The 144179-nt window shown below is 40.9% G+C and overlaps 6 protein-coding genes and 1 long non-coding RNA gene across 7 annotated transcripts; 3 read left to right on the forward strand and 4 right to left on the reverse strand.

The window, feature by feature from the left end:
- Positions 1–230: 230 nt before the first annotated feature.
- Positions 231–23834, reverse strand: dnah12 (dynein, axonemal, heavy chain 12). Its single transcript, XM_023278631.3, is given in 73 exon segments — positions 231–424; positions 628–695; positions 1096–1187; positions 1292–1429; positions 1534–1738; positions 1831–1934; positions 2652–2840; positions 2922–3155; positions 3236–3373; positions 3489–3629; positions 3752–4005; positions 4094–4389; positions 4515–4673; positions 4877–5017; positions 5319–5491; positions 5592–5784; positions 5891–6083; positions 6181–6395; positions 6544–6689; positions 6791–6938; positions 7032–7273; positions 7380–7520; positions 7599–7688; positions 7834–7965; positions 8053–8229; positions 8355–8435; positions 8547–8709; positions 8787–8920; positions 9130–9324; positions 9426–9587; positions 9744–9936; positions 10102–10280; positions 10501–10797; positions 10953–11208; positions 11315–11481; positions 11884–12022; positions 12227–12378; positions 12455–12643; positions 12811–12930; positions 13053–13241; positions 13472–13555; positions 13639–13779; positions 13919–14102; positions 14237–14346; positions 14467–14586; positions 14716–14961; positions 15187–15426; positions 15527–15679; positions 15818–15990; positions 16106–16262; positions 16559–16678; positions 16848–17214; positions 17302–17423; positions 17526–17720; positions 17829–18029; positions 18114–18299; positions 18410–18650; positions 18740–18933; positions 19662–19796; positions 19886–20011; positions 20114–20249; positions 20353–20531; positions 20636–20727; positions 20813–20966; positions 21049–21237; positions 21601–21796; positions 21891–22049; positions 22150–22207; positions 22662–22851; positions 22946–22972; positions 23084–23171; positions 23314–23538; positions 23727–23834. Coding segments are annotated over 72 exon segments (11991 nt in total). The 5' UTR covers positions 23523–23538; positions 23727–23834.
- A 572-nt stretch (positions 23835–24406) lies between these two features.
- On the forward strand, positions 24407–27268 carry LOC111574193 (glucose-induced degradation protein 8-B homolog). The gene is made up of 5 exons (XM_023278632.3): positions 24407–24501; positions 24829–24958; positions 25106–25302; positions 25433–25630; positions 26171–27268. Exons 2-5 carry the CDS (start codon positions 24841–24843, stop codon positions 26342–26344), a joined length of 687 nt encoding a protein of 228 aa, XP_023134400.1. The 5' UTR covers positions 24407–24501; positions 24829–24840; the 3' UTR covers positions 26345–27268.
- Positions 27269–29203: 1935 nt separating this feature from the next.
- slc17a9b (solute carrier family 17 member 9b) lies at positions 29204–44314 on the forward strand. Its single transcript, XM_023278655.3, has 13 exons — positions 29204–29966; positions 31116–31313; positions 31759–31898; positions 34443–34542; positions 34856–34986; positions 35118–35214; positions 35996–36092; positions 39705–39792; positions 39895–39929; positions 40095–40210; positions 41155–41210; positions 41325–41354; positions 41703–44314. The coding sequence occupies exons 1-13, from the start codon at positions 29833–29835 to the stop codon at positions 41879–41881; spliced, it is 1401 nt and encodes a 466-aa protein (XP_023134423.1). The 5' UTR covers positions 29204–29832; the 3' UTR covers positions 41882–44314.
- Positions 44315–47943: 3629 nt separating this feature from the next.
- LOC129349568 (uncharacterized) lies at positions 47944–120406 on the reverse strand. The gene is made up of 8 exons (XR_008602623.1): positions 120230–120406; positions 119337–119447; positions 109355–118671; positions 104201–104299; positions 81816–81916; positions 53520–53602; positions 53091–53192; positions 47944–48295 (listed from the first exon to the last, which is right to left on the reverse strand). It is a non-coding gene; the product is annotated as an uncharacterized LOC129349568 (long non-coding RNA).
- Positions 70889–72764, reverse strand: bhlhe23 (basic helix-loop-helix family, member e23). The gene has a single exon (XM_023278665.3). It carries the CDS (start codon positions 72321–72323, stop codon positions 71640–71642), a length of 684 nt encoding a protein of 227 aa, XP_023134433.1. The 5' UTR covers positions 72324–72764; the 3' UTR covers positions 70889–71639.
- An 8092-nt stretch (positions 120407–128498) lies between the features above and the next one.
- Positions 128499–136362, reverse strand: LOC111574204 (YTH domain-containing family protein 1-like). The gene is made up of 6 exons (XM_023278656.3): positions 135924–136362; positions 135088–135112; positions 133499–133578; positions 131581–133230; positions 131354–131398; positions 128499–131106 (listed from the first exon to the last, which is right to left on the reverse strand). The coding sequence occupies exons 1-6, from the start codon at positions 135948–135950 to the stop codon at positions 131080–131082; spliced, it is 1854 nt and encodes a 617-aa protein (XP_023134424.2). The 5' UTR covers positions 135951–136362; the 3' UTR covers positions 128499–131079.
- A 1279-nt stretch (positions 136363–137641) lies between these two features.
- On the forward strand, positions 137642–143149 carry birc7 (baculoviral IAP repeat containing 7). Its single transcript, XM_023278667.3, has 7 exons — positions 137642–138332; positions 138885–138984; positions 140075–140156; positions 140307–140352; positions 141164–141373; positions 142574–142639; positions 142792–143149. Exons 1-7 carry the CDS (start codon positions 137840–137842, stop codon positions 142989–142991), a joined length of 1197 nt encoding a protein of 398 aa, XP_023134435.1. The 5' UTR covers positions 137642–137839; the 3' UTR covers positions 142992–143149.
- Positions 143150–144179: the final 1030 nt, after the last annotated feature.

Consider the following 144179-nt stretch of genomic DNA (forward strand, 5'->3'; position numbering starts at 1 on the left):
CAGTTTCTTATCTTTTGGAGAAATCATTGTAACTGTGTATTTTGAAGTAGCTGGAAGGCAAACTGAAAATGGTATCATGCTATGAACCTTTCATGCATCGACAGTTTAAAAACACATACTCCACAATTGGTCAAGACATCATGTTTCATTTTGCATTGTAAAACAACACAACATTGTGCCAAAATGTGCCACAGTAAAGCGCTTAAGTCTTCAGACTTCAGTATCTGATTTCAGTCATCAAGCTGGCAGAGCAGGGCTACACCGCGCTTAATCCAGTGTTGCGGACGCTTGTCGATGGGCAACATCATGGAAATGACAAAATTGGTGGAGTGGCCGGTGGTAGACAGTGTGCCCTTCCTCTCACTGGTCTTGTAGAGAGGACAAACATACAGTTTCTTAGGCTGATCGCTGCTTTTCTTTTCAGCTACGTAGGAAAAAAGGAAGCAAAGAAACAAACAGAATGTCAAGTAGTAGTCAAGAATATACAGAGGAAAAAAAAAATTAGACATAAAGCAATAATGTAGTAGAAAAGACAGAAAAATATATGTGGAATAAATGACAAGTATTTCATTCATAATATATTTGAAATACTAGCACTGGCAGTGTACAAACTGAGGTATTACTTACTAGGTTTTATCCAGATGATGGGCATCAAGTCAAATAGGACTTTGGGGAGCTGCTCAGCCAGAGCACCACTGGTGATAGAGACAAACAAAAGCTCATTATGTATTGCTGCAATTTTATAGTGATGGGAGAAGTACACTACATACCACACTATAAAAATGATGACCTCCATTATAAATATTCACACACACACACACACATATATATATATATATATATATATATATATATATATATATATATATATATATATATATATATATATATTGTGCTGTAGTAATAATAAGAGCCACCAATATTATAAACATTTCCTTCTATTATGGAGTAGAGTATATAGTAGCATTAACTATAAATACTAAGGAAAGTACCTTAAATGTACATGAGTACAGCACATTAAATGAGTTACTGGCACTGATTATCGTACAGTAATAACCATAGCCATTACTCTAAACCCCAGCCATGAACATCTACCTTATTTTGTCCCATCGAGCTCCATCCAGAAACAATCCATTAATGTAAACGCCATCCTCAGGTGCTGTGTTTGACTCATCAATTGGAAGAACCTGTAGGTTAAAATTGCAAAACAAAATCACAGGTCAGACCTTAGGGCTACAAAAAGAACTTTGGATATGGAGCCAGAGGGATAATAAGAAGTGCTTCTTCAGACCTCAAAATCAAAGCCTAGCAGGTCAATGGGGATCTGGTATTTCCTGGCATAGTTCTGCATAGCCCCAGTAAGGAAGGCTTGAGTGAAGAAGAAGCCAGACAGCCAGAACACACTGGGCTTACTGGTGTCATACCAAACCTATGGGCACACAAAGTGAAAGTAAAACAAAACAGGAGTGAAAACTTAACAAAGCATCCCTTAACATCCCTCTCATCCAAGGGATCGTTGTCAAATAGTCTTACTTGCAAAAACTTGAGCCTTGAGAGAAAGTCGGTAATGTAACTGCCCAGGGGCTTCAGGCTTGGGTAAGAGCGCTTGGCCCATTTTTCTGGAACCTTCCCCACCATCAAACTGCCTGCAACCGCCTCAAGCTCTGCATCCATCACCACCAAGCCCTTAATAGCCTTCAACAGGTTCTGGAGACTCACACGAATCGTACTACACAACCTTAGTGAGTAAAAAACAGCAGTTAGTTCATATAAAATGGCTGGTAATGCGCTGCTTTGTTTAAAGTCCTGCACTGAGCTGTTTGTTCGTACACATTGTATCGCTCCATCTCTTGGACGAGGACCGTGTTCATACTTTCTTCGTACAGCACTGGAAACTTCAACAGAGCTGCTTCTGTGTCAAAATTGACTGGTAGCTAGGGGAAAAAGCAAACAAGCAAGTTTTAAAGTTAGAGTGCAATGCTTACAGATTATGATCAAGAAATAAGAAACAGAAATCCGCACGCTAGTTGAGAGCTGCCACTGTGCTGAGATCATTTTTATTTCCTTCCAAATAAGTAATAACACGCTTAAATTTGATCTGATATTAAAGCATTTCTGAATCTTTGGAGGTCTCACCAAAATGCAAATCCCAGTATGCTAACATGCACACAATGACAGTGCTAAAATTCTCATATTAAGCAGGTATACTGTTTACTGTGTTAATTATTTACAAAATTGGTAATAAAACAAAGTACCTTATTTACATGAATATGTATACCAAACACCATGGTAATCCATTAAATAGTTACTAAGACACTTCATTATGTACAGCACAAGAGAAAAAGTCGAGTAACTTCCACAGCCAGCAGGATTGTAAACACTGTCTGGGTAGTATGAATTTCTGTATGTTTTGTGCCAATTCATGACATAGATGCTGAGATACTGTATTTCACAGGATAAATGAAACTTACCCTGATGTTGCAAAAAGAAAAAAAAGTTACTAGGATTCCTCCATCAAGAACCATTAATGTCTGTACAAAATTTTCCTAAGTCATCTATTAGACCAACAAGGTGGACTGACTGTCTGACATCACCATCCCTAGAAAATGTAATTTGCAAGGCTAAAAACTGCTAAATAAAAAGGTTTTTACCTTGGTAAGGATGTCATTCGCAATATCGTACAGGGTGTTATCGCTCCCAGAGGTAGCCCCTCCTTTTGCCCCTCCACCCTGGGTAAGCAGCAGCGAATCAAACAGCACTTTGGTCTGCTGCAAGTCTTTAGAAATGTCAACATTTTCATGCATCCCAAACACCTCTGGATGCTGACTGAATGGAAGTTCCTAGAACACAACAAAAGTATTGCTACTCAGCTGTAAGTCATTATGTAGAAAAAAGACAATAGACTCCTAAGGTGTTTGTACCTTGATAAAGAGAACATAGTCGTCATAGGCTGATTTAGGTGGGGAAAAATATTCTCCACTAGGTGAAAAAGGGTAACGAAACGTTACAATGATGTCCTTGTTGTAAAAGTCAGCCAAGATTGTCATCAAGAGCCGCCTATCCCAGTCATCTGTCACGCGTCCACCATAGTTACACTCCCCAGTCAGATACGTTATGGCTTCCAACGGCACCTCATCATATTCATTCACAAATAGCTAAAACAGAAAATAAATTATAAGCATTTTTAGATTATTGTGATGGTAGGAACTCCAGAACTGAGCCTCTGAATAAATACCTGTAACTGTCTGATACTTATACGGAGGTCAGAATCGTTGAAACCATAAGGAATATTCCAGCCTAGTGGACCAAACTTTTTCCTCTCCTGAACAAGAGCATGGAAGAAGCACAATCCATAGAGGAGCTTCTCCCAAATCTAGTGGGAAAAAAATGCAACATTCAGAGAGCATCCTTTGTGTGACAGACCTATTAAATTAATAAATGTGAACACCTGTGATGTACAGTTGAACACAAACTTCTCTTTAGCTTACCATCTCCTTATTGGGACAGTTATTGAAGAAGTCTGGATCAGAAACAGGATCCGACAAGTAAGATTGTAGCAGGTTGAGCCGGAGTCCTGTAGGAGGCTCATTTGTCATTTTCACTCCATTCTGCAGGATGGTCACTGGAAACTGATTTCAAAAATATGTTTTTTCTTATACTAAATATACTTTAACAATTTAGAGTCTGTATTTTACTACTTAAACCGGTTTGTTTATGCACATGTACTGGATGAAATGCACTGTGCTTGTACCTTGGATGAAGGGTAGCTTGTGAGCCAGAGGCGGAAGTCCTGGTGGCATGTTGCAAGACTGAAGTCCTCACAAATTTTCTCTAGAGTGGACATCCAGGAAACGGCGAGGTGACAGTTCTGCAAACACACCCATGTTCCATCCTGCATGGCTGTGGATATCATCTTAGCAGCAATGGGCCCCTGGCCCTGACCCAGAGAGATTGACTGGAACTTGGCACCACCCATGTTCTTGTCACTGGCAAACTTCAGTAAGCCTGTGGAAGGATAATGTTATTTGTAATGATTTTTAGGCTGAGCATTAAATGGCCCCTTAAATATTGCCATTTGTACTGTAGGACTTACTAGCCATTGGATCAGCTCCTGGAGACAGCACAAACACAAGTGGGGTGGTGCAGTTGGAGTCCAGATAGCTCTTGCTGAGGTCAAAGGGAGGAGGCTGGACAAATCTCTTCCCCAGACTCCCGGTCACATATTTAGTCACAGCTGGGACTATCTTGTCAGGCCGCAGACAGCGAACAATGATCATCTTCTGCAGGTCATTGAGTTTTTCACACCATGGTGCAGGCAGAGCAACATTGCATGGCTCTTTACTGTCATAAATGGGCTTGAAGTCTCCTAGGCTCTTGATGAAAGCCTCTCTGTGGCATAAATAACAATTCAATCTATTACTCAAAAATAAATCATAATGACCACCAGAAGGGAAGGAGTAAATAGATCCAAAGCAATAAAAAAATATTTGGATTGAATTATTCATGGTTTTTACTTTATTCCTTGTAAGCCAGGTAGTTCATTGGCTCTGCAGATTTCATCCCAGCTCTTGTCCTGTAACCAGCTGGGGTCAGGGTTAGCAATGGTGTTCTGCAGGCCCACTCCCCCAGTCAGCAAGAACATGAAATCAGAGTATTCTATCTCCTCTTTTGCTCTTAGAAGAAATATCAATAGAAGATAGCATTATATATAAAGTATATATATATATATATATATATATATATATATATATATATATATATATATATATATATATATATATATATATATATATATATATATATATATAAAAAAATCAAATATTTGCATATGAACACATGAATAAAAGAAAATTATTCTTGTAGCTTTGACACTTACAGTAGTAGCTTGCAGCAAAGAAGGAATGAGAAGAGAAGTTTGTCCTTCTCAAACAGAGAACGACAGACGTTGCAGTACAGGTTATAGGTGAAATGATCAATTAGGTGCTGAAGCCTCCTCTCCAGAATCTTGGACTTGTTACTGATGAATAAAAGTAAAATACAGAGTGCTTCAGATGAACACAGAACAACTAAACGTTCCACAAACCTATAGTAAATGTTACTATCAGACCAAACCATAGCTGAATCTTTCAAGATTTTATGATTGAGCCTCCACAAACAACTAGTTAGTGCCACTTACAGTATAATAAAATACGTTTATAATATCTACAAGCACAAGCACTATTTTAATATAATTTTATTTCTCTGAACTGCTGTTGCTATCACAAAGTATATTGCTTCTTTTGGGACACTACAGAATATAATTCAACTGCATTACTCACCTGTTTTGTATAGAATTAATGTAGAGGTTGACAAACCAGCTGAGCGAATACTGGTACATGGGGTCTATGCTGGTCAGATCAGCAATACTGAAGAACAGGATGGATGAGTGTTTGGCAATAGCTCTGTAACCCTCTCTGGACTCTGCTATCTTGATCTCTGTCTTCTCTGCAATCTTGGAAATATGAAAACAGTAGGCGGTTAGACTATAAAATGTTAGACTCATCAAATTCACAGTCAAGGTCCCATTTTTAATATATAGCTCTAATGTAAACCTGCTGTTTCTTTGTAATCTCATTGGACATGAGCTTTGCTGAGTCTAAAATCTGAATGGCACATTCATCCTCCAGAATATTCCCCTCAGAGGACTGCAGGGTCTCCAGGATCTCGTCTTCAATCTCCTTTAGTCGCCTCTTATTGGCCGCTGACTGCAGGATTAATGCATTTCTCTCCTCTTCCAGTTCTGGCCTATAAAAAACATGAGGTAAAAACAAGTGGATGATGGTGCGAGTAAGAAGACGTGTTTTTCAAGTGTTTCAGTGTCATTCCAAAGAAGTCATTTCATGAATGCTACCTCTCCTTGGCCACTACAATCCCCAGCAGCTGGTCCTCCAAGCCCTCTGGAGTTATCATGAAATTGAGCAGAGACACTTTGGTAGCCAGTTCTGGCAGGTAGTGGGGGTTCCTGAGTTTTGTGGTGATGTAGAAACGGAAATTACTGGAGTACTCAATCACACTTTCCCCAAGCCTGATGCAATCCACACCACCTAGGGGAAACAAAAAAGAAATGAGAACTCAGAATTTTCAGTTTTTAAATTCACATCCTACATGATCATTTTAGCAGTTGTGTCACATTCACAGCACCTTGTTTGAAGGTTTGTTTGAGCAGCAGTGGTTCCAGAGAAGGGTCCAGCTCTTCCCCTACATTTTCCAGCAACAAGGGTGTTCCAAACTGAATACAGTTTTCCAGAGTTCTCATGTAGTCCCCATCTGTTAACTTGATTACACTCAGGTTGTTATCTTTCTCAGAATTCTTTACCCATTTGTTGGCTTGACCCTGGGGATCAATCATCAAAGGCCTACAAAAACGAAAACATTAAGGATTAAAATACTTTTGTGATTTCATCTTACCCTTGTTTACATTTAACTAGATACTATATCTTCTTGACAAATGGTTCAATAAAAGATTTAAATTTTTATCAAAACATTTCAGAAATACTGACTCACCATCTACGTGAACTGCTGACAATGACACCATTGTCGATAGAGAAAGAGTCACTGGGAAGGCCTGCAATGTTCCAAGCTCTGATCTTAATAGGATCTCCCAGGGTTTTACTGAGAGAGAAGTCATCTGACGATGGAATGTTCTTAGACTAGACAGATTAAGGTGGGTAAGAAGACAGATAATAGGCAATTACATATTTCTAAGTTCAATGAAATTGAGTACAAAAAGGAAGGAGAGGAAGACTGTTACTTGGCAGAGTTTGGTCCATAGCTTGGTGCAGTCCTGTCTGAAGCCGGCAGTGAAAGCCCCCAAGTATGCAATAACACCAGCAGAGATAAGAACATCTCCAGTCAAGTTGTCATATGTGTTTTGCAGGTCATCTGCTGCTTCAGACCATCTGCGGGCAGATATACATTAATTCAGTTATATAATAGTGTTGATTCAGTTGCAAAAAATAAAAATAAAGAATAATTAAAAGCATCATCATAACCTGGTCTTCTCCCCACCAAGACCGCCAATTAGTTTTTCTGCCCTCTCCAGCTTCCTGGCACACAAATCCACCTGGAACTCTAACTGGGCCTTCTCCTCTGTTTTCTCCTCAAAAGTTTTCTGGAGGGCAGCCAAGCGGTCCTCAACCTCCTTTAATTCAGCCCTTTTCTGGTCCAACAGGGCCATGGTAGCAGCTAGGGACTCCTGTGCCTCTGCAAGGTTGGCCTTCTTAGGGGCTACGACCTAAAAACAAAGAATGGTTGAGAGTGAAGTCGAAGCAAACATGCAGGTACTATTATCAAGACAAGTCATAAGAAAAAGTCCAAATAAAAATCCAGAAATGTTGCACCTTTGCCACCCTGTCATACACCTCCATTGCTTTGATCCATTTGCACAGACCCTCTGCTGCAGAGGAGGCTTTTACCACGACACTGGGGTCAAAGTCAGGATTAGTCATGTACTCACTACGAATTTTTTGCATCACGGGGACCTGCAAACCAGAGATACATAAGTTCGTCAGCACAAAGTAGTTTTTATATAATAATAAAGTAATTTTCCTGACACTCACAGGAATATTGTCTTTGTCATATTCTTTAAGATCTCGTAAAAAGTTCATATCACCCAGTAGCTTCTTGCTTGGACCCCAGAAGTCAAAAATCTAAAAACAGAAAACGTTTTACTCATTGTAATACTGCTTGTTACACAATGGAAATGAGATTGTTATGATGAGGTTATGCAATGTTTTTAAGAGTTAAAATAAGCACCAGACAATTGCCATAAGATATTTTTTTGCTCAGTCTAACCTTTTTGCCAGTCCCAGCTGGGTCAGGTATCTTATCTGGCTTTAGATCCTTCATCACGCATACAGCTGCCATCACCAGCTTTACCCCTGATGGGGGATTTTTCATCGCTTTCACAATTGTAACATCAGAGGGCTAAAATAAAACAGACAACTCAACTTACTTAACTGTCTGAACAGCATAATTTGTTACAAAAATGCAGTGTAGTTGAAGGTTTTATACCTTTAAAGTGTTTAAAGCAGAGAGAGCAGCCTCCAGGGCAGGAATAGCTTCAGCCAAGTCACTCTCACACTCATTCTTTAGTGCCCGAGCCTCATTTGCTTCTACAGTTGCCGCCTCCTCATCAACACGCACAATTTTACTCTTGGCTTCCACCTCCACAGACTCCACTTCAATTACCTAAAAAAAAAAAAAAAATCACAAAATACACATTTAAATCAAATATAATTATTTATTTATACTGATTTATATGTATGCTCTAGGGTCGCTGTTGAGGCAGAATGAAGATTTGAAATGTAATTCACCTTCATCATTTTGGTGTTGTCAATCTTTGCCTGTTCCAGTTTGGGTTGTAGGTCTACTAGTTCCTTTTTCATCTCATTCACCTACAGAAAGACAGTTGTTGAATAGATTAATGCAAAGCTATGCTTTACATTTTCAATCAAAGAACTAAAGAAAAAGCAAGGCAACTCAGGAAAAAATGGTTATGCATATACCTGAGATTCAGCGAAGGCTAGTTTATCCAGACCATCGGTATACCTCTGTTTTGCCTTCATAACAGTTTGTCTTTTCTGAGTGAGTAGTAGACGGAATGCTGCAATCAGCTCCAGGTAGGATGTGGGAGTCACATAATTATGTCGACCTAGCTCAGAGAGGAATCTGCAGCGAAAACAACAGTAGAGGTATGGTATATACATGTACTTTACCCTTGAATATAGAAGATATAGATGCCATACCTCTGTGAGAGCTGTTTGACAAATGTATGAAATGTTTTACAGATGGGTATGACCTCCCGCCTCTCGTTTTCACTCATCTCCAGTGACTCCAGGAAGGAGTTAGCTACTCGCTCAAGAGCTTCCTCTGGCCATGGCTGTTAGGGCACAGAGAAGAAACAGATACTAAGACATGCAAGGACAGACTGCTTACTTAAATATTTCTTTCTGCCTTAAAATGGCTCAGATGCAACTATGCATCATTGCTTCCTCTAGAATGTGCAGACCTTTGAAGCTCCCACCTTTTACTGTTGCATTTAAATGCAGATATAATACAAATAAATGTCTTCTAATGACTATACTGTACCTGGTACCAGTCAATGGTACAGCAGTTAATAAGAGATGGAAATTGGCGGAGGCGATTTCGAAAGGCATCTCCAATGGGACTGAAGGCCACAACAATATGCAGGTTCTCTCTACAGCGTGCCACGAAGAAGGCAAACAGGGTCAAAGGGCTCAACTCCAAACTCTTATTACCAGCCTGGGCTATGGGACGTAATGACTGGAGAAAAAGTAATGAAATAAGAATTATATTAAAAACAAACTAAGGGGTCATTTATATAATTGTTTTAAATTGTCCCGTAAGGGCTTTCAATAACCTACCTCCATGATCTCTTGTTTTTCGTCGATGGCAAACAAATTGGGCACCTCTCCGGTATTCAAGACGCTGTCCACATCTTCTAGAAAGGCCTCATCTTTAATCTGAGCATCAGTTACCAAAAACACGGTTTTCTGTCCTTTCACCCCAGCATTTTTCAGCAGCATCTGAAATGCACAGAGGCAGAATATTGTGACAATGTATGCTAAAAATGTTTCAAAATGCCACAGGATGTAAGCAGAGACCAAAACAGTATAAAAGAACCACATGTAAGGCATCGGATTAGCAGGACACGGAATGTTTCCTAAGCTAGAAAGGCTAACCTTGAGGTCATCTCTCCACTCAGTCATGCCATAGCTCTTAGAGATCTCAGGCTGGAACATGGTCATGTGGGCCATAGACGTGGCCAGGCGGGTGATGGACTGGCGTCCACTGCCTCCCACTCCCACTAGCAGGGCGTTGCCTCCTGGCTGCTTTAATACACGACTGATACGGGACAGGTGCTCCAAGACATAGCTACATAAAGTAATTTAGTTTTCGCCGTTAATCAAGTTTACATGCAAAGACAGAGTTATAAAAACATAATTTCATTAACTTACTGCAAACAGATCAAGTCAGCTGGTTGTACATTCACTCTTATTACAAGTCTATTAATTTAGTGAAATAACTAAAACAGTTTACCGGAAGATGACGAGGTGCATTCGATTTTTGTGCATCTGGTTGTATTCGTCAAGACATGACTCTACCACCTGAGCAAAGGTATCCATTGAGGGCACCTCAGTGTACAAGCGCTCATCATCTTCCAGCTCAGGGTTCATATAATCACCAAACAGAAGATTTCGCATGTCTTCCTCAACAAGCTGAAAATGGAGGAATATTGATGGCACAAATTCATAGGGATCAATTTTTGTGGCATTTTCCGAAACATGTTTAACATGCTTGTAAAAAACAGATTTGAAATGTTATTAAGATCTCAGACTGCCAGAAGATGTTTCATGCCAGCTCTCACTTGCTGCATTTCCTCTTTAACAATTATAAAGCACATGAAACCACAATAGGGATAACTCAATCTCAGCTTACTTTACTGCCTTGTTTCAGGTGGTCAAAGACCTGGTCAAAGGACTCTTTAAAGTGATCTTTGAGGATGCTATTCATCAGCTTGTAGAGCCATGCTCGATCTTTATCATCCACCAGGCGGTCATAATAGACACGGAAGACCTCATGGACAAACAGCCGTATCACAGTGCGTTTGTTCTCCAGAGATTCCTTCTTCAGCAGCAGACAACCTTGAATAACACGTGAGAAGTCCCGTAGGTTGAAGGTGTAGTGAGACTTGGCTGGAGTTGGAAGCAGGTTCTCCATTGCTCTCTTATACACCTTTGGAAAATAAAAAAATAAGCAAAGAATTACAGTATTGGAGAAGACAATTATATTGATATTTCAGACTTATATGAGCATTACACAAGTGTAAAATATATTTATGAAATATTTGAAAATTTCTTGTGATATCACTGTGCATTCAGGGAACTTACTTCCATTGTGGCTGTCACTATTTGGCTGCCAACAGTGAAATATTCAGGCGGAAATTCATTATTTTTGAGATAGAAGGCAACAATGTTGGAGAAAATGCAAACCATGGTGTCATCACTGAAGGCATTAATGCTAAAAATGTTAAAATGCCGCAAGAAGCGAGATGTTACGGCATTTCTTCCACCACCAGGGGGACCCATAGCTGAGATGAGCTGGAGGTCAACAAGAGTGATCCCGGAGGTATCCTTCAGGTCATACCTGCCAGAGCATAACAAAAGAAGTCTATTTAATGAATTCAGTCTGTTTTATTTATTATGACCCTCTTGTCTGAATATGAACCTGGCTAACAGCAAATAGTTCATACCAGTTTCCATGGTCTATGTACTGTCGAAGAAGCTCCACAGGAGGCTGTGCTCCAAACTGTTCCAGTGCTGGCATGTTCATGTCATCTACAAAGATGACACACTTTTTTCCTATGGGGGGCCCAAATACCCCCTTCCTTCTCTTATCTAACCTGGACATGATGATATTCTGGAAGAAAATAAATATAAAATAAATGATAGTGAAAATAAATAATGGGGGGGGTATGTCCTTCTAATATCCACATTTTCTACTCATGGAAGAATCTGTGCAATATCATTGTGTTTCTACATATAGAATAATGTTATATGATATTGGTATTTTCCACATTCAGAGGAATCTGTACAATATCTGAATTTCTATATATGAAAGAATCTCAACAATATCAGCATTACTGCTGATCACCATTACTTTCCCCCACTGTGGTGTGAATAAAGGCTGTTCTTATCATATTTCTTAAGTCACATTACAATATTTGTAATTAAACAAGTAGTCTATCAATCTACATAACTTCTTAGTAATCCAAACATTTATATAAGGATAAACTTGAACCATGTTTTACTAACTGCTGACCTGGGTTTGGTTTGCACTAGTGCGTGCTGAAAAATTGATAAAGAAGGGCAGATAGCAATCTTTGTCCAGATTGTTCATCAGTTTCTCCTTTACATATAGTGACTTCCCAGTGCCAGTAGGACCAACGAACAGGGAAGGGCTGGGCAGCAAAATAAAACACATAAAAAATAATGATAATAATCTAAAATAATAGATATGTATGTATACGTATATATATAAAACATTTAAATATATGCACGTTAAATACTGAGACCATATAAACAGTATATATGACACACATACAGAATGATTACTCATGGCAATAATGCATTTCATTTCTAAAATTTGAGTTAATCATACTAACGTTCCATAGCTGATGCAGAGGTCCATCAAGTAGGTGTAGCGAACTGTGTCAATGGTAGGTACAATGATCTCTTGCACTTTGGTGTTTTTGTCTCCCAGGTTGACACTTTTAATGGCATCATTCCAGTGAACCCAGTTGCCTTTTCCTTTAAACTGTAGAAGAGATAATAATGTAATTTACTGCTTTAACACAAGTGAAATTCTTCTAAGTAATGTATTTACACAATACCTCATAAAAATAGTCATAGACCAGGCCTTTCTCATCTATTGGACACTCCCATTTTCCCACTGTTTCAGGGATCTGATGTTCTTTTGTTTTTCCTGAAACCATCACCCTGAAGAACTCACTGAACTTCTCTCTGCTGTCTGCGTCACAGCTGCCACCCACAGACCACACCAGGGAGAATGCAAAGGCTGCCTGTAAACAGAAAGAGAAGTGTCATACAGCTTCACTGAAACAGAATGTGCAAATATAAAAACACTTGCATAGAGGTGCAATGCTTGTAAAGTGCACATCCAAACAGAAATTTTTAATAAATACGGTTCAAATATTGTTTAAAGTTATAAAAGATTTAGTCCTTCTACCATGATCCAAGTGCGAATATTTTTATCCCCAGGTTCTGTTTTCACAGGTTCAGTGAGCAGCATCTCAAAGAGTCGGCACAAGGACAGCACAGTGTTACTGTCACTAGTGGAAACAACTTCCTGTAAACAAAAAAATAATCTAGCATGACATAACATCTGTATTTTAGACATGAAGAAATGCACATTTTTAATTGTTCTACAGATGTTTCTGTCTAGATTGTTCTGGGGATGGGGCCACTTACTCTGCAGTGTTTACGCAGCATCGTAAGGGCAGGTGGCACGAGCCAGTGGAAGAGCTCCAGCAGCAGGGAGCGACAGTCAGCAGTTTGCAGAGCATCAGGAAGAGTGTTCATCCAGGAGATCACCAAGGGATTCCAGCCCAGCTGAGATGGCTCCATGTAGATCATACCACATCGACTGACTGTAGCAGGCTGCAGCAAAAGAAAATAACTAACAGTATCCAGCTAACCTGATGAAGACAGTTTAATACCATCCAGTTACATTCTAGCAATCAAGCTACAGTAGATTAATTCGCTGAATGAATGCTATGAAGTATCATGTTTAACTGATGCACTATTCAGCAAATTAACTAGTAAGAGTTACATTTTCAAATAAGTTAATTAAACAAAACAATTTAATCAACTGCAAACAACTAACTTACAGAAGCCTGTGAGAGATCCATTGCTTCAAAAATGAGACTCATCTGACTGGACATCTGAATGATCTCACCACTCATCAGGCACAACTGTGGAGGGAAGTAAAGCAAAAATGACCTTACTCAAGCATATGATAAATAAGGAAAAATGTCATATACTGTGTATTGTGTACCTTTTTGTTGTCGTCCAGCACAGTGTTCATGCTTTCAATCCACAGTGTATCTATAGGACCATCAAACACCACCCATTTGCGGTATGGCGTGTCAGCTGACGCAAACTCACGAAATGTGTTGGCAACAATTCCGTCTGTCCACTAATAGGAAGAGAAAACCAACATATAAAAATACTAATAATAAATGTGGGCCACATTTTGTCCCAGATGTGCATTAATACTGTAAACATGTAAATCTCATATTTATATGTAACACAGAAATTCCAAGAAATAGGTCTACCTCATGGGAAACCGGGTCAAACTGTCCAAAGAGCTGCCCCATGGTAATGGACTTTGGGTTCAATGTCCTGAAGATGACCTTCTCCTCCAGACCATCCCCACTCTCATTCATGAGAGTCAGAGCATCAGCTAGAACGTGTAGCACTTTAGTCTTTCCAGCAAAGGGCTCTCCCACCAGCATGAACCTAAACGAGAACATCTTGATGCAATATTTTGTTTTACCCTATCACTTCAAGCCATGTACCAATCATGTGAAAGTGGAAAACATGGCAAAGAGGATATCAAAACATGGCAACATGGAAAATAAAATATAACATACCCATGTCTAACTATCATCATCTCATATGTCTGGATCATCTTTTGTAAGAAGACCTCTGTTGGCTGTACGTTGTGATTTTTACAGCACTCTTCGGCAGCCTCTAGAAACAGCTGATAAAGACAAGAAAACACTGGTAAATAGGTACATAATGGTTAATAGATACAGCATATAAAAGTAAGGGTATTGTTAGATTTAGAGCAAATGTATGAGTAATGGCATCAACATCTGACCTTATAGTCAGCCTTTGGAAGGGAGATGCCTGGGAACAAATCGCTGGTGATTCCATTGAACAGCGGAATATCATGAGAGAGAAACTTGGGCTCATTAACGTCCTTTATGGATCTCAGGAGCTGAATGTTACAACATGAGGAAAAAGGTGAAAGGGTCAAAAATGGCACATTGATTGAAAATTCAGTTCACAATGAGAAAATAGTGTTTAAAAAAATGTTTAGCAAGTTCATTCATTTCAGCACATATACCAGAATGTCCTCATTCTCATCCGGATACTTGAGCTTGAGGTTTCCTGCAGCTACAAGCACTGCTTTGACAGCCCTCATGCCATAATCATAATGGAACTGAGAGGAGAGTTGTTCTGAACAAAGCCTGTAGGTCATCACTATCTTCACTGAGAGTGGTTTGGCATTGAGGAAGCCGTATGAATACAAAGAGATCTCTGCAATCAGTGCATAGTTGGGGACCATCATGGCCACTGTTCGGAACAACACCTGCACAAAAGAAAAATGAACAAAATTTTGTATTTCCAATGTTAGACACCGACATATTTCTTTGTATTATGTTACATTATTTTAAAGGTGTTTGCAAAGTGTTGCAGTGTGTCAGTCAATGCTGAAAAGTAAACTGGAATGTTTTGAGAAATTTCATAATAGCATAGATAATGATAAATATTCATAACTGACAATGTCTGATTAAATATTTTACTAATGGCAGACCTTGAGATTGTCTGGGAGTTCTGAGCGTCCTGCATAACCAGGGTTCATTGTTATGGACACAAAGCAGTTGGGATTGAGTTTAAGCATGGTTCCTTCAAAGTCAAAGTACTCCAGCTTCAGCTCAATGGCTCTCTGGATGCAGAGAACTTGCTGAGCCACTACAGACAGCACCTCCAGCTCAATACGGTTGAATTCATCAAAGCATGCCCACGCACCAGATGAAGCTAGACCTTTAAAAAACTATGAGAGATTGAACCACAGTATGTGTTAACATTGTATAACATATAAATAAATACACCATGAGAATTAATAGAAATTCAGAATTTGTCGTAGATGTTACTTTTCCCATAGCGAGATAATCCAGTCCGTCTGAACAGTTAAAGACCACACACTGTACAGCAAGAGCTTTTGCTAGATCCTTGGTGGTTTCTGTCTTCCCTGTTCCAGCTGGACCCTCAGGTGCACCACCCAAGTTCAAGTAGAAAGCTCCGATCTAAAACAGAAAGAGGGCTTTGGAAGTTAATGTTAAAAAAATGGCAATTAGTATTATTCCAGTAAAGGAAAGAAACAAGTATTCATATTGAAGAAGACTTAAACATATATAAATAGACTATTTGTGAGATTGTTTTACCAGCGTTCGGTAGCATCGGTCAGTCAGAGGGGTGATGACCAGACGTGGAGAGTTCCCCAGGTACTCATAGGCGTACTTAACATCACAATTGATTATGCGAACACGAACATTGTCATTGCTCCAGTAGTAACGTAGCTGGGCGAGCCATTGGAAGTCAGTTTCATGTGACACACCTATTCAAAATGGACAACATAGCAAACATTTTACTGGGTGCTGTTTTTGGATGATGCTCTGATTGCTGTACAGCTCTTTGGTACAGTGATGAAATGATTTTGTGCTTTGAGGTACCTTTCTCAATAAGCTCCATGACTACATCCCTGGCATGGACATCGATTGTGACCAGTGCTCCCAAAGTAATCCGTGTTTGCTTGGGAAGCTTTCCCCTCACCAGCTCTACAATGTCATTCAGCTGACTCTGGAGTTGCTTATAGTAGTTCTTTAAACCCTTGAGAGAACAAAACTCAAACAATTACTATTTAAGTTTATTCCTAAGGTGAAATTGGTATAGTGTCATGTTCATTGAAAGAATATTTCAGGTCATCTGGTCAATAATTCGAACATTACGACTGTACAACTACAATATTAAAATTCGTAAATGTACGTTTTATTTGACAATCAAAAAATAAATAAATAAATAAGTTAATTATACAATATTTAATGACCAATGTCAATTTTGGATGAATATTGCTGTAGGTATTTGAAAAACAAAACAAATTTAGAGAAGAATGTGTAAAGACCCACATCAGCCCCTGCACTGATGGCCTCATGAACCTCCAAAGTCCAGAAAATCTGTGAAGTGCAGAGCACCACCTGCCCAGGCCACTCCTTGACCCACTGGTTCCTTGCAGTCTGAGCGTAGGCCTGTTCACACAACCACATAAAATCACACGTCTTTCCCCAAATTGCTTTTATATTCATGTATAAGAGGAACCTCATATTGTACAAATGCATAATATGATCCATACACAACATAGTGGCATCGGAGCATGGTGCTGTGAACTATCTACGGTATGAGAAACAGTGATCTCACCACTCTGGACCGGGCTATTACATCTCTGACACTACGAAGCATCACATCCTCCACCTGAACCAGCCACTTCTCCACAGCTCCTTTGGCTTCAGAAGTAGAGATGTGCTGGATTAGTGGAACACGCTCCCCCTCACTGCTATACATGGCCTAGGCAAGAACAATGTGCAGTTTAATACCACATAATCAACACACAGTGTCATTTAACAATAGCAATATGTGTCACTGCCTTGCCTGGATGTCCAAATTGGGTAGGAAGTCCAATTTAGAAATACCCTCAAAGCACTTCTTCAGATGTGGTTGAACTCGCAGTGGGTCCTTGGTCTCAGATAGAATCTCCAACATTTCATCATTAGACAAGAAGAAGAACCTGAAAGCAGCATTAATAGCAAATATCAAAATCTGTGATATTCACAAAGAACTGGACAAAAAAAATATGAAAAATATTTTTGTTTACCGAGGAAAAAAGAGACGTTTCTTCTCCAGATAGGAATTTAAACCCTTCATAATGTTATCAAGGAGGGCACTGGAATCTTGCAGTTTCTCTAGCAAACCAGGTAGCGAGGTTGCTGGCAGAATCTATGATTACAAATCACAAGATCACTCAGTTATCTTGTATATAACTGTCAGTATATGTTTCAGATTTTCTTCTTCACAAACTTTTTTTTTTTTTTTTTTTACCTTAGGGTCCTTAACACAGTGTCTCATGACCTCTCTCCAGTTTCTGTCAACAGTTTGGAAAAGTCGTCCCTCTTCTGGAATCTGCTGCATGATGTCCTGAGATGAGAAGATGGGCTCCAGATAAAGCCACTGGGACTGCACTTTCAGCCACTCATCTATGGTATCCTGGATACGAAGCAGACGCTCCTCCCACGACTAAGATCCCAGAACAAACAGTGAAAACTTTATAAAACTGAGAAATAGGCATATAACAGCAAAAGTGAGCTTTTCATCATTGTTCAAATTCTGAAAGTTGAAGCTCACCTTGATTGCATTTTCAAAGGGTTTAATGAATGGCGAGCCTCTCATAGTCTGAGTCTTCACAATTTGGTCATTTAACACTGTCTGAATATCATCCAAGGCTGTCAAGACGGACACCCCAGTCTCCCTGTAAGGTTGATGGTGGAAGGAAGTTTCATCCCAAACATGTACCATGGCTTGCATAGCCTTTTCCAGCGCAAACTCCTGTAGAGAAATATAGTGTGAGCACAGAGCAATTAGCACACATAGCTACAACATGTACAAACACAAAATTTCAGGAGTTCTTACTTTACTAGCAGCAGCACTGATGGATTCAAATTCGTTCAGGTAAGGAGCAAAGTTTTGTTTGAGAACTTTCTGTAGGGTTGTGCCAGACTCAGGATTAAGGTTATACCCAACTATCGCTGACATCTGGTCCCAGTGGCGGGTTCTGATACCTGGGTTACACAAGATGGACACTAGAGGGATATGCTCCTGTTGGCACAATCACATTCAACATAATGGTTTAGCATCAACAAACAACACTTCACTTACCACAAGACTTCATTCATGAACCTAATTCAAATGATAGTTGCACACAGTACCTTGAACTCTTTGATCTGTTCCATTATGGTGGAACACAGAGTTATTGTGGGGCTCTCCTGCTTCTTTGGGTCATCCTCACTAGGTTTTCTCTTAGTCCCCGAAATCTTCTCCATCTCTTGTGCAGCCTTATTCTGTTTCTGTTGGAAAAACTTAAGCATCTTGAAACCCTCCCGAAAGAATTCATCCACTTTTACCTCCATGGTCTCGCCATTCAAGTCCTGGAATGAACCATTCATCCATCTATTCAGGAAGAGAATGAAAGGTTATTAGTGATGTTTTTTTTTTTTTAATGTACTGGATATACAATATGCATTAAATTGAAATCTGACCCATTTTCTGTGTGCTGCCACTTCAGGACAAATCCAAACAGCTTCTGGTACGGCTCAGTACTCTCCTTGATGACGAGAACTTCTGGGTAACTTGTTGGTTCCATTTTGTGGAAGGCCTCCTCTTTGTTAATGAGGACAATATTGTCTTCCACCTCCTGGAGAAGTTTCTGTACTAATCTGACATCTGCAACATACTGTCCAAAAAGCGGTACCAGTTACATCTATGGTGTAATCTAGATATTAGATCTGCATTCGTAGACTTGTTTGGCCAGTAATCAGTGGCTATTTGAAAAATCTAGACATTCCAATAACTATTGAGGTGTATTGATTACATGTTTTGCGGCCACTACTTACTCTGTATTGACATTGACAAAATTTAAGGCATACTTGAATAGAATTTAAAAGTCCTCCTAGTTTATGAATTTGTTCAAATTTGTTTAGATGAACAGGCTGACATTTTGCCAAATGTGCTATTCAGGTTTCTTGCAGAAAGTTTCAAGACAAGATCAACAGCTCTTTTGTGGTTGTCCATTTAAAATGAAGCTGGAAAGAGTAAAATATTTCAGCCCAGCATAAAGCTTGGAGAAAGGGTGGCAGCTAGCCTCCACAGATGACAAATCCAAATTCCAGCATCTCTAAAGCTAACTAATTAACATTTCACATCTCATTATCATACAAAAACAGAACTATTCTGAAGGCAGAAACACAGACTTCCTGAAGCTTTTGAGATGCTTCGTTACTTTAGGACAGAGCCATCTACCTGCATCCCTGGTTTCTGGCTTCAGCAGCATATTTACCATATATTTATCAGATGTAAGAAAGGGATCAACTGTCTCATCTACTCCTAAGCAAGAATAGAAATACACTGTATTCAGCAAAAATATGTAACTACTCCTTAAAGAAAGTCTGAAAATGCTAATACCTGCTGCATCATATCCAGCTCAGAGCAATATGGGAACTCTTCTATCCTGTGTCCCAATTTTTCCAGCTGCACAATTAATTGTTCTCTCTTAGCATTTAGTTCTTGCTCCCCTTCCTTCTTGGCCTTCTGCATCACCTGAAAAATAGCGCAACTGTCCAAAATCAGATCATTTATGAAAAACAACAACCGGGACAAAATACTTTAAGCAGATGCAGGAGTCTTACCTCATCACTGAGTTCAAATACATCAAGGATGTTTTTTGGCCAGAGAAAAACTGTTGAATTAAGCTCCAGATCTTCAGGATCAATGATGTGGGCATTCAGGAGATAGTCAAGTCTGCAGTGGGCTTCCTGTTAGAACGCAATACAGGTTTCAGTTATGTCTATATCGATGCAAGACAATTGAAATCAAGACAAGAGACAACAGTTCAAGCCAATCATCAGAATATTCACCTTTATTTTTTCAGTAAGTTCTGCAGAACCCTTTGTCTTAGTGAAATTTATATATTCATCCATCTCAGCCATTTGCTCTGTATTCTCTGGGACCTTAAGAGCTTTCTCTCTGATGGTTTCAAACTCATTGCAAATCCTTTGGACAGGCACAGAAAAGATTAAACATAAATTAAACATATGAGCATTTTAAACACAGAGGGAGAGCTTTTTGCAAAAAAATGTAATAAGAAGTGACTTACTGTAGATTTAGCTCACGGTGGCTGGTGACCAGTTTATTCAGAAGCATTTCAGCATAGGTTTTGGCTTTGTTGGCCAGCCCTTGTTTCAGCTCTTCACAGTCCAGATGGACCATTGTGAAGCGGGCTTTTGAAGGGAGACTGACAATCTCCTTTGTCAGAGCACGAAACTCCTTCACTTGCTTTAAAAAGCAGTGAGATTGCACATTGCCATGTAAAAAAGTAAAATGAGTCAAGAATATGCATATAACATATGCAGTATGAATTTAACTTTAGGTTTGGTTACCTTAGTGTACTCATCAAAAGAGTGTTCCTCTTCCATAAACTTCTTTACTTGAGCCTGTGCAGTTCCATTGGCAAGCCAGTCATAGCTCTCAACTGCAAAATAGTCAACTGAAGTTAGTAATCAACTGATTTAATGAACGAAGTAACGATAGGAAGTGACTGGAATACGGAATATCACCATAGCTCTGGAAATGTTTGTCAGGTTCTTCTAGATTTTTGCGCACAGCGTCTTTCACAGTAACCCGAGCTTGAGCAAGGATGTGATCAGCCACCGTAGCATCCACAAATGAAGATGTGGTTTGTGCCAACCAAGACTGGACAGTCTGTACCTTCTGTGGATCAATACCAAAGATACTAGTAGCAGCTCAAAATACACTTTTACATTAGAAATGTGCCATAAAGTAGTAACCTCACCTGTAGTGTATGTGTGATGGCATTAAGAATTTCAAAAACTGCCAATTCCAGATCTTGTAAGGTGGGGTAAATTTCCATCTTTTCATCATCAAATGTCAAAGCCATACGAAAGATTGGCAAGCAGTGGTGATTGCTTGGATGAAACACACTAGCAAACTCTTCCACACTTGTGTGAAGCAGGGATTTCAACTAAGAATTTACAGGAGGAAAAATATCTCTTAGTCTAAATGTGCATTCAAGTAATATACACACAAAGAACTTTGAATCATACATGCATGTAAATAAAAAATGAAAACATAATAAATTTAAAAACGAGTCAATTAATCGGCTAAAAGCCAACTGCTTGAATAAAGAAATTAACTATGGAGATCAAACGTCAACACAGGCTGCAGATGCACTTCATGAGATTACAGCTTACAATTTTTCTTGACTAATTCACTTTCCTACTGCAACAATATTACATAATCAGTACACTGAAACACTTCTTTTGATGCCAATAATGACTATAATTCATGTAAATAACTTTAAATTGTAAATTATAGCACATGTCACCTGATTGGATATTAGAGTGGATGCACAATTGTAGAAGGAATCCAGTTTCTGCTCTTTAACTCCATTCAGTGTTTCTTTGTTTGTTAATAAGTGGATGATTTTGGGAAACCAGGTATTCATGATGCGATCTTCTGTCCTCTTACACTCGACAGCCATTTTATTCTGAAGGCTCTTACAGTCCACAGGCCCTGATGCTCTGTATCAGCAGAAGCCCAAATTCAGTCAAAAATAAACTTCATATGAGACAGCTTAAGTACATGCCTATTTGCCTACATGTTGTCTTTCTTTACCTGAATCCTGAAAAATCAACTAGGACCAGTGGAGAAAATGTTGTGTAGCCAATATCCAACATAGTTTGCATTACAGGATGAAGAATATGTAAATGTGCCTTTATGATCCTGCGGTTTCTGATGAAGCTACCATGCCATGGCGTGGAGAAATCAAGAATTCTGCAAAAGATCATAAACACGTTTTACGAATAAGCATTAAATCAGATGAACTACAATTTGGGTATTGTGCAAAAATCATTTGTGCACACTGGATACTTACTCTGATTGTTTTTCCGAGCTCTGTCCTTCCATCTGTGGATTACATAATACTGTGCCTACTGAAGAGAGCAAATATGGCATAATGAGACATGCTTTACATGTAGTGCTTATATAGTACTGTGCAAAAGTGTTAGACAATTCAGATGTTTAGATTCTTATTAGTCACACAATATCATCAGGGAGGGTCAGATCATCCTAAATTTATTCTGAGGCAGACCCAAAACATACAAAGTCATAAAGAATTATGTGCTATAAACATAACATAATCAAGTCAGTTTGGGATTATATGAAGAGAACAAAAGAACTGAGGAGAAGTTCAATAAGATGTCTGAAAAACTATGCAACAAACAGGAGAATGGCCACACTAAACATGAATTTATTTTCATGCAACTTTCTATTTAGTCAGTTGTAAATAAAATCCATTCATGGAAATTTTTCAAAAAGCATCATCACTTTTTAATGGCTAAAACTGCACAGCACTGACATTCTTACAATACAAAAAACTGCCAATACCTGTGTGTTTGACCATCATACTGCGGAACTCATCACTGACTTCCATGCAGAGCTCCTGTAGTAATTTATTTGTCTCTGGGCTCTTTCTAAGTTTAGAGGGAACTCGGGCAACAATGGAGTCCAACCAATGCTGCTGGATTGGAGCTAATGGCCGGGTCTCTACGCACTGCCTTATGAACATGTAGTTCATCTGCAAATAGTACAAAATAAAATAAGAGAGGCGTAACAAAAAGAAAAACAGGATCTCTTCATGTGTCAAATTTAATACTGGAACGTAAACATACCCTTCTTTTCTGCTCCTCACTAAGCATCTGTAAAGTAGATATTGAAATAAATTTCATCACACTGTGCAACAGTTCTATATTATTATTTGTTATTATTATTTGGAATTGTGTGCATATAGTGATAGATAGATGTCATACAGAGGGTGGAAACTGTGGCTCTGGTGACAGGTTGCGCACAACTCTCCTGTCCTTGCTGTGTCTGGAATCCTTCATTACTCTAGAGACCCTGTAATAATTCAGTCAACAAACTGTCACATTGCCGGAAATCCAGTGGCCTAAATAATCATTAACTGCCAGAGTAGACACCGTTGTTGGACAAATGTTCTATTATTAAGGTGCTGAAAGAAAATCATGAAGGGAAAACCTACATTAAATGAAGTTGCTCTTGTTGCACTTTGCTCTTCCTGTGCCTCAGCAGCTTCTTCTGAGCCTCCATCTTCTTCACTATCTCCTCCTTTACTGCGATGGCATGCTCAATATCACCCAGGTGCTGCGTCCCTCCAATTGGGGGCAGGACGGGAAACTTTGGGAGGCCCTGCACTGGTGTGGCTTTGAAAACATCCGGTGGGGTAGCCATGCCTGGCAAAAAGCCACTAAATAATAATTTTTAAAAATTTAGTCAAAAAATAGTCAATAAACGACTAAGAAACAGCGGTTGCAAGCTAGCTAACACTAGGCTAAAATCTAGTGAATGTATGCTAACCTTAGTTGTCTTGCTTCATTTGAACAAGCTAACGTTATGCTGCAGTCGTTATCGAAAGGTAAAAGGACATTGGTTTACCTGTTTTGTCATTCAGTATCTTCACGTTTTGGTGAGTTGATTTATAGCTGCCGTAAAATTGTTCAAGTTAGCCGAAGTAAACTCCTGAGACTAAAGTTAACAGCGTAGTTACCAAGGCAACAGTAAACATGATCGCAACGGAAGGAGGCAGGGCCCTTGAAGTGAACTTTACTGTAGGAAATATAAAAAAATGAAAAGGCAATAACTACGCAAGAAATTCTCATAATAAAATATATAAATCCAGTAGTAATATTATATCACAAGTAAAAATAGTTTCCTGTAAAGTGTATTTATAAAAATGTTTTTTTCGGTGTTATGTGTGATAGGCCTCTGTAAAATATAAATTCCATTTTTTTCCGTTCGCTTCAAGTTGTCGCTTTTAGGAAATATTCATTTAATAACAAAATTGTGTGGGATTACATTTTTCACCTCTGTCCTCAGGCACCTATAACCATAGAATGAAAATGTCAATAATTTGTAAGGTTCTCAGATTAAAAAAAAAAAAACAAGCAAACAAACAAGCAAAAACAAAACAGAATATTAGTTCCACAACGTTGATCCACATATATATTATTTAACAAATAAGCATAAACCTGTGCCGTCAGTTCTGAGGTATGCTATTCTTTAAAATGACTGTAGGGGGCAGCAGTTTGTATGCAGCTTGGAGTTTACGGAACCAGAAACAGGCCAAAAAAAAAGAGAGAGAAGAAGAAGAAGAGGCTCGCCCTCCGTTAGCTAGCTAGCTACTGCTGGGAAGTAGCGATAAAATCTTCAGGTATGGTGAATAAAGCAGCCACTGTATTGTCATAGGGTAGTATATGCCTAGAAATAGTTGAAAAGAAAACTGAATAGGATTCGTTCCAGATATATGTATGCGAAATAAATAAATCTTCAAGCAGAAGTAGTCGGCTTCAATGTTGTGGTTTTCATCGAAGGCCCGAACTATTGTTACTTAGAATTTCCGGTGCCGTGTTGTTGACAAACTGAAGAGCTATCAGTTAACTACCCAAACCGTCAGCGTTATAATGTCATTCAGTATTCTCCGTGTCTGAAATGTCATCCGCTAAACTCACCACATAGCCATTCTTCTGTACCATTCCAGGATATTCTCATAATGAGTTATGCAGAGAAGCCGGAGGACATAACAAGGGAAGAGTGGATGGATAAACTCAACAATGTCCACATTCAGAGAGCTGATATGAACAGGCTCATTATGAATTATCTGGTGACAGGTAAAGTACCTATTTTTTGTGTATGTTTTTTGTCACTGCGTTTGTTTGTAGATGTCTACAAAGATCAAATGTGCGGTGAAGTGTGGTGTTCGAATGTGGAATGTGCAGGATTTCACTACTTTTTTTGTTGTTGTTGTTGTTAAACAGAGGGTTTCAAGGAGGCAGCAGAGAAATTCAGGATGGAGTCTGGAATAGAGCCGAGCGTGGACTTGGATTCCCTAGATGAAAGAATTAAGATCAGAGAGATGATCTTGAAGGGACAGATCCAGGATGCTATTGCGCTTATCAACAGTCTGCACCCAGAACTGCTGGATACAAATCGTTACCTCTACTTTCACCTGCAGGTAAACTAAAACAGCGCATACATACCAGTGTTGTATTTTCTGAAATGCTGCTTTGTAATGTCATGTCATGCTATGACTGTTGTTTTCACTTCCGGTTGCAACAATGGCTGTTTGTTCTTGATCTTTGCAGCAGCAGCATCTTATTGAGTTGATTCGTTTGAGGGAGACTGAAGCCGCCCTTGAATTTGCCCAGTCCCAGTTAGCAGAGCAGGGGGAGGAGAGTCGTGAATGTCTGACTGAGATGGAGAGGACGCTGGCACTGCTGGCATTTGACAACCCAGAAGACTCACCTTTTGGAGATTTGCTCAATATGATGCAGAGGCAAAAGGTATAGAGTCAAAGCATATTAGTAAAAATTCACATTTGTTTTTCTTGCCCTTAGCACTTTTTGGTCATATCACACATAAAATATATTAATTTTAAATGATGCTTTTTATGTGAATTTTGTGTTACTATATTTTGCTTTATGCCTTATCTCTGTTCCATTTTTTCTGCTATTGTGTCTTGCCTGCAAAAGAGGTCTTGATGCTTATGAGAAAACCAGATTCACTAAAGGCAATGATAAGTGACAAGATGAGCTACATGCCACCTGTACTTCAGGATCCATTACTAAAAAAAAAAAAAGTTTCTGCAGGTTTAGGGATCAGTTTTAACTCAGATTTTAATTTAGAACTGATTTGTAGTCATGGCAAAGTGACCCTTGTGGTACCCTGCCAATTTGACACATTGGGATCAGTTAATTTATAACAAGCAGTTGTAAAAAGTCCTCTTTAGTTCTGATATGAGCTTTCCATAGCCTCAGGGGTGGAAAAAAAGCCTCAAATGTGTTTAACAAAAAGCATTAACCTGTTTGTGGTTTGTTTTTCAGGTGTGGAGTGAAGTGAATCAGTGTGTGCTAGACTATGAAAACAGAGAGTCAACACCCAAGCTGGCCAAGCTCCTGAAACTACTGCTGTGGGCTCAAAATGAACTTGACCAAAAGAAAGTGAAGTATCCCAAAATGACTGACCTCAGCAAGGGAACCATTGAAGACCCTAAATAAGGACCCAGAGTGAAAAAAGTATCACAGCATTACAAAATGGACATGTTTCGTTTATACCCTATTTATACCCCCAACAAACTGACTCATATAGAGTACAACCTTTTCTTTTTTTTTGTAAGGGTTGCTTTTTGATACTTTATTAACTCGGTATGTGCAGAACACTCAGTTGATTGCATTTTAAAATGACCTCTCAAAGTAAATTAACAAGCCAGATCATTATTTCAGTCGGTATTTTAATTGACATATTTGTTTGTGTAAAATGAGTATGTTTCAGTTACACTAGTTTTTCTGTCTGCTGGCAGGGAAAGTTGTTGGCATAGGAGGGTGTGAATAAAGCCTAAATTAGGCTGTTTTCTGTGTGTGACCACTTTGAGGGAGCAAAGTTTGATGTTCAGGGAAAATGGTTGGCTCATAGTGCACTGCTTCAAATAAACATGTTTCTTCCTCACAAAAACATACACATTTCAGCTAGTACTCTTATGTGGCGGCAATAGCCAAAACAAGATATTTGGGGTATTTCAAGCTACTGTGACTTTGAAAGTTAATTTCAACTTTAGATTCATACTGCATTGTTGCTTGGGATGTTACCAAAACCTGCTGACAAAGACTAGAGCAAAGGAAAGAATGTATGTTATTGTAGCAATTTGGTTGGAAAGGTGCGATTACTGGAATGCTATAAACTTTGCAGCGTACTGTGACTGTGCAAGCTCAAAGATAGCCTCGGTTTCATAGTATTTTACAATGTTGCAGATGATGTGTAAAGATGTGAATGGATAACTCTTATGTCCGCAGAAATGGTGACTCTTTTACAGATGGGTTATTTACATTTATGAAACAAGTAGCCCTTTTGCAAAATTAGATGTGCTTTTTTTTTTTTTTTTTTGCTGGTATGTTATTTTGCAATAAAAGTGAATTTTAAAACTGGGAAGTTATAATCGACGTGTTTTGATTATGGAAATGTGAAACTGTTTTGACAGTTGAGATAAAGAAAAAAAAGGCAGAAAGACATTACAGCTGTATGCTTTCAGGTGACTTGCATGCTTTCATGATGATCTTTTTTTTTAACTTCTTTGAACTCCACAACAGCTATCTGACAGCTGTTAGGTTGCAGATTAATATTGTAGACATCACATTTTTTAGTCAGATTACACAATAAACTGTCTAATTACCTAAGCTACTAATAAATAGTTTCACCTAAACTAAAACAACACTGAAAGATACACCATGCTGAATGACCGGCAGTGGAGGAGGTTTTCAGTTTATTTAAGATTCAGTGTATTTACTGAAGAAAAAGTACCTACATTCAATCTAAAACACTCCCGAGTGAAAAAAGTCTCATGACTGTTTTGCCACTATGTCTTTAATTACTGTAGATTACTGATACATTAACACCCAAGTTTCATTTTACTGTTGTAATTAGTTGAAGTAGAGTTAATCTTAACTATTATATATGAAGCTTTACTGTGTTTTATAAAACGTTCAGATGTCTAGAAAATGTTAATCTGTGGATACAACTGGATATTTCTTTGAACTATAGTAGAGTTGGAGTACTTAGTAACAGAGGTGTTGCTAAGATTATGAAACATTGGCAGCTTAGCCCAGCCCACACATCTTGAGAATTTTTGCTGATGATGGCACCATTTTCAAGTTATATGTTAGTCATAAGTTAGGTGTCAGACACTGTCCTCAAAGGCAAAGTATAATGATCCCAATTTCTTTCTATGCTTAGTCCATGTTCCATATTAATATCACTATGATTGCAGGCCAAACTGTAGGCCTTGAAATATTTTATTATTATTATTTTATTATTTATTATATAATAATATATAATAAATAAATATATAATAATAATAATAATATTATTATATTTAATGGTAATTTGAATAACCGGCCCTTTAAATAGTCCAGAAAACGATATCTTGGTTTTGGTGAGGAGAAAAAGTTTACATATAAAGTCCAATAACACAATAATCCAAATCACTAATAACAATCACAGCAAATCTGCTAACTAGACATCAAATTAACAAAAACATCATTTAGATCCAGGGCTTTTCATTAAACATTCAGGAATATTATGGGATTATTATTTATATATTATTATGGGATTTGTGTAATTTTTTTAGAATTATAAAAAACATTACTGTCAAAAAAATCTGCAATTTCTGTACCATACAGTTATGAGATCTAACTCTTATCTAAGTAGAAAAACGACTTAAAATCATTCCTCCATTCATTCAACATTTGGAATATAGGAGAATTATTATCTATACATTATTATTGCTTTTATCTTTTACGTGGATTTAGAGGAGCGTATTATAAAAACATTTCTCTGCTTTTTAAATTTCTGCAACATCTGGAATTTGCAGGTATGGTGGTTGTCTAAGAAAAAACAGAAAATAGAAAAAGAAAATAACAAAAAACAATATTTACATTCAAGGCTATTCATAAAACATTAGCTTACTGGGGGAATTATTGTTTGTTTATTATTATGGCTTAGATTTGTAGTTATGTATCTGGTAAAAGTACCACAAAAGCATTTCTCTACTGCTTTTATGATTTTTGTATGTGTGCAGGGATGAGGTATGACCGTTGTCTAAGGCCGATTAGAGAAAAGAACAACAATAACAAAAACATTATTTAGATCCAGAGCTATTTGTTGAACATTAGGGAATACAGAGGAATTTATAAGTATATATTATTACGACTTTTATTTGTACTTTACATGAGCGGTAAATGTAACTCTGATTACATTTACCGCTCATGTAGGAGTATTTATTTATTTATTTATTTTTAAAGTGCGATGGTACTTTAATTTGGCGGAGTGGCTATTATATAACGATTTCTTGCTATTTCGAACATCCAAGGGCAGACGGAGCTCCGGCAGCAGCCTCCGAGCCGCTGCGCACATCTCCGCCCCACATCGGCTCCTCTCCTCGTGCGCCGTCGTCAACTGAACATCCCGGTTACTGGGAGCGACGACGCCGGTTCACCTTGTGTTCAAATCTGCACCGTCATGACCGGGAAGGCCCCGGAGCCAGATGCTGTGGTGGGACGAGAGGGATGAGTGCAGCTGAACGTGGTTAAAATCACTTCCTGATTAACCCTCTACCGACCGGCAGGAGGAACTGCGCGGCGGGCTGGAGGAAGAGGAGGAGGAGGAGGAGGAGGTGGAGGCTGGGGAGAAAAACTGACACGTGGATTACTCCTCCTCGGGCATCAGGACAAATAGACTGCCTCCTCTCGCTTCAGGTCCGTACGCGGCGATCATCGCTTGTCCTCCTGTCAAGTCCTCATTTCCAGGTTTATGGGACCGAAACGTCGAAAACCTACGATGTGATTGCGCGAATACTTTACGAGAAGATTTGTTAGTTTTTTTCTCCCTCTCTCTCTCTCTGTCTCTCTTCTCTCGTTCACTTCTGTTCGACCGTTATAAGAAAGTAAGTAAAATAGCGGTTGAAGAGAGGCTGCCGTCCGTCACCTCGCGTTGAATGGCAGTTATTCAAAAATATGGCAAGAACTATAGTCCAGATTTGGTCTGTCACAAGGAAAACCATCCGTTGGACAAGATCGGAGTCGCTGGATGTCACAAGAAGTGGCCTGAACACAACAGCAACTGGCCGAGGTAACATTTTCACGTCTCGTATTCAACAGGGCTTTCCGTGTTTAACACATTCACCCAACACAGGAAGCCTTTTAGATCAATATTGTTTCCAGCAACTCTGGCTGACACTTTATCAGAGCCATCTTTGTTGTTGCCTGTCTGAGAAATGACACGTATCGTCTGTGGCCTCTCCTCCTGCCTCACTACTTTTAAGATGTAGTTGCAGTGCCACAGGAGCCAAGTGCTCTCTAAAAAAGGGAAGTAATTCATTCTGACATTTAAAAAAAAAAACTGATGTTGCACTCATTTCCTTTTAGATTTAATGATAACTTGTGCGAACCTTTTCCCATTAAGACCCATTTTAACCCCTGTTGAACGCACCACAGCTGCCTTATATAAGATTCAAGAGTTTCTATATGTCACAATGCTCACACAGCCAGGTCATGTATGCAAATGAGAACTGGTTCTGCAACATTTTTACCTGGTCAAATAAAGTAATTAAACCACATGTACAGTGAAATGCAAAATTTCTCAAGAAACAGTCATTATTCAGGCATTATTTTATCGGTTTTCATGATAGGCAAAGAAACTGATACTGACCGATACTACATTTTTATGCCAATATCGGGCCGATAATATCAGTGGGTCAATATTATCACACATCCCTAGTTACAATGTCATAAATACTGAGACAGAGATGTTAAAGTGCAGTGTAGGATGTGCAAGAGTACAGTATGCGTGTGCATGTCATTTAGAACATAGACATCACATTAAAACTGTTCATCACTCAATTTCTCAGTTCACAACATTTTCTCACTAAGAGGCAGTTAAAGGATGTTCAATATGGCTTCTATATATCCACACAAATATACTATGAGCTGAGCTTATCTTTGACCTGTTAATCTCTATTATTCCTTTTACTATATGTCCACCATATAAACCCTGATGACAGAAACATCGTCCCAGATCTATAAGAGAAGTATTACTATATGTTAAAAACAATTGGCAATACTAGATCATAAATCTGCAATATGACAGTCCAGTGTGCTGTTATACAGATGAGGTGCTGTATTTTAGATTTTGATGATTTTTTTTTTTTGCTGTTGATAATTCCAAAGTTTGTCCTTAACCGTTGAGGATGCTCACGTGAATTCCCTTCATTCCGTGCAGGCCGGTGGCGAGGGTATGGATGGTGGTGCTGTTGCTCGGGACATGCCTCCTCTACTGTGCCAGGGTGGCGATGCCCATCTGTGCCGTCAGCATGGCCGAGCAGTTCAGCTGGAGCAAGAGGGAGTCCGGCATGGTGCTGGGCAGCTTCTTCTGGGGCTACTGCTTCACCCAAGTCTTCGGAGGCTACGTCAGTGACCGGTGAGAAGCAGTCAAACTGTAACAAAATGCGGTTAGAGGCAGAATTATCTCATGCGGACGCCTGTTTTGATGTGAGCGACGACAGGGGTTTTCAGTTCGCACCTGTTTCAGCTTCCTGCCTGTCGTTTGTATCAGATGTCGTTTGCATGGCCATTCCTGGCACGGACGCAAACAGCACAGTTGTGTTTGCTCAGCCTGGAGAGATAATGTTGTGAATGAAGCTCCATGTTTTCTCTGTATTATTATGTTAACTGTAGACTCCCAGTGTCATCAGTAGGTAAGCTGTGTTTGGATAAATTTATTTACTCCTGTTATTAGGCCAAAGTTATGCATAGTGTTACAAGTTATCCAGGAAATCAGAGTTGAGCCACCTCTCACTTTTAGACATATATGCAGTTTCCTGTGCAGTTAAAGCTAATCCGAACTGACTGTTGTGTGTCCACAGGGTGGGAGGTGAGAAGGTCCTCCTGCTGTCAGCTGCAGCCTGGGGGTCAATGACAGCCTTCACACCCCTCCTGGCCCACTTCTGCTCCCAGCCCATCCTCTCCATGACACTCGCCCGCTTCCTCATGGGCCTGTTGCAAGGTGAGATGTGTTTAGATGAGGAATCCATACCAAAAAAAGTCTCATCTACATGTTTTTTTCCAGGTCTTGAAGGTGATAATTATATGAGCTGTTCAAAACTCAGTGTTTTGGTAACCCCATGGGTCTTTGTTTCTGGTTAGAAGTACCCACCAGAACTGCAGCTGTTGATTATTTTAGTAATCAAGTATTGTATTGATCATTCTGGCGATTAATAGAGTAATTGGATTTGGCTTGCATGTTACAGCATCAATAGGGGAAGTGAGTACACTGTGCAACAGAAATAACCGTCATGGCGGAACATGGGTGGACATCTGCGGTGTATTGTACATATATAGTACGGTACACCGGTATTCAACTAAAACTCAAAGCCATGGGAGCCCGACATGTATTTAGTTGGTGATGCAGAAATCACAAAAATATGTTTGGTCCGTTTAAACTGCTGCTACTGCAGCTGATAGAACACAAATAAGAAAACTGAGTAGTTTATTAGTATTTATTACAGAGAATATTGAATCAGTCGGTAAAAACAGAAACAGTGAAGCGTAAAAAAAGCCCTTATAATTTATTGTCTATAGGTCCGGGTCCGTATAGGATGAAGTCTGGGTTCGGACTCGCACTGCGATCCACCAGTTAGCGAGGAATTTTAGTAATCGAATTACTCGAATCGCTCTCAGAATCAGTTCAGCCCTACCTACTAGATTTAATTAGCAAAAATTCTACCTGTCAGTAAATGATACCTGAACATATCTCATATCTGCTTGTTCCTTTCAACACTGCTGAGGCCTACACTCAAAAGATACAGATGACGGGCGCCTGGATAGCTCAACTGATAGAGCGGGCAACCCATGAACAGGGGCTGTAGTTCCCAACGCAGTGGCCTGGGTTCAAGTCCCACTCACGGCCCTTTACTGCATGTCTTCCCCCCACTTTCCTGTCTATGTCTTCACTGACCTATCAAATGAAGGCCAAAAAATAATTTAAAAAGATACAGGTGACACCTCCGTATCCCATGCATCAGCTTAGTGCATCCCCTCGACTTAATTTTGTACATTCTTGATTCCTTCCCTTGCCTCCTTTCCTCGCGTCTTTTTCCCTCCCATCTGAGGCGATAAGGAGGAGACACAAGCAGAGAGGAGTTAAGGCAACAGGCATTTAACAAAATGACACATCCTTGGCAACATCAGTTAAATATGACGGATGACACAATTGCATCATCGGTGGTTTTGTTGCAGCCTGTATTTTATGATCACTGTGTTTGTAATATTGTACAGTATATTTTCACTTTTAGTTTACTTTGTAAGGTGATGAAGAATGTACAGATTCAATATGGTTTCATTTTTTAACTTAATACCCACGCGTGCTATGAAGTATGTAAGAGGTGCGACACATAAAAGAGTGCTATAGTATAATATAGAATGAATCATGTGATTTTTCAGTCTGGCTCAATCCATGGTTAATATACTACGGTTGTATGTCATGCCCCGTTATACTGTCGCAGTTGCTCAAAAGTCTACTGCAAGCGTCGTCTCTCCTCAAGATGCATTTTAAGATTTGAAACATCCTTCAGGAGTTCGATTTCCAGGTCACAAGAGGATGGAGTAGAGAGGAGATGATGAAGCTCATAGATAGAGAAAACGTGTATGTGGGAATATACCATTCTAACAGCAGACAATTTGACTTGTCGCAGTAGAGAAAGCATTGGTGGAATTAATGTTGTTATAGTTCCATTAAGTGTCCCAGTAAGCCATGACAGTCAGCCAAGCATGCCCATGAGCAAGAACTCCCTTAAGTGGATTGCAGCAATCGGTAACAAAATGTGGTTTTCCCACGTCATAAGGTCTGCCACAAAAAGCACCTGAAGTCATAGTGACACATTTTAAATTCCTAGTCGGTTAGTGTTGTGCATCGTTATTCTTTTTTTAATAATTAAATGAGTACCATTTGTCACTTTGAGCTGAGCTCTTTCATAAAACCAGTTCCACGAAAAGCCTCTAAAGACAACATGTGATCTGACTTAAGGTCAGAGGTAAAGCTAAAGACATTGTTGTTTTAACTAATTTTCTGATGCTTAAAATTTGATCACAGCAGGAAATTCCACATCTTTATAACTTTAACCTATTGGCCATAGTTTTGTCTGTTTTAGTGCAAGTATAGTTTCAGCAAAAAAAAAATGTTGATGGTAATTAAACATATTGAATAATGTCATGACATTTATAGACCTGTGTGAATCACAGCATGCTTTGATTTCGGCACAGCCATCCTCACATTGTCATTTGTTAATTTGTTTTGAGTACAAGACTGGATTTACTACATAGGTGGCATGTTTTAGGAATGTTTTTGAATTCATTTGGCAGCAATCTACCAGTTTTGGATTTCAAATACCTTAGAACCTGCCATAATAATGAATATGTTACTTAGATTACCTTAAATGCAAATCTGTAGTTTCCTCCCATATTGTATGATTTGTGTGATCTAATCCTATTGCCCCTTAAATTCTTCTTGACATTTCATTGTACAAACTGTGTTTTGTGTCTCGATTTTTAGGAGTTCATTACCCTTCCCTGGCCAGCCTGTGCTCTCAAAAGGTGGTGGAAAGTGAACGGGGCTTCCTCATGAGCACTGTGGGTAGTGGCTCCTACCTGGGGTGAGTCAAGTGTTTCACAATAAACAGGGAACGGTGAGAAAAGGATTCTTGCCAGACAATTGCTACACTAAGAGGAGGCTTTTATGTCAGAGCTCTCTATTGTGATCCCTTAATTATTTGTAAAGCCTACCAGTGTTTAAAAATAGTGATTTTATTGTCTACATTTAGATATATAGGCAGTGTTATGTAACATCCTGACATTTGTTTTCAGAGTTTAACTCAAGTTATGTTTGCGCCTAATTTATCTTAACTATGTTGAAACACAAGGGTGTGTTTATGTGACTTGTGTCTTGTCGTGATCTATTTTTTTCAGCACTCTGGTGATTGGAGGAGCTGGCTCCCTCATGCTGGACGTGTACGGCTGGGAGAGTGTTTTCTACGTTTCCGGTCTCCTCTCAGTCCTGTGGGCCTACTGCATGTGGAAATATCTACTCAAAGGAGAAGGCAAGGGCTGCTTTAGCTGTGTCAACAGTATCTGTGTCATTTTGTGCTGCTACCTTGTACCTGCTTATTTGTATACTTGGAGTCAGTGCCCTCTTGTGTGCCAATGAGTCCATGTTCATCTGTGTGCGCAGGGCCTATAATCACCCTGGAGTCACTGGGCAGCGGTGGGGCCCAGTCCAAACTGTCCAAAAGACATTGGTTACGGCTCCTCAAACAACCTGCAGTCTGGTGAGATAACGATAATGCAATGTGTGTGTGTGTGTGTGTGTGTGTGTGTGTGTGTGTGTGTGTGTGTGTGTGTGTGTGTGTGTGTGTGTGTGTGTGTGTGTGTGTGACTGTGAGCAAATGTGCAACCCTTTGGATATGTCTGCACTTTGAGCTCTCTGTAGCTCCCCTCTACATATACATAGCAGATGAATGAGCAGCTTTAATTCGGAGTGCCTTGCAAAACCTGCATCAGGGAAGTTCTGCCATATTTCTGCTGCTGATTTACAACCTCTAATTGCACATGTTTTGCAACCATGCAAATTTGGCTTATTATGGAAAAATAAAACATTTAGAATAGTAATTCAGAAGGACAAATGTAGAAATGTATCCCAGTGCTGGAATTTAGAAAATTAGATCTCAACTGCTGCAATGGTTCTTCCAGTTTCTCCCTCTTGCCTGGATATTTATATACAGTACTGTAATGCAACTGAAATGCTCCATGTTCACTGGCACCAAGCGCCTCTGTTGTTTAATCTGATTGTCTGGTCTGCCTTGAGAGTCTATGATTCGATGATAGTCTGCTGGTTTTAAGCTTAAAATATTAATATACTGTTGGATGATTTCTACCTAGTAGTGACAAGATTTAGGAGGGAAAACAATGGGTGTCAAAGTAGCACAAGTTTGGTTCAGTGTTCCGAAAACTGGGGCATTTTTTTTGTTAATACAACGGAGCAGTCACTGGTTTGTGTAAATGTAGTTGCAAGGCATTTACTGTAACAGTCTGTCTTTATTCCCTGACCAGTGCTGTGATAGTGACGCACCTTTGCACAGCGAGCACCTTCTTCACTCTTCTGTCGTGGCTGCCAACATTCTTTAAAGACACCTACCCTGATGCTAAGGTAATCATGCAACCTTTTCATGCTCCTTTTAATCATACTTTTTAACTCACATGCATAGGAAAATCAACTAAAGCAAAGCTGGCATTTTGGCAAGTTGTTTTTTTTTTCACCTTGCCACACACAGTGTTTTTATATGCTGGAATGAGCGAAATCAGCAGCCAGTTGCATGACTGAGAATTTGCACCTTGAAACTGCAGCATAAAGGCCATCCCTAAAACACAGATCCTGACAGCCAGACTTTTTACATAAGACACATACGGAACCAATCCCATCAACTTGCTGGGTGGGGCAAGTATCATTATTCTTCAGAATCGGATTATGATTCAAACATGTTTGGCTAATTTAGTCCAATAATGCAACTCACCGTTGTGTAGCGTAGTTTTACAGCATGTGAGTAGAGTCACAAGTGAGCCGGTTGTGCGCTAGGTGCGTGTTAGGGAATTCTGCGATGTCGAGAGATGAACGAGGAGGCAGATTCAGAGACACTATGGTGACTCAGATGGCTTAGGTTGAGAATAAGATTTACTGATATCAGGAGAAGTGATACAACGAGCAACACACTGATGTGAGCACTGGCAGCATCAATTCTGAGGATTCTCTTTAACCTTGGGTATATATTGAGTTGGGAGGAATTCCATATTTAGATTACGGCACAATATGGAGACAGCTTGTCTACTACGTAATGTAGACTAAACAGTATCTAATCTTAACCAAGTCATGTATTTGTTACAGTATTTGCCTCTCTCTCATGTATCTTCTTTTGCAGCATCTGCCTTTCTCAGTGTCAGATTAGGGACAGAGAGGACCTGAATGAGCTCCCAGCCTCAGTTTGGGAGAAGCAAATAGGAACAGAGGTCAAAGGTGATAACGTGTAGGATAATTTGAGGTGATCAATAGGATCTACAACTTGATTTAAGGTGTCTGTAGTTGACAGATGCAACCTGCATGATATTTTGGGATGTCTTCAGCTAACAGCTGCGAGGAAATACCTCAATAAGGGGAAAGAGAGTAATTTTTCTTTCACAGTGTAGGAAGCAGGGAGGGCTGAGTGGAAATCAATGGTGTTGAGCTACATCTAAGCGATTGTAAAGGATTATTTTCATGGAAAAAACATCTGAATATGCAACTTTGATACACAGATATGAGAACTTTAAGAATCTACAGCCATGTCAGTGACAATGTGAGGCTGTACTTAGGCATAGTGGTGTTTGCAGGTTAATGCTAACACCAGAATGATCATGTTAAGCAGTTATCGCATTTACCACATCCCCTGTATTATATCAGCTTGTTGCTATGCTAACATTCATTAATTAGTAGTTTACATAAAGTATAGCTGAATGTTAATAGTTTTGGAATAGGAATATGGTCACAAACTAATGTGTTCAACGAATTAAAATGTTGACCCAAATGATTAAACTAGAGGAAAAGTCATGTAAAACCAATATCATCTGAATATCATGAATGTCAAAAGCAAAATGTGTCCCAATCCACATGGTAGATGCAGAGCAGTCACCAACCTTTTTGAACCTGAGAGCAACTTCAAGGGTACTGAGTAGTACGAAGGGCACCTTGTTTGATACAAACTTCCTCAATAGCAAACTTGTGCCATCATCTTTAAATAATAATAATATGAAAATAATATGTCAAAAGACTTTCTGATCACATTTATGTTAATTATTCCTTACAATAATTATTAACAACGATTTCCACAACAATGACGGTAGGAAACACACACACATATACGGAAATCTGTTCCAATATTTAAAAGTCAGAGGTATCCCATCTCTGAAACTTTTGTAAATATATTTCTTGGTAGTTTTGTATGAATCAGCATATTTGCAGCATTTTGTTCAAAATCACACCAGACACATTTCTGTGCAAATTGTCACTTATAACATTTTTAGGAAATCATTAACTGTCATCAAATCATGCTTCATTTGTGCAAACCACTACCTTTGTAACATTTTTGAACAATTCAAGAACTCTGTCCCATGTTTGTACAAATTATCAGTTATGTAAGAAAAAAATCAACTCTTTCACATTTTGAAATGAATCCTATCACATTAGTACTAATCACCAGCATTTTTCACCAGCATTGCAACATTTTTAAAAAATCATAACAAAAAATCATTACATGATTTCAACAAATTATTTTTCACTTATTGTGTCATGGCACGGTGTTTTGAATGACAACATGTTACCTCTTTCTTTGTCTGTAAATGTGTGTTAGTGGGAAGCCTGGCATTGCAGAGCTTATCATGTCTTACCTTTACCTTGCAGCTCACAGTTCAGATGGTTCAGTTTCCCAGTGATGTCCGTTAAAAATGCAACGGCAAGAATCCACTCAGTGTCCTGAAGCAGCAAGGTGTCTTCCCCTTTGGACTGCATCAACTCTTTGATTTCGGCCAACAGTGACAAAAAACGCTGTAAAACTGTTCCCCTGCTGATCCATGGGGTTTCTGTGTGTAGTAACAGGTCACCATGTTCAGCTAACAGCTCCTCCAGCAGCACCTTCAATGTCCTGGTTGTTTGGCTTTGGAGCCATTTATGATCTTCATGACACGAGTCACCACATGATCAAATCCGGCCACTTTTGTACATACATATGTCCTGCTGGTGAATGATGCAGTGGTAATGTAGGAATGTTGGGAAGTCTGGATCACCTCTGCATCGTACAGTGAAGCCTGCATGGCGACCCGTCATGGAGGAGCCCCGTCCGTCGTGACTAAAACAAACTTTTCTAATGGTACATTTTTCTCCACGAAGAAGCTTTTCGCCGCGTAGTCGATGTCAAAGCTGCCTTTAAGTCCCGGGTTTTCCTGTCCGTAGTGCATACAGTCTATGCGCTACCAGGTGGCTAGTTAGCATGGAAGCTTTGTAGCGGCTAAATTAGCGTCTCTCCACATTGTGCCGCTTTGCCGTCGCAATAGTCACCCCGCAAATACGACACATACATTTATCTTTCACTGTCGTGAAAAAGAACTCTTCCTCCCAGTCATCGTGAAAATAGTGTTTTCTCTTTCACTTCTCTGTCATGTTTTGGGGGTAAAAAACCACATCTATATCTTCCCAAAGTGTCTGCGTCTGGACGCTTCAGCAGAGTGACGTAGTGGTTGGACATGCGCAGTGAACTTTGACTCCGACAACGTCAAAGTTCATGTACACCAAAGACGTTGTTTTTTTAAAAAAAATATAATAAATATTGTAATTTAAAATCTGCATTAATATAAGTATTTTCGATTTAAAAAGAACAGCAGCTATAATGTTTTATGAGGAATTTCATGGTGACTAGTGTTATTTTTAGAACATGTGTTGGGGGCAACTCACATGGTCTCTGAGGGCAACCAGGCGCCCGCGGGCACCGTGTTGGCTACCCCTGATGTAGAGTATTTCATTGTGCAGATGAGCTTTGACCTGCTGGTGGCACGAGATGAAGAGTTGTGATTAAAGGTTCATTCTTTGGTCGTCATGAATATTGACATTCATAGAGCCACACCGAGACAGATCATTATTAAACAACAAGTACCTAATAGGAAAAGAAACTAACAGTTAACATTCCCCACTGTTTCTAGTCAAGTTCATTCATACTCTGAAAATATGTTGTCTTTCCAGGGCTGGGTGTTCAATGTCATTCCTTGGTTGGTGGCCATACCCTCGTCCCTGTTCAGCGGCTGCCTGTCAGACCACCTCATCACTCAAGGTAGGGGCCCTGAAGGACACTCAATGAAAATGATTTTTAAATATATAACATGATTGATAAAGCGGCTGTATAAATCCTAATTTTTCCTCTTGATCCTCTCAGGCTTCGATACAGCCTCAGTGAGGAAGTTGATGCAGGTACAATATTTGTCGTTTGACATATTATTCTGTGTTTATGTTGTATGTTTAGTCTCATTGTGAATTTTCCTCCTCCCAATCCAAAGTGTATGAATGTCCTCTTTGCACTAATGAACTACATAGAATTTTGATTTCTGTTTTTGTGTGCATTCATCCCCCTGTTAGTTTTTCTCCATGGGTGTGTCCAGTGTGTTTACCCTTCTTCTGTGTGGCAACACCACCTTCCCCTGGACTGTAGCATTTGTGTCTGCCACTATGGGTCTCACCACCTTCAGTCACAGGTACCGGCACCCACTATTCCTTCACACTGTATTTCTGACCCTGATAGACTTAAATGTGGTGCTCCTGTTTGTCGGTTTCGTGTTTTGTACACTCCATCTTAGTGATGCCATTTAATATTATAACCTTTATTTTCATTATGAGGACAGCATCATGTAGCAGCCTCTTAGACGTTAAAGTGCGAAATATCTCACAACCATTTCCAGTCAACGAGTCTGTTTTTTGACAAAAAGTCCCGAAATATAACAGGGAAGACATGTCAGGTCCCAGCTTTTATTAGGCATGCAGTTTGTTGCTTGTGAGTCATTACATTTTTGCATTTTACCCACATTGGGATAATTGCATAAAATAGGGTGTTATTAAGCTCTGTTTGTCATTGTTATTCCAAAAAGACTAGATAATTTCCAGGGTAGTTTTTAGCAAATATCACCCAGTGTGTTGTGCAATATTTTCAAGTGCAGGTTAATGCACATACTTTGGGTTGCTAAAGAGTATGCACCCTGTCTTATGGTAATTAAGGAACATATCAGCCAGTGTAACACTGTGATTAACTTAAGTGTAAGAGCAAAAGAATGAACAATTAAAAAGGAAAGAAAAGAAAAGAAATAGATTTTTTTTCATGTACCTACGAGAGAAATTTGTTTTTTTAATTTTATTTTATTTCATTGTTTTTTAAATGAGCTTGCTTCCTAAAGAAAGAAAATGTATTAATTTAGGTGTCAGACTTTAATATATATGGAGGCAAGTGACAAATAATGATGCAGTCAAAGATAGCAGACTGTAAAGAGAAAACAAGCATTTCCATGATACAGACATGGATTTTTAAATTTTTTTTTTAATGGTAGAGACTGTCAGGCTAAGTATTGGCTTTACTCTGAGAGTTTACAAAGAGTCATTATAGCATCTTATGAGATTAAATGACTAATAATATGTATTTCTATTACAGTGGTGTCTCTGTAAATGTTCAAGATCTTGCTCCTTCTTGTGCCGGAGCTTTATTCGGTGAGTTTTTAAAAAAAAAAAAATGTTCCACAGAAGATTTTTTTAAAACAAAAACTGAAATTTTAATTCTTTGATAAATGTTACATCTTTCGTGTGCTTTCATTTATTTTGCAGGTGTTATGAACACATGTGGCGCTTTCTCAGGTGAGTTTCTGTTGATTAAGAAATATCGGCGATGAATCTTTCACTATAACACTATTAAATGAAACAACTGATTCACTCGTCTGAAAACAAACTTTGAGCCGATGCGTCAGTCACACTGGCTCTTATGCATGCATATTTCATCAAAGGAGCACAATGAAGTTTGTGTCAGATGAATAATGCAGGGAACAGGGGATGACAGTTGGTGGTCCTATGAGGGACGCAGAGAGAACTGTGACTCAATTCATCTGGAAAAAAAATTAACTGTACCCCCACATAAAAGATACTTCATGTGTTGTTTGTATCTTTGTGATATTATGCTATTAATGATTACTGTGTGTTCCTGTGCAGGGGTCCTTATGGTGTATTTCTCGGGGTATCTCATCGAGGCAACAGGCTCATGGGCGTCTGTGTTTGCCCTTATCACCACAGTCAACCTGCTGGGCCTCTGCACCTTCCTGGGCTTCGCTGAGGCCCGCCGGGTCGACATTGACTCTAGTAAAGTCCGCCACCACAACATCCACATCTAAATCATCAGTCATCAGATGGACCAGAATGCTTTTCCCCAAGGGAGACATGACCTTGGGCAACCAGCAGCTAGGACATATCCACAGTGGAGTGCTATCCAGTGCATAACAAGCGGTACCAGGATAAAACCTGCAGACAACATCTGGGAAAAGTATGATTCTCTCTGTGTCCGATTGAGGAAGTACTGCAACAGCTATTGAAAAGCACACAGCGGAGCCAGCACAGTGAAAGGTCTTGTGGAGCTGCGGCCTTAAATCCTAGAAGAACACAGATGTGCTAGACAATGCTCTGTTAGTTCAGGAAGAATGTGGAAGGATAGCTGGAGAGAAAAAAAGTCCACACTACCTCCTGGTCCCAGCTTGTGAAACATGTGAGCATATACTCATCAGCTGTTACAGACTGTGTTACTTAGGACTAGAAAAGTCACAGAGATTGTTAGAAAGCCATAGCTCACTGTTTCAGTGCGTGTGTGTGTGTGTGTGTGTGTTGAAGGAGACGTGAGAGTGATGGATGTGTTCGTCTCAGGAGCTCTCTGACAGCTGTGACAGACCAAGGTGGTGTGTTCTTACCCTGCGGGGATGGGGGAGGCGGTGTGGGTGATGCAGTGAGAGTCCAGCCTCTCATACCTGGAGTCTTTTATTAGTACGCCCCACTCACCCATCACTGAGAGAACTGTCTGAGTGACACCTCATTACCCAGGCACTAATTACTTGGCAGGCACTCTAATGTCCTGTACAATTTACCTTCTGTGGTCCCTGTCTCCATGGTTACAAGCTCATCTTATCATTTCGGAAGCGGGGGGGGGGTCACAAAGCTTTATGGCAGCGAGGCTTCAACGAAGTGCGCTCTCACTCATTGTTGTCTCAAAGAATATGTTTTTGAGTTGGAAGACCAAAGGTTATTAAGTAAATTAACTGTATTTTCTTTCTATGTGATTGCATGTCATAGAAATACCTCACATGATTGTTTTTGATTGCCTTTATATTTATATGGCTTAATGAGTTTCAAAAGCTTCTTTTTTTTGTTAGAGAAAAGAAATATATTCGGTAGGGTGACAGAAAATCAGATCAGTGTGATGCAGTATGGGAAATGCTAATAATTATGTTGGAGAGAAACTTGACATCATCTCAGTGAAAACTTTGCAGGCAACTTTTTGTGTAGAGGGATCCGTCCTTATTATCGTACCTTTGTTGCCTCGGCACTAAAAAGAAAGTGATGTCAGTATTTGGAGATCACCATGCTCTTGTCACGGTGGTAATGGAGGTTGTGTCTCCCCCCTGGCTCATTAAGGCTGCCTCCATGTTACACACTGACATGATGAATGTTGCCGGACGGGCGAGAGGATTAAAAATAATGTCTTGTATTCAGTACTGTTAAAGAACTAGAGGTGGTGTGATGATACTAATGCAAAAGTTTCCAGCTGCGTAGTTCTGGCTGAATGTCGAAGTGATTGTAGCATTTAGCTTTGGGTGTTCAGAGCACAGTTTTATAAATTTTGTTTCACATTTGGAAGATGTAATATTCAGTCTAGATGCTTACTTGACATGTGTACCTTTTTTAAATCTATGCATTTATTATTTTGTGCCTGATTTGAGCAATGAAAGAGCTGCGAGATATGCTCATTGTGGTAGCACGGTGTTAATTATTGATCATATTTGCCTTCTTTCTAAGATTTTCATTGCTTCTGTGTCACTTGTTAATATTTACACACAATGGCACATAGGCTTATGGCTTCCTGGATGATTTTTGTAGAAACGGGGAAGTGTACACTTTTGTGGGACAGATTTGATTTCTGAAATGCCCATTTCATCTCGGACATTATCAGTTATTACCAAAATGTTGTAATAGGAAAGTAATTAGATTTATTTAAATGTTTGCTTGCTGTCTGTCAGAGTAAAGATATAATTATTCTGTGTAACATTATCAGATTATTTTTGTGTGACACATAAACCTATCGTCTGGCTACAGAGAATAGTTTGAGAGCTGACCTGAAATCTGATATCACAAATTGTATTTATTTGCAGAAGATCACTGTAAAAAATGATCAACCTTCTATTTTTTTCTCTGCCTTTTTTTTTTTTTTTTTTTTTGGACAAACCAGGTCCACACATTCCTGAAATGCTTGCCCTGCAGCAGATGTGCATTATTTACAACTGCTCCCATCTGTTGTCTCGTTTCTTTTTTCTGTCATTAAGTTGACATCGGAACACATAATATATATGATATTATCTGATAAATAGATGCAGTTCTGTTCACCAACATATTTTACTGTGGGTTTGTGAAAGCCTTCTGACAAACAGTCTTTTGATAACCTGTAAGATATGTAAGATTAAAAAAAAACATAAATGCAAGAAAATGCAGTATTCTAATGCATTTAAGATATGTTGTATTTAAAAGCTGTTAACTTTGAATAAAATTATATTTTGTCAACACAGGGAAGTTGTTCCTGTTTGATATTGTATCTGCATGTATTTTCACTGTAGATCCACAGAGAGGCAGCACAGTATCAGCAATGAGAGAGCACATGGCGTCCACTACAGATACCTCAACATTTTCTGTCATGTAGATAGGCCTTCTGTGTGGCGGCACAGAAGGCCTGAAGGCTTGAAGTTTTCATATAGATGACTTTTAACTCGCACACACAGACATCACAGGCGCCACAGATGAAAAAGCAGGAAGGTCCCCCCCCCAAATGAAACTGCGAACCATTTATCTGCACTGTTCCGTCTCTGGACCACAGGTTCTAGTCCAGGTCTGTCCTGTTCACACTAGCGGCTCACTACAAGTCCAGATTCCGAGTCCAGGCCAGCGGGACGTATGTGGTGGCACCATATGGCAGGATGCTGTGTGCCATGTTGGCTAGCTGGCACTACCCACGTGTGAATGGCCAGACGCTAGTCAACCCAACCCACTCCTCCTCATGGGACCGAACGGCTCAGGTTGCCATGACGACTGGTGGCTTGTGGCTGCCGCGTGGCAAATAAAAAGAAAGGGGGGGGGGGGTCAGAAGTGAAGGAAAGTAACAAGTCAGATAAAAGTCAGCGGAGTCGGAGAGAGTTGGCCGGAAATTTGGCTTTGGATGTACAGTTCATACAGCGATGGTGTTAAAGAGGTGGTCAGTCACTTATTGGAGTGCTCTCACTGACAGAAAATGGTGTTGTAAAAGCAGACATAATCATGATGAGTGGCCCACTATTTAATTAGCAGAGATGAAACACTAAGGAGAGAGTAGAGGAGAGGGGAGATAAACCCTCCCCCAGCTTGTAGGTTGGTAAGAGTAACCCAGTAAGTGCGGGGCCCATCAGAGAGCCAGAGATACATGTAAATGAAATAGCCCCATTAATTAGTAATTAACATCAAGTTAATGACATTTCACTGTGTCGCCATCTCATCTTATGTCCTTCCTCCATGGTGGAGGGGCTGTCTCTCGGGTCCCTGATCTGAATGCTAATTAGTGCAAAGCTAAACTGCCATATAGGGCTACCTAATAATATAGAGGCCCAGTTTAAGAGTGGTCATTGTGTGGGGAGGATTAATCACTTTGTAGTAATAGATCAGGAGGCTTTATAAGTCTGCCACTCCTTAGAGGGTGGTGATATTGAAGGCCATTGACAGGTTTTATGTGCTAATTGCGTTGCGCCTGTTAGCCTAACGTCCTGTTATCCCTCATGACTAAAACTAGTTTTAACAGTTCTCCCCTTTTTATAAAACGCATCCAAGAAATATTCCTGCTAAGTGAGCATAAAATAGTTTCCTGTGTCAGATCTTGTTATTTTAGTGTCTTGCATGGTTTGATTGAGTTTGAACCCAGCGGTGGATACACTCATTTGTTTCGGGTCCCCTCCTGAGCCTAAACCAGCTCTGTGACAGAGGTAATTTTACATGATTTGACTGCAGTCTGCCGCATTATCTCTGTGAAGCCAGATGAAACATGAAGTTAACACTCTGTACACAGCGGTGTTCCTGCAATGGACAAGAATGTCAGCTCCAAAATGAAGGAAATGTTACCGCGCATTGATGTTCGGGGTTATGTCCTGCAATGCTAAACTTGGCTTTGAGTCTGTGGTAGTTTGCTCTGTCTCTTTCATGATTTCCTCTTATTTCCTATTGTAGCTATCAACATCTCTGTCTTTTCTTTGTTTCCCTCTTTCTTTTTTCTTTTCCTTTCTTTCCAAACTGTGTTCTGATGCATAATTGACCCTTTTAAAGAAATCCCCTGGTGCCCAGGCACATTCACCATTAGCACACCATCACACACACACGCACACACACACACACACACACACACACACACACACACACACACACACACACACACACACGTGCATGCACAGACAACCAAATATGTTGATTTCTGTCAATTAAACCCCATCAGCTGTTTGCCTCCTGCTAGACATATGGCCTGTGTTAAATCTAAAGAGCAAATGGAGCCACCATTGAGAGGGGCATCATTTTAATGGAACCCTGAGGGACAAGACCCACACCTGCGCAATAATAACATTAAACCATGCTCAATCCACTGGCCAGATGAGGACAGTGTTGGTTTGTGTGTGCTGTGTGTGTGGATACATGCATATGGCATTTTGTTCTATCTTCATTCAGCCTCACCTGCAACAGAAAATTTGTAGAACATAGTAAAATCTGTCTCCTGCTGCTATAATGGACTCTACAGGTATGTTTGATTTGAATCCTTGTGTGAAAATGTTTTGTTTTCAGCGCCACACCAGGAGAAGGGGGCAGCTCAGGCCTATTATATAAGCCAGAAAAGCAAAGACACAAATGCACTCCATCATTGCAAATTCTCCCCTGCAGTCAGAATGAGAGTACAGACATTTTTTTTCCCATTCTTTGCCAAATGAATGGTTTTGGAGTTCACAGGTCCTTAGTCAGAAACAGAGACAAATAACTGAACAAATGCTCAGAAATATAATTTTAGAAAACAATATGGTGCTGTGCTTTTGGCAGGGACTGTCAGACGCTTAGTTTTAAGACAAGATGAGAACAAAATGAAATACTGAAATGGGGTAAATATAGCAAATCTTTTTAGTTCACCCAGCACAATAAAAGTATTTTTGCTAAACATGCATGTCTCTGTACTGCCTTAAATCCTGGTAAACATACCAGTCCAGGATTTACTTTACTTTTTCTTTTAATCCCGCTGAATAGTTTTTTCTTTAAAATAGTGCACTTTCATTTAGCTTTTTATTCAGAACAGTCCAAAACTGAAAGATTTTTTCTTTTTTTACTAACATTATAGAGAGAAATGGTTGGCATTTTTGCTCAGAAAACGGCTAACTGATTGTCAGAATAGTTGCTAAATACTTGTCTGTCAACTGATAAATTGATTAATTGACTGATAATATTTTTTTAGATTATGTAAATTTCAGATGTAAGCAAAGTTAAATTAAAAACTGCATTCCATGCTATGTATTGAATCCATTATGACTGATTATGAACAAAAAATGCTAGATGCAGTGAGGTAAATAAATTAGTTGCAAAGTTGTACAACAAAAAACAACAAATTTACTATAAGTGGCCAATCTGTAGATGTGGTGCTACAATTTATTTCTGTTATAATTTAATTTGAAAATTCAAGAAAATCGTTAAAAATGTCTATCAGAAGCAAGAAAATCCTCAGACTGGAGAGGCTATGTTCAAGGAAAACTTCATCAGGTTTGACTTCAAATTGAGTAAGAGTTTGAATAAATTATCAAAATAGCAACAGATAAATTTTCTGTCAGCAGACTAATTGATGAATCGGCTTATCATTGCAGCTCTTTACCTATTTTTTTTGAAAATAAAACAATATTCAAATGATTTTCCCTTGCAAACAAACTAGTAAATGTATGTTAGCAACAAGGCTAAGAGATACATAACACCTGGAGGATAAAACGGTGTCGAATAGTTCTGTTTAGCTCATTATATTCCCTGTCAGTTGCTAATACCGTGCAGCATTCTGTTTGTGCATGCACGAGGAGGTTAAATACCCCACCCCCGTCACCCTCTCACCCACCCCCGCCTCCCCCCAGTACCCCTCCACTCATCTGTTCCAGCTCTCCCCAGCTTCACACCGCTCACATCTCCAACACCACCAGATCTCCCCTTTTTTCCTGCTTGCTCTTTACTAAAGTTTGGCTGTCAATCAGCAGTGGCCTCAGGCAACAGGCACTGATGAAAAGACCCCTGAGACAAGGAGACCCAAATTAGATTTCAATAAGGATGTTGAATATTCATATCAGGGAAACATCTAAAGGTAAACGTTTTTTGATCTCCTCGCACAAATATCACTTGTGTGCATTCCCAGGTCCTGGTGCTCTGGTTCTACAGTGTTTTCTCCCCCAGCCTGGTCCGGCCCCGGCACCGGCCTCGGCTCTGTCTCGCTCCTCGGGGGATGCGGTGGAATAATGATGATGGAGCTACAAAGGAGAAAAAGAGCCATAATGAATGTTTATACTAAAGGGACCCAATAGAAAGGGCATCCGTACTAAGTATTCAGTAATTAGTATTTAGCAGAAGTTGATCGCTGGGTGCACACATTCAAACACAGAGTGACACACACACACTTAACACACACATTTCCAGGGCAGAATCACTGAGGCATAATCGTTTACTGTGTAAATTTTAGACAGGGGAACCTCCCATGACAGCGGCAGTCAAAACACAGTTTCATTTCTCCTGTCAACATGTTTACTTTATTTTTATAATTGACTCACTTTGGGTCTTCTTCCCTAAAATGTCAACAGAATTCACAATGCGCTTGTTTATTTTCCTGAACGTACCTGTGCTCTGCTGCTCATCTGCTCTGTACAGAATGATAATTATCACTTTAACACATTGCAGACCAATGTGTCTCCTAACCTCAGTGCTAAAAATGTCTTTTTATCTTGCCACGTGATGTGCTTTTTGCTTGTAAACTGTACTTGTTATGAGAACTAAAAAAAGAAGAAGAAAAAAGAAAAAGGGGGCCAACATACTCCTAATACCCTGAAGAAATTGCCATCACTTCCATCTTACTGGAGATGGAAATGTGTGATGGTGGAGGATGCGGGGAGGGTGAGGGGCAGGGGCAGGGGTAGGGGGGACCGCCTTAGGCTCTTTTCCCCAGTCCACTGCGCTAGGGAACACACTATGAAACGACTCCTGAAATGAGACCAAAGGATGGAAACACCATCTCTTCTTGACGCAGGAAGGGACCATCCAGCTAATAGTCCTTGTCAACTTCTATCACCAATAATGCATCAAGAGCGACCATGATAGTTGCAAACGAGCAGCCGCGGCTCATGATGCGGGAGGACAGGCCGGCTCGTAACTCCTTCGCTCGGCAAGACGAGTAAAAAGACATCCATGCTCATCTTACGTTATACTTTTCTCTTGTTATTTCTCTCACTGTGCGTTCCTCTCAACCTCCCCCGCCCCTTCCTTACAACATGATGGTCAGTCCATTGCCAGGCAATCTGGTCTGTGATGTTGTTCACACCTTCATCGAGCCAAAAAGAGGAAGGAGGAAAAAAAAAATCTTTGACAAGATATAATGACTTGCCCAGGTGGTGTGTTTCACTGGTCTCCTGGTCTTATGGGTGAGGGCAACCAACCAGGGTATTTGTGTGTGTCTGCCTACAGTATATGATGGTGTGTTTACCCCAGGCCCTGTGCTGTGGTGCTGTGATGCCGAGTGTCACCCTGCTCCGGCCTGAGCCCTGCAGCCAGTGAAACCAGCTGTGAAACTGACAGGTTTGTCTTCTGCACTCACCTACTCTTTCTTCCCTCTTGCACACACACACACACACACACACACACACACACACACACACACACACACACACACACACACAGGCAGGCACACACACACACACACACACACACACACAGGCAGGCACACACACACACACACACACACACACACACACACACACTGATCCGTACACATGCAACCACATACACACGGTGAGGTGCACACACACACACACACACACGCTTTCATGGCCTGAGGTTTAAGTACACATGCACACACACAAGCCCCCCCACATCCACACACATCCACAGACCATCACACAAGCTGCGGGCAGTCTCTCTCATGCCAGCTACAAACAAAGTGCAAAAGGAATATGCTTACAGAGCTCCAATATATAGTGGTTACTCACTGAACACAATTTGATAAAAACCAGCAGATATGTTGCATATCCGAGTGCAGAAAGGCATATTTTGCATCCATATTTCTCGTCATGTGAGGGCTGTATGATGTTATAATTTTATCTGTGTGGTTTTATTCACCTGTAAATTATAAAGTGCAGGTACAATGTTTAATGTAACTATTTAAAAGATGAATTAGATGTTAGAGCTTCTTATGCAAGAAAACAAGCAGCAAATACATTTCGATCAGCTGAGTTCTGATTTTAAAAGCATTTTAATGTAAGATGGTTGAAAATGTCCATTTTTAAAATTTTGTTTCGACATGTTTAATCAACAGTGACCACTGACACACAAAAAATAGTCTTAGGACAAATATTTTACATGGATGTTAATTATTTTAAAAGCTATTGTTTATCGATTGCATGCAGTTGTTGTAAACTGCAGTCTTTTGCACATTTTATCTTCCCTTTCTGCGAGTTTAGATAACTTTATTTAGACATTATGGCTAATAAACAGTGACAAGGATAAACATGATCAAATATGACTTTCTTCTCCCATGTGGATCCATGAATCTCACAGTATACACATGTAGGTTTGCGTGTACGTATGTAGCACATACGTGTCCATGTGTATTCTCTATCATGTAGGTCAATGAGGACATGAAACATTGCCACAAGCATCTGAACTTGTGGTCCATCCAGGAAAAGCTCATGAGTTACCCCTGAGGATATGTTGCCTTCTATGGCACCTTCCCCCACACCTAACGCACACCTAGCCTGCACACAAAACCCTCTCTAACACACACACACACACACACACGCATGCGGACTTTGACACACAGTAGTGAAGGATGCCATGTGTATCCAGGTGTCTGGCTGTGCTGTAGCACCCTTCAGATGTCACAACGACAGAAATCAGTGTTCTGACCAGAAAGTCTGCAGGCAGCACGCGTGTGTTGCCGCGCCACATTTGTGTACTTAAGTGTGTGTGTTGGTGCATCTGTGCACACATTTGCATGTGTGTGCTTCAGCGTGTGCTTGTGGCTGCCTTATTCCTAGAGGGTGGGGGTGAGAAAAACAAGTGAGAAAACAGCAAAACAAGTTAAGAGACAATGAAGAAAGCAACACTGGCACCTGTTTCCCCTGGTGTGGAGGGTGAAGAATCCACCTCAGAAAGCACACTGACTGGTCCTCCCATGTACTCTGTCAATAATAATGCCGCTGATCTTTTTATTTCTAGATATTTTAGCACACTAGCACGCACTGTGTCACCGTTATCCCTCTGTCTAACCCTCCGTAAACATGCTCTCTTCCTAACACACATGCACACTTTTTTTTGGTTCAGTTATGTGGCCAGATGTCCAAGTTGACATAGCGCTTAAGGCGTTTGACTGGATGAAACAGTGCATTGGCTGCGGGTAAAGAGGGATTAAAACAAGGCCTGAGGCACTTGTGTTATATTGAAAACATCCTGGGTTGCTTTGTATGGAGATTTGCATACATTGGGGTCTGTGCAGCGATGGCCCATCTGCTGAAGTGCATTGTCCCCAAACAACAAAGTGTGTTTAAATATTTCACATCTCCATCTACTGGGACAGAGGTTCATAGAAATGAGAGGAAAAGTGAGTGAGAGAAATAGAGGGAGATGGAGGAAGGGGGGGTGAAAAAAAAGACAAAAAAAGGAACGAGTAGATTGGCACAGCTTTGAATTTGAACTGCTCCCAAATGTGCCTCAGTCAGAGCCACAGTAAATAACACTATTGCCGGCCAGAATCCGGGAAAATGAGGAGAATCTAAATATAAGATTTTGTAATTCTGAAGTTTACTGAAAAACATAGTTGTCTGAGTAGAGATATGACGATATGAAGTGTATGCTTTGGCCATCATGCTCAGACTATTCAACTAAAGGTAAAACAGGTTTGAAAAATCGCAAGTACATTTTAACAAACATCTTTACATTAGACTTTTGTAATTTGATTCTGGCCTGTATCATGAAATATACCTATCATGACACATTTTACACATTTTAACCTAATATTAATACATTTGTGGTGTAATGTATGCAGTGTTGTTAACTATGAAAGACACTGACGATGTTGCTAGAATAAAACTGGCAAAAATCCATAGCAGACAGTTTGTTACAGACTGGCCCGGTAGTAAGTTATCATCCCTCTGGCCCAAAACCTCTTTATTGTATTAATGCCATAACTCTGGATTTCTGTGACATTTAATGGCCCTGTAAAATTAGATAATTACTGTAATATATCTGTGTACTCATGCCCGTTTCTGAGGTCAGAAACATAAAAATTAATAAGGAACAAGTGGGAGAAAGGGGACGGAGAAGAGAGATTAAATGACAGAGAGTGTGTGTGAGCAGGAGAGCTTAAAGTGGCAAAGATGGCCAAAGTTAGTTTTATTAATGCAAAGAGAGCACAGTCTTAAGCTACTTTGACATCCAGTGTTTATGCATCCTCTCTCAATACCCCTGCATTTTTATTTTCGCTCTCCTCTCCCCGTGTGTCTTTCATTTCAACCAAAACACACATCAAAGGAAAAACATGCTCAGGGCAGTGGATGGTGGATGGAACAGTAAGGTGATTTAACGACGGGACGGTTTGTGTGTAGGCTGGACAGCCTGGTGCAGCCTCCGTCTTCACAACCCGCACACACAAACCCATGCACGCATTTACACGTACACACACACACAGGCAGACACACACACACACACACACACACACACACTGACACCAAATATCTGAAGGAAAAAAAAAGAAAAAAAACAGCCAAGATGGACGTGAGGAACATGTTGCTTGCACGGGGGAGGATTTTGGAAAGAAGAGCGTGGTCAATCTGTTTGTTTCTCTGCCACATCCAAGGAGAGTGATAATTTCATTTTCTTTCATTATTTTCTCTCTTTTATTTTACTCCTAATGTCACATTCTGAAAGCTGCTGAGGTTTATGTTCAAGAAAAGAGCATATCAGACAATGGTTTTTATTTATTTAGCAACGAAATGTCGCTCTCTTTCGATGCCACACAGTGAGACATCAAGAACGCACCACAGACAGGGCCATTTGTGTTACCTGATCCTTGTACCTCTGCTTTGTCTTTGCCACATCTCCCTCTGTCTAATTATGCCTCATTTATGCAAACTGTTTCGTTGTAGAAGGTCACGGTTGAAGAGTCTGTGAAAAAGTTGAACAGACACACATTAACCCCCATTTAATCAGGATTACAGAGAACAACCAAGCATTATTTAACACACATCACAGAGCATGACAGCAGTAGGAAAATATGGGACACACACACACACACACACACACACACACACACACACACACACATACAAACACAAATCCAGCACAATCAATCTAATGGTGTGCATTAGTTAACTGCCAAATGTTGGGCTTTTTATGGCAGGATCACCCGTCCCTTGAAAAGATAAATACGGTGCACAGATCCCAGTAATTACAGCAATCCCCTTACAGCACACAGAGACTGTCGTCACTCACCAGCCTCTCTGGAGCCCTGTCGCCCTGTAGATTAAGTCATTTAGGACAGTTTTAGGGCACCGGGATGACTGACACAAGAGGAGCTGGACGGAGAGGAGACAAAAGGAGGAAGAGGAGTGGTGTTAATGTATTTTGTTGTGTGGGTGCAACAGTATTTCCAGGGCAGGGGTTGTATTTGCAAAAAAAAAATGTAGGCACGCCGGACAAACTGAATAGCAGTGGGCACAATCCAATGTATGCCGGCACACCTGTAGTCAACAGGCAAACATGTGATATCTCATTGCATCTCTTCTGATAAATTTCCACTGCTTTTCACAGGTTATTTAAACTTAAACTTCAGTCATCAGAAGGCTCATGTCCTTTGTTTGGATATAGCAAATGGAGTGGAATAAAAAACATTTTTACAACCTGAATCTTATACCTCTCCAAATAAAGCAAACGTTAGAGAATGTCCTTTTGTTTTATGTTAGAAAGGGAATAATTTTATTATGTACATATGGTTGACACCTTAACAAAGGCACAATGTAACACAATCTAATAGCAAAGCTGTGCAATAAAAAGCACTTCCCAGCCTACAGAAAATGTTCCCACAACATTACCTACAAGTTCTAATGATATTTTTTAAAAAAAATACTAGAATCTAATGTTCAAATAATGTTTTGAGGCTATATATGTTCCTATAAGGTTAAAAGTTAATGTTTTAATTGCAACATTCAGAGGATTTTTGGAGAATGCCGTGAGAATATGTTACATGATAACAAAATAAAAACTCAAACCACCATTCAAAAAATGTTTTCAATATGTTATAGAGGCCTCAGATGACAGAATGTTATGTATAAAATGTTCCTGTAATGCCATATACTACCAGTTAAAACATTTTGCCTGCAATATTCTAGGGTTGTTGTTGAAGTAACACATTTTAAAACATTCGTCCATTAAACATTCAGAAAATGTTACACAACAACAACAGATGCAATGCAGCATTAGTTTGTTAGTTAGTTAATGTTTTCAAAAGAATGTCTGAGAACTTTATCCTGCCTTTATCCTGCACATTTTGGGAGCTTAAAAATAACAGCTTTCCACTGAAAACATTGCTTGAACTTTGCAGAAGTTACTCAAATTAATTTTCAAACAAAAGAAAATCCAACAGGGTGTTGATAAAGAAAAAAAAATTCCAGTTTAGTTGACGCTAGTTTTAATGAGTTAATGAAATTAACTCAATGCTTTATTGACATTCTCAACACAGCAAGTCATCATTAGGTGATGGTAAAATAAGTTATGTTTACATTCAGTTAAATGCACTGTGCTTGTCCATCCAACGTGTTTCCTTCTCAATAAAACATACAAAGCAGATATTATGATTGTTTTAAATAAGGCTTTGTTCGCATCCATGTTTGCTAGATTGCACTTTTCCCGGTCTTTACCATGCGTCTTTGTGCATTACTGCAAAATGTTGATCAGCAGACTAGCTAAAATAAGTGGCAGCAACATATTTTGTTTCATTCGTACGCTTGCTTATAGGCACGATGGAAGAAAAACTGAAAAATCTCTTCTTTAAATCATTACACCATAGTACCATTAGTGGTGGGTACCTTTAAGTTTGTATTTTTACAACTCTTTGTGCAGTTGTGTCCGCTTCTTGCGTGTAGCGAGAGCTGAGCTGTGTATCCTAAGAGCTTTGATGCAGACTGTGATGATGCACTCCTGCTCGTATAGACCACAAAAGGTTCAGGCTCCTCAGGATGCCTTGACTATGTCTGTGAATGTGGACCTGACTCTGTGAGCATGTGTGTGTGTGTAAAGGGCAGCGATGGGTGCAGTTTTGCAAAGGGAACCGAGTAAAGCCTTCAAGCCTTCGGGCCTTTCAGGGCGATTGATGTCCAGCGGGTGGCTGAGGAACACTAACTCACACTGCTCTCCGACTGCAGCTAAAACTCTCATTAGTTTAAGTGAGAGTTCTCTGCCTCTGCACCCTTCAGACTACACAGAGCGGCAGAGGGCCAAAACCTTTTCAGATGGCTTCCACTACAGGGGAAGCACGCAGGAGGCAAATGTGCACACAGAAATACATTTTTATACACATATTAGTCATTCTGCTTCTCTTTTCCTTTGTTATTTTTTCTTGCAGAATGCATGTTCATAACCATGCAGCTTAACAGCAGAGCCTAATGAGGTCTGAAATATGAGCGGTAAACATTTGTATGGACAGATGTGGATTAATGTTCATCTTTTCTTCAGGCCAGAGATTAAATCTGATTTACTCCCCTAACAGGTTTTACTTTTGTTCTATTTTATTTCAGAGAGAGACATAAAAATGAAGAGAGGTTGGGTATGAGGCAGAAAGAGAAACAAAGGAAGAAGGCAGAACGGTTGTGTGATTGTGTCTCTTACTTGTGGGGAAGTTGCCAGAAGAAGCCAGACAGTGAAAGTGGAAGGAACAAAGAAAAAAAAAAAAGAGATGGATTGGATGGAAAGGGGAGGCAGAGGGAATCGTCAGATGCTCCTCATTCCTGTTGCGGGTTGCTGAAGTGAAGGAGGAGAAATTTGAGTCATGGGGACGGAATCAGAAATGTCAACAGATTGAGTCAGAGCAGAGCTGGGACCGTCTGGAAGGAGAGAGTATCAACACTGACTGAGGGGCACGCAAGATTTTGGGACCATCACTGAGCTAATGGCAAAATTATTGGACATTATACATGTGCGTGTGTGGCTGTGTGCGTGTGTGTGTGTGTGTGTGTGTGTGTGTGTGTGTGTGTGTGTGTGCGTGTGTGTGTGTGTGTGTGTGTGTTGCATGGGGGCGGATGTGGGATTGGCTTAGTCTGCTGTCTATAATGAATGGTTAATGTTAATCGGGGAAAAAATGAATACGGTCACCATCTGCTCGATCTAAGTCTGCGTTCTGTGCCTGTGCGTGTGTGCACATTTGTGTGTATGACAACCATGCAGACGCACACAGACACACACAAACACACACACATACACACACACTCGTACGCACACAATGTGCTCTTGGAGAGGGATTTGGAAATATGAAGATGAAGAAAAAAGGAGGGAGGAAGAAAGGAAGGAGGGAACAGCTAACAGAAGAGAGACATGAACAAAACCTGCATGAAGAAAGAGACAATAAAAAACAATTTAAATTCAATTCATGTAGCCAATATTGTATGTGCAATGCAGATACAGGTGAGCACAAATAGGGCATGAGTTTTAAATTCTGTCAGGTTTTTCCAAGCGTAGCCCGTAGCTGCACACTCATATGCTCTTGACAAACACACATGCACAAAAATATTCACAGAACACTATAAAGGAATGCAAATGTTTTAAAAATGAACACAAACCACCTCCTTAAGAGCAAGTGGTATATATACCAACACGGTGGTGGGAAAATACAAATCTTTTCCTTGAGTAGCGATGAGATTGTGTGCAGCTGAAAGTAAAAGTGCACAAATATTATCAGTAAAATGGGCTCATCATAAAGTATGCAAGGAAATAGTAACAATTGTGCAAAATGGCCTTTTTTCATTATAATGCTGAATTGTAATTAGTCAAGCTATGAGAAGAAAAAGAAATTAATTATTGTAGCAAGTTGAAGAACCAGTTTCAACAGTGCTTTATGCTGTTACAAATTGTCATATTCATTGAACTGATGTTGTTTGTGTGTTTGAAACTGAAATAGTTACTAAAGCTGTAATTTTCTTAAATCATTTTATAATGTTATATTGTGACTGTAACATGCAATAAATTACAAGTATGAAGTGGCTATTAATTGAAATGCTCAAGTCATATACAAAGACCCCTAAACTTTTTTACTTTCCACCAATGCAGATACATTATAAAGGTTTTTTCATCTTTTCTGTCTTACTTATCTAAAATCGGCCATTAGTTGAGTCTCACATCTGCTGTACAACTGTATGCATATATGTACTATATAGTGTGAGAGTTAGTGTTGAGTTATGTAACATCCCATTAGTAGTTTTAAAGTATAGGGAGGCAAAAAGAAAAAAAAACACTAAAAGAAATGTAGTTTAAATATCATAACTGAATTTTGGACCTCTGTGCAGCTATCTATTACTCGACCACAATTTGAACACACAGTAACAGTATTTAAAGCTTTAGGGAGATTACAAGTGTTGAGGACACCGGAACAGTATGATCCCTGGCTGTGCTCAAACACACACACACACACACACACACTATCGCCCACTCAAACACCAACACAGAACAAATCCAAGACTTCTTTCTCTCTCCTTTTTTTTTCTTTTTTGTCTACGAACACATTTGTCTCCAAAGTTTAAAAACGTAGAAAACCCTGCTCGTTTCATGCATCAGCAGGCTGTCGAGGAGTCACAATAGAGGCAAAACTGCAGCTCAGATCAAACATTTGTGATACATCTCTGAACACTGGGCTGATAAGTAAATACAGCCTACATCAATAATCCTCATGTCACTATGCACTCTGTATTATGCAGAGAGTTGCACATACACTTACATGCATGCATACACACACCCAGTCATACACACACACACACACACGCGCACACACTGCCAGGTTGTGATTAAATTCTCTGTGGCCTATGATCCGCCTCTAAATCTTTGCAATTTTCATTTTATGCAGCTTTAATATGGATCATAGTTGCTCTCAGAGTGCCCCATCTCCTAATCTGGAGCAATCTGAGCTGAGCCTGGCTGGGCCAACAGCTGACGCTAAGCCAACCAGTCACACTCAACCAGCCAGCAAAGTCAGCCACAAAGCCTCTGTACAGCCAGTAGGCCTGAATGCTGTCAGATAGGAGAAGCCTGAGACATTTTAGAGGAAGTTTGGTGAAAGACTTTTGCAGATATATACACAAAAAATGTTTTATGTTATGTGTAGCAAAGAAAAGACGTGATTCCATGAAGCATGTCAGAAATATGCAGAGAAAGAGAGATTTTAGTGAAAAAAATAGAAACAATCAGGTTTAAAGATGCTCTTTTAGTTGTGGCTGCTGTAATAAATACTGTACATAGACATAAATGCTTATCCTTATGATGTGATGGGCCTGGTTGAGGGTTTGTAAAGGGGTTGATGGGACGTAGAGGGAGGAGCTGAGTCCTAATGTTTGTAGAGGTCATGGAGCTGCGGTGTGTTTGGGTGGGGTACCATCGGGACATGTTAGACTCACACACACACATACACACACATGCAGTAGATTTTCACATGACATTCAGTGCAAGCAAAGCACATACAGTAAATACAGACACACACACACACACACACACACACACACACACACATTAAATGACCCTGTTTTTCAGAGCATTGGAGGAGCCATAAGAGGATTAAGTAATTAATGGTGCACTGTTAAAAAATTTATATTAATAACGTAATGCCCAGGTCTAGGAAATCCAGACCCAACTAAACCAATTGATCTCTCTTGAAATTGTGTGTTTGTGTCAAATTGTAAAAAAAAAAAAAAAAAAAAAAAAAAGAAGACACATTTTGTTATGTCCTATGTAGTAGCAGATGTAGGAATGTGCATGTTGGTGTCTTGTTTCTCTCAATCTAGATGAAACTGTCATGTCAAAATACCACAGAGCAACCAGCTGATGCGTTGGAGCAGGAGCAGGCTCCCCGCTGAGACTCATGTAAATAATACTGCTGCTGATGGAGGAAAACCCACAAACTGAGCAAAGCTAATGCCGGGCTTAAAACTCTCTCTCTTTCACACACACATACAGGAGCACACTAGATCAAGTTTGCTTTATTTTGTTACTACAGTTACTGTAGATCAATTTGCCTTTTTGAGATGATTATCCTGTGATGATTATTCTTACTGATGTTAATGAGAAGCACGGAGTGAAAATGTGAGAGGGAGAGTGAACATTAGGAGAAGGGGATCAACCCCCCCTACCTTTCACCTCGATAATCCTCCTGATGGCAGACGGCAAGACCAGTTAGATATCAGGGATCCCTTATGGACATATTTAGAGCATTGGTTTTACAGGAACACATTGGTGTCACATTTGACTTTTATGGGAATATGATAGGTTTGACAAATAACTTAAACAGAAAAATGCTTTTAGAATAATATACTGTATGTTGTTTGCACTTGGTAAGATTTTAGTTGGTATTAATCCCCAATTACAATAGAAATAGCAAAGACTGTACACGTGTACAAGCATACACACGTAGCCTATTTAGCTCACCTCAAAAAACCCCTTATATGTCGGAAAGCATTTACGATAATTTCATCTTTTGTGTATTGTTCATGACACAGTTTATCCTTGTGACATTTGCTTAACCATAATCTGTCTATTATCTGTCTAGGGATCCTCTGACTAATCCATCTCTGCTAACATCCTGGGTCAAATTAAAATGTTAAAGGTCCCCCCAAAACACCAAATCCTACCCATACAATCTTCAACACTTTCTCTTGCATCTGTGATGACAAAACTATAAAGCGCTGAGGAAATTTAAACGTTTTCTTATTGCAACAAATCCCATTTGAATCCAGCTGACGAGCATTGAATGTGTCACCAAAGCCTGGGCCATAACTCTACATTATTGTCAAAAACAATTAAAAGTAAGCGGCACCACTGCACTGGGTGGCATGTTCTCTCATTATAATGGACATAGGCATTGTAGGTTACAATGAGCCAGTCCCACATACACTGCTGCTGTAAATATTCACCTCCAAACCATCTGCAGCTTGAAATATCCCCCACAAATGCACTATTTATCTTTAAAAAATAATGCAACTATTTATTAGTGGCCCATTTTTAACATTTAAATCTTTGTTTGGATTGATAGTTTTTGGGTGTGCATGTTGCATACATGATAGGGACTTCAAACATTAACGCACAGATTGATACCTTGTCGTTTTGTCTGTTCATTGAATTTCATGTTCATGAGAAAACTGCAGAACACTGCCAGCTTCACCTATTTAAATTTTCAAAACCCATATCATGACTAATCCATTTTTGTTTATTTCTGTCAAAACAAATCTAGCCCTTTGCACCCACCTCCAGTCCCACACAATCCAGTGCACTCCCCTAAAGAAATGAATATTACATCACTCATTACTCAAGAACAATGTGAAAATGGCACAAACATATCCTCTCCTAAACCGTGCACTGCAACGCTTTGTGGCACAGCAGCAGAATGCTGGTAATACCAACAAACTTGTCCCCGTCTGTGCTGAGATATTAAGACCACTTTTCTGCCGGTCAGGAAGTGGATAAGTGCAGGTTCACCTCAGTGAACATGATTAAATCGCACAATAACCTCCTTCCCTTTATCAAATCCTCTTAAGCAGGCTGTATTACATATCTGCCAAACAAAGAAAACTCAATCAGAACAATCAACCAAGCCAGGCCAAGCCGGCCCCACTAGCTTGTCTGATCCCATTGTCGTGATTAAAATGAAAATGGAGCCGGGACATTACCAGAAATCCAATGTTCACCTTATAAGGAACATCACAAATATATGTGAGTGTGGGTGTGTGTGCGTGCGCATTTACTTGCATTACTGATGTTGTGGGGACATAAAGCTGTTTACATCACCACATTGTGAGGACCCACAAAGTAAATTACTAAAAGATTTAAGGTTTGGCCTCAGTACTTATGGTTAGAGTAATTCAAGTGAATGTAAGTCAATGCAGTGTCCTCTGAAGTGATGGAAACATGACTCTGTGTGTGTGTGTTTTGGTGTGCATGTGTGTGCGTGTGTGTGTGTGTGTGTGTGTGTGTGTGTGTGTGTGTGCGTTAAAGAGGGATAATATAAATGTGTCCTGTGTAATTCCCCCGCTGGGATCACAAAACACAGTTTTTATTGTTTGCAATATTAATAGAAGAAAGATTATGATTGATGGGATTGGATTAGTGATATTTAGTGTTTTCATTCTCAAGCAGTAATAAATTAATTTGTTTATGAGCAGTGTCTTTTGAGGAAAAACATGTTTGTTTTTTTTTATGTGCAGCACGGCAGCACAGAGGCACCTGTATGGACATGTGGAACTGGAAATTAAGAGCAAAAACAGTTCATTTCCCACAGCTGATTGTGATACCATGTTCAGTTTACCATCATTTACGACAAAACAACAACAAAAAACAACAAACAGAGAAAAATCTCATTTTCATTCTGCATATTAAAGATAAAGAGACCAAAGAACAGATTAGAATTTTTGCTTTAAAAATTGCGAATGACTAAATTACCAAAGTAGCTGCTGATATGTTTTGGCAAAAAATACTAATCTATTACAGACGAAAAGTTGTCCTCTTGTTTTTAGGTTTGATTCGTTCCAGCCTGGCAATACTCAGTCCAGCCATCTGCAATATGAAATTCAATTTACAGACATTTAATCTAGACATTTTATTTTATCTTGACATTTTTATTTTTAGCCACCATCCAGACAATAACAATACCTCGCCCAAAAATATAAATGAAGACCAGATAATGTTAGTAGTGACAGAGCTACAGCTGTTAAGTGTTTCCTGCTGCAATGATTAAATTGTTAGAAATCAACAGAGGGACAGTAATGCATGAGTATTTAAAAGTTTGATCTGCTGTAATCCTGTGTAAACATGACATGTAGTTAAAACATGGTACACGCAAACTGATATTATCGGCCACAGATGAACTACTTCCAGAAAATTGTGTGTGTGTGTGTGTGTGTGTGTGTGTGTGTGTGTGTGTGTGTGTGTGTGTGTGTGTGTGTGTGTGTGTGTGTGTGTGTGTCAGCAACTCCTGGGCGGGCTTACTGTAAGAGGCACACTTCACATTACTGTTGCTCCACTTCACTTCCTGGGATAATCCTTGACACAACAGAGGGAACGGCAGGTGACCTGGACCAGCAGCGATACAGTATGGGGCTCCATTAACAAACACACACACGTATATGCACACATCGTCACACACACACAGAGCCATCCATTCATAAATAATATCAGTATGACCCTCCTTTCACCCCTCACTCTTTCCCTGCTCTTTATCTCCGCTTATGTGTCATATTTCTCTGTCTTTCCCTCCCCTCCTCAACTCTTAGCGAAACATATTGTAGCCCCGGCAGCCTGAGACGACACGGGTGTCATTCATCCACAGCCCCAAAGTCATCTCCTCCATTAACAGCACTGTCTAATTAAACCTGTAAATGACAAACACGTAGACACAAACACAGGCTGTGCTCTAATGGCCCACTGTAGCAGGAGACTGATGGGCAGCTGTCTCTTGTCCATCCTCCGCACAGATCAACCTTGAGACAGGAGACCTGAGGGACGACAATTGGACCACTGAGATAACACTGGAAGGTTAGCAGAGCATTGATAATGAATGACAGTAGCCTGGCAGTTAGATAAGCTAATTGATTCATTAGTTGAGAACAATATTGTCTTTTAACAAGGTGATGTTTTGAGTGCAGGACTTGGTGCGGTTCGCATGTGATTCCATCTCTTCCCAGATATTCACATCTGCAAAACAAAAACAGCAGGAGGAAACAAACAAGAGGTGTTTTTCTGTTGTTTGACCCCCCTGCACCAAAACACAATTGGAGAACAATAACGGCCTCCGGCAATCATATCCGGCGTTATTATCCTCTTATTTGTATTATGAAAAAGGAATAACAAGGTAGTGGAGCTGTGGCTTATCTCGAGCGCCTGTATTAACCACTGTAGGATTAGCATTAGCAACCAGAAGCTAACATCTTCACTCATAATGCTTCACTGGGAGGGTTACAAAAATCAAAAGTCTCTAAAAGTCACACTTTTTAATTTTTTTTTACTGAAAGAGAAAGACGGCTTTATTATGTAACATTTCTGCTGAAATGCCACCTCTCTTCACAATGCAGCATCTGTGTCTGTTTGTTTCTGTCTCTCTCTTTCAATCACTAAAATCACCCTCTTGTCTATTGTGGCATCCTGGAAACACACACACGCACACACACACACACACACACACAAATCCATTTCAATATTAGTATGAAAATGTTAGAAATTTTCAGAGGAATTATCCCTTCCACAAAACAGAATAAAAGCCCCTCTTATTCCCACTAATCCTTCAAAGACTGTGATATTACCTGATAGGATGTTGTACAGTGTGAATACTATCAACAAGACATGCTGAAAATAATGTAAGCAGGTCCCCACTGTGGAGATTAGAGTGAGCATGTTTCACTTCCAATTTATCTCTTCCCCAAAATGTAACGCCTCGTTTTTGTCTGGATTTCACCCTCACCATCACCCGTCTTCTTTTACTTCTACTGATTCCAGACTGAAATATAAACACTCTGTTTCGTGTCCTTTATCATGCTGCATCTAAAACAAAAATCCTGCTATAATTTGGCCAAGAAAAGGATTAATTAGTGAAAAGTGGTAAATAGTAAGAGAGTAATGGAGAAATAGTCTTTTTAGACTCACATTTTTGAACATTTAACACATTTGTAATTTTGAAACACGCTTGTAAAGGGAGGCTGTAGGGACGGTAATGTTGCTGTGTCTGTTGTTTTGGTCCAGAGTGTAATATTTCAACAACTGTTGGACTGAATACTGTGAAATGTTGAAGAAGTTTTCAGTGTTACGAGGCATTATAGCGACTTCTCCTTTTGTTCATGTTTTTATGCTGCCATTAAAAACTCATCTTATTACATTTATCTTGTTTCTTTAGTATTTATATCTTCTTGTGGACATGAAATTCTTTATGAATATCACATGCAGGCGTGTTCTGACCTTATTTGCCCCCTAAAATCATTTGATTTGCTCAAGTTCATTTTCCCACAATGCACAAACCAAAACATGTTTTGCACAGCAAAGTAAAGCAAATTAATTAAAAATAGTCACCTGCATAGCGGCTGAAAACTTGGCTGACTTCTGTGCACTAAACTAGTGTAACAAGGGAGCATCGTGTCATAGGAGAAAGTGCTCAGACGCATGTTTGTATTAATTGGTCCTAGAGAGGAAAATCCCAGAGGCTGAGCTGCAGGACACTCAAAGCCCCACAAGTCCAGCTCTTTCCTGCTCTACACGTATTGAACAGTGGAGTCGGGGGCTAAGAAGATTATCACAATGGGATGAAGAGTCCGTAAGAGCCTTTGTAGCCTCTGTGTTGCAGAAGTGCACTATGAAAGTTGTGACAGCACTCTCGAGCCCTTAAACTGCTTGACCTTAAAAGCTATGTTTATGAGCTTTCAAATAAAAAGCTTCAAGAAGAGAAGCGAATAAAGAAAAAAAAAACACACAACAGATGAAATGACAAAACAGCATTGTTAATTCTGCGCAGCGGCACTCCACAATGAGAAAACAGAAAAATAAATGTTGTCAGGTGGAGAAAAGGTGCCATCGAGATCACCTGAAGCAGTAGCGTCATTGTCTTATTTTCACTCAAAATGTAAAAAAATCCTTGATGCACCTTCACAGTTCAGCACAGGAGTATCGTGTGTGTGTGTGTGTGTGTGTGTGTGTGTGTGTGTGTGTGTGTGTGTGTGTGTGTGTCTGTGTGTGTGTGGGTGTGTGTGTGTGTGTGTGTGTGTGTGTGTGTGTCTGTGTGTGTCTGTGTGTGTGTGTGTGTGTGTGTGTGTGTGGGTGTGTGTGTGTGTGTGTGTGTGTGTGTGTGTAGGTGTGTGTGTGCGCGTGTGAGCGACTGAAGCATTGAAATGACATGAAGAGTTATTTGGGCTGTAATGAAGCTGCTTAATGAAATCAGTGCCCTTGAAAGTTCTTCATCAATTCTAGCTCCCTTGCTCACTTGCTTGCACTCCACCATTCCGGCCTGTCAGCTAATCCACGTGCGCGACACAATATTAATTAAACACAGCGTTTCCTGAAGTACTTAAGTGAAGCGCTATCATTGATAATGAGCAGGTTTAAAGGAGTCACATCCCTCCAAAATTACTTTTTAAACCGGCCTTATTAAGCAGAAAATGAGGCCCAAATCAGCCTACAAGCTCCTCATTAAAAGCCACTGATCCTTGGCCACGCGCATGTTCCAATGGTTTTAATTAGGCTAGTGCAAGATCGTCGGCGACAGGAAGTGCCATTAATCTTGTCTTTTCATCCGGGGGTTGGGGGGGTGGGTGGGAAGTGTATGTGTGTGTGGGGGGTGTACAGCATGTTGTAGAATGGCGCTCCAGCCCGGGCCCAGTGGAGCCTCAAACAGTCCAACAAGAGGAGAATTAGTAGAACGAAGCGACACACTTTAAATTGTTCTTCGTTTGTGTAGAAAGTGATGGAAACATACAGCGTCACACTTTCCCCCTCTGCTCCAACCTCTGGTATCACTTTGTAGCTACAATCCAGTGCTCGCTGTTCGAATGCATCACCAGCCACACACACACACACACACACACACACACACTTTCACACACACAAAAAGACAGGATGAAATGTGTCTTCATTTTCTCTGTGTGTGTTTATGAGTTGCGCTGGCTGTAGAGGATGGTCCCGGCCCTTCCTGTCACACCATCTCCGCATGGAGGATTATGGATGGCCAATTACATCGCTTTTGTCATTAATTAATGAGGATAACGAGCTCCCCCTGCTCCCCACAAAACCATGGTGCTCCTCAGCTGGTACTGAGCAGGGAGAGGGGTGCTGGGCCCCTGTGTGAGTCTATGTATGTGTGTGTGTGTGTGTGTGTGTGTGTGTGTGTGTGTGTGTGTGTGTGTGTGTGTGTGTGTGTGTGTGTGTGTGTGTGTGTGTGTGTGTGTGTGTTGGCTTGCATTTGTCTTGTTGTGCGGACACGAGAGTGTTTCGACAGTTTGTGAGCAGCTGCCTCCCTCACACTTGTTAAATTTAAGGGTGAAGAGCTGGTTTAAGGTTAAAGTAATAGTCAGAGTTGTAGTGTGTGTGTGTGCGTGTGTGTGCGTGTGTGTGCGTGTGTGTAAACGAGCTACAGCGAGAAAAAAAAGGAAATGCTAGTCTATGTATGTGAGAGGAGGAGGTTATAGTATGTACCAAAGGCTCAACACAGAGATGATTGTTGACCCCAGGGCTTTGCATGTACATTTGTCCAGTGAGCTGAGGTGTGTTTGTGTTGTGTGTATGTGTGTGTGTGTATATGTGTGAGTGTTTGCTCACCACCAGTCTTGTATCTGTGGGGCCATTACAGAGATTAGGCAGCGCTACAATAACGGATGCCCCCGTTTGTCAGCTCATATTCTCTGTCAAGACAACAAGCTAAAAGAGAAAGAGTGAGTATGATGAGCACGGTGATAGGAAAAGGGGGAGGGACGGTGGGAGGAGAGGAGGAGAGACATGGAGGCATGTTCACAGGAGGAAAGAGGAGGAGGAGGAGAAAACAGAGGCTTCAACAAAGTGGAGGGGAAGTCTTGAAACAAAAACGGTCGCTTGAGAATAGAGACGGCCTGAGATCTACTGCCTCATAAGCCTCATCCACTCAAAAGGAGCACCTGTGAGGGATAACTGCAGCCCTGAATAGGACATCATATTCAACAATGGCTCAGACTGTTGTCATCCAGTGCTGCCTATCCCTCCTCCATCTCCTCTCCCTCCCACCAGGCCCAATTTGGCCCCTGCCACACTGTCTGGGTCTACCATGCGTGGTGTCAGGTGCCTTGTGGCGATAGGCAAAACGCTTTGCATGGCTGCCATGTTTCGAGGGTTTTTCAGCCATATGAGCACAAAACACAGGCAGACACGCACACACACATGCTTACACACAATGCAAAAACACACAGACACATACAAATAGACATCCCCTCTCCAACCCCCTCCTCTTTGGACGTCTGATTAACGAATGAAGGGCCCCGGCCCATCCTGCTGCACTTGCAGCAACGTCGCCCTGAATCACATGGCTCCTCGGAACCAACTGACTCACCCGCTCATTGCTTCCGACAAGGCGGGACTGGGAGGGACGACGAAGTGTGATGTCATAGCGAAGCAGGGAAGTTGTGGGGGTCCACGGACGGGTGGGAGAGGGGGAGATGCGTCCTTACAGTGCCACCGCCGGCACTCTCATCTCCTCAGCACCACTTCTCTTTTTCCATGTCCTCTGCCCTCTGTTTACCACCTCACACACTGATGAACCCCCTCCCACAACACGCACACATGAGCACTGCAACTGACTTGTCTTGGTCTATTGTTTATCTCACATCCCCACCCTTTCCCCCCTTTTGTGAACCTGCTCAAAAAACAAGCCCTCTTATGCCACGTCACATCTAACGCCTCGACTATGCCTCTGTCAGCAAATTTTAATGAAAAGAAAAAATCTCCAACATTTTATAAACCCCTTGGTCCCCCACTATAAGCATAATCAAACTTGAAGTATGTTCATTTTCCTTCAAGGCCCCTGTTGTAAGTACAATCTGTGTGTGTGAGATAGAGTGCTACAATGTGCATCAGACACATGAGCTTGCACATGGAGAGAACTTAATTAGAGAAAGCAGCGCTGTCAGATGCATTAGGCTGAGGTACGCACTTAAGGGCATATGGTTTTAGTAGTATACCATCGGGTTGGAGAAAAGCACACAAACATACCTCAAAGCTCCGAGCCATGCTAATGAAATCACTCCCTTTCTATCCCACTGAGAGCAAACACAAATGTTTACAGACATCACACAGTCTGTCCGTACTCCTGCAGCACACTGGGCTGTCGTGAGAGTGGTAGAAGCACTAACTGTGCTGCAGCGGGTTTGTCTCAATAAAGACACTGTCAACAAGCGATGAAAGGTGAGAACAGGCAGCAAGATGTCACTCTATTATAGCTCTATTTTAACGGACAATTTATTTTATTTTGTCATTTTAACCTGTACTTCAATGTCCTTTAAAATTGTCTTTTAACAGCTTGCATGCATTATAATTTAGCATTTTATAACACTTTAAAATCAACAATGCAGCTATAAATTGACAGATTAAATAATGTTTATCTGTAGTGCTCCTACTACCTGTTTGAAAAATTGCCTTTGTGAGAAGCACACAGAAATGACGCAGATTAAAATGCATCTTTTATTTTTTACACTCTGTGTGTGTGAGGTGACTCCCCACTCTGCTGGTAGAGCAGATCACTCAGATGCAACCGGAATGCATTTGTTGTATATTCTAAGCAAACGTAACTGTCTTTCCATGTGCTGCATTTAAAACTTGAATTGGTAACTTTAAATATTGTTTTATAATTACAGAAGTCTTTCAGAAAGGCTCATTTTGTTTTTGTTTTTTACACCATGATACAGATGGCAAACCTTTTAACACTGCCCAGGGCATATTCAGGCATTGATCTGTTTTCTGTGTTGCGTTCACAAATTAATGCATTTGCATGATTCTAACTCTATTGACAAAAAAATTATAATCTTCATGTTTTTGTTTTACCAGTTTGTTTGGGGTTTTTTTTGCTGTGTGTTAAACACAATTAACTGAGTTTCTAAACCAATTTCCTTTAGCAAAGCATCAAGTTATATTTATCTGATATTGCACTAGAATGCAAATGCTATAAGTGAAATTAATTGTATATTAACTGAAAATAAATTGAAATGATATAATTTGCACCTCTCTGCCATCAAGTTAAATGAGCACTCAACACATGCTTCAGCATCAACACTCTTGGTACTAAGCATGCTTTACCACTTTTTACATCTTCAAATTTAGGTTTACAGTAAAGAAAATATGAAACACATTAACAAAATGTAATAATGCACTAATCTACAAAATTGTCCTCATCATAAGGGCAGATAATTGACGATTTTATGTACACTCCATTCACTGCTGGAAGGTTTAAGGACCAGAAAGTATGTGACCTGCAAAATCACAAATCTGTCTCAATGTATAGATAGCCAGCATGCCAAAGGACACGCTGCCACCAAGCACACTGACGGCAATTAAGATAATAATGTGACACAATAAAACATATATCTGAGCAGCTCGACATCACAGGCCTATAGGGAGAAAAAAGTGACCACCCAGCCACCCGTACACAAAAGCCACCATCTCATTTATGACAATTAGGCTGTACAGAGACTGATGGAGTGCAGGGCCCGAGTCCGCACATCATTGGCAGCATTTGTCACATTTCATCCCTGCTGCCCTGACTGTCTCGTGGGGCCTCAGACGAGGCATGTGTCATCAGAGGGCCAATTTAAGATGCCATGGGTGGCCTGTTGTTGTGACATGTTTCTAAATTGTTGGAGAGAGACTGCGGTAGATCACTTAGTGAGTCTCTGACTTGCGCAAACAGACTGGCTCTAATGTAAATGTGATCTAATGCATTCTTAAACAGTTTGTGTTTAGTATGAACACAAACATTAACGCACAGATGAATGAAAAGCACCTGTGAGATTTAAAGCAATGATATCTTAAGGCTTAGCTCAGGATTGCAAAAAGTGGATGCTGTTAATCACAAAATTATCCAACTTTGCAAAGTGGTTGTGATGGGAAAAGCATATAATCCGTGCAAAGGCAGCGTAATTTAATTCAGTACAACTTCACTGGAAATTAATAGCTCATCTCTACTGTAAATTGTAGGCTACAGATACACTTAAATTCTGTTTTGTTAAGTAATGTGCTTTTATTTAAACCAAGAAAAATCCCAAACTGAAATATATTGATGAACTACAAAGATTAACACTAAAATCAGTGTTGCACCCTGCAGACAAACATGAACAAAGGTCGATCAAGTGTCATTTTGCAGGTAAAGGTGCCTGCTGACAGAAATATAAAAACAATCAAAGACAAAGGAACCACAGCCAGGAATGCACTTCAAACATAAACGGCACATTTTATATGTATATATTTACACGCCCTCCTCTAAATGCATCCACGACCCAACCTGCAAACGAAAACGGGCCCAGTAACGCTCACTGAATTAAGCCTAGCAAAGAGACAGGGGCAGAAATCGTGTTAATAGCTGTCCAGGGTATAAGAGCCCGCCAAGGAAAGCCTGCAATCACCCAAATACCCAGAGACAGGTCGTGGGTGCCCCGGGCGGCTCTTGCGCCCTTCCCCTCAGCGCCACCGACCCCACTGCGTGCCAAACGGGCCCCACCAGCCTCACTGAGCTCATTAAGACCCATCTCTTCATGTCAGAGGCTTCTCGTGCAAGAAAAGAAAGTTGCCAACTCATTTTTTAGGCGGGTCACTTAGAGGGTGAGAAGTGGAAATCATTTTCGCAGCGTGAGATCTGATTTTCAGATATTGCAGTGGCAGCAATTTACGGATAATTTCCATTTACGGTTAATTTTACGCATTTTTTGCGTAAAGTGGATACGATTTGGGTGTTTCCTAAACTACAACAAATCTTTTCCATAGTATAATGACAAGCAAAAGGAAAGTGTGAGTGAAAAGTCTATTTAAAGAAGATATATTTTCGTCTGCAATGCTTTCTATCTTTTAAGTGCATATTAAAAAGGTGCATATAAAGCTGTCAAGCTGTTGTGGAAATGAAGCAAACCGGGTCCGAGCATAGATATGTGTTTTAATTATAAAGACATATAAACAATATATGAAATCCATGTTTGCAACACAACCAAAAACGCTCCTTTCAGTTCATAGGCTGTTAATTATATAACCATTAGTATAACCGGGCTTGAAGCAAGTGATTTTCTTTTTTCAACGTTGTACAATACAATCATGTGAAATGTGCAATCACTTAAAATAAAAAAACGAACAAACTCGTCAACACATCGTATCAGAAAATATATCAGCCAACATCACATCAGATTTTTTTTTTTATCCCCCACATAGCATCATACAAGTCAGTCAATGGAAGTCTTCTCATGAATTCCTGTTTCAAATCTAAAAATCCAGATTAGGTCGCATTTCTTGGCATTTCTACTTGTTGTGTTGTTGTTGTTGTTGAATGTTGCATAGATTACAAATGAGAGCTGGAAAAAGAAAATTTTACCCAGAATTTGGCCTGTAGTGTCTGCAACTACGAGCGACAGAAAGTAACAAGGGGGAACAGGAAGGCCTAACAGTTCATTTTCTATGTAGCGTTTGTTAAGTCTGGATGAAACATCGCAAGTATAATTACTTAACCATATCTTAAGATTATGCATTAGACTAAAAATCGTTTTATTTTTCCACAGAATGATTTTTTAAAAATAACTAGAGTGGGAGAAAGAGAGAGAGAGAGCGCGCGAGAGCAAGAGAGAGAGACATGGGTGCAGTAAAGGTAAAAGTTCTGGAAAGAGAGTTAAAACCAAATCAAGGCTTGTCGTTACAGTGTTTGAAGAGACTCGACGGTGCCCCGGAATAAGTAGTGCACTTTTCGGCACAGGTGGCGAGTGCGGAGCCCGAGAAGGGGTAGACGGCAGCCTGTCCAAAGGGCGCCAGGGCGGTGGGGATCGGTGAGGTTATGGTCTGTCCCTGGTTCAGATACGCCACCAGCCGCCTCATCTCCTCCAGAGCCTGAGCCTGCATGAGGATGTAGTTCTTGGCCAGGAGGAGGGTGGCTATTTTGGAGAGTTTTCTCACCGAGGGGCTGTGGGCGTAGGGAATAACGGCGCGCAGGCCGTCCAGCGCGTCGTTCAGGTCGTGCATCCTCCTCCTCTCCCGGGCGTTGATGCTGAGCCGCAGGGACCGCTGCTCCTTGGACTTCTTGGCCAGGGGCCCCCCGGGCTTGTCGTCCCCGAAAGACGAGCCCCTCTTCCGGGAGTCCAGCGAGTCGAAGCCGTCCTCGTCGTCGCTCGTGTGCTCCCCGCCGCTCTCGTTGGACTTCGCGGTCTGCCCGGAGAGGAAGTCGGTGGCCGGCGTGAGCGGGAACCGGCCGGGACTTCCAGCACCATGGCCAGCGCCAAACCCGAAGGCTGACTGGCCGTAGCGCTGCGTCAGGTCGAGGAGCGCGTCATTGCTGATGGACTTGAGCAGGTTCTCTTCGCTGGCGTTCATTTTCTCTCTTCCAGAGCAGATTCGGAACCAGGAAAAGTCTACTCTTCTTCTCCTGCTTTTTGTTTTTTTGTTCTCCTTTTCTTGTCTTTTGTTTTGAAAGCTCGTACTCACGTCTTTCCAAGAGTTGCCGTTTTCTAGGAGTTCCTCTCTTCTTCCCTTTCCTCTGTCAGCGCAGTGACTCTTCAAGAAGGAGGCTGTGAGTCTGAAGCTGAGCCTCTACATGCGTTCACCTCCTCTGTGCACTGCGCTCCCCCCTTGTTGCGCGCATAGCCCACGTTCAGCAACACTTCTCTAATTGTGCTCGGCGAGACCGGAGCTGCTCGTGTGTCCCCCCGTTTTTTTTTTCTCTTCTTCTCTTTTCTCTTTTCCTACAGTCGCCTTTCCTCCTCTCTCTCGTGTCTTCCTTGCCCTCCCTCGCCTTGGGCAGATTGTGACTGGCGTTCTGCCCTGCTCGCAAGTTAGTAGGAGCACGCGGCCCGCCGGGATTATCTGCCCGTCCAATCAGGGGGGCGTTTTAATTAACTCGCAGAAGAGCGCAGGTCTGCTCCCAGTTTCAATCATCAAGTGAGAACTGCAACGCAAACTGACACGCAGCCCAGTTGTGTCTGTTACTGCCCCGTCCACTATATAATATACATAGATATATATATAGAGAGAGAGAGAAAGAGGGAACCATCATGTATAGATTGTCTAACCAGGACGCAGAGGTCACCTGCTTTTTGGGAGATTGCGCACAAAAAACACAAGCAGCCTTCTCACCTGTGTGGAGATCACAAAGTGAGCGATGAGGTTGAGGTGCAGAAACACTCTGACAGGACATGTGGATGTGGTGAGGTCTCGGGATGTGACGTCCAGATTCCATTTTTTTGTTGCGACCTAACGTTTTTGTGGAGTAGATAATTAGACCTGATGACAGGACAGACAGAAACCTTGATTTTTAGGTGACAGCTTGCAGCTTGATTCGGACAGATCCCGCTAAGAGTAAACTTCTACAGAAACTCCTCACATTTTGTGCAAGCAGGGTCAGCTGCAAAATTCTCAGGTTCACCTCAGAAGTTGCATCTTACACTGGTCGGGCAGCGATTTGGCAAAAGACGAGCAAACAGTGCATCATGGAAACTACATTTTAGGAAAACATTAAAGTATTTGAAAGCTGTCATGATTAAAGGTGCCACCTTAAAGAAAAATAAAGGCAACTGATTCCATCCCTGTGAACTCAAAACCCTCACAGCAGCATCAAAGGTCAATAGTAGTTCTTAATATTACCCCATAAATATAACACGAGTCATAAAATCAGTCTTGTGTTGCATGTGAAACATCTCCTAAGGTTAAGAAACAGGTGTCCTGACTACCACTAGTGAAGCAACTTAATAGTGAAGACAAGGATGCCACGGTGTGTCCAGTGTGGAGCATTACACCAGCAAGAGGTCTCCTGTGATAAACCACAGCTCCACGTTCAGTCCAACTCTCTGCATGACTCTGTTTGTGTGATGGTGCCACCCTGTGGAGGAAGCTAGAAATGCTACACATCAGTGAATAGCAGCTTGGTGAGGGTCTTAAGTGATTTGGGGTTTGTTTGTTGTTTTTTTTTTTGAGATTTTGAGAGGTTTTGATTCCATTCGGTTGTTATTCTTGAGGTCATATGAAGTGTTTGGAGGATTTCTGAAGCCGACCTCTGCCTCCGCACAAAAAACCATCAGTGTGTTTTACTTTTTGTCACTTCACTTGGATGTTTGACCTTTGCTGTGCAGAATGATGCAGAGTTTGATGCTAGAGGGGCTGTTTTCACCTTCATCTGCTGAAGGGGAAAAGCTTTTCTCTTCTCACCTTAAATCTGAGTGCAAAGTGTGCCGTTCTAATCATATGCAAATGTAATCGCCGTCATGCGTTTGACAGATGGTGTTATTATGTTCCTGTTAATATTATTATTATGTTGCCTTATACTGCCTTGAAAAGACTCTAATAAAACTGTGATTACAGACTTCTATTAAAACTGACACATACTATTAATTGGCATTTGGTGTATAATGACTTAACTATTTAGCTGTGGATTAAGCTGTTATTCTGATTTAATGCAGCTGTGGTCAAATATTTTCAATAGTGGTTGATTTTTGTTGTATTTTGATGCATTTAATACAATTTATGTTTGTGTGACGAAAACACCGTGGAAAAACATTAAGTAACTGGAGTAAATATCCAAGAACATACAATAGAAGATGAACGGGCTCATTTAGGAGTGATCCGTAACAACTGGTCAAAAGATATAGGTGACAACAAAGGTGTGAATTCATGAATAAAGCAGCTGATCGAAACAGCCAATATGACATTAAAACACGCACAAACAAAGCTAACCAACATACAAAATTCCAAAGACATGGATTTGTGAACAATATGCAAGAAATTTGGAATTCAGCGAAATGTTCATGCAAAAATATAAACATAGATACACTTAGGTATAGATTGTGGTCTGATGTAGTTACGCAGAGAACAGCAACAAAAAGCAACAGATTGTTCTAATGTTGATTTTTTTTTATAGTAAGAGAAGCACCAGGAATATTTATAATATTTCTGTCACTCAGTAAGTTCTCATGGTGTGACAGTGATCTACTAATATCAGGACCCTAAAAATGGGGAAGTTAAATGGAGTTCAACCATTATTCATTTAATTTATTTATCTTTATCTGTATCTTTCCTGCTGTGACAAACCAAAATGTAAAAGAAAAAGGTACAACTTCACAGAACACGAGGGTTTTTCACATATTGAAAAGATAAAGGTTGTAGCTACAATACACAGATTCTCATTTTTGAGTTCAAAAAGTGAGATCAGGCAAAACTGTACAATCCCTCTGCTGCACAAACGTTAATGTTCTGTTCTGATCATGCAGAGTCTGCCTAATGTAGATGTTAAAGAAGAGGAAGAAGAATTGAAAACACTACATGCTGCTGCATTACATTTTATAAAGCAGCTATTTTATTATTGATTGGTGATTTAAAAAAAAACAACAGAACTCATGTCATGAGTTTTGTCTGTCAGTGTAGCTACAAATACAACACACTCCACTGCAGCAGCATCTTTCTGCACCATGTGATGGTTTTATTTTCTGATACTCAAAGGTGAATGTATGATACTTTAGCCAGCAGATGGCAGAAAAGTCCAAGAATTGAGAGAATACTTGGATCACATTAAAATGGACATCACAATGTTTGTGGTAAGCATAATTTAGTATTTTTTTGGTGTCACTTTTGGTGATTGGGGTCAGCTAATTCTATTCATTTGATATATAATCATGTTAATCCAGCTGTGCAACAGTCTAAAAATCTTTTCGTAAACAAGATATATACAAACTAAAAGCTTCACTATGTGCACCTTTTTAAAACAATCAATATTACTAACTTTTAAACTACCCTCTAGGGTAAGAAATGTGCCAAGTGCATGCAGTAAAGGTACAGTTGTGCTTCTCAGTCCACTGAGATCACATCCCCTAGTGTTCAGCTCACAGCACTACATGGAGTCGTCACCTTTTTTTTTTTTCCCCTGGCAGGACTGGGCGCTAAAAGCTTCTGATTCACAGAATGGAAGAAATGCAAAAGTGTCAACACACCAACTAATAATACATGATGCTTTTAAATCCTATGCTGCGGCTCCGTGTCGCCATGGCAACTGCAGCCTCAGCTGCCATGCAATGGTGGCATACAACATTCAGCTGTGACTGTGTGCTGAGAGGAGGCCCTCACATTGCAGTGAGAGGAGAGGGCCACCACGGGGCAGGAAAGTATTTTCTATTTGCTGTGATTTCGGCTGCAGTCGCATTTGACGGGAACAATGCATGTGTGCATGCGGACATGTGCGTGTTCATGCGTGCATGTGTGCAGATAAGCAGCTGCAAGCATCCAGAATGTGCATATACACTGGCACCCTTCCACCTGCTATTTTTGCTCCTTGTATCGTGGATGCAGTGGAATGAGAGTATTATCTGAGAATATTTGTTAGGGTTATCTGAGGCTGATATTCAAAGTTACACCAGGTCTTCATTACTGCTAACATGTTGTATATGAAGCCCCAGCAGGATCCACACGAGAGTTTTTCTCTTCAGGCTGTCTTTTATATCCTAATTTTCAGCACTACTCTTTCTGTCTGACTCACCCCCCCTTTCTCTCTCTCTCTCTCTCTCTCTCCCACACACACACACACACACACACACACACACACACACACACACACACACACACACACACACACACACACACACACACACACACACACACACACACACACACACACACACACACACACACACACACACACACACACACACACACACATCAAAGTGCTGCTCTGAGTAAAGATGGAACAGGCTCCTTTGATCTCTCCCTGCCGACTCTGATTAATGTGTGGATTTACAGTGCAGACCTACAGGGACCTGGCAGCCAAGACAACCCTCTGCTGCACTGGAATCTAGTTTTCATTGCAAATAATTACAACCCCTTTATTTTATTCACTGCTCCAATCATGATGCTTTCAGTAAAAGCCACTCATGAAACAAACCCAAGCCTCTCTCAACCTTAAGCACCCAAATCTCCAAAACCTCACCGCTGTCACAAATCACAGGACACTATACATGCCATACCTGCCCAATCAGAGAGATTACACTAAGTTTCTGTTTTGCAAAGCCTTTGCCTTCGAATCAAAACACTTAGTTACATCTCAGAATAGATGAGAAGTTAGTGAGCTCGAGATAGCTGTGATCAGTGCGGTACATGTTTAATTCAGCCGCTCTTGGCAGTCATTTGAAATGGTGGGTACAGTGTTGGTGTTTGGTGCGAGGCTTGCTGACAAAAAAACGGAGCGAATGTTGGAGAAATTTAGCATCGAGCATCAAAGGAAGTGTTTGCAGAGCACACATTGCACATTGTACTTTGTGCGTTGCCCATTGCACCCACGTTTCATCACAAGCCAAGCCCAAATAAGTAAACAAAGTGCCCACTCTTGACTTTGTCTTCGTTCTTTTTACCCCCATAATTCTGTCCTCCATGTCTCCCCTTACTCCCACCACATCTCTCTCTCTCTCTCCATTTTTTTGTCTCCCTTCACTGCAGTGCAATGCAGATATTTCACAGGGTGGAGGTATGGTAGAGATAGGCGGGGTCCCATGAATAATTGTTGAAGATATTTTTACTCTGACCCACTTTGGAGTCCCTTTCGCCCCCCTTAAAGGTGCCGCAGCCTTATTCTGTATTAAGTCAACATAGGATGTTTAAATTAGTGCCACAAAAGAAAAAAGTAAAAAAAAAAAAATGGAGCAAATTCACAAGTGAGTTGTGTGGTCTCAGCTCTGAAATGCGTCTCCTGGGCTTTCCAAGGACCTGTGTCCAATATCACCACAACGACCCCTCACCATCTTTACTGACAGATACCTCAGACTTCCTGAAAAACATAAAGTGACCTTCCAGTCTTGCAATACTTGACTCCACAAACAGTGAATTGTTTAAAGTAGAGCTGTTCACTGAATATATGGATGCGTCTTTAGCAGTGAAACCTCAAAATTACCTGACAATAAGGGCGTAAAGGAGTATTATATTGTCTTGGTTACATAAAACTGACAGCTGATAAATGCTTTGATGCTACATGTGATTTTTTTTTCACCTTACAGTAGCAAAATATTTTCAAAAAAAAAAAAAACAACGTGGAAAACATACATTAATACTAACAGGTGCTCACAGTCGTCTATCAACCAAACAGGAGGAGCAAGTCTCGCCACAGTCTGCAGGCAGCCAGGAATAGTATCCTCAGGCACCAAATCTACTGTCTGTCCATGAACAAGCCCAAAAAGCTTCCAAGCGGTCTTTTCAGTGCTCTTTGGCCTGAGATTGGCATGTGGGCAAGCACTGAGCATCGTGAGTTCATACGAGAGCTGGTAGCAGCTGAGTTAAGTCAGGCTGAGTTGTGTAAACAGGTTTTTTAGAGCTGAATGATCTCATCAGCGAGCGCATACAGCGACGGTAAACCTCGAGGGGGAAAACGTGATTCAGTCAGTGACCACCTGCACTGCTTAAAACAAGCTTAACTCTGTATGTCACACAATACTCGATTGAGTTGGTAATAATGCTTAAGGTTGTAATGCTTCTGTTTTGACGCTAGCGGTTAGTAAAAGCCAAACTAGAAAGAGCTTTTGTTAGTGTCTTTGGAGGGCGTGCATATAGCTTTCTTAACAAAGAATCAGTGCAAAAGATTTGTTTGTTGCTGCATTTTAGGTGATAGTTAAACAGTTTCTGAGTGCCTGTCAGTGCTCATAAACATTTTTGCATACTTTTATTGTCTCCAATTTATTTTCTGTTTGTGCTGCTGTCATAAAGATTTGTAAGATAGATGTTTGTTTATTTACTGGAGAAAATGACACAGGAGTAAAATCAAGATAATATCACACCAAGTAAAACACTAAGTTACATAAATTATTAGCTTCACTGACATATTAATATCTATACTGAAACATAGCTGAAACCAAGAAAGTTGAATGTTTGATTTGGATTAACATGATGCATATGAAGGGAATATGACACCCAAATGTTCTGGCATAAAACGGACTGAGCCGACAGAAGACAGTGAGAATCAGAGCAGAGCACTGCGGCAGCATAAAAAGAAAACACAACTGCTTACTAATGGTTTTGCTGGCTTTAGCAGACGACATCACATCAACCCAATCTTGGCTTCTCACTGTTGGCTCCCTGTTTGGTTTTGAATTGACTTTACTGATCACTTTTAAGGCTGCCTGGGTCTGACTCCAAGCTACATAGCAGAATTATTGACCCTGAGATCCTCAACTGAGGCCCCTCTGGCTGTTCTACAGTTGAGACTTAAATCTAAAGGTGACCATGTTTTTGCCATCGAGGCCCCTCGGTTTTGGAACAGCCTGGCTGAGAGGATAAGGCTCACAGAATTAGAGACTTCTTGTAAATCAGGTCTTGAAATCCATTTTTATAGACATGCTTTAATGTTGTGTCATTTTTACTGGTTAATAAGCGTTTCATTGCTTCTATTATTTCATTTGCATTCATTTATGTTGAGATATTGCATTTTGTATTGTTGCATCTGTCAACCTGCTGTTTAGCTTAATTTTAAATACATCATTATTATTGTTGGTGTTTATGTATTTTCTCGAGTGCCTTTGAAATGTGATGCAAGAAATGAATCGGCAGTTAAATAAGTGACTACAAACCTTTCTGTGTAACAAACAAAACAAAGCTTGCAGAAAGAGCCACGGTAACAGAAAGAGTTGTGGTGTGATGACTGTTGAAGACAGGCAAGCAAGAAGGCATTAATCTAAACAATTTTGAAAGCTTTTTGTATACTGGATAAAATGGTTTGATCCAGTAACCGAATGAATTGCAAATTGAAATAAAATTGCACATAAACAGAGCCTTAACATTATGGGATTAAGAATGATCCATTATTGGTTACATAATAATGTGTGAACCGATTAGACAAACAAGTCACTGCAGAAATGATCTCAGTGAGAACCGATACACATGATATGCAGGGGTGACTTGGCCTTTTCTTTTTTTTTTTAAAAAAAAAGTTCAGTCTCTGATAAGGACATTTGTGAAATAATGGTTTCCAACATCATTCAGGCATCCTGATTCTTTTCCATGGAAGCCAAGTTCCTCTGACTGATACAGGCACCTTGTGTTAGTCAACAAGCTGAAGCCTCACCATGACAGACACGCACCACAAACTGGATTTGGATTTGAAACCATTAAAGATTTTCAGGTGAAAAAAGAATGCCTTTGTTGTGGGAGAGTGGAAAAAACAAAAATCATTGAGTCAATATCCAATATCTGTTTGCAAAGCCAATGAAAACATCTGCATACAGAAAAGTGTCTGGTTTTAGCTGTTAGCATTCACTGTTCCGGCTGCAGGTTAATGATAGATTTGTTGCATATTGGTTTGATAACATATGTTCAATTTTAGCACATGTAATACTGTATAAAAGATATTCCTATAATGATTCGTAAAAAGCTAAACAATACTTCAAAATCACTGAAAATATTTTTCAACACTTGGGAAAACATTACTCAATACCACTCGCAAATAAAAGTTTATATAAGGAGAAAAACTGAAAGCAGAAGCCAGAGGGATGTAGTACAAACCAAGGTCAACATAGCCATACTTTCTTTAGCTGTCTCAACAAAACCTAAAACCCAAATCAACTATAATCAGTATCACAACAATTATTAACTTTCTCCCAGATTTTTTCATCATTCTCTCTGAGCGCTGTCTTAAAAGGGGTATTTGTCTTGTCTAATTGTCATTAGACCCTGTTTCTGTCAAAATCACGTCTCAAATAAGAGGAGCAGGTTGTTATAATCAAGATCTATGAGAATTTTCTTTTTTTTTTCTTTACAAGAAAAAAACGCCATCTTTGCAAATGCTGCAAGAGAGAAATACTGGTAAGAAATTGTTAATGATGTTAATTAATATATTTATTTTACCACTCAGCTCACTATCAGTGCAGCCACTTATTTAAAACATGTTAGCTGCACATTAGAGCTCTGAAACTTTAAACCTCATACATTTAAACATGATACTGAAGAAGTGCATTAAGGTCTGACACTGGCCCATCATGAAGAGTATGTGGAAAGCATTTTAGCTTTGGACAAATCAAAGCGAAATAAATGCTACAGATTGAATAATTTATAGACTAACACCAAAAGACAAATCAATGTTTTAATCTGTGTTTTACTAGCAGCAAATAAACATTTATTCATTTTCTGCATCACTATCTGGATGCAAGTGATTTCCAATGACAACACGATGTGTATAGTTTGCGCTACTGTAACTGCACCGTTTGGTTCAGTGGTATTAGAAACATACAACAGATGAAGATTTAATGTTTTCCCTCAGCTGAAAATCTCTATTGCTCATAGAGAATGTCGTCAGAAAAAGGACTAACAAAAGGATTACAGCTAATTTAAATCCCAAAGTGCGAACATTACCTCCTCTGGAGCAGGTTAGGTGTGCAGCACGAGTTACCATGGTGATCTAGCAGGTTAAAAGAGAGCCACCTTTCTGACATTGAAAATTGTGGCTTTAGGCTCAACATACCTCACTAACCCATTAATCTCACTTTATAGTACAAACCACAGGGGGTCTAAAGTTTAGAACATCTTTACTGGGACTCCTAAAGGGCTCTAATTAACATGCTTTATTTTGTTGTGGACAAAAACTGAAAAGAAAAACAGCTTTAAAGAGAGTTATGAACAGCACGTTGTTGATTTCTTGTCATGACAGCGATGTAGTTAGACAGAGACAGTGGCGACTCCAGTAAGTCATTGCATATGGAGCGAAATTGTTCCACCACATAACTTCCCATAAAACTAATGTAGTAGCATTTTTTATGTACTGGCTGACCACTGCTGACTGTGTGAGCTGCTACTCTTATCTGATAGACTGCACTGACTGGGCATGACAGTGTTGTGTTGTGTAACTTTAGTTACCTCGCTGGTCAGAGCGGTCCTTCGAAGCTCCTCAAACCGGTCATATGAGCAGGTTAGATGACCTCTGACACCCTGCTGCATCTGTCCCGCTTGGTTAGTGCCTGGTAATAAGCAACATAATTTGTTATTATATTTTCAAATAAAATGAAGATTAAGTGGCCACAAATTAAAATTGGTCAGAAGCAGGCAAGAGGCAGTCATAGGTGAATGAACATGAGGACATGGACAAACATCGTACAGAGAGTAAAACTTGCCACCAGCCAAACAAAAAAGTTAAAAAGCAACACTTTGTTGTCCTTAATTAAAAAGACACATGGTAAAGTTCCATCTGTGCCTTTACTTCTGTCATATTGGCACCAAAACAGACTGATGGTCAAATTTAATGTGCCGAATTGATTTTCGTCATGTCTAAATTGGATTTTATTTATTTATTTTTTTTAACTGATTGTTTTACAAATTAAATCTTAATGCGTTTTGTTTTCAGCTGGCCTCTGCAGATGCATAGTTTTGCGTTAACAGGAAATCCTGTTAATTGCAAAAGGTAACCCCACTTGAGATATCAGCTTAAACTTCTCTCGTTTACCTTCAAGCTCTTTTTTTAGCTTTAACATTTTTATTGAAGTTATACATTGTAATACTGCAGGCTGCATATCCATTCCCAACAACCACGTGCAATAAGTCGTTTTAGAGTTATCTCTTTCTCTCATTGCCTTTGCTCGTCCTTTAATGTGTTACATGGGTCCAGCCTCATATAATTTTCAAGACTGATTCTTCAAATTCAAAAGACTCTGGGGGAAAAAAACAGTTTAACTAGGCATTTCCTGGAGAAATTGTAAGTGTGATTGCAGCTTGCAGTTGCTAGAGCTAGAACAGTTTAAACTACAAACTTTCAATAAGACAACAGTCCCTCTATCAACTGCTATGCAGTCACACTAATGAATGAAGATTAAAAAGAGTACCTGTGACATAGAAACACTAAAAGTAAGCTAAATCTTAAGGCTAACACCTAAAAAGGAAAAAAAAACTCAACCCCTTTCCTTCAGATGTTCATTTAAAACCACTTCTACATTAGGATGGAGACCTCTTTCTCTTTCACTCTTTTGCTGTGATCATTCTATTTTCTTTCTAATCTTACCAACATGCTTTACCTCAGCTATCCTGTTTACGTGGATATCTTCAGGTGTTAATCATTGTGATTTCCTTCACGAATTAATATTTGCTACTGCATGGTATTAACTTTGTGTCTTCTCTCTCTCATAGTTTGTGCTTTGTCCTCTCTGCCGTCTCCCTCCCTGTAGGTCTCTGCAGGTATTTCTGTCTCTGAAGATACTCAGTTCAGATCTGCAGCTACAGGCTCCATCAATACGTCCAATGTTCTATTATCCGCTCTCTGTTTACCTCTGCTACTTTTTCTCCCTCCGCCTGTACCCCTCATCCCAACCGGTCAATGCAGATGGCTGCCCTCCTTGAACCTGGTTGGAAGTTGTTCCTCTCCACCGTTGCAAAGCTCATAAAAAATCCTTGAGAATCCTCAGATCCCTCTGGTTTTCCATGAGTATTTTTATCGGGCCTTAACTTTAGTTTTAAACTTGTCAGGTTAAGCTCCATAATTAATATTACTGTAGGGTTTTAGCCTTAATATTTAAATTAGCCAGGTTAATCTCTATAATTAATAATACTGTGGGGTGTGCTGGTTAATATTTAATGTAGTCAGGTAAATTAGTATTTTATATAATTTGGAAGGCTTTAACTGTAATATTTAAATACTTCAGGTAAATTTACATAATAAATAACACAGTAGGGTCTGAACTTTAAATTTGTAACACCAATCATATTTCTCTACTTGAAACCATTTTGGCTCAATGGCTGCTGTTTGAAATATCCTATATAAATAACAGGGATGAGATTTTACCTGACTTGATAAAGAGCTTTGACAAGATCATCGGGCATATTTAGCACTGCAAGATGTTGTAGGTTTAGGTGGAAGTATAAAACATGGCTCTACTTTGTCTGCTATTCTTGTGCAATCTGCTCGCCAGGTCTAACAATGTGTCCGCCTAATTTTTGTGGAAGACTCTGGTGACATGCAATACACTGGCAGGTACGTAGTTAGACAAGAAGACATGGCATCTAATCACCTCGACTGCAGTGACTTTCTGGTGGCCTGTGACTGCCACAGATAACATATGTTTTTCTTTTTTTACTGTCAGAGTACTTGTTTTTCTTGTTTGCTGACATAGGCTTTCAATAAATACAGGGTGTCCATAAAGTCTCTTTACAAGTTTAAGAATTTATTACAAAGGCAGTTGATAAGATATCTTAACCAGATTTGTTGTATTGTGATCAGTGTTTATTAAAGTTTGTAATCACATTGAAATTGTGTGTTTCATGTATCCTGTTGGTGAAAGAGGTACTGTTAAATGAAACCCTAAAAAATGGCAACTCTTCAGACGGTGGATTGGAAGGGATGGGCCAGTTCCTTGGCTGCCACATTCACCAGATATCACTCCCTTGGATTTCCTTCTATGGGGTTATGTTAAAGATATCGTGTATCGAACAAAGATACGGGACATTACTGACTCGAAGCAAAAGATTTCTGATGCCATTGCCACCACTGATGAGGCTATGCTACAGCGAACATGGCAAGAAATCGAGTACCTTCTTGATATGCTTCGTGCAACTAATGGTGCATATGGAGGTGTATTAAATGAGGTAGGAAAAACTTTGACAACCACCGATTACTATAAAACAAATCTGGTTAAGTTATCTTATCAACTGTCTTTGTAATAAATTCTTAAAATTGAAAAGAGACTTTATGGACACCCTGTATAACAAAAAAAGCATCTGGAATACATTTAAAACTCTAGTTTTCAGGTTGATTTTACTTTTTTTTTAACAAGATACACATGATTTCTATATGTTTTATCAATGGCTAACATGATATTACCCGATTTGTTCTGTATGATCCGATAAAAAGATTTGAGGCGTGACATGGACTCTGACTAAAAGCCTTGACTCTTTGACTTGAACTTGTATTTTTCCCTTGTGAAGCATCTAAGGGTGAAAAGTGCTCAGAGGTGATATATTCCCTTTAACGCCACTCTGGTTGAACACAAACACGGCTGTTCATAACAAATGGTTTATTCATAATGCAACACTGAGCTAAACGCAATGTTGCAGTCAAATCTGTTCCAGTGAAGGAAGAAAACATTTCTTACAATTTTCTAAATAAAAAAAAAAAAACTTTTGCTGGTCAGATTTTAAGTCTTTGAATTTTGAATATTCCTGAGCTGATCACAGAGCATCTTTATCTTATTCTATTTCCTCCTTTTCAACCGTACTCTTCGTGTCTGTGATGATTTCGTGACATTTGTTTTCTGTCAGGGCTTTGAATATAGATAAAAATGTATAAAAATATTCCTTAAAAAAGACAGCCGCGAATGCAAAACTGACCTGATGTGTGTTCTGTGCAAATTTAGAGAGATCTGACAGGTCCTCACCAATTTCCACCTCACTGCTCCCGTTATCTCGCCTTGCTTATCCTCTTTTTTTCCTCAGCCCTGCTATATTTCTCTCCCTTTGTCTCTCTGCGCTATAGTTTCTCTTTCTGCCTCAATCTCTCATGAATGCATCCCTCCACCCCCACACTCTTCACCATATTTCACAATGTGAAAAGTCACCCAGAGTTTTCCTTCTAGGGTTTTTGCGGACAGGAAGTCCATATTTAATGAAGTGACTCTCTTGTTAAAATGCTTTTAAGTGCTCCTGTGCAGGGCTTTGGGCTACAGGGGAGGAGGCGGGGGCTGAGGCTTTTATTTATTCATTGGGTGGTTCAGTGCCTCTTCCCCGCTCTGGTTCTATGAAGAAGGGAGAGGATTAGAGGAATGAATCCCCCCCCTTCCCCAACACACACACACACATGCACACCCTTCCTCCCTTGCTGGCCATGTTCCCTCCCTCGGGGGACACCCCTGCGTCAGTCCACATTAACATCCATCAGAGCATGGTGCTCTAGAGGGAGACGAGCCTCCGTCCCACTGAGTCGCACATACATGCATGAGTACATGTACAAACTCACGCACGCCCACGTACACAACACGTGCGAGGCGAGCGCACACGCAGGAACACATACAGAGTGGCAGCAGGCGCGCTCTCAAACAAACACTCCTTGTACTTATGAGTCACAGACTCAAAGTGTCTCCGTCACCCTACTGCAGTTCCTGCCTTGAGCTACACTCAAATTCAGTTTTGTTTATACACTACATTCAAATTGGACTTGTTTCCAGAGAGCCCTCCAACATTTGAGTTACACAAGTGCAGCTGTCCCCTACTTGATCAGTAGGCGTATTTGAACAAGTTTGAACAAGCATCTGAAGACTGTCGGGAAAATAGACGGAGGAGACGGAAGACAGGGAAGAAGAGAAAGTTTCTCCCAGTGAAGGCTGAGATTTGTGCGTTGTGCCGATTCCTCTCCTCTTTGTGTGAAGTTTTTGGGCTGTCTGCTCCCTCGTTATCTCTCTCGCTTGCGGAATGGGAGGGGAGCCGAGACTCGGGCTGGATGAGAGAGGCATATCATTAACCAAGAGTGTTTCTACAACAAAGCGCAGACTCCATCAAATCCCACTCATTCCCACACACTGGTGTCATTCTCATGCAGTGAACTGCCATGTGAAAAAAAAAAAATGCCCTCATTTGTCGAAGACACGCATCATTTTTTTGTTGTCAGCAGGCCTAATAGAAATTCCTTTAATATTTTCCAGTCTTAAATCTGAGAATTTTGAGAAACTGGTGCTCATATCTAAAACTGGATTATATTTGTTAGGTCTGGATTGATGTATGTGTGTGTGTGTGTGTGTGTGTGTGTGTGTGTGTGTGTGTGTGTGTGTGTGTGTGTGTGTGTGTGTGTGTGTGTGTGTGTGTGTGTGTGTGTGTGTGTGTGCATACACATGGATCCTTATTGGAGGGCTTGACTGTAGTCATGCAGAGGGATGCAGATTGTTTCTAATTCACTACGCTGACCTAGATTCTGAAATCAGGCACATGAAAAGAGTGATGTTGCTCCATGTCAGCATACACTAAAACATATTACCCCATGTCTCACCCTAATGTGCTATAAGATCTCCCCTCCTTTCCATTCATCACTTCTTACCTTGAAAGATCCAACAATTGATTTGATCTGTTCACACCAACTTACACATCCGTAATTCCCCCCTTTTCTCATTTCAGAGCCTCCCTCTGCTTCTCTCTCATCTTGGAATCTAACATCAAAAAGAAATGTTAAAGTGCAAATTCATTTTCCCGGCAAGCTCAGTTCACACAAACTTATAATTGGATTCTGCCTATTAATATGAAAACTTTTCTTCATCATCATCATTGGATCTCATATTAGTCTAACCACAATAGACATGAACCGGCTTCATTCCGTGATAAATCGGAGTCAGAAAGACGGAGAGGCAGGAGAGGACAGCGAGGACGGTCGCCTCATTAGTGTGGAAAAGTGCCTTATTGAATCATGCACCAAGCTAAAACCAAGGTAGCACAGCTAACAACAAGTTAGGGATTAATCAGCAGCACGATGAAAGTGTGCACATCTGCCTGGTTAACATGCGGTCAGTGATTCCCCTCTTCCACTTGGTTACATTAACTATTCTGTTTTTCCGTTTCCCCCCCAATCAGCTGCTGTGTTCGCCCTTCGAACTTTTTTGTGGTTGATGGGAGATGTGGACTCCAGTGAGGCTCATCCTGCACACGCTTAAGAAACACTGATGCTAAACCGCAGAAGGAGGAAAAAGAAAGAGAACAGGAGAAAATCAGTGTGCAACGGTTGGGAAAGAGACAGACGGCCTGAGAGAGAGCACCAGATGCTGTGTGGGAGGGTTATTTAATTGATGATATCACACCTCTTTCCCTCTTCCTCTCCCTCTTGTTCTCCCTCTTTTCTTCCTCGAACACACACATGCACATCCGCAGACACACAGACACACACATTAGCGCTCGTGCACACTGTATTTGCCCTGTCACCTTCTTATCCTCGCATGACACACCGCCCACACTTATCTCTGCTCCATCGTGCCCACCTTGGGCTCCCCAGAGATTCGCGAGGCCTGTAGCTTGTGTGAAACAAAATTGAACGAGTACCTTCCATCCGAGCAACAAAATAATGTTGCCTTTTCCCAGATTATGATTAAAGACTAGCTGGTTATGCGCGCCTTCATAAATTCATGCAGAGGAAAACCTACAAAGGACGGAAAACATCTCAGTTTGATGTGTCTGCTGCTCTGTGCATTAAGCCATTTGAAAATGTGTAACAACATCAGTTTGGTTGGTTGTTTCAAGAATGCAAACAATGGCTCTGCAGCTACAGTTTATGCTTTCTTGGCCCTTTCTTTACTTCTTATTTCTCTACATGCAGGTAGAAACAGTTCCACGTGCTTCCTGCCAAACTAGAAAAGCCCCAGAAAATGAGTCTCATTAATTAGCTTCTCATTTGTAAATGCAAATGAGCTTAATTAAAAAATAGACTCTCCTTTTGCGGGCTTCAAAGGGAGACAGTGAGGCCTAATCAGGAGGTTTGTTCAGCTGTGGCACTAATGAGACATATTTGGCCTAACGAGGGAGCAATGCCCTAATTTGTTTATGCTAATGATATGAAACAGTGCTTGTCCTTTTGGTGTATCTGGGAAGGGATCAGTCACACACACGCCTCTGTGTGATGTACCTTCAGGGTTTCGTTCAGCGTTGGCGAGGTGGTGCAGTGGCCTCGCTGAATTGTTTCAGTAGGTTAATTGGCTTAATTAGCCTAATAGAGATCATTGGGGCGATGACTCAATGTCAAAGCATATGTGAGTTTCTATGGCATTTTGTGCAATGACAGCTAACGAAAATGTAGCTCCTTACGCTGTGGCAGAGATTTAAGGTTAACTCATCCTGTCTGATAAATATTCCTTGAGAAGTAAACAAAGCACAGCAGACCCAGGTCAAGTCTCAGTTCTACAACTTAAAGGATAATTGTGGTCTATTAGTGCCTGAGGTTTTTTTTTTCACCGTCACTATTATTTTTTTTATCAGCAACAATAACACTGGTACTCTTCACTGTTTGCTGAGTTCTGGGACTATGGCAACATCACTGACAAGAAGTCCAGCTGGGTAACAAAGAAGAGCAAAGCTGGGCAAAACAAGCTTTATACCCATTGTAACTATAATTATATAGCTGTTTAAAAAATGTCAGAGGTCAGTTTGTTGCTTTGATCCGGACTATCTCAACAACCATTTGATGGATTGTCATCAAATTTTACGATATTCTGGATTCCCAGGTGTCAAACCTACTGACAATTTCTCTGGTTGACATTTTTGAGGTACCAAAAAGGACTGCTATAAAACTGGACAAAAACTTCTGTCACATGTAGGATGAATTGCAATAACTTTGGCAAATTCTTGTACCTTTCATTTAGCATCATCAGATGCAAATTTTTATTTATCAGATACTATGGTTTATAACTGTCAGCTTGTTTGCTACCTAACCGCTGAAGTTAGTAACTAGCTGGTAAACATGGCGAAGGATTCAGCAGAAGGTGGTTGAGACCAAAAACTGCAAAAGGAAAGTTGGAGTTACATTAATTATGTGGCTAGTCACAGATAAGAAGTGAGTGATGATACTTTTAAGTCCTCTGCATGTGTTTACAAGCAACTTAGTCTTGCACTGTCAGACCATTCTCTAGTGCTGATGCAGCACTATGCAAAATGGTCTGGCATCACCTCCTTACTGTTCTGACATACCGAAGATATATATTAAGCTCTGGCTTGTCTGTACGTTTTTATACCAACAACAATCATCTTGAGTAATGCTAAGCCCCGGATGCAGCAACGGTGTCCCTTCAAAATAGTGACGGTGAATTGTTTGAGTGGAACATTTTCATGCAAGCAAGTCATTCTACTGTCATTAGACTGGCTAATTCAATGAAAAAAGAAAAACAGAGAGCTTCCTTTTTGAACCTTGGGCTAAACTTGAATTTACCAGCGTAATAGGCTGCAGCATGGAGATTGTTATTGTAGTAGTGAATGGGATTTGGAAAACACAGCGAGTGGAAGGGGAGGAGAATGTCACATGAAATGCTCAGCCTGTGGCGGCCGTAAACCTGCGATCTACATCCAGTGATTCAGACAACAAGACCCTACTAAAATGCTTGCAACATGTTGAGTTTTAAGCTTCTTTGTTGCCATGAAGTGGCCAAAAATCAAATAAGTCAACAGTATCCCAGGTTGGAGAACAGAGTTATGTAATGAAATTATTACTCAGGCTGTCCATTGTAAAGATTCATTAAAAATTCCAATTCAGTTTTAACCAACGGCACAACACGATGTTATTACCAATATTTTTGATGTTCTGTTTTAGACAATCTGAGTGGATCACAGTCTGACTTTGTACAATGCTGTCATGTTCCCACAGCTCAATGATTGCTGTGATAATTACAGTGCTATCAAAGAAATAATGGCCACAACCACAAAGACAAGCAGTGATAAGCAGGAATTATTCCTCAAGGCAGCGTACGTTAAACTTTATGTAAATGGATTCAAAATTGTCAGCGTGTTGGGCTTGATTTTCCACATCGTACCGGCATTCATATTTAGGTGTATTTATTAGTACATGTGCATTTGTGCATACCGTATGTGCATCCACATGTGTGTGAGTGACAGCGTTCTCTCCACTGATTAGTTCACCGTTGACTGAGTGTGAGGCCGAGTGAGACGGCAGCATGGCTGGCCCTCACTGATAACTAGGCACAGGCAGAGCCCTGTGCTCTGCGCTTCTATTCAAAACACACATGCATGCATGCACACACACACACACACACACACACGTTAATTAATCCAAAAACGGAAGGGAAATCAAAAAAAAAACACTGTCTCCACTTTTAATTGGACCGACTGTCGTCCAACCATAAAGAGACAACAAGCTCAATCATTCTCCTCCATCTTGTCGCTTGTTGAATTATTGATAGACGAAGCACGCTGCACTCCAAAATGAAATGGGGAAGGAGTGCTGGGCTTGAGTGTATTTGAATGTAGTGATAAAATCTGATTATTCATGTGTGATGCATGCTGTGTGGATCCTTGTAACGGAGCAAGGAGGAGCACAGAGTTTCTCTATAGTGACTGTAGAGAACCTGTATGTGCCAGACAAGCCAGCTGGTAGCTTGTTGTCCAAGTACACAATGCTCCAATTGAAAAGGGAAAAATAAGTTGTGTAGACAAGTGCTGAGATGGTACTTAGTCAGTAGGATTTCATTATTCAGTCATATTAAGTACTGCTAAATGCTCATCTACTACCAACCAGCACACATTGCCTCTGTGACTCTTTCCCTTTATGCTTGACCTGTTTCACTCAGAGTATCAGTCGTAGTGTCAACTCTTAATATACTGTAATCATCTCTTCCTTTTCCCCTCGCATACTGAATTATCTGGTCTTGCTGAAAGGTTGATAAATGATATCAGATTGGCTTTTTTCCAGCTCTGAGATTCTTTTCAAAGAACATTTTGGCATGAGAGTTTTCTATTTGTCAAGATATTTGCCCTCTCGTAATTCAGGGTGACAAGATGGTCTTTCTCTTATTTAACTGAACTACTATGCCTGTCCAAAATGAAAATATATTTAAAACCCTGCAAAATTTCCAACAGGTGATCTTTAATGTGGCATATTAGACATGCAATTAAATCCCCATAATTGATAATAACAGCCACATAAAATGAATAACATACTGCTTTGTGGACTTTTTTACTGTTCAGCACCTTAATCAAAAAATTATTGGATTTTTTTTTTACCTCCAGTGTTTCGATACCGCAACCAGATAGCGACAGTGGGGGAATCCCTGAATAGGCTTCTGTGCTCTGACAGTGACAAAACATGCTCGACTTAAACTTCCAGAGGCCAAATAGAGACCTTGAAATATTCCCCTCATCAATTAATCTTCATTCAATGACACACTGCTTTACTTAGCCAACCATTCAGCCTCCTCTGACTGCTATAATTGTCCCAGTTAATTGCTTTTCAACTCTCTTTGATTACAAGGTCGGATCTGAATGGCTGGTGTACATGGCTCAAAGTTGGGTGCAACTCGCTCTTCCCTCGGCCCCCATATCCTCCTTTTTCCATCCATCTCCTAATGTCCTTTCTTATTTCCTGTGGACACACAACCCCAAGGTATCAGTGCTGTCAGAGGTGCGATTTTCATGAACCTATTCATCACGGCGGCATGAGGATATAATGGTGTGCCTTAACTTTGATATACTGATACATTATGAACCTCTCGACTTCGAAGATACGGTTACAGCTTCATACAGTCTGTAATGGCATGCCTCTGCAAAGGCTTAGTGTATTACTCTATAAATCAAAAATGAGTTTATTGTACTTATTGCTCAAAATAACAAATATTAATGTCACTCTAAAGTGGCACATAGCAGAAAACAACAAACTGTGATAAAGATATATTCTCACTGCTTCTTAAAGGAGCACTTTCCTACAACTGTCCCTGTATTTATTTACTGTTGAGGTTAGTCAAGGAGTCAATAATTGCAAAACAGACGGAGTTTGGTATGCGTGTGTCTGTGTGAGTGTGTGTTCCTGTGTCTTTCTCCTCTCCCTCCACAGCTCACATGGAGGCGACAGAGTCCCTCTCATTACTACACAGCACAGCCCCCAAACAAAGGCTCACACACCGACAGTGGTGCATGTTCAATACCGATAACTGGCGTAGCCTCTCATCTGAATCAGCATGCCCTATAGGTCCTGACACATATTCACAGCAACAACACACACACGTGTAGGCATTCAGGTCCAAATAGACACACACACACACAAAAAAACACCACATAGGTGCAGACATGTTCACAGGCTCGCCCTTATGTGCAATTATTCACAAACACATGCAAGCACACACATCCTTCAAACTCTGGTGTCGCACAGATAGCGATTACCGGATTACTCTGCAGCGGCAACTCGAATATGCATTCAAGCTTTGCATTGTCAGCACTGGCTTTTGTTCTCCATGTGGAGAGGAGCCACATAAAGCCTTTCTTACATCAAAGACGCCGAACAACAGAAATAGCAGATTGCAAAATACTCAACTGTGGTTCTAAGGGACGCTACTGGGCTGCTGCGCAGAAGAACCTTGCAAATAAGCAACGCAGCGTTATTTCTGCTCCACTTGAACGCCGTTTTCTCCTCATCTGGCCTTCCTCATGTTTCACACCTGGCTGGTTAAATGTGCCACTGGGCCTGGAGATGTCTGCTGAGGGGTGAACGGCAATGAGGCGGTGAACACACACACACGCACACGCACACGCACACGCACACGCACACGCACACGCACACGCACACGCACACGCACACGCACACGCACACGCACACGCACACGCACACACACACACACACACACACACACACACACACACACACACACACACACACACACACACACACACACACACACACACATGCAAACACACACACGCAAACACATGCACTTACCAGGCTGGCCTTTGCCCTTTCAAGAGCATTTTAGCCTAGTTATTTGTATTGCAAAACATAGTGAAATGTTGAGATCATCAGACATAAGTAGCAAATAGTGGAGCTCATTGCTATAAATAAACACTGTTCTTCCTTTTGTGGAGACCATGTGGTAAAAGCAGGCTACAGAAATGTTACCTCCTGTTGTGACTAATATCTGCAATCTCCCCGTCTCTGTCACACACAGTCACAATGGGTTGTGTATCTTGCTGTCATTTTTCTTTGATGCTATGTCGCTCTCACTTGTGATTGGGCCAATAGTCCCTACATATAGTGAGATGCAAAAACAGCAGGGTGCAAAATGGGGGACTTTCAAAGTGTTTTATGTTCATGCAACCATACACATCGATAATTGCATATGTTGGGCGAGCACGGACGATTTCACCCCTATTCGCTGTACTATCTATATTTCAAAGGACACTTCATCGCAGGTGGGAGTGACCCATTGTGCAAATGAGTTCAGGGCTGAGGAATATTTACCCACAACAGGTAGATAAACGTGTCATTTCTCAAGCTGATAATGAGGGGGAAATGTGAGGGAGGAAAACATGGAAGAGGAGGACAGGAAGAAGAGGTGTGACGAGAGGTGGAGTGCAGGAAGGGAAGCCTAAAATATGCATGTCATCATGTGGATGACTGATGGGTTTCTGTGAAAGCCTCTCTGTTGATGGGCGCGTACGAGGCAGGCCTCTAATTGAGCTCCGCTGCCAATCACAGGCGCTCGTGGTGCATTCGAGTGTGTTCACGTGTTTGTTTATTTGCAGTGTTACATTCCTGCACCGAAGCATTGAACAAACACACAGAACTCTGTGTCTTTGATCATCTGAGTGAGACTGTTCTCCGCATGTTGTAATTAGCTCACCGTTACATGTGAAAGAGACGAGAGATCAAGCAGCAAACCCAGTAGATGATCAATGCATAGTGAGAATACAGCCCCAAACTATCGATATCACTTTGTATCATTGCTATTATCACAAAGATGCATAGTTTTATTTTCTGTCTTCTTGGTCTCCTGTTGCATATTCTTATAACCTTGTACCAGAGTGCACATCTAACGTTTTATTCAGGTTAAATCATAAACAGTCATCCAGAGATGAGGGCAGTATGTGCACTGGTGTTCCGAGAAAGTTCATCACCCCTTAAAATTATCAGTGTGTTTCACATACCCTAATTATGAAGCAACACTTCTTGCAGATTGCATCAGATGACAGTGACATGTGTAGGTGATGGGGAAATATTGCGTCAGCTTTTACTGTTAGCGATATAAAGATGCAAGACTTTCACTCATTCCTTGCTTGTGTCAGAGTGGCACCTGATGAACTTTTCACTTTGTTTTCCATTGAAATGATAAGATGAAGCAACACAGTGGCCTCTAGTAACAAACCAGCCATAAATTTAAGTTAAGCTAAACTATTGAAGAAAGGCTGTTCATCCTAATTTTGAAATATTTTGAGAGTGACATTCAATTAATATTTACCATGATTTTTTTTTTTTTAAATATCCAGGACTAATGTAACATACCCTCATACCAAAAGGTTTGAAAAGTGAAATTCCTTTCTTTGGACACTGATGTAACTTGGTAAGAAACTATTCATGAGTGGATTTATGTCTTTTTGGTCTCAAGTCACCTCTAAAATAAAATAAAACAAAGCACATACTTGCAGAGTGACCTCTGTGTTAGAAAATGTTGACTTCATTTCCAACTAAAAGAATTTTGAAGAGCTTTTCTTTGTATGTTTACTTATGTCTAAATAAAGGTCACAGATTTTTAAAAAGGAAGTTAAATTGCTGCTGTTAAATCTCAAGGCTTTAAATCTGTCTCTGAGAGCTATGAATAAAAGAAAATACACACTGCAGACATTTTCAGTTTTCACTAACACATAATGCTCAACCTCCATTTGAAAAAAAAAAACTTTTCCGCTTGTATGACATAAAAAAATAATAATTAAAAAACACTTTTTTTTTTTTTTTTGCACCTGCAGGCCTTTCTGTTTTCCGTCCCACACTTCCTCCCTCTGCTGGTCCAAAGTCTCGACACATATAGACACAGATCGCTCACGGAGGAGTAATATCAATGTCTCCCACCTCCCCGCCATCCTTTATTACCCCCTTTTTTTTTCTGTCTCTCCCTCATGAATAAACATCCCTTACATTCACTCAGTGCTGGCATGAAATGGCCACACAGCCTCTGGCACACGCAGGAGTAATGCCGCAATCATTATTCCACTGCAGTGGTCCCACACAAGCATATTTCACCAATCATGTGGCTCTCTCCCCTGGCTTTTGTTTGGATGACTTAAACAAATGATGTGGCAGTGAGGAGGGCCGGCGTACCACAGCTCCCCCTGTTAACACGGCAACCGTTGACACAGACACAGCAAAATTTGCATAAGAGTACGCTTGAGTGGTACTGGCAATTCTAACAGGGGTCCACAGATTTTTCCCTCTCTTTTTTGTGAGAGGGTGGAGTTGAGGTTGGAGGGAAGGGGGGAGTGTAAATGGAGGGGTGGTGTGTTATTTTTAGTTCTCCCGCTTTTCTCCTTCTCCTTTCATCCTGTTCTCCCCTCTCTCCTGTTCAGTCCAACTGCCAGCTCCTCTTTTCTCTGGGGTTTAGTGTTGAATTGGAAGTAATGAAAGATGCACACATGCCATGAGAGCGACTGGGCTTTCAGCAATAGAGATGGAGGAAGTCTATTTGGCAGAGCTCTTAAACACATACAAGACAATGGTGGCATCTAAGAATCGGCTCAGTTACAAATGACTTGTACCTGATACTAAATGGCCAGATATACAGACACAGAAGTATTTTTTTTAATTTAATGCATCCCTGCTATTATTTTTACAGCATTTTGGCAGCAGTCACTGGAGCATTTCAGAACAATAGCCTTGCGAAAGATGACGAGGGATCAGTTAAAGGAGGGGTATGTTTAATATAATCTGACATTTTGAAGAGAACAACTACTGTGACTACATGACAACTACTGTGTCGATCAGGGCAATAATACATTTGACAAGGACAGCGCTGCAGATGAAGGTGAAGAAGAAGAGGATAATAATGATAATGCTTATTCCTGTTTTGGCTTTTTTGGTTCATATCAATATCTGAAAATAGAACGAGGAGTGATGCATTCAGAGAAGTTAATCAAGCAGCCAGAAGGGCCACTGCTCTGTCCTTTCATGTGCCTATCTCTCTCTGCATGTCTCCCATCTCTATCTCTTTCATTCCCCTTATCGCGCCCTTCTTTAATCACAGCATATCAATGTGACTGATACATCTAAGAGATATATTTGGGTGCTGTTCACTTTGCGAGAAAGTTGTATTTGAATTCCATGATATTGCTCTCGCTTGACTTTCAGACTTCGCACAGTGAGGCGGCAGCTCGCAGGAATACCAAACAATGAAAACAAGCAACAGTATCTTCCTAAATGCTTATGCAAAGTAAGTGTGCTGCACGGTGTGTGTTTAAATGTGTGTGTGTGCATAAGCACCAGTGACTCTGCTGAGTCCTTAGGGTGGGTGTGGCACAGCACTGTTCAAAGGTTGTCGCCATGGTGATAGATGGTGGGGTCATCTCCATGACGATGGATTGGAGTCGATGTTGGCCGCCAAGGTCGTGGACCAAGGACAAGGCGAGAGTGATTGCAGCCACCCAGACAGGAAATCGAAGAGGAGCACTCCAAAAGGGGGGTCGAGGAAAAAGGTGCAATTTCACAAGCCAAATTACTTCTGGGATGGAGGAGAGAAAAATATCACAGCAATAACGGCACCAGGGATGACAGGAGGGAAGGAGAAAGAGGAGGAGGAGGAGGCAGCAGCAAGGAGGAGGGAGGTCCCAAACAAAAGCTCAATTATCCAAGTCATCAAACATGTGTGCTTAGATTAGCAAATAGAGGGACATCCTATTACCTTGATGCCATACAAACCCCCTCCTCACCAAGAGGAATTTTCAGAGGTATCTGCCGTGATTTTTCATGTGGTTTTATCAAGCTTGGTTTATTTCTGAGACTGATGCTGGCTGTGACTAGAAAATATTGATTGGATTGTGCAACGTGTTCCGCCGCAGCCCTACTGATTTCTTTTTTTTTTCTTTCTCCGTTCTGTCTCTTTGCTCCTCCTCTGCTCTCTGGCGATTCCACAACATTAGTATGTGGAACAACAACATATCAGCGAATTGTTAACGGGAACAGGCGGTGAATAAATGACAACGACAACTTAAAATTTCTGCCTCGTTGACTCGTTCTCTCGCTGCTCAGGGTTTCCCCCACGCATTTTCTGTCTCACTCAGTGTGCCCTCTATTCTCTGTGTTTGTGTGTGTGTGTACAAACTCATACAGAGTGTGTGTATCGGCAGACTGAGTGCATTGAATCATTAAGTCCACAGTGCCACTGTGCCCATTGCCTCATTGCACCTAATTAAGCCCCTTTTGTTTCCTATCAATTAACATTGTAATTAAAACTAGTCATGCTTCTGTTTACCCCGAGTCTGCTGATTCAGAGGAAATGACACACAAACAGTGATACGCAGGAATTTGGCTAATAAACACACGCTTGCACACATATACACGCACCATACACATCACTATAGATATTAATACTCTGGTGCCATGTGCGCTCACACATTGTTGCTCACACTTTGCAACATCGATGCTCAACTGGGCCTCTCAGTTCGTTCGAGAACGTGATAGAGCAAAGGCTGATGATTGAGCTCGGAAATTAGAGCAGAATCCTTTAGTGTGTGTGTATGTATGTGTATGTGTGTGTGTGTGTGTGTGCGCGTGACTATGTCTAAGTGTGAACCGCTCTTGACTCGTTAGCAGAACCAGGGGATTCACTGCCCGATAATCTCGCACTAATCACCTAATCCTCCATCCCTCAGGTGAACAGACAGGAAAGGAGTACTTGACAAAAATGGAAGCCTGACAACATGAAACCCACAGACACGCATTATATATTGATGTGCTTTCATGTACTGTATGTACACACACTCAAACATATAAATAAGTCAAACAAATGAGTGTTACTCCGCCCTGCTTCTGCCAGCCCTGTCCTTCCTCAGCACGCAAATGTACATTTCACCCCCAAAAAAACCCATATATATATATATATATATATATATATATATATATATATATACACCCAATCCTCTTGTTTCCATGGCAACTGCCTGTAGAGCTGTGGGTATATGAGGCTGCAGGCGGCAGGCGAAATCACTGGAGTGAGAGGCGTACCGGTCTGTCACCTCAGCCTCCCCGGAGAAACAACACCTCGTACTGTACTACTGTACTCTTTCTCTCTCCGTGTGTCTATCGCTGAACATTTACCAGAATATTTTGTCTGTGCACAAACACACACACACACACACACACACACACACACACACATTCATGCACCATCCTCCATGTTGCTGCCTGTACTGTAGCTCAGGGCAGACAGGGCTACGAACCCAGAGATTTCTGTGTAAAACGTGTGATCTTATTAAAAGGTGATCATGAACTGCCACCCTTTACTGGTTTCCTTTCCTGTCGGAGGGGTGACTGCTGCTGCTGCTGCTGCTGCTGCTGCTGCTGCTGCTGCTGCTGCTGGTGGTGGTGGAGGCCAACCTGTCCTTGGGTGCAGTAAAGGATTACAGCAGCACACACCATGTGACCTTAATTCCCCCCTACCTGCTTCTGCTGTGCTCAGCCAATCAGGATTAGGGATGAGCCGTGCATGCATGTGTGTATGTTGTGCATATTCGTGCATCTTTACATGCCGTGTTTGTCTCAGGCGTATATACTCAAATAGATGGATCAAGTGAGACATAAAGAGGTGGAGGTGGGTGGGGGGATGCTGGGAGGTTTTGATTGTGTGCGCATACGTGCGCCAGCCTTTGCTTCTTATTTTTTTTAAAGAGGGGGTGATAGTATGAATCAGCAGCGGCAACAGCAGTCGCTGTGGCACGTGTCACACATTCAGACGACCTCATTCATCCCCAGCAACCCTCAAAGTCCCGCTGCTCCTTCCCCTCACCCACAAAACAGACCTCAACCTCCACACAGCCGGCACCGTCAGTAGGCTCAGCTGGTGGCTGAGGGAGGAGGAGGGGTGAGCAACGAGATGGAGCGATGGATGTATGGATAGAAGCAGAGGGGAGGGCAGGTACCGGGATAATCGTTTAGTAAGAAGCTTTTTTCTCCCCTCATCGGTTAAGTTGCATTTTTCAAAGATGGAATATAAGTGGAGAAAATAAATGGTGAAGAATAAGGGGAGAGTAGTGAAGTCTGAAAATGTGATGGTAATAAGTGTGTGTGTGTGCAGTGGGGGTCAAGGTCAGTGTGTGTGTGTGTGTGTGTGTGTGTGTGTGTGTGTGTGTGTGTGTGTGTGTGTGTTGGGGAGGGGAGTGTCAATTAGATATGGAAATCAGACAGAATAAGCAGCAGTTTAAATATGAGCATTACATCAGGGGGAGACATCTGGCTGTTACGTCGTGTTGCGCCCACCAGATAAGGCCCACAGAGGCTTTGTGTGTGCGTCTTTGTGTCTGTGACGCAGCAGACTTAACAGACGCAGCACCTTGCCTCGTAAGACACCCGCTGTTGTTGGCGACCTCTGACCTTAACCAAACCTTGACCCCGGCAGAAGGCAGCTGATTTACCCAACAAAGACAGATGACACAGCGGAGCCCCAAACCGGCGCTAAACTCTGACCTCCAGCACCTCCGGTCCTGACCCAAACTCTATCAGAAGCCAAACACAACCCGCCCCGTCGACACATGCGCACGCATTCAGATAACGAAGCAGCACCGACGCGACACTCATCCATCAAAGCAGCAGAAAACCAATACCATCAAATAACATACATATGCAAGTGGAGCAGTCAGTATTATGCTAACTAGTTCACTTTGCCCATTGTTTACGGCCTGAAATGAGACATTTTGTTTTTCCTGTCTTTCAATTGAGATTAAAAAAAACTGCACAGTAATCTGCCGAGGCTGCATAAATCATCATTTTCACGAAAGATGTAAATGCTTGAAATGTTATTTGAAGCAACACAGTTGGACTATTTGGGCTGCAGCAGATATGAGTTTTGGCAAATACAGAAATATAAAAGGAAACAAACTTGTGATAAGAAAAGTCAAGACAAAATTCTGTTTTAGACTTATCAGCCGGTCCAAACGCATCATGAAGTTGAATATTTAATTCAATGTACAATTCAAAATTCAGTCACATCTCATATCTCTTGAAGCCACAGACACACAAACAAATTATCCACACACATTAAAAACAGTCTAACAATACAAATTGTGATCATTTTGGGAAAAAAAAGTCCAACACCACAGAGCTACACTGCACACATTGTGCATTTGTCAGGCTATATACAAAGTAAACCTCTTGTGCCGTGACTGATCACACATACTGTGGTTTACACTAAACCAACAGGCAACCTAATACACTCACCACAGCTTAGAGGGCAAGTGTGGTGTCGTTCAGTCTTTGGTAATTTGGTGATTGAGTAATTGACCACATCTTGCAGTCAGTTGTCTTTTCAACAGAGTGATGTCAACCAAGAAATGTTAAAAAAGGAACACAAGATTCAAATAATGGCACGAAAGAAGAGCAAAGCTAGTAAATGTTATATAATTATTGGATACTGGCAAATAATCTAATATTGATTTAGTTGTTAGATTAACTTTCTTTTTTTTTTCTTTAAAATGACCATTAAAAGTCTACATGGAAAAATATTGCAGAGGGTGCATCAGTGATTTCTTGCCCTTGGACTCAAAAGTAAATTTATGACATTTATAAAGTGTGTGGCCTCGTCATGCACATTAATTGCATATGGAATCTGGATGTATTTCTGTGTGAGTCATGTGAAGTAAATGTCTGGCCCCTGAACTGCATGTGTGTCTGTAACAGATGGTGTGTGTGTGTGTGTGTGTGTGTGTGTGTGTGTGTGTGTGTGTGTGTGTGTGTGCGTGCGTGCGTGCGTGCGTGCGTGCGTGCGTGCGTGCGTGTGTGTTTCCTACAAAGTCTGGCAGTAGCACCTTGGCACTCTGTGGTGCATCATGCCAACTGCTTTCAGCCGGTCACACAGCAACCTTCCAATCTAACCTGTTTCTTCTTTCAGTTCTGGACTTTCGCTATATTTTCTTTCTATCTTTCTTATAACAGAGCCAAAGCTTCACTTAAACCCAAAACAAACACATATGCAGCATGTATTTTCGCTTTGTGACAGTTTACAAGTATTATCAATAAATCATAGTAATGTCTGACTTTGACAGGATGTTACTCAGTTTATACTCTTAAACTGGGGGGGGGGGGGGGGGGGGGTGTATACATCTACCCTGAACATATTTGAAAGGTAGGTACCTGTCCGTATCACAGATGCTGCAGCTCAGTGTGTAACGACAGAGAAAATGATGTTGTCTGATCCTTTGTGGCACTCGTTCAGTGATATTTAATAACTGTCCTAACTGGGCTTGTACAAATGACAGCACAAGAGGTTTGACATTTGCAGATAATGTTGCACATAGAGCCATGGAGAGACAGCGAGAGTAGATAGATAGATAGATAGATAGATAGATAGATAGATAGATAGATAGATAGATAGATAGATAGATAGATAGATAGATAGATAGATAGATAGATAGATAGATAGATAGATAGATAGATAGATAGATAGATAGATAGATAGATAGATAGATAGATAGATAGATAGATAGATAGATAGATAGACTTAAAAAGTAGAAAAAAAACCCTAAAAGTCCCTGAGGATCACAATTCTCTGGTAATCTAGAACAGATTGTGCTTCAAAGTTATTTCAGTAAACTTTGTAGATTCTCTGAAAATGTGATTGAAATGACAAAAAGAGAAGGAGCGATGAGAAGGGAGTGTGCAAGAAAGACCTGTTCACGCCTCTGAAAATCTGTGAAAGTTGTTTGGGATTCATGAGTGTTTCTTGGGAAAGACACGCACACAGATTTCATTTCATAAAAGCAGAAAATGTAATACCCAGCTGACGAGCCACAGCGCTACAGAATTCTTTTTGGCAACACTTTGGTACCATCAAGAGCTGACTACAAACAGCAAAGCAACACTGATTTGACACGTGTCATGGGTGTTTTGTAAATACTTTGGATACTTTCCTCCCCCTATACTTGACTATCGCTGCCTCCTGTCACAGTGCTGCTGCTGCTGCTGCTGCTGCTGCTGTGACAAATGCTCCCAAAAACATCCTTTTCTCACAGGCCACATGAAGAACATTTTCGAGGTTTAATGTGGGAGGAGGAATTTTACATTGATTAATAAAGGCTGGATGGATTATAAAATTATGATGTGCGAACTTGCACCACACATCGTAGTGTTTGTGATTTGGGCTTGTCTGTATGCAGACTCTGTCTCAGGGTTCTCATGCTGCTGCTGCTGCTGCTGCTGCTGCTGCTCAGGGAGGTGGAGGTGTGTGTTGGGTGGGAGAAGTGGGCTGGGTGACAGGACAGCAGCCATGCCCAGACACACTCACCCTCTCCTGGGCTGATGCTACCAACATGCCTTGCTGCTGGAGACACGCACAGATGAGCCCTGTCTGCAGCACTGCAGCCTCACAGCGTCAAAGTCCTGAAGTGTGTGTATATGTATGTATGTGTGTGTGTGTGTGTGTGTGTGTGTGTGTGTGTGTGTGTGTGTGTGTGTGTGTGTGTGTGTGTGTGTGTGTGCTCACTGCAAGTGGTGGGAAGTTAATTCAGTATTTTTTTTTTAACTCATGTTCTTAAAAAAGATGTGGCACTATTTAAAACATTTATTTAAAAGATGCTGTATGAGTAAAGTTTATGATTACTATATTTAGCATCAGTGATTTATGTTTTCAAGCATTTTGTTTGAGTATTTTAATTTTGTACAACTTTTTACTTCCAATAAATTATGATTTAAATGTGAAATGTCAGAGATTGAGTAACTACTCATTTACTTTGTACAATTTCATGTTTTGTCACTGAATTAAAAATGATATAATGCACTGTGGTTGTCAAAAGCATTCATTTAGCTCTTTAAGTGTTCATGTTGTACAGCATAGAATCAAAGTAGGTTCAATGTGGATTTTTTTTGACACTGATCAATAGAGGAAGACAGTTCAAAGTCAAAATGATAATGAATCTCTGTAAAATTATCTAAAGTGATTATATAAAATAAGATTTACATAAATGTTCACCCTCAGACACTCCTGAATCGACCCTGGTGTGGAAATTGATTTGTAAAACAGAGATTACCTTTTGTGCAGTCAGGTGGTCTCATTTGGTTGTAGCACTTACAACAGCATGAAGTTAAAGAAACAGTCCAAGCAACTCTTTATTGCTCATGACAACTAACAGCTTGGGAAGTTTTGGTAAAAATGAGGAAAAGCTGTTGTGTTGAGACTCAATAGCTGTAAAAACCGCTTTAATTTGCATGTAAATAGTTTTATTTGGGATGAAGACTGTATTGTGTAGTGTACTGAACGTGTTCTTTGCACTATGTATTAATAAATTTAGGTTACTTTGTATAGATTGTTACATGTTGATCATCAAAAAAAAAGACAGACATGGTCTACTGCACTTTGATTTAGTAAAGAGCAATAAACATATAAGAGGAGTGATTGTTTTCCTTTAAAAAACAAAACACAGTACAATAAACTTTGGCCAGATATAAGTACTCGATTTTGGGGATTTTTCACATGTATATTTCTTATACTTTCTATTGGATCACTTGTGTAAAATTTTGAATGCAGGTCTGTTTTCTATAATGTGGTATTACTGCTTTTACTAAAGTAAAGGATCAAACATACATTGGTGTGGGTGCCCTGATAGCTCACCTGGTCGTGTGCACATCATGTACCGAGGTTGAAACGTACAGGCTTTTTGCTGCATGTTATCATCTCTCTCCTCACTTTCTTCTTTCCCTTCAGATGTCCCTATAATGAAAAAAGAAATCAGGGTAATAAAATATGATGCTTCTGCACAGTGTAACAGTATAACCTGTCCAGCTACACCACTAAAGTGATTAGTGGGGATTCAATTCTTGACCTTGGAAACAAATAACTGTGATATCTGTGAGTTAAGAGCATTCAAAATCCTATTAATATCAATAATAATAACACAGTACAGTAATACACACACTTTCAAAATAGCTGAGCACTTTGACACTTAAATGCACTTTGGAGTGTATTTATAGTTCTACTTTCGCTTAAGGAAAAGATCTGAATTCTCTCTAAAATATATGTCCCTGTAGCTGTATCTATGTCAACACAGAGTTAAGGCATTTGTCCAAAAGAGTCTGTTTATAAAGATTAATCAACCTCGTCGGTACATCATCAGTGAATGAACGGTGGAGCTGGAAGTGAGGTGAGATGAGGTGGCAGCACTGAGTGGCAAAGAGGGGAGGATAGTAAGGGGTCACCGGGAGGAAAGAAACGATGGCTACAATGCCGCGGGGTCTTGGCATTGCCTCCTTTTAACGACATTACAGTGGAAAGAACAAGCGGCAATGAGCGACACCGTCATTAACCTCTGGCTGGGCTATAAATCAACAGCAGTTCACGCAAATTAGACCAATTCCCCTCGATCTGCCTCCGAAGGCCCTCGCTAGGACTACGCCATTATAAATCACAGGGGAGGAGGACACACACACACGCACGCACACGCATGCATGCACGCACACACACACGAATAAGCACTCACGGATACATGGAGAGAGCATGCAGACACATTTATTGGTGGTGTTTTACAGTGAGTCATATAAACTAAAAGAATGAAATCTCTCAGGCTTGCCCTTGGTGATTCATACATTTTCATCATGGCTGCTTATTACAGATAGATTCTGATTCTGTCTAGGGGCTCAAAGAAATTAACGTTACTTGGACCCATGCTGCAAGAGAGGAGAGGATAAACTGTCAGAATAAAGATGACATAGGTTGTGCAATTTCAGATTATTATTCAGCACAGAGCAGCCCTGGGGACTGATTTGCTGTAAATATGAAAGCATACAGCATTACTCTTTTCTCCAACAACAAAGAAGGATTTCAACGGGAACCAAAAATAACACTGGCTACAAATAGAATACTCCAATTTATCGCAAAATGTGTGTTCCGTTTCAATTTTTTCACCATCACATGATTTTTGCATCACGTCATCCGTTAGTAGTACCTAAATATTCGTTCTGGAAATTTTTAGCCACATTTGGATTGGGCTGTTGGTGAAGTGTGTATTTGCGTCCTTGCAGGGCGTTGTGCGGGGAGAAGGGAAGGACAGCTGCCGTCTCTCTGTGGTTGTCTGTAGGAAAGAGTACATATTGCACGTCACTCGGAAAGGTAACAGATATGGCAGTATGTCCCTGCCATCTGTCACCAGAGCCTCACACATCCACACAGACAAAGGAGAGCCAGGCTGCCGAGACGGCGACAAGGCCCCAGCCTACTATTGTCCTTCTGGCTTGTGGGTGAATGTAGGGCCCCTTATCATCAAGCCTTGCTGCAGTGGCGTAGCCGGGCTAACGGCAGCAGCAGTGCTCATCGCCCACACACAACTGACAGGCCATAGAAATGTAGATTTTAGCATGTAGTTAATCGATAACAATAACAGTAAATCAATTTATTAGTACTCCAGTTTGATTTGTTGTTCCCTGATCTTCCACACTCGTCTTTGCCCGTTTTATCGTCTTGAATAACCCCTCAGATGCACACACGCTTCTACCCGGTGCACACTCCCGCACAGATAGGTCCCAGGCATAGCGGACAGGGTCGATTTTCCATTATGGAATTTCATAATAAAGATAAACTGTCACAGCAATCAAAGCATCACTTAGGGCTGTCTCAAAGCAAAGCCAGGACCTCCGTTTTTATCCAGCAGCCTCTTCCCCATCCCCCAAATAATCATCCTCAATCCTCCCAAACACTGCAGACCCTCCAAGAGTTCCATCTTTTCCTTTATCTCTCCCTCAGAAGAAAGAAAAAAGGGGGAGATGAGGAGGGTCAACGATCTGTCGGCAGTAGATAAAGAAGGATGGAAGAAGGGATCGATAGAGAAATCTCAAAAAAGTTTATAGTTTCATATATTTGTGTTCTCAAAAGAAAACGAAGATATAAAATGCTGTCAGACGCGATGTATTCACTATTTTCTGGGTTTTTCAGTTTACTCAATGAAGTGACAGTGCCAGCTTTTTTGTGAAATGCTTGTTTTTTTAAAGGAAATTGTCTGAGCACTGTAGAAGAAAGTGTACGATCTATATGCTTTTGTGGGCAAAATGTGTTCTTTGTGCCTGAGTGCAAAACTATGGAAAAAAATGTCTCACTTGTTCCATTTTTGGACAGCATCATAGGCCGGCACACGAGATTACATGACCTAATCCCCGTGTAATCTGTGTTCATGTTCCTCTGCAGTGGGAGTTGACTCCACACAAAGGTGCATTGACCCTGAAAATCAGTTTTTCAGATTTAATTTTAACAAATCAGGACAATTTAGCATTCTATGTTGTTGCAAGATGCTCAAAGACAGTGGAAACAACCGCTGTTGAGGTTTTTCCTTATTATCTTAACAATTCATGATTGTGAACAACAATCAAGGTTGATAATATGCAAAAAACATTATTTAGTATTATTCATTAAGTGTTTACTATGAATATTAATATCAAATCAACTAATATTCTCCACAGTGCTGTGTCAGTTCTGGAGAAAGGTCTGGCTGCACCTCATGCAAAATGTTTTGAAATGTTTGTAACCAATCACAGTTTTCATGGGCAGTGCTAAGCCCAGGATGTAGCAATGGTGCCCCTTCAAAATAGTGATGGAGGAGCAGTTTTGGTGGAACATTTGTATGCAAGGAGCACTGTCATTAAAATTCTTAATTCACTGACAAAAAAAAAAATAGCCTTTATTGTGCAATTGAAATCTTCAGCAAAACTTGAAAATTCTATTCGTATTCTTCGTATTAGCACTGTGAGAGTGTGGATTGATCAGATTTAGTTCAAAGGAAACATTAGCAACTGTAAGTGCTTCTAAACAAACATGACCTTTTCTCAACTAAACCCCTTCCCCCTAAAATTACAGAGAACACTGCGGATGACAGCACAGAATACAGGTTTCTGTACATGTGTTCAAAGTCTGGTTGATTATTTTTTTTATTTCTGTAACACAACATTTCTCACACTCAGTGTCGCGCTGATTAAAATAATGGCTTAAAAGGCTTTTGAAGCTTTGGAACTGCTATTGTGAATGCACAGCAAGTCCAGCAGTGCTCAAGGGTAAGGCAGAGCTGAAGAGAACCAGTACATTACCGAGGCGGAGGTACAACCTCTCAGATCCCAGCTCCCTGTGTGGGCAAGGGCGGTTCTTTCGTGTTTTGAACTTGGGGTTTGCAATCAGACAGATTGGTGTTGGGGCCCCATTTGACACGAGGGGCCGAGTGTTACTTCATATCCTGGTGGGACAACTGGCAGTCTCTCAGGAAACCTATTTCAATCACCATAAGAGCCTTGGCTTGTTTCCATTCATCCTATTCTATAATGGACTATGCATGTAACATCTTATGCAAATCACTTAAAGCAAGGTCCGTTTTAGTGGTGTTATTTTGCAGAAGGTTTACTTGCTAGGTTCGTATCTCTGCATGTGCCTTCATGAATGCACCAGTGCGTCTTTGTGTGTTAGATTAGCTATGAAAGACGTCAGCTATTATCCCTGTTGCATCTCTGACCCTGTGGCTGCAGTGTTTTGAGAAAGTCGATGAAAACTAAAAGTTGAAAAACACACAATTGCTGAGGTAGTGTGTGTTGACATTACATGAACAGGAGCAGTGATATCTATGAGTCAACCGAATCATGCACTAGAAGCTGGAGATCACACGAGTTGTATCTACATTTTCTTCTGATGCAAAGGACGGGCAAGAGAGAAGAGCAGCGGGGGAAGATAAATGATACAGTGTCACTGACTGAAAATAGGAAAGATGGGCAAAAGTTAAACTTCAATTAATAATTTGAGGAGTGCTTGTTTGTGTTTGTTTGTGTATGCATTTGCTGGACAGTTTAACACATGATTAGAACGAGTCCAGTCATCATCTAGTGTGATTCTTCATCCTGCCTCTCTGTGTTTTGTAACATCTTGTTGCTTGCCTTAAATGCTTGTGACTCTTTGATCCAGAGCCTCTATAAAAGCAAACAGTTAAGTCCTTTAGTTTTGTTTCAGGACCAAAGGTAAAATGACTAATGATGAGTTTTAGTGCGAATGGAAAAGCTCTCTTGAATGGTTTGAGGGACAGGAGGGAACACATGAAGAACAGCCTTAGTGGTTAAAAGCACAATGACACAAAAGGCCTTTTTTCACAGCGAACATTTTGACTCGTCATAGAAAAAGCACAGGTGTTACTAATAACATCAACAATGGCTCTGTTTCTATTCAAGTGTCTCACGACAGCGTGGCAGCATCCACAATACGACGACCTTCAAATCAAACGAGGAGTCGCAGCAGTCGTGCTTGAAGCTCTTTGAGGTTGGGCTTAATAAATGCTGGCTGACTGCTAAAGACCCCACAATAGCAATATCAACATGTTGTTTGTTAGCATGTAAGCTTACTATGTTCACAATGTTGTGTCTGTTGTATCACAGGTATCTGTTCATAAACCACCCTGCTCAATAAACTAATAATTGGACTGCTGGTGGTGCAGTTTGAAGACTATTTAGCATTAGCATTTATTTTGAAAAATAATTAAATTGTTGATGTGCATCTTTGTCTCCTGTACAGACATGGAATAATTTCTTTTCCAATATCAATAAATTGGCAAAAACAAATGGAATATGAACGGGCACTGTCTTCACACAACTGAAATCAGCATTTTATAATTTTTCTGTTGGCTTTACTTAATCCCAAGGAAAAGCTTACATTATTTCCTAGTTACAATCTTTATCAGATGAATCAGTCTCAGACTTCCCAAAAGTGTGGGAACATCTCTTGATATAGCATTATGAACAAAGGTTTACTTACACTTGTAGAGACCATGTACATCATGGCAGGCTTGAGGTTCCAGTGGCTCCTACAGCTCTTCATTTTCTATAATGGAATCACTGAAATACATGTGTCATTGTCACATAAAACAAGCACAGATAAATTTTATGTCTTCTGGAAATATGACAAATTCTGCTGGGTAAAAAAATATACATACAGCAAACCTAATATTTAGTTACTTGTCTCTTGGCCACTTTCACCCCACTTACATACTTTTGGTAGACATCCACAAGCTTCTGGTTGTATCTTTGACCACTGCTCTTGACAGAATTGATGCAATTCAACCAAATTTGTTGGCCTCAGCATAGTCCAGATGTCCTTGTTGGAGTTAAGGTCAGGGCTTTGGGGCAGCTAGTCCAAAACCTAATTGTAGACTGATGTAGCCATTTCTTCTCCACCTTTTATGCGATGTGTGTTTGTGGTCATTGACTGGTTGGAATATCCAACTAGGTCCAAGATCCAACCTTCAGGCGAACGATTGTAGGTTTTCCTGAAGAATGCGGAGTCAATACTCCTTCTTCATTACTCCATTTACTTTGTGTAAAGCACCAATTCTACTGTCAGCAAAACAGTCCCAGAGCATAATACTGCCATCACCATGCTTGATGGTGGCTTTAATGTTCTTGGGGTTAAAGGCCTCACTTTCTCTCCTCCAAACATTGCTGGACATCGTGGTCAAACAGCTTAATTGTCAATTCTTCTGACCACAGAACTTTGCTCCAGAAGGTTTTTTCTTTGTCCAAGTGATGAGTAGCAAACTTCAGTTGAGCCTCAAGGTGCTGCTTCTAGAGGAAGGACTTCATTCTTGCATGTCAGCAGTAATCTCTATAGTGGATCAGTGTTACACTTTACCTCACAAGTAATGTTTTTAAATTATAACTTAATATTTGAGAAAATGATGGCGAACTAGAGCTACAACAGCAAAAAGGTCGATAGAAACTAGGAACAAACCACATTTACTCTGCATTTACTTTTGTGATGTGGTGCATATATAGATACTGTATATTGACTGTACATAATTCGATGGTAATCCATCTGGTAGTTTATCCAAAAGAGAACTGGACATATTAACAGTGGCAGAATACATAGGACACAAATAAATTGGACAAATGAGGGAAAACAAACAATCTTAACAAAAGAACACCTCAGGGAGATCTTATACAATCACATTAGACAGCACTCAAACACCAAATTTGGGAAAATAGAAGTTATGAAATGAGTTTTAGATTTAGAGATATATGCTAAGAAGTGCTGAGGAAATTCTGGAGCTTTTTCTCAACCCTGCACCTTACAAAGGCACTTAAATCTACTTAAAAGTCCCTTCAGATTGTGCAACGAGGAGAATTGTGAAATTACATTTCATGTCACACTGCGAGATAACTCTAATAAAATCTTGGTCTTATTCTGTGCCAGGCTGTGCTATATCAATTTGAGGCATGTCAGATTGCACAACAAATGCTTGGTGAATTGTAGCAGTACAATGTAAATAGAAAGAGGTACATGAGAGCAGAGGCACAATTTCAGCTCATGTCATCTATGTGTGCTGCTTTGAGGTTCTGAAAATGTAGCTCCACATGGTTTTATTCTTTGTCAGACACGACTTTTTATTCATTTCACCTTCATCTTTTTGGTTTGTGTTTTTGCAAATGTTTTGCTGTGGCACTACATCACGTTGCATCACTTGGGATATCACAAGGCCTTTCACCTAGTATTCTGATTGGTTGGCGTGCAGGCAGAGCATTGCAGTAGTTAGCACACTGAAGAAGGTTCTGGATTCGAACCTGTTGGTCGGGTGTGGTCTTTCTGCATAAAGTTTGCATGCTTCCTGTGGAATTCAGCTTTCTAGTATAGTCAGATGCAAACATATATGACTGTCCGCCTGTTTGTGTTCGCCCTGCAGAGTGTCCAGGGTGTTCCCCACCTCTCACTCAATGTCAGCTGGTACAGGCTTAAACTGACAAAAAGGATAAAGCAGGTGTGGCTAATGGATGGTTGAATCAATAGTTTGAGGACATTAGATGTAGCATCAATCACACAGTGAGAATCTGGTCTTAAATTTCTGACACTTTCCAATTTTTGCCACAGGTTATCTTTGGTCACCCAAGCTCCAAATCCTCCGCCGGTTAACTTGTCTCATATTGTAATCTAGGACGATTAAAGATTTCAGAGTGCTCAGACGGGCAAAAACTGCACATTGTACAGAGGCCTTGAGATCCATAAGTCTATACAATAATAATTCTGCGGGACAGAAATTGACAGCACATTATATGTTTAGAGAAAATTGGAAATCAGAACGATCCATGTTTGCCTATGTTTTAGTTGCACAGATTAATTAGCAAGCCGGGCTAAAATCTCCGCAGAGTTGACTAGGCAGCTGAACACACATTAAAATAAAGTCATAATTAATTATGTGTATGTGCTCACCAAAAATACACACTGGGACTGTGCAGAAGGCAAACAACACTTGTTACATTTCTTGTACAGAAGCAGCTCACTGGTGGCTCAGTAGAGGTCTTTAATCTCTATGCGATGCAGAAGCGAAGTTGAGAACAAACCAGTTAGCAACTTTGGACTCGTATGAGATCCAATTATGAGGGGTAAAGGGGAGCTTGTTGCTCTCGCCCGGTGTTCTCCCCTGGACAAGAGTTCACATGCTACGGATGAGCTGTGGGATTACCTGGGCATGGGACTGGTTCCCAGGCTGCAGGAAAAGTCTATTAGCAGGTGGGTAATCTTCCCTGGGCAATATAGGTGGATAACAACATCCTGAAACAGAGTGCCTACTCAGGCCATTTTGGTGTTTAAGGGTGAGTGTATGTGTGTGTGTGTGCGTGCGTGTGTGTGTATGTGTGTGTATGTGTGTGGGTCCATCTATCCAGTATTTCTGATTAGTATGCTTGGGCCATGAGGCTACTCTGACAGTGGGGCCTCTGAGAGCAGCAGTGCCATGAATTCTTTAGCATGAGCTTGCATGTACCCTTGCTCTCATCACGCCTGAGAGAACAAGTCCAGTCAACGGGAGACAAGAAGACACACACAAACACACACACGCAAACCTTAATTTGGCGCATACATCTATGCCTGCCAGCGTACTCTGAGTTATCTGAAGGTCCCTCTGGCCTACATGCAAACACAGGCTGCATTTAACCATCTCATCAGCACACTCTACACATTTCCTTCTGACTCACAGAAGAGGAGCCAAACATAGCCATGTGTAACACACACAAACATATGCGCACGTACACACACATGCACCAAAAAAACCAAAAAAAAAAATCTGAGGGAATTTTCAATCTCTTCTTCTCCCTTTCTCTCTCCCTCTGCCTGTGGAGAACACTGGCAGGAATCAGGGAGAAGAGCAGGGTTGCTAGGCGACAGGTTGTGGTTGCCATGGTGAATTTAAGTGGAACAGCTGGTCCAATCAGCATAAAGTGCGGCAGGCGGGGGCAGAGCCAGGGAGGCTCATGCCAACACAGACAGACAGGAAGGAGAGGCTGCTGAGGCATGCAGGATAGAGAGGAGAGGAGAGGAGAGGAGAGGAGAGGAGAGGAGAGGAGAGGAGAGGAGAGGAGAGGAGAGGAGAGGAGAGGAGAGGAGAGGAGAGGAGAGGAGAGGAGAGGAGAGGAGAGGAGAGGAGAGGAGAGGAGAGGAGGATAAAGTAGGCTAATGGGCAAGAAAAAAACAGAATGCACGAGGACACTAAAAATGGACGAAAGGAAAAAATAAGTAAGAGGTCAGAAAGACAGGAACAGGCTCAATGAGAAAAACCCTGGCTGGTTAGATGAACAGGTTTAAACCAAAATTAGGAGAAAAGGCGAAGATCAAAGGAATACAAAAATAGCTTGGGGTCTGTTCAGGGATATAGAGTCATGTTTGTTCAAAGATTATTCTTTCCATCAGATCAACAACTGACAAAGCATCCAATGTGTGTCATGAAATGTATGTTTGAGATGGCAACATCACACCTAATGCAGCCGCCACTATAATCACAACCCTAATAGGAAATATTTAAAGGCAGAGCGCAGACTGGAGTAAAGACAGCAACACAGGCACCATCACAGTTAGATGCAGCTAATGACAAAGTGATGATAAGATGGTGATAATGATAATGGGGTGAGAAAATGTGTGGATGCAGGGATTGGGGGATTTGTGATTAATGGAGCGTGTTAAAAACTTTCTCAAACGTGGCTTTGGGAGGGTGAGAAGCTGAAGTCTGTTTACTGTTAAAGTTTCCAGTCACCCCATCAACAGCTATGGGAGATTAGAAGGGCATGTTTTCGGTGACAGTGGGAGGATGGAGGGATACAGGTCAGATTATATTGATGTAATCAAGAGAGACCTGCAGCAAATAGTATCATTACTTGTGGATTTTTGCGGATGCTGTTTATTTACATACTGTTAGTGTCACAGTGTCGTCACTGATGAATGTAGTAAGAAATATTCTACCTTGAGTTGCGTGTTTGCACGAAATGTGCAACATATTTGTGCTAGAATTGCTTTTACTGATAAAAAAAAAAAAATCAAAACAAGGATGTGCAAAGCCCCGCAAAAACTGAAACTGCACTGAGAGTTAAGCTATGTATCAGTAAGACCTGACAGGTGCTCCCTGGAGTCAGTTATTTCAGATTTTGCTTATCTGGTCAGTGTTCAGGAAAAGGTCTGTTTCCAGGTCCTCTCTGGACAGCACAGCCTCCTGTGTGATACTTTATCAGTTATTGGTTTCAGACTTTATCAGGCTTCTGAGACTGAACCCTGCACAGACAGACACACACATATCCACACACACACACACACACATGCACACACACACAAAAAGATCTGAAAGGAGTTGATTGTATGGATGTCAGTGCAGAGACTCCAACACACTTGCATACACGCATGTATTTTGTGCAAGCTGTGTTCTTAACCTCGCCTTGCATACTTGGATCAACAATCCACACACAATGCACGCAACATAAACACTTACATACAACAATATACAGAGACAATCTGATCCAATGCGACCTTCGGATTGCACTTATTCAGAGGAGAAAATAGACTTGCGTGCTCTGGACACAAACGCAGGGACACGCATGTCTTCTCCAAGGAGGACACACACTCGGAGTGTCTCGCCTGAGCGAGCACAGAGGGGAGTGAGATGAACACAGGCTGCCACTGCTGTAACCAATCATGGCAGCCACTTATCCTGCTCATTCCCCTCAACAGCAAAATTATGTTGAAGCTATTGTCGTAGAAAATTTGCACTTCTTATCCCCGAGAATAAGAATTTGAACATGAGAAGAACAAGATAATTGCAGTTTCTTTAAGTCTTTCCATTTGCTTTGGACAGAGTGACTCTGCAGATCAGACAGCATAAACTACAGTTAATAATAACGATAATATTGTTTTCAGAAAGTGAAAACATGCGAAGGAAGCAGTAACATTTAGGTGATGTGGGTGAATAGAAAAGGATTTAGTTGCTTGTCCAGCTCACAAGACGTCCATTCACACAAAGCTCTTACTCTGTTACACCTTCCTCCTGTCACTCACACAAAGCATGCTGGGAGGAATGGTTTCCAGGGCGACCGAGAGGCACCTTTCCTTGACGACAGTTCAGAATGCGGAGATGGTGGACATTAGCTTGCACCTCAGGTGTGGCAATATTGGTGCCTATAGCTCCACCATGAGCAGAACAAAGCAACCGTGACCATTTTGCCCGAGAAGAAATGTACAGAATTTGACATAAAGCAGCAGGAAAATGCTGCAGAATAATAGTGGGAACTGGAATTACCAACAGGCAGTTGTTCCTTGATGAACTTAGTAGTTTTGGGTTTTGCGGCTAGTTAGGCTCCTCCAGAGCTTGGTGTGACAGAGAACCTATGGGGAGTTGAAACAGCTCTCTGGGTATCTCCTCTCAGTGATAAATGAACTAAGCCGCTTCACACTTATAGTGTGAATTAAAATTTCACACACACATACTCTCTCAAAAGACCCTCACACACTGTCCTAAATATGCAATAACACACTCCAGAATCCCCCTCTAGGCTCCAAAATACATCTTCAAAGAAACCACTCAATCTGCTTAACACATTTTACACACTGCACACACACACTCGCACATGGATGGTCATAGCTGCACACATGCATGGATAAAAAAGAGCACATTCAGACTCGCAGCACACTGGAAGCATCAATGGCGGAAATGGGTAGACTTTGTGATATCGTGCTGCTTTCAGTGAAGGCCAAATCCATGAAATTCATGAACAGGAGACAGAGGCAGAGATGGGTGTGTCATGTGAATGGAAAACACAGTGGATGTAGAGAGAAGACAACACACAGTCACTCACACATCTCAGGAGAAACACACAGCGAAGGAGAAGCAAGTAGGGAGAAGAAGGCGTGTGTGTGTGTGTGTGTGTGTGTGTGTGTGTGTGTGTGTGTGTGTGTGTGTGTGTGTGTGTGTGTGTGTGTGTGTGTGTGTTCGTAGGTGTATGTGTTTGGGCGAGTGAGTGAGAAGGAGACTGAGTGCATAGAGAATTGAGTGCAGTTAGTAGTGTTTCCCCCTCGGCTGAGGCATTAACAAGCCTATAATGGACCCTCTTAAAAAGCCGACTAGGATCTCCTCCAAAACTAACTGATTTAGAGTGGCCAGGGCCCCCATGGGCAGTGGCCAAGTCCCCCTCTGTCCCTCCCCAGCACAGCCACAGCCAGCCCCGGTGGCAGGCGGCACAGACACACATTGTGTTTGTCTACTGAACCACAAGCAATAGCAGTTTATAACACAATAAAACACCATGAGGAGGCATTAATTGGATATAATAGCCAGGGAATGATTTAGATGATTTAACACCTTTTTTCCAAGACAAGTACATAAAAGAGGGAGAAAAGGAAGAGGGGGAATAAAAGGGAATTAGAAATGGACTTACACACCGTTTCCAACTTTGATTTCAAATGGCAGACCAATTCGAGTACACAAATACACATGTAAACATACACACACTCGCATACAAGTGCAAGCTGCTGTTTATGTCATGATGCTTTCAGTTCAGTATAATGCATGTTAGGTGAAATGTATCTAATTTATATTTATGTTAAGACAAATCTGAGATGGGTTTATGTACCCATTGTCAAATGGATGACTGCAATAACTGAGGTGCAATAAATAATCAGTAAATCTAACAGGTGAATCAAAGAAAATAAAATCCTCTCCTCTGAGTGCCTTAATATGAAACCGCTGCAATAGTCGTCTTTGTAACCTTTCAACTGATCACAATAATCAGTTCATCACAGATGCAGCTGATGGTGATAAGATATGACAGGCCTGCTGGTCAGAAAAAAAATACAGACAGACACACACACACACACACACACACACACAGACACACACAGACACACACAGACACACACACACACACACACACACACACACACACACACACACACACACACACACACACACACACACACACACACACACACACACACACACACACACACACACACACACACACACACACACACACACACACACACACACACACAGATGCAGCCTCTTTATCGCTCATCAATGTTTCAATGTCACCGTTTTATTGACAATATGGGAATCGAGAAAATAACAGACTCCGGATTCTCGCAGCAAATTATCCTCAAGACTTGCCCGCTAACCCTTCAAGATATTCCCTCACCTTATCTCTCCTCCCTTCTCTTCCTCACCTCGCTGTCTTTTCACTCCACGTAGAGCCGAAAAGGAGCGGAGCCTTGTATGTATGTACATAATTGGCACTTTACTGTCATATCAAATTCATATCAGTGCAGGGTCTTGGGCTGGGAAGAACAATAAGGGCCAGACAAAAGCGTGGCTCCGTGCTCTGAGAGTCGCCCTGATAACCGCAGCATAGGCCGGTCAATAAAACCAATCATCTCTAATCTTCTTATGGGGGACTAAACAGTTCCCCCAGATACTCCACAATGCCCACTAGACACAATGTGCACCGCACTGTACCAGCATAAGGACCGCATCAACGGGGAGGAAAACAATGGCTGAACCATAACCTCAGTATACGACCTCATCAACCTTATCTGCAGCTGCATTATTATCATCGAGGTTATTTAGGATATGAAATTAGGTAAAGTTTATGGGATTTATAGCAACATTTATTCAAAAAAGAGGCTTATTTAGTAGTTTGTTTGAAAATGTAATATCTATAAATAATATTTCAAGCAAACCAAACAGGCAGTGCGTTTCTGCAATAAATCTTAAAATAACCGGAGTATTTGGCACTGTTTGAGTGTTCAGTACCCCTGATTACCCTTCGGTACAATTCCAGAATAAAAGCGTTTTGGGATAAATCGATTACATTTTTTGCACATCCTCATATTCCATGGAAGCAGCTCCGACAACACGCAACAGAGATCTTTAAAGGTCAGCACCCTCACCGTTTTAGGGTTTAACTTCCACCATTTCGCTAAAAGACCAACCTTCTGATTTTCTGTGTTAAATCAGTTCCAACATGCAGGTTATTTAGACGATGCCGTGTATTACATTATCTAAACTGTTGGGTTTGACCATATTTTTTGTCCAAAACAGTCCTCCATCAGTTTGTCAGCAGAATCGCCTCTGACTTGAATACAGCTGTATGCAAAACCTCTCTGATGCTCCAACGCCCAAACCTCTCTACTGGGGCCTACCCCCCGCAAAAAAAAAATGAGTACAAAAAAAGTGTGGGGGGATGGGAGAGGTCATGGGGTGATGCTATATGGTTAGTGTAGCTTTATCCTGCATACTCCATTTTTTAAAAGGATATATATATAATGTGATGCATCCAGGACAACGGAAAAAGGATCTGCGTTGGGTAGAGAAAAACACAAAAAAAAATTTTAAAAACTTACTTTGGTGATTTGTGGCTTTTTAATGGTAAAATCTCCCATATATCCGTGTCACTATTTCTCTCTCTCCAGTAATCTATTTCTCATCTTTCTCAGTCCTGGTCTCTCGTCTCTCTCTCCCTAATGATGTTTGGCTGAGGTGCAGGTTAATTGCAGGGTTAACTGACAGTGTAGAGGAGCAGTGTGCTGTGAATATGAGACGAAAGCGAGGTTTAGTCACAGCGTGTGGATGAGAAAAGCTGTGCATAAGTTTATTGAATTGTTGCAGGTTTGCATGCTGTGTGTGTCATCCGCTGGGCATGAATGAGCAACAGTAAGAGCAACGCTTTGAAGGGAGGTTAAGCGTGTGTCTTTGTTTTCATGTGAACGGCTGACATGCAAGATTTGTGTAAAACTCACCTCAGCACTGGTGTCACCTCTGCTCTCTATCTCTGTGGAATACAAAAAACAATGTCTTTGCTGCCACAGTGTTACATTCACTGGAATTTGACTTGTTTTACAACAGCGAGTAATGAATATCTGCAGAGGCAGATAATGTTCCTGATTATTCAGTGTGTCCTGCTCAGGAGTCTATTTCCTCTCCTGCCTGCTGACTGCTCAGACTGGAGTACATGACCGAGGAGCAGCTCTATTAATGTACAGTCTAACTGCAATATGTATTAATGGATAACATGCCTGTATAAAAAGACCTATATAGCCAATACAAACACTTGCATTCAAGTAAAATTTTGCAAGTCTTATATATCAGTCTGTGCCATTCACAGGAAGGAACATAAGGTGTTATCAGCAACACCACCGCAATCTGTCTTCATACAAACACTAATTCTACCAGATATCGATTCAAGCTTCTCTATCTTTTCATTGAATGCACACACACATGCGTTTGGGTGCAGAAGGAAATACGTATACAAAAACAAACACACACAGACTTTTCAAGAGAGAGCTGAGATTCAACAGCATTTCAAACGTACAATAAATGCACAGAATCAAGATAATTATCCTTTTCTACTGACTGTGTGACAAACAGATCAATGCAAACAGCTCATGACATTTATCAGATAGAGTCAAGGACCTCTACATTAGTGCTGATGCTCACCTCGCTCAAGATGCTCAAGTGGCCCAACATTATTGATATGGAGTCCACAAAGCAAAGGACAAAGGTAATTCATTCATCTATGGAGCATCCAAATGAGGGATTGCTGGAGACCTGTGTGTATGAAATGATAATTTGAGGAACTGTACTTTTGTTGTATTTACAACATGCCAAAGTGAGTGTGTGTGTGTGTGTGTGTGTGTGTGTGTGTGTGTGTGTGTGTGTGTGTGTGTGTGTGTGTGTGTGTGTGTGTGTGTGTGTACAAGTCATTGTTCTGAGCCTGACAAGTGACAGTTCATCCCTCAACAAATGTGCAATGTGATTTTTGTCATTGTGAAATGACAAACGGTGACATCTTGGATTTTAAGTCTTTCTGCTTTGCATGGCCAAAACTTCACAAAGAGTCCACAACATACAAAGATGACTTTTAGGACAACTTTGGAGGGAAGTACGCTAACCACTCTTTGTACGTTCGTTTGTTTTTTTATATGTATGTATATATATATATATATATATATATATATATATAAAATTATTGAAATAAATTGCAATTTTTTTATTATTTTCTTGCTACAAGGAAAATAAATATAAATGTCAAACACTAGGCGTTGTAACTACATAAAAATATTATCAGGATACAATCACTTTATTCAAATTCATTCTGAAAAATGTCTGGCTTGACTGCAGAGGTACATTGTAACTTTATTAGCTAACATCATATGTCATAATATTTCAGATTACCATGGGAACATAAAATCAACTGCAGTAGGTGGAGGAGACTACGAGGTATATTAAATTAGACTATGTTTAATTTTCTGTGAGCACAAACGAGTTGTACAGTAGAATTTTAAAAATGAATAAATTTAATAAACATTTCCATATCAATATAAGCTTACCTGTGACCACGTGGTCCACAGTAGCATTACTGAGGCTCTAAAAAAAAAAAAAATTTGGTTTATCCTGGGCAGGTGTAACAGTGCATCCAAAGTACAGTAAAGTTTTCTTCAAACTTCCAGCTCCCAACTTATCTCTCTGCCTGTCTGCAGTGTGTGTGTGTTTGCGTGTGTACAGAAGTTGGTAATAAACGACTTGCATGGTTTAATATAGGCTAGTGTTTGCAGTATCTTGCCATATATTACCATTTCTCCTTGGAGGGGCCCCTTGCATTCAAATCAGCGGCCGACTGCCTGATCGTAGAGGACAGCTTTCTAGGCCCCTTGAATTGTTCACCAGGAACAATGGATTCCTTTGTCAACGTGTTTCTCTTTCTCTGCCTTGACAATACTAGAGGGTCCTTCTGGCTCTCTGCACTTAAGAAATGTTTGCAAAATTACACCTCTTTATATGCCTCTCAAAACAAGTAGCAGTGCCAGTATAAAAGTGTGGGAGGTTTAAGGGAAAATGCACCGGAGATTCGTTTCTTTTCTCTTTGATAAACTTCAGCCACTGTTTTAAAGCAAATTTCCTGCATTTAAGAATGGCTTTTTTTCTTTTGTTTGTTTGCTTTTTTTTCTTTTTTTTTGCTTGGAGACAATTTTTCACTAAATTCAAATGTTTTGTCCTGTTAGGGAAAAAGTATTAAATTAAAAAAAAAGGTGTGGGGGAAACAAAGTAACGCAAATTCGCTGGAAATATAAATATGCAAAAAAAAAAGGAAAGGAAACTAATAAAATTAACAACTTGCATGTCAATTATGATAACATCTCAATAAATATCTTCAGAGTACGTCATAGATGAATAAGTTAACGCCATATATTTGTGTGACTTTTCTGATCCCCCTGAAGGTGGTTTATTTGGAGAAAGAGTGTTTCTCTTTGAGTCCTGTTATAAACTATAAGCTGTGTATATCTGCATAACGAGCTTATAGTGCGGAGCTGCCCACCGGGCTGCAGTGCTGACCTCTCCCTCCTCCTGATGAATAGGACCATAAGCAGATGCCCAGCTGTGCCTATTCGGGCCTTCAACAGCATTTCGGAAATCGGTATGATTTTCCTGGGAAAGTTGTCTCCACACACCGGGACAATCTCTCCACTATTTCAGCCTGGCACCGGTGCTCCCCATTATTATTAATATTATTGTTAGCATTACTATTATTATCATCACTATTGTTATTATTGTTATTGTTATTATTATTATTCAACTCGATCAATATTTTACACAATTCAAAAATATTTTTTTAAGTTGAATATACAAACCACAGAGAAAGAACGAAATCAATTGAGATGCTGATTGAGATGCTATTTTTATAGAACAACTATTTAAATCCCTCCTTATGCCATTAAGGCTACATCCATTGTTTGGAGATTTTCAAAAGCAAAAATTCCCCACTTCTTATAAATGAGTTGCTTTAAATTCACTTACACTCTGCATCCATGGTGCGTATTTACGCAGAGAAGAAACTCAACTTTCCCTGGCATATGCGTAATTGTGCAGATTTGTACAAGAGCCTGGTCCTGAAGCTCACCTCTCTGCTCCTTCAACGTACATTTTCAGTCAGATGCTTCCGCCAACTTTGCTGTTCATAAGCCTGCGCGCATTTTATCGCCTTTACGCGCACACTGCGATTAAACGAGGCTACATTTTGCACGTTAGATCACCTGATTTGAACCTTGATGTGAAGCTCTTCATGCACCTGCTGCGGAGAGCTGATAAAGACAGGCGTGGAGAAATTAGAAACTGCATACATATTTATTTTTGGAGTGCTTTTGGCGACAAACTTCGCGTTCAACTCCTCCGCGGCACGTTTCTTTAAATGCAATTCAAATGCAAAGGCATATTTTCCCAGCATACCTCAAAAGTCCAGGGGCCGCAGCTCGCACAACTGGGGCCGACTCTCTTCTCTCTTTTGTTGGGGCTATTGTGGGGGGCTGCGTGTTGGGATTGGGGGTGTAATGAGGGGGCTGCGACCCCCCGATGGGGGTGCATTTGCTGTCCAAAGACCGTTAGACAGTGGCTGAATGAATGGGGCCTGAATGTCATTGTAATGCACAGGGACAACTCCCCCTTCATTCAGCTTAAGATGTGGAGGCCGCTCAGCTCGGCAGAGGGAGAGACGAGGAGAAAAAGCAACAGCAATTCAATTCACAACCTCGCTCCTGTGTGCTACATCGTGCATGTGGAGAGACGCGGAATGTATTTCTTGACTAAAGTTTAGGCGTTATGCTTGCATGCATTTTTTTCCCCTCCTTTGCACAGCTGAAAGCCTGCGGTTGCACAAAATGGAGAGAAGATGTGATGGAGCCACAGTATGGTGCATAGCTGAAGGATGCCAGCAACGACGAGAGTAAGACACTGAACAAAGGATTTTTTTGAGTCCAAGCCGGCGTGGATTTATCAGTATAGGCTATATTTGGACAGAGGACGCTTCTCCTGCAGCACGGCTTATTGCATTTTGCTCAATTTTGGCAGCGGGAGCCAACAGTCTTACAGGCCTAACAAATGAGCTGAGGTAGTAAATTGTCTTGCATTAACGTAGATGCAGGAAGCTCGTTTTCAGATGCAGATTACGACGGAGGGGTGAGATGAGGCAATATGCACGCCTGTTAAAATAGTTAATAATTGCATTTGTTTGAAAATAAGAGCGCATTTGCGATTCTTTGGGCTATGGAGACTAAATGGCAGCGGTTTCATCCTAAACACCGCTGACGGTTCCTCCTCTCCATCTCTTTGTTCAGCCAACAGTGGGAGGTATAGACACAAGCTACAGAAGAAGAGGGAAACATTTGAAAATGCAGTGACATTTTCTTCCGGGACAGAAATCAATCTATTCCAGTAGGATTTCATCGGAACGATATTTAAATGCAGAATATGAATGCATGTAGGCCTTGATGTGAGGCAGTGTGGAGAGGAGTTGTTTGTGTGAGAAGGTCAAAAAAAATTAATCATAAAGCCAAAGGCTCAGTTACACTAATTGATGCTAAATTGCTTTAGAGTAAAAAAGAAAAAAAAACAAGCAATACATGGGCTATAGCCAACAAAACAGAGAACGAGCGTCTTCATTTGATTGAGTTAAATAGGGAAAATATGTAAAACTACTTTTGAGAATCTGGATAATGGAAATTGAAGCAACAGGCAAAAATATCCTTCTGCTTTACCAGTTTGAAAAAAAAACCCCACAATAATGCATTTAGGGAAGCTGACAAATATTCACCTAAATGGCACAACAGTCACCAAGTCAGCATCTTTAAAGCTAAAAGTAAATAACTGTTTCATTCAGAGTTTACAAAGAAACTATTACATTCATTACAATTTATCACACAATCGTTTAGGCTATAAGATATCTCCTGTGCTTGTGCATTGCTTAAATGCGCATTATTTCTGTATTCCCCTTTAATGCAGAAGCAGTAACTCTGCTGCAGTAGCATGTGATGGGAGTCCTGATCATCCCGGATCACAGGCCGCAGGCCTTAGAAGAATAACCGTGAACACGGTGCAGTTTTGCAGATTTTGCAAACATACAGTTCGATGTAAATGTGACATAAAACGTTTAGTCCCAAAAGGAAAACAACTGAATGCTGATGTGGGCCTGTATCACGTGTAATAGTCTGCATTTGCAACAGGCTAATCAGAATACCAATGTTTAATAAGCAATGCTGAAAATCTTTCACCTTTTGCTTCCCATTACATCTTGGCAAAATTTAGGTGCGGAGGCAAATGGGGCTGTGCTTAAGGTTTCGGATGAAAACTTGATTTGGTGCGTTTGCAAAAATCATAAAGGAACCAGGCCACAGCTGAGCTTATCCGTATTTTTGTTCACTATAAACCTGAAACACCATCTGAAGTAGAAATCAACCTGCCGGACGTGGACGTGCACGGGGCAAAAGCGTCAAGGTGCTGGCATTCAGGTGCACACAGGCGACACTGGAGCTCTCGTGGCATTTTGTCTTCTTCTGCATGCAGCCTGCGTTGCATTTGTTAGTAAATTTTCGGCCATTCCCTTCAAAACCAGCCTACTATCTTGTAGCCACAAACAGTAAAGCTGCACCGATGCATACATGCACGACGCGCTGCAGAAAGTCAGGTCGGCGGTTTCAAGGACATTTGGGGCTGATGAGGATTTGGTTTTAATGGGGGGGGGGGGGGGGGGGGGTGGCGGCTTGGGCCCCGGGCCATGACGTCATTGTGCGCCCATGTAATCCTCTTGCGCTGAAGCCCAATCAGCAGAGACTCGCAATTGTCTAGGATGGGAAGAGAGGGGCGCTCTAATCCGGGAGACAGTGGATCACACAGCCCGAAAGAGAGAGAGAGAGGAGAGCAAGAGAGAGAGAGAGAGAGAAGGAGGGGTATGCATCCAGGGCTGGATTGTGCCTGAAATGGGTCAGATTAAAAAGACTCGAACCGAGAAAGGAACCGACTGACTCTTGGTGGAGGGAGGACATTTCTGAAGACGAAGAAGCCATTTTCCCCACCTCAGAGCCGAGTCAGCCTCCCTGTCTGCAGCAGCTTTAGGGATATGCTAGAGCGACTTGGTGTTTTTTTTCCCACAGATACTGTAGCCTCATGTAAAAGTAGCCTTCTGTAGTTTGTCAGCTGCATGAGAGGAGAGAGGAGGCATCGCGCGTTTTGTCCGAGGGCGTTGATCATGGACAAGTCGAGGAACTGCATCCAAGCCAAGTTAAATGGAACATACAGTACTCTTCGCAGTGGGATGTATGACTTCAAACAAATAGCCTTGTGACGCACGACCGCTTGCTTCCTTCTGTTTCTCACTCTTGTCTTTGTGTCTTTTTGGGGGGGTCAGGGTAACGGTGTAAATTGAGTGGTTTTGAGGAAGGACAAAGCGAGAGGCTGGGTAGCTTGAGCTGTCATTCTGTGCGGAGAGGTTTACCAGCCAGGAGATGCGTAAAGACGCACCACCACCACGATTCAGAGAGTAGAATGGTGTTGCAAATGCTATGCTGGGCTTTTCTTTTTTTGTTTCCAGGTGCAAGCTTTGATTTACATCCTTTGATAATGGGCCGTGTTCTGATGGGGTCTGGTGCTGAGCTGTGGCGCAGTGATATCAATATTTCTTTGCGTGGAATCCAAAAGAGGCGCAGGAGAAGAATGTGGCGGCGCGTGTTATTGCTGGTGTAGGCTATAAATCGGCTTTAGATTTGAGTGTCCAAATGCGTGTGTTTGTGCGCGTGATTGTGTTGCAAATCGGCTTTAGTTTTGTGTGCGTGTGAGAGAGAATCTCTCTCTGTGTGTGTGTGTGTGTGTGTGTGTGTGTGTGTGTGTGTGTGTGTGTGTGTGTGTGTGTGTGTGTGTGTGTGTGTGTGCAGTCGAGCGCGCGCACGGAAACGGGAGCTGGAGGCTACTTAAATCGCAGTCATGCGGTCTTGCATCCTCCTTGGCGGAAGATGCTGGAGGTTTGAGCGTGTGGAAGTCAGGCAGGGTGAGAAAACCGCGCGCTTGGCTTCATTCTGCGCCCATCAGCAGGGTGAGAAAGGCGACGTCTTCAAGGGTTGTCACTCTGCGTGTTCACAGCGGACCTTGATTTAATGTCCATACAATTAAGGCACGCGGTGAATGCCAAGAGAGGAATCTGCACAGCATCATGCTTCACATTTTTGTTCGTTCATTGTTCCGCCAGGCCGCAGGCTGTAGGTTTTACTACTTTGACCCTCAATGCCACACACACACAAAAAACAGGCCCTGGCTGCTGCCAACCTTCAACAGTAAGATAAAGCTGACTGCTGTACTGTCACTCAACTGAGCGCGTGTGCGTGTACGCGTGCCTATGTGTGTGAGTGCGTGTGTGTTTGGATGGACGCAATGCGTACTTTAATAGGCCATTATAGTGTAAAATGAGGTTACCCCAGTTAACGTTTGTATCCTGTCGTTAGTCCAAAATATAGGTTTTAAATGTCGATTTAATCTGATCTCCATCTATCAATTAAATCTAAAATGTAGCAGATACGACGTAGGTTTAGGAAAACAATTGGACTTTCGCCAAGTGGGGTCAGTGGCCATCCTTAGGATTTTTACCAAAACCTATTTGCCAAACGTTTGAATTTATGATCCTTTTAATGCATCTTAACTTGATTTTTTTTTTTTTTTAAATTTAGGACTCATTGGAAGGCTTTAATTTTCAAGTGCGCCATTCTTATCCCTTCCATGTAAAAAAAAAAAAAAAAAAAAAAAAAAGCTTATTGTCAGGCAGCACAATCAATTCCAAAAAGCGGGAGGAGTGACCTAAATATGAAATGCAAAAATAATAAATGATAAATGTTTAAAATGAAGAGTTAAACTAAAACTCAGGTTTTTGATGCATCGGCTGCAAATCCCGCCTAGAAATTACACCCAAACCTAGTGTGCGTCTGATAATGGAGACATCCACGGCGCTTAGTGCTGAATGTTAAATCTTTAGTAGTCTGTTCTAGTCCTGAAAATTTTTTGCAATATGTAATGGAGGCCATCACTAAGGTGTGGGCTGTATTCTCGTTTTTTAAATATTATTTTATTTCAGCTGAAATTGGAGTGTGCTAAATCATTTCAAGAGTGAAAAGTAGGCCAGCAGTTCCAGTCCACCACACCTTGACTGTGTGGCTCAGACCTCAGGCCCAGCAGAGGCTGAGGAGCCTCCAGGGGATTCAAACTAATGACGGCTGCAGTGTTTATTCGGATGGAGTCAGCATATAGAATGTAAGTGATTCAATGCCACCTACAGGCGTCCATCTGACAGCGCATGAAGGTGGACACCACTGAAGGCCATAACGATGAATACCGGACTAAACAAGATAAACACGCACAAAATACACTGCATCTCAACACACCAACTCGGATTTTGTTTTGCTTTCAAACTATTGCTTGGCTGTGAACACTAAAACAGAAGATTGTTTTTTTCTAGACAAAACATTAAAATTCAGCTGAGAGAAGTGTGATTTTAACAACCAAATCTATGCCGTTGACTCATACTTTTGAATAAAGGTTATTTTATAGACAAATGAATGAACTAAATTAACCTCAAATTGGCAAAAGTTGCATTTTTCTTTCATGTTCCAGCATCATTAGTTCAATACAGGCTTTTTTTCATGGAAGCTGAACATTCAGGGTCCTAAAAAAATACATTATCATAATTAAAGGACACAGTCATTAATTTTAAACAACCAGCATGATAATATTTATGACATGAATACATATTTTTGGATTATTTATTCAATTAATAGGTTAAAAACATCTTTTTTTATGTTTCTAATTTATTTTGTGTTGGGCATTTGCTACCCTGACATTCAGAGTAGAGAGTCTGTTTGCTATATTTTACCTTAGTTGGATGCATGTTTTGTACTGTTATAAATAAAGCCTGAGCTGCACTCAGTTTTCTACTTGTTCTTGTGATTATTTCATGAGGAATTACACATGGTCATGTCAACTCTGCTCCATGCATGTCACATTTGCAGAGCCATATTCAATCCGAGTTAATTCTATAAATGTAGCAATAAAAAAAGACATATTAGCTATCTTGTAATGTCGATGTGAAACAGAGAACGTCCCTGCTCATCTGAGGGCGATTCATTCTTTTGCATGACGTTCACATACATCTAAGACGCAAGAAAATGTTCCATCTACTTACAGCGTTCTCACTCCAGATAGCGTCTTTTGCTTCATTTTGTGACTGGCACGTCCCACCAGCAGTTCTTCCAAATCAGAGGATCAGCACCATGGAGAGCTCCTGTCAAAGAAAGAACAGAAAATCCACTGTGGAATAAATTCGCTGTTAAAAAAAAAAAAAAAAACCTACATTTTCAGGGCCTTAAAGAGAATGTGGAGACCATCTCCAGCTAAACAATTGGATTATCAAAAAATTACTCTTCTTACATGCACAGATTCCAATTTAAAGCATCTGTAAATATTTTTTTAAGGTTAGGTTAGCCACAGAAATGTCAGAATCCATTTAATAAATTTATAATTAAGAAACGCTTCATCCCACGCAGCAGCATTACATTTGTGCACTCCAACTCTCTGGTGGACCGTCTGAAACTGTGGAAACAGATGACAGCTTTGGTAACAGCGCAAGATACAGAATACAGATGTTGAAAACATGGTGGGAATAATAAAACTGTTACAGCTCGGAAAACCTTTCCATGACATTTAAGCACTAAAGCTGCCCTGCATAGCTTCCTCTGTTTGTCACTGTAGGCGTCTGTTAGCTGCTAACAGAGAATTCATGAGATCAAGACAAGGTAATTTCTGAATGGACAGTTTATTAAGGCTTGATTTCTTCTATAAAGAAAAACCAAGATAGATCTTTTGAACAAGGTATATCCACTACAGCTGTGGTCTATAAGATAACCAATGTCGATTTAGTATCTCATGTCATTTCTCCTTTTCTAGTGTTGATAAATATACTTCCGTGGCTATCCTGACATCCCTCTTTCAGCAAACATCTTCAGACAGTTAACGTGCAAGTTAGCCCTGTACTACAATCACAACCAGCTTCCTGAGGCTAAGACGGCTGCGACAAAGCCTTCGATGGCATCCTTTAGCTTCTCACCCACCCCCGACTCTACGCTGCACGGAGAGAGTGGCGATGGTGAAGGCAAACATGTGAAGGGCGTTCACCGTATTGCTTGGATATCCTAGCTATTAATTAGTGCAGGTGAAACGGAGAAGAAGAAGAAGGAAAGGCTACTGTTAGAGGTCAGTTCTCTAGACAGCAGGTGGGTACACTGGCCAGGTAAAAATAACAGAGCTTCACACATCTGGAAATACTGCTGTGAAGGACACAGTTCACACACGAGTTACTTCATCAAAGTGCACCACTCCTGCCATCTCAATAGTAGAATGGGGTAAGGTTCCCACAGAAACAAGACAGATCAAACAGCACATAAATTACCTAATCTGAAAATGCACACAGTTTACTGTCCAGGCCACATTAACCTAAACAGGTGCAACCAACAACATTATCCGTTTCAGATCAAATATTTCAAACAGAAAATTGAGAAGTGGAATCTGAAAATTGAATTCAGTTACCATGAGGCTACATCAGATTAACACAAATACACAACTGAGAAAAGATCCCTTCAAACGAAAGAGGCAGCCATATCTGTTAGCAGCATTCCTCTCTGCATCATTTGTAACCTTGCAATCCACAAAACACTGAAGCAACAAATTCAAACTAGTCAAGAGAAAACCTGCTGATCCCAAACGCTGATCTCGCAAACAAATAATCTGCATTCTGGCTTTGACATTCTTGCCTGAATGACATGAGAACAGGGGCACATTGTTGTTGGTTTTTTTTTCTTAAAAACTGTTGACTAAAAACAGCACCTTGACCCTAAAGACAAGCTGCAGGGAGGGTAATAGTTTTAACATCTCCTGCAGACTTACTATATTGCAGCTTGCCATGCATGGGCACACACTTCTATTAATGATTTCATTTTTTTTAATATCCAATCTTTTTTTTCTGTACCTCAAAGTACTTTACTTTATCATAATCAATGGTTTCAGTCTAGAACAAACTATAGTTGCAACAACCAAAAAACACACAGAAACCACATTTCATTCTTATTTTTTTCTTACTCGATAGTAAATCAGTTACATTAATTTTTAGGTTATACATTTTTAGGCTTTCTCCATGAATATATAGGCTCCTACGTTAAAGCTTAGCATTACGACCAACATGATAGACTTAGCAAAACCAAATTTGAGGAAAAAAAAAAAACAAAAAAAAAAACCAAAACAGAGGATTAAGACAGAATGACGGTGAATGGACAATTACGTGAACCCTCCCCCTTTTCGCAGAACAAAAATGCAATAGCAACAGTTCAATGTAGCAGTTACATCATTACATAATTCTGATAAAGCAATTTAAAATGGTGGATGCGACAATTCTCTCAGACTGGGTTGTGTACACAAGCAGAATCTCCTGATGAAACATACAAAAAGATCCCTTCAAGACAGACATCAAAGAATGCAAAGCAAAGGGGTGTGAAAGATGTCAATAGTACAATTTTTGATTTAAATGGTGAGAGTTCTGGTTGTGGAGGACACATCCATTATTTCTTTCCCAGAGGCCATTGCAATTCCTCCTCTGAAATGTCTCGAGTCCCGTGTGACTTCACACTATCCCTGATTTCTCCAGCAGTGTCACTGTTTGAGCAGTTCTTTTGAGAAGTCATCGATAATTAGAAAAAAAACATTAAGGCTCCAGAAAACAGGTTTCTGAAATGAAAACTGTCAGTAGTAAGCCAAAAAATAGAGATTTTGTCGATTTGAATGAAAAATAGATAAACCATTGAAGTTTTATTATCGCACAGTTCCAAGTCCAACATTGCCTTTGGGATCCTCCAACCCTGTTGGCACAGTTAAACCTCTGAAGCATGGCAATGTTGCCCCCAAATGGACAAATAGGGGCAGGACACATCCGTTCCTGATTGTACTGAAATATAAAGTGGCAGATTTTTTCTCCATGGTGCAGTCAAACCCTGATTCAGTTGGAAAGAGGAGGGGATGGGGGCAAGAGAGAGAAAACCAGTCTGGTGAGAGAAGAGTACGTGATGGAACGGGAGGAAAAATATACTCAAAAGAAAAAAAATAACTAAAGACTGTGGTGGTGGCTAGGTAATACATTAAATCAGCTTGTTATCCCTGCACAAGAAGTGGTGGTACATGGGGCAAAAAAAGCACAAGTCTCGACAATGGCAGAGATTCACCAGGATTAAATAGAAAAAAAAAATGAAGGGCTTGGTTGCATTTTCATATTCTTCTGTCTCTTAAATCAAGTCCTAGTGTAACTGTTGATCAAGCCAAGGATAAATGTCTTCTATTGTTTATTCCTGTTTTGGCGCTCCTGTTTGGAAAGAGAACAACAAAGAAATAACATTAGGCAAATAAATGTTACATAACAGTGCAGTCAGCTACAGGACTTTTTGTTGAACAGACATTCACACGTATCTACTTCAAGCAATGGCAAAATAATATATTACGTAAAATTTCATCTTCACTGTGTGAACACCACAATCAAAAGCACCAATTAATAAACACAATACTAATGGCACAGTCAATGACAACAATAAGAAAATAAGACAGTTCTTTACCTGATCCAACCGAGAGCGGTTCTGTATCTGAGCAGGTTCAAAAGTCTGGCAAAAGGACCAAATAAGAGGAAACAAAAGCAAGAATTACCTTCTCACACATCAACAGTCAAATGTAGTAGCATCTATGTGAATAATGTGAGCATGAGTCCAGCCCTGTTTTCTAGTAAAAGACAACCAAAAACCCTGTTGGTTTATTCAAGGTAACAGTATGAGATGATTGTACCCACCTTGCGCACCTCCTCCTCTTCCTCCTGCCTCTTCTCATAATGGGAGAAATCATCAAAGATGGAGGTGGTGTGTTTGTAGGTGGCGATGATCTTGAGCACCTGTTTGGCCTTCTCCAGAGGAACCTCCTGGGTGTCACGGGAGTTGGTCACTGGCTTGTTGTCGTTGTTCTCCAGGCGGATGTGGCGCAGCTGGCTATTAGGCACATCCTTAACAAACAACCAGTCCACATCAAACTTGCCCTTCCACTTGTCCTGTGCCCAAACGCCAGCACTGGTCCCATAGTCCACTGGCGAACGCATTTCTGCCACACCGCAGAAATGACCACTGCCATTGACACTGAACAGCAGGTACACGGGACCTTTACCATTCATGGCCCGGAACGCTGAGTCCAGCCGCTTGTTGCCATGCTCCGTGCTGCACCAGATGGAGTACTTGATGGAGCGATGAATATCATCCTCGGAGTAGCTCTTGATGATGAAAACACGACCGTTCTTCAGGTTCCATTCAAAGTCCTTGGGGTTGTAGCTATGGGAGGCACGCAGCTTTTCCAGCACTGGGTGGGACTCTACACCAGGTCCCTGGCTGGCAGATGTTTGGGGGCCGTTGTTCCCACTACCAACCACACCCATCACCCCACTACCATCATGGCCAGGACCACCCTGCCCATAGCCTTGGTTTCGGTTGCGTGGGGCAACCCAGCGGGTCTGGGGTTGTGGGGGCTGGGTGTGGTTTTGGTAGGGCTGTGGTGGTGGCTGATGGTGCTGGTGATGGGGAGGCTGGGGCTGTAAGGCCATAGGCTGCATCTGGGGCTGCACCAAAGACTGGGGAGGGGGGGGCTGCATGGGTCCTTGCTGCATGGGGGCTTGAGGTGGCATGGCATGAGGCAAGCCAAGAGGCTGCTGTTGCTGCAGTGGAGCTGTGGCTACTTTAGTCACAGGGCCCTTGTCCCAGGTCCCAATGTTCATGTTGTGTTTGATAGGTGGTGGGGGGAGAGCTCCCCCTGGATTGGGCATTCCTGGCTTCACCTTAGCTTTCAGCTGCTGTGGTTTAGCAGGTTTGCTGGCAATTGCTGCCCAAGAGGTGGGTTTAGGTGGTGGCATTCCAATAGGTGTGGCTCCATTTCCTGTGGCTGCCACCGCAGGTCCACCAATCACAGATCCTACAGCCTTGACTCCTGACCCCTGACCAGTGACATCCCCACCGATCTTCAAACCAACCATACCCTGCTCCAGGCTGTTCATACCAGGGGCTTTGTTCAGGGTGTCATTGTGAAAGCCTGTCTGACCATCAGGCACCAGAGTGCCTCCCAGGGAGCTGGGAGGATAGCTATAGCTGCCACCGTAGGCTGAACTTTGAGTCTGCTGGCCCTGGGAGCCACTTGTGCCCCAAGCAGAGAAGGCAGGGTTTTCAGGGAAAAAGTTAAACCTGTGGGGGTAGATACTGCTTCCCAAGCCCCCTGGCTGGCCAAACACTGTGTCCGGCATGAAGTGATGGTCTCCATTACTCAAGGGTCCATAGGGGGTGAGGTAAGGAATCGGGGGGTCCCCACCTGTGGACCAGGGAGCCTCACTGAGTGGGTATGGAAATCCAATGGAAGGAGCGTAGTAGCTGGACAGGTAGGGGTCGGTGATGGATTGGTAACTGTTGTTCTGAATAAATGAGCGAAAGTCAGCAGTCACAACATTGGCAAATAACGTAATGTTAAAATTAGCCTGTAAAAATAAATAAAACTTTGTTTGCTATAGTATTTGCTTTACACTTTACAATTTTGTTTCAGGTAATGCTTAACAAACACAGTTCATTGCTTAGTCCATCAGTTTAATGGTTTCACTGTGTGAACATTTCCCATATTGCAGCATTTGATAATGACCACTATACTTGAAAATAATGTGATAGAAGATGGAGAGCGGAAGTTACCTGAGTTGATTGACCAGTAAGGTATGGCTCAAAGTCATTGTCATGGACAGTCTCCTTCTGATGCAGTGAACCATTTTGCACTACAAAGACAAAATTGCAATAATGAAAATTTACATGTATGGGTGATGGTTCTGTTTAACTTCTGAAGCTGCACTTGCCAATAAAGCATACAACAGATTTAAAGATAACCCTGGGATTATGTATGGGTAAAAATCTAAATATATCAAAAGGAAACATTCACTCTTTTCAAGAACTCAGATCTGTCTGTCCCTACTACATGTATTTTTCCAAAAGACAAAAAGAAACATGAAAATTAGTAAGCTATGCCAGATAGCCCTGTGGAACTTGACTTTATCCTGCCCTGCAGGTGAATCAGCCTGTAGCTTGTTGCCAGCCAGACCTACAGGTAAAGAATGACTCAAGACCTGTCTGCCACTCCACCTTTTCCAGCAACTGCAGTTGATCAAAGGTGGCATCGTAAACAAAATATAACAGTACTGCCACCAGTGTCATTGCTGGAGAAGAACTGACAACAACGAACTACTGGGTAATCATTCTGCACAAGAAGCAGTATTGATGGGTTTGAAAAAAAATAATTAAAAAAAATATGTAACTGTGTATTTATGTTTATGGTCCACATCATTTGGTTTTGAAATACTGAGTGTCTGCCAGCACAATAGGTGGCGATAAAACCTTAAGGCTGTGGCCTAATTCAATCCACTACTACTACAGCATGTTTTGGTCATGACAACATTCAGTGAAATATGATTGGAACATCCTGATGATAAGGACGAACAGTAGTGATGTGGATTATGAAGCATTTGAACAATTCAATTTCAACAAGAATCTCAAGTTGTCAGAGCTGATCAAAGCCTCCACTCCTTGCTAAACAGCAAATTGCAATATTTTACAAACAATTTTCAAGGCTACAGCAGTGAGTGTCACACTCAAACAATACATTTAGATGTAATATTGTGATACCATAACCTCATGTACCCAGAAATGTAAATGTCAAACCAGAACGGCAACGTCAAATCAGAGACTGCACCAGTATTGTGCTGGGAAAACTGTGGTTAGCATCATTAACAACTTATCATCATGGAAACAGCAATAAACAAAAGAAAGTTTGCATAAAAAGTCACAGGTTCAAAAATTTTATCCACAATGACCAATGGTTTTCTAAATTCGCTTGCCCCTTTAATGACATACTGGATATTAAACAATAGTGTCAGAGAGTGCACATTTTTACCACTGAGTTTACATCTAAATACTGTTTTTGCAATATATTAATACAGGACTACTGAGTGATGTATCTGGGAAACAGTCAGCCAAGTTAATTAAGAAAAAGATATTTCCTTTCCAATATGTCTTTTCATCTGAGGAAAGTGACACAATAGCAAATTAACTTGTCACCTCAGTTTAATAATTTAATCTGTACCTTCCATCACATCCTCAGCATAATATAGCTACTCTGCCAGAATGCTGTGGAGCCTGACAGTAGTGTATGTCAGGGGAGAATAAGACTATCGCTGATTTAACTGGCAAAGGCCCAGACTATACATATGTCCAAAGAATTTATCTTGACTCACCTTTAGATGCTTGTCCCTTTGATCTCTGCATCCATGTTGCACCATACAAAACAGAGAAAAAAAAAGAGACAAGATTATTTTCAGTAGGTCTGAGATTTCACACGTAGGTTTGGACTGACTACAGTCCATGATGTTATCTATTCATTGCCATGGAACTGAACATAAGACTACTTCCTGAAGAAAGGCAATGCAAAACATCTACCTACAGTTACTCTACAGTTAAAGGTGCAGATGCTTACAGCTGGCTATAGAGGTTACTGACATTCGTTTAATGAAATATACAATTTAGTGTATAACTTGTGTTAATTAACAAGCTAATGCTAGCGTCAATTCACAAACAACTTCGCTAACTAACGTAGCTCCCTTAAAACGGCTTTCTGAACGCCACCAGCCTTGATGCAGCTTAAAAACTTAGTTTCCCTTAACAGACTACAACCATTTAGGTCAACCTAGACAACACAACACATTACACTGAAAGTTATTATTAACAGAATAAGTTAGCCTGAGCCTTTATGTCAATCTGTTTAACTGGCTTTAGATTTCACGCATTCAGCCAAAGGCTGACACTTTTTTTTCTCCTTCGTCGGTTACACTGCAAATGATTTCTTTACAGATGTGTTTGACAATGGGCTGCTAACGTGTGTCATCGTTCTTACAAAAACATTAAAACATTTAATAATTTAACGGAATACAGCTAACTTGCTAGCTACATGCACCGGCCAACGCTAGTGGCTAGCTAGCACTTCCGAGGAATAGCCATAGCCCAATAAATCGTTAACGTTAGCAGGTAGCTAGCTTGCAAGCTCTTTACAGGCGAAGTACGTCGTCCTTCCTACCTGAGGGTCAATGCTTGTGGCAGACATAATTCATTAAGCAAGTCCCTGGATTCTCACAGAGCCTGAGCTTGTGACTGAATTTCAAACCCTGATTTGAAAGCAAGTTCACAGCTCAGTTACAGTTAGCTTTGTGGCTAGTTGTGCTTCTTAGCGTGTGGCTAGCAGTTGTAGCGCAGGCTCAGCTGTATATTTTCCGCTGTGTGGACGTATCCCAACTTCCACAGTTCAAGTCTGTCGCTTCGGATACTGTGTCCGAAAGCACTCAAGTCCCGGTGGAGGTTTTCAAGTTAGCGGTATGTGTCGCCGAATGAGCCTTTCAGATCTTGAATATTTCTGTCTTCGGTCGCCTCTTACTTTGTCTCTTTTTTTATTCCACAGAGCCCTCCTCAGTTACGTTAAAGCCCTGTACACTTCCCCAATGGCTGCTCCATCCGGGCTTTGAGCCGCCGCTGTAGTTCACGTTGTTCCCCGCGGGGTGGCAAAACTTTGAAGCATCCTCTCGGTTAACGGTGAATATATCAACTAATGTCAGTGATTTACCGATATAGAAATAGCTAATGAACCCGACTCAGAAACACCCATGGATAGGTTTGCTCTTCTGCTAGCCTTAGCGCTATTTTCTGCAGCCTCTGTGGTGTCCATACGGAGTAAACAGCGCCAGGAGGTGCCAGCAGACTGTGTGGTTTTCTTAGATCTGACAGTTCAGTTCAATCATAGACTGTATGAGTGCAACACAGACCTCGTGTGAGACTTTCTGGAATTTAAAAGATGACACTAGGTGCAAAAAGGCCACAGTGAACTTTATTTAAAGCACATCAGTGAGGTCCTTCATGTTTTTACAGTCCAGCCTGCAGCCAGATGTTTTTAGCAGTTAAAAAAACCCAGCAACTATAAATGTAGGACACTTCTGACTGTTATGACCGACAATTTATCTTGATCTGGTTAGACTCTGAACTGTAGTTATTATTCTATTTCACCACCAGGAGGTAGTAATGATACATACACAACCCCCAAAACTCAGTCAAAGGTCAAATTAGTAACTTACTGTATATATTATGTGCAAACAATATTATATGAACAGTTCACACTGGCTTTGGTATTTTTGATATCTACAACACTCATACTACAAGAGCAGATTTAATTTCTCATCTTGTGTCTATTATATTTTGACTTGATGTTCCCCTTTTCAAACTCCCATTCACTATAATTTTAACATCCCAAATTTGGCCAATGTGAAACTTATGCACACAATAAATACCACAAAGATAACACTGGTACCCCCTATATCTCTGCTTATTGTCTTATACCTCAAAGGAAAGAGTGAGCTTATTATTTTATGTTTTTAACCAGTTAAAACTCACATTTTAATTATTAATTTGCAAGTTCAGAATCAATACCTATGGGATAAAGCTGAAAAGGCTTTACTACACTTTAATTCCTATATGTGATGTAATCTGAATCATCTGAATTAATCCAGCATGCCACTAATGGAAATTTACCACAAAATTAAATGTATTCTCATGAGTTATAGGTTAAATGCCATGCATTTGTAAGCTTTAGGTTACCTTCGTGTGCTTATAACTGTTATTAATGGCTCTGTAATACCCCTTTAATTAGTTGTTAGGCCATTGCATGCTTCTGTAATGATTTTCATGTTGAGCCTTTTTTCCTAAGAGGCGGAGCAACATGGCATGTTCAGGCTGTCATTCATGCAAGGATCAATGAGCATACATTCTGGCATTCAGGGGATTTTCTGGAAAGCAGTCTCCTGTAGGCCGCTGTGCAGGCCCCCGCAGCTGATCATATTATTTCAGCTGGTGTGCTGCACTCACCTTCAGTAGTGCGCTCCACTATGGACCGCAAAAGGGAGGACTGGCATAGGACAACAAGGGAAAGGAAGACCTACATGCTGCAGAATGACGGATGACAGGAGAACTATGCTCCACATCCTCGAGGAGCCTCAGATGCGAAGAGAAGGAGAGAGGCTTCGAACTTTTCTTGACTGGCCAGCAGATGCACCTGTCACATCTGGAGACCTGGCCAGGGCAGGCTTCTTCTTTCTAGGCCCCGGGGATAAAGTTCAGTGTTTCTGCTGTGGAGGGATTTTAAGATGCTGGGTACACGGAGACAGTCCAGCTGCTGAGCACAAGAGGCATTTTCCCACTTGCTGCTTCATACTGGGTCGAGCTGTGGGAAATATTCCTCTCCAAGTTGGCTCCTCGGACTCTGTGGATGGCCAGCTGCTGAGTCAGCTCCAGAGGATGACGATGGATGACCAGGGAACAGCTGGACAAGCCGTCTACCCAGAGATGGAGGCAGAGGATTCCCGGCTCACCACTTTCCACAACTGGCCCACTGAGGCCTCAGTCCAGCCCGATGTTCTCGCCAGAGCAGGATTTTTCTACACAGGTACACAATGTCCTACTATAAAGTAAAATAACATTTTTACCCTGATCACCTTCTTTCTTTTCAGTTTTTGTGCAACACTGAGGATCCTTTAGTGTGTTTTATTGAAATATTCAGCACAGACCTAGTCCCTGCTAGAGTGACCCCTCTATGTGAAAGAGTTCGTAGTACAATTGTCCTGCTGAGTCATGATGTTGTGGACAGAACAACCTGGACAAAGCTGGGGCTGCTAAAGAAGTAGTACTCTACAGCTTCAGGCAAAACACAGGTTGTGAACACAATATCATGAAAAGAAATATAAAATAATGTCTTTGTGAAAGCCTTGATTTTTATACTGTGTCTTTGAAAGCTTAAATTGTCTTAATCGTAATTTTAACAGGTTGTAGTTTGTGCATGAGATTGATTCCTTGTACATTTTGATCAATGTATCTTTTTTTTTTATTTAGGAAAATATTGGGGTGTAAAGACAGTTTCTATATTTACCGTAAAGCTGCAAAGATCGAGTTGATCTGTGTAATTAGACCCTTTTCACAGTAGTTTAACACATTACTGCAGGTCATGGTGACAACGTCAAATGCTTCTACTGTGATGGAGGACTGAGGAACTGGGAGCCAGGCGACGACCCCTGGCAGGAACATGCCAAATGGTTTCCACGGTAACAACAAGATTTTCACAACAACATAAAGACATCAGCTGAATTTATTATTAGGAGTTTTATTTTGTATATAAGTTACTGTGCGAAAGTTTTTGGCATTTCTGCATTCTTATCTGTCATGCATTATCATGTGGGAGATAATGACCCCAAACATATAGCCAGAGTCATAAAGACATATCTACATTCAATTTTCACAACAATTTCTGTTTGACCATCTCTGATTGCCTGTAATTTTTATTGCATAAAATACATAAATACACAAAGGTATCTTTTAAATTTGAGCTTGATATATTAAACACTTTCAGAGATAAGAATGATAGGACGTTGCTTGTCGACACACTTTCAGCACATATTTTTAATGCATTGAAATTTGATTCAAAAATCTGCTATATAGCAAGTAGATAGTAATAGTCTCGGATTATGGGAGAGTCTAGATATGAAATAAAATTGAAGCCTTCATGAAATGTCCCATCTCTGATCACACATAAATTAAGAAAAAAATGATAATACAGAATTCAACTAGTTATATTTTCTGAACAGCACGTGAATGCACTGTACAATAATCCATCCATTATCTATACACCGCTTCATCCTCATTAGGGTTGCGGGGGGGCTGGGGTGAAGGCAGTGGACACCCTGGACAGGTCACCAGTCTATCACAGGGTAGTCAAACAAGCACACTCACATTCAAACCTCATGTGCATGGGTTTTCACGAGAACCTCATGAAAACCCATGCATGCGCAGGCGGAACATGCAAACTCCATACAGAAAGATTACAGGCCAAGGTGCGAACTGGGATCTTCTAGCTGTGAGGTGACAGTGCTAACCACCGAGCCACTATACAGCCCCTACATGACAATAATACAAAACAAAACAGATAGATAGATAGATAGATAGATAGATAGATAGATAGATAGATAGATAGATAGACAGATAGACAGACAGACAGACAGACAGACAGACAGACAGACAGACAGACAGACAGACAGACAGACAGACAGACAGACAGACAGACAGATAGATAGATAGATAGACTGGTTCATATATTTTTTGCAGATTATAAAGCAGCCTCTTTGTGTGCTTTTTCAGATGTGAGTTCTTAATCCAGTCAAGAGGACAAGACTATATCAGCAACATACAGGATGCTCATTTCCATCTGGGTGAGACTGTGGTGAGAACCTTATTCCTCTTGTCTCCTCAGGATCTGCAACAGAATATTAAAGTCATTATAATCACATATTAATGAGTGAAAGTTTGTCATTGCTGCACTCAAATGAGTCACATTTTTCTTTGTCGATTCAAAATGTCAAATCTTTTCTAGGGAGGATCACAGACTTCCACAGGCAGAGATATTGGCTCCAGAAACGGTAAGTCATATGAAACAAGGAAGAGGATGATCATTATGTATGTAAGAACCTGAACAAATGTGACTCCTGTCAAGCAGACTTTAATAACAATACAGTGGCCTCACGCTCTGATGCCTGCAATTATCTTTGTATATCCGGCATTGCAAAGAATCAAAGTGCCAGAATGCAGTCTTACTTGTTCACACAAAAGCGGAAAGGATGAGCAAACATTTTGAGTTGCACAGCAGGTTGCACAAAGAGAGAAAATAAAGGCTGCAACTACTTTATTTAATCATTTTTATCTCAACCTGGGCGTAGCCCTTTGGTTGAAATAGCGATTTGATGGATAGGAGCATACTTTGCATGAGCTGTACTTGAAAGTCTCAAATTAGCTACTGAGTAGATCTTCTTTGGAGAAAAGGTGTTGCATTTTTTTGGTTTGCAAGGCTGCTGAAAATTAAATTAATGGATGTTCAATTATCTGAGATAATGTTTGCTAGAGGATTGCAGTAATTAGGGAGTGCTATGGAAACCATTTGACAATTCGTCATGGTTGCAGGACAGTTATGAGAGGGAAATTATTCCATACAATGAAGGAAGCCCAATTATAATCCATTTCAGCACACATACAGAGGAGGTCTGTGCTCTGAAATTCGTGATATATTGGCAGACAAAGGTAAGCTGCACAATTACTCATTCATTTGCCCACTTTTCTTGCATATTGTATAATACCTCCCACTTGGACAGGTGTAAAATTGACATGGCACCCGGTGAATGGTCACTACATTGCTTCTCTTATTTTCCTCACCTCTCCCTTGATCTCATCACCCAGATATGGTCGGAGGTCTGGGGGCGTCATCAGTCATGCTTTCTCCGGTGGTGCAGACTGTGTTGCAGATGGGCTTTGAAGCCAGCCTGGTGGAGAGTCTGGTCCAGACCAAGTACCTTCTGACAGGCCAGCATTACACATCTGTATCTGACCTGGTTACTGATGTACTGCAGGCAGAGGAGGAGGACAGACAAAGAGGGCCACAAAGCAGAGGTAACAGCCATTGGTGGAAAGCATATTTACACAAGCACTGTGTTTTCCTTGAGTAATCCCATTTTCTGCCACTTGGTATCTCTACTCCACTACTATTCGTAGGAAAATTCTGTCTTTTCTCCATTATTATGTCATTATATGAAAGCCAAAGCGACAATCTACTATTTACATAACATGCCCAAACATAAGACATGCCAAAGATTAAATGAGTGTTATCTTTTTTTAAAAAAAAATTTAAATCTTTTTTCATGAGACAAGACAGTGTCTTGTTGGGGCTCCTGGTCATATTTCAAATGCTTAACAGTTTCAGAGAGATATTTTTCTTTAAACTTCTTGGATAGTTTAATTTAACTCCCAAATTGAGATAAAGAGAGGTAAAATTATTCAATATATCACACTGTGCCATTATTATAAAGATTTGTACCTTTTTTCTTCTTTCCTATACTGTTTTAACTACCTTCTGACCCAGAAGGTTGAAGGACATAAACATGAAACTGTGATGTAAACAAGTCTAGCTCCATGTTGACCAACCACAAATAAAGTTATGTTCCCAAATTGGCAAATCCATTTCAATTATATCACAAAATGTATAACTTGCCTGTCAAGCGTCATTTTTCTACAGAACCAGTATTCTCCTTTGGATACTTAAAGTACTATTTGTGAGTTATACTTTCAGGCTTTCAGTTAAGCTTTTAAAGGCAGTATTTTTACTTCATTCCTCCAACAAGAGGAGTTGAGTTGGAGGTAGGGCTCCAGTGCAGTTTGTCAGTTTGTCTGTCAACAGGATTACACAAAAACTAACGAGCTGAATTTCAGGAAACTTTGCAGCAAAGAGGTGAAACAGGAAAATAAGAGACTCATCACATTTTGGCACAGATCCCTGTCACTTTCTTAACAATGATTAAAACTGCAAGATAGGGCATTTGCATTGGCACAGGTGGAGAAATTGCTCTCCAAGTGCCCTTCCACTTAGTTATTTCTTACACAACTGACAGCTACTGAAATTGTCATTTACTGCAGGAAACCTTTTCCAATTCAAACCACTAAAAGACCCAGTCATTTTCGAAGACTTAAAATATGCTTGTATAGCTACAAATTTTCTAATATACTCTTGAGGAGTGTTACAATCGTGTTCCTATGTCAATGTCAAAATGAATGTCTGAGTTCATAATATGCATGGTTGACTTTATTATTCTTCAGAGCCAGATGTGAGGCAGGGTTCCAGTGCAGGAAATGTGAGGACACAGACACCCATCAGAGAGAAAGGTCAGTGTTCAATAACTCAATGATTTGCAATAAAAAAAAAAAAGCTTTCTGTGTTTTTCTTGTAGCCATACAGTAAGGCTACTCTAAACACATTGAGTCACATAGCCTGACTTGAACAAATCGTATGTGTGTGTCTGCATTTTCTCCAACAGTGAAAGATCCGAGTCCAGAGGAGCTGCTGAGGCAGCTGCAGGAGGAGAGGACCTGTAAAGTGTGCATGGACAAGCTGGTGTCTATTGTCTTCATCCCCTGTGGTCATCTGGTGGTTTGTGGTGATTGTGCTGCCAGCCTGCGTCACTGCCCCATCTGCAGAGCTGTCATCAGAGGCAGCGTTCGAGCTTTCATGTCCTGAGGCTGTAGTGAAAGCCACCATTATACAGGTGTTGCACGAGTGGCCTTGAGTTATCCGCTGCACTCAGTTTCCTCTTGTACTGATGAAAATAAAGAGTGCTGGTTGCTTGTTTTGTCAGAGTGTACAGATTATTTTCTACAATAAATATTTTAAGCTGCTCCACTTGTGCACTGTCATCAAGATATATTTATTTTTACCCCAGCAAAAATGCAAACTCAATAACATGCGAGCACTGTTCCCTCTAAGCTGCGCGCGTGCGCAATTGCGCACTGCTGACACGGTCTCCGCGCACAGAAAATCTGCGCTGCGCACAAAAAAAAGAATCCAACCTAAATTGTAAATAAAGTAAACACGTAGCAATTCATTCTGTGCTATTCTTCAATGTGAGTCAGTGATAGGGGCTTTCGACCAAAGAGCACCAGGTGCTAGGTTGGTTCAAAGTTGAGAGCCAGTGCTTTTTTGGTTCAAATCTCGTGCCGCCCCAGAACTGGTTTGTGTTTCCATTTGGAAGGAGCAAAGTTGGAGCTGCGTTATTGCGCCACCACAAAACGTGTGTACGTCACTGCGTACGTAGCCGTTCACAGCGTTTGCACCGTATGGAAACCCTCACAACAACAATGGAGGACTTCATTGGAGTGGTGTTCATGGCTTTGCTAGTGTGCCTTGCCATCGCTGAACAGCAAAACCTTCTGTTAGGGGTTAACCATCGGCGTCGCCGTTCCAATGCCCGGCGATCACGTTTGAGAAGAAAGGTAATTATCAAAGACGTTTGGATACTTAACAGTAAACGTGTTAGCGTTAGCTTAGCTACTTAGCTTCGACTACGCTTGCATTTATTACTTAGCGGTTAAACACGCGCAATAAGTTGATGATCATATCTATGTTTATCTTTTTAGATGTTTTTAGATGTCACCCCGCCCCCTGCCCGTGACATGCTCGGCTCTCAACTCTGGCCCAGCAACGAGTTGATGCCTGAAATAGCCCCAGTTTTTGGAGCCCGCAGCCGCAGCTCCGGTGGTGGAAAGACAAAAAAACGGCGCCACGTCGGGCACCGGCTCCGACTCCGAACGGGCTCCACCCCAGTCGAAAGCCCCTGTGAGTGACCGGTGACTGGCTGCTGCAGCCAATGATGCGATTCACATACGTATTTACCATAGACTGTATATATAATGGTATTTACGCAGCTAA

Source organism: Amphiprion ocellaris, chromosome 8 (assembly GCF_022539595.1).
Source record: "Amphiprion ocellaris isolate individual 3 ecotype Okinawa chromosome 8, ASM2253959v1, whole genome shotgun sequence".
In the NCBI taxonomy this organism is placed as follows: Eukaryota; Metazoa; Chordata; class Actinopteri; family Pomacentridae; genus Amphiprion; species Amphiprion ocellaris.

Bases quoted from the DNA above. Each gene is read 5' to 3' on its own strand.
- LOC111574204 (XM_023278656.3), bottom strand. From the start codon at position 135,950: ATGTCTGCCACAAGCATTGACCCTCAG. The intron at 133,579-135,087 runs GTGAGTCAAGAT...TTGTCTTTGTAG, and splicing joins AAAGGGACAAGCATCTAAAG to TGCAAAATGGTTCACTGCAT. The intron at 131,107-131,353 runs GTAAAGAACTGT...CTTTCCAAACAG, and splicing joins ACCGCTCTCGGTTGGATCAG to GAGCGCCAAAACAGGAATAA.
- LOC111574193 (XM_023278632.3), top strand. From the start codon at position 24,841: ATGAGTTATGCAGAGAAGCCGGAGGACATAACAAGGGAAGAGTGGATG. The intron at 24,959-25,105 runs GTAAAGTACCTA...GTTGTTAAACAG, and splicing joins TATGAATTATCTGGTGACAG to AGGGTTTCAAGGAGGCAGCA. The intron at 25,303-25,432 runs GTAAACTAAAAC...TGATCTTTGCAG, and splicing joins ACCTCTACTTTCACCTGCAG to CAGCAGCATCTTATTGAGTT.
- bhlhe23 (XM_023278665.3), bottom strand. From the start codon at position 72,323: ATGAACGCCAGCGAAGAGAACCTGCTCAAGTCCATCAGCAATGACGCG.
- birc7 (XM_023278667.3), top strand. From the start codon at position 137,840: ATGACGGATGACAGGAGAACTATGCTCCACATCCTCGAGGAGCCTCAG. The intron at 141,374-142,573 runs GTAACAGCCATT...ATTATTCTTCAG, and splicing joins AAGAGGGCCACAAAGCAGAG to AGCCAGATGTGAGGCAGGGT. The intron at 142,640-142,791 runs GTCAGTGTTCAA...TTTCTCCAACAG, and splicing joins GACACCCATCAGAGAGAAAG to TGAAAGATCCGAGTCCAGAG.
- slc17a9b (XM_023278655.3), top strand. From the start codon at position 29,833: ATGGCAGTTATTCAAAAATATGGCAAGAACTATAGTCCAGATTTGGTC. The intron at 31,899-34,442 runs GTGAGATGTGTT...CTCGATTTTTAG, and splicing joins CCTCATGGGCCTGTTGCAAG to GAGTTCATTACCCTTCCCTG. The intron at 41,355-41,702 runs GTGAGTTTCTGT...GTTCCTGTGCAG, and splicing joins CACATGTGGCGCTTTCTCAG to GGGTCCTTATGGTGTATTTC.